We start from the raw sequence: 135,759 nt of genomic DNA on the forward strand, positions 1-135,759 counted from the left end.
TTGTTATTTTGATAGATAACTTCCTTTGTTTTGTCTTTGCCAAAATGTCTGTGGTCTGTTATTGCCTTAGTGGCTATGTCTATGAGTATAAGTAACATTGTGACATCATGAACACAGAAGTAATTACCATTTCAGATGAGGTAGTGACTGATGACGATTACCTTATGTGGCATCTGAGCTTCATCACCTAAGTTAAACCCTCCCAAAGTCATGATTATTCAGTTGTGCCGCTTGTTTGTTTATATGAGGAGGCCGGAAACAGCAGTCTAACGATAAGGGAGAAAAACTACAGCTTGCAGTGCACAGTCAGGAGCGCAGAGACGTCTATAAAGTAAAAGAAGCACTGCACTGTCGGAATATGACAGCCGATCCATCAGAGAAATGGAGGCTGTGTCTAAAGCGCCAAGGAGAGAGTGCCTGTAAGTTTTATAAATAGTTGCAGCTTTTAAAGGAAATTGGAAATTGTCAGACACATGCCATCTGCATTTTTTTAAGAGTATCTCCAAAAAAAGGCACTTTTTGAACATGACTGAAACATTATAACATATGACATGGCAGAGCTGAGAACCTATCTGGAAACGATTGGATCTCCGGCTGCACTGAGAGCCGTCTATTTGTGACCCAGTAACACAATGTCAAGACGCCAGGGCTAATGAACAGAGTTTTCATGACATTTGTTAACCTTGCTTGTACATATGCTGTGTATGTGTTTGTGAGACTGAGTGTGTGTGTTACTGTATTTTGTAAAAATCTGTCTTTAGGAGGAAAGCTGATCAAAATCTTCTAATTCTTCTTCTGCAAAGAGGGCCATTTGAAGACCGGGATCTCAGGACATAGAAATAAAAATATTATTTAGGGCTGTCAAATGATTAATTTTTTAAATCACAATTAATCACAGAATATCATTAGTTAATCACGATTAATCACATATTTTGTGTTGTCAGTTGTGTTTGTGTTTTCAATTCAGTATTTTTTTGCATTACAAAACAGTTATGAAATCAATTTGGAAAAGGAAAGCAATTCTTACCAGATTGTATTTATTAAGAATCAAATGGCAGCAAAAAAATAGATGTAACAAGCATTAAGTGGGCATGTCTGTAAAGAGGAGACTCTGAAATGACTTTACCGTTTTTCCATCGCCAAAATTAAGCCTAACTTTGGAGCATTGTTCAGCCCCCTAACTGACAAGCAATGGACTCCTGGGGTCTTCTGGTTTATGAGCTAATATCCTGTCAAACCTTAACAAAGCATGTTTTACAAATGCACTACAATTTACTAACAAACGCAATGTAGTTTGCAAACGAAACACATTATTAACAAACTGATACATTTTGCATTCTGCTACATCATGCTTCATGAGTGCTAAAAATGGCCCTCATTAATAATTTGCAGATTGAATCCTATTTTGTTTAGTTACTTACTGCAAATTATCTTCTCAAACTTTTTTTTTTTTTAGTTTCAAGGAATTATGCATGCACTGTATTAAGACTCTCTTTTGGATTCATGAGTAAATGGGAATGTTCCTTTAAAAGATGAAATTGCATAAAAACGCACTTTGGCTCATTTTGAAAATGAGCTTTGTTTCTATTGTCCTCCATTGACTTTGCCAGTTTAGCAAATAAGAGACGATTAAAATAAATGAGGTGAGATTGATCCTGATACATGGTAAGGGGAAGACTGATGGTGCAGGCAAGCAAAAGGGATGATTACAACTGTCCTTGCTTGATGACAAATGGCCCCGCATTGTGCTGGAAAGAGGTAGTTTTTTTATCAGCTTGCATCAAAACACTTTGGGGATATCACATTTGCCATCATGGTCATCATCACTATCAGCATTTTAATCGCTTTCTCTCCTGCCCTGATTTGATCAACATAGCGCCTGTGATGCAGCCAGATAGTGTCAGGGGGAATATGACAAGTGTTGGTTCTGCAATCTCATTGGTCAATGTGATAATGTTAGTGAGGCCAGGTGAGAATTTACCAGACTTGCACTCAGTGAATTGGAACGTGGTCCAGGCAGAGCCCAGTTTGTGCAGTTCCTGAGCAGTACAAATAGATACGGAGCAGGAAAGTAAAGGCTATACTTCTCAACATTTGGTCAAATGACACATTGAATTCCAGACATTGTGTTTTGTACCCTTCACTGGGCCGCCTGAGGATAACATTTTTAAACAAGCATAATGGGAGAGCATGTAGCATGTAAGCTGTAGCATTTGGGTTTTTTTTGTCAAATATGAGAGTAAACCCTTTGAAACCTAAACAAATGGGGTTGCTTTTGTTTTTTTTTTCCAAGAAGGCAAAGGACAGTTGAACAAGAAAGGGTCCACAATTAGCAGAGTTAGTAAAAAGTAGAAAAAAGAAAATAAGCAACAACAAAAAAAAGAAAAGAAAGAAAGGAAAAAAACAAGACAAACAAGAACGTATGGATTTTCTCTGTAATATAATTTGAAAAATATGATGATAATTTAATAATTTTTAGAATTAAGAATTTTAAAAATGTTTTTCTGGACTTTTTACCCTTGCTTTTTTTCACATCTAATAATATAATAATAATAATAATAATAATAATAATAATAATAATAATAATAATAATAATAATAATAATAATAATAATAATATATCCCCCAGCTCAATTTCATATCTTTTTTACATTTTCGCAATTTGCAGGACATTTTAAGTTGCTCATTCAGATTCAGATTCAGAATCAGATAGCTTTATTTATCCCAGAAGAGCAGTTCAGTTTAACAGTCAAGCAGTCACATAAACACACATCCTGAGGCATCTAAATGTAGCACAAGACAACTGATGTCAATCCAGGTGTTAAATTTGGTTTCAATATTTTACAGCTGATATAACTAATAACCTGATATCTGAGTTCCACAACAATGCTGTTTTAATGTGATGTGTATCTGTTAGGCATTCATTGTTCTTTAAATAGGCTGGATGTCTCCTCAAAAAGACAAATACACAGCTTTTTGTAAGGAACAAAACTTTTACTGGGAAGCCCTCTGAAGTTTAGAGGAGACTTGTGGGTACCCATAGAAAACATTTTCATTCAGATATCCTCGGGTGAGAGTTCAAGGAACTCCTAAATTGCTAAATTTAGCCTGACTTTTCTTAGTCAACTTCACAACAAGCTAGCATGACATGGTTGGTACCAATTGATGTGTTAGGTTGTCTAGTTTTAAAGATGCCACATTCTTCTTAAAGATGGTCATGTCTCTGAGGCTCAGATTAATTTCATCATAGGCCTAAAAAAGAACTGCTCTTTGGCTGCAGCATAAGTTGCTACAGAAATTGAGAAATGTTAGTATGTGTTTGTTTGGGGTTTTTTTTTGTTTTTTGTTTTGAATAGCAGTGCATGCTATCTTCTTCCTGAGTCCCTGTAGTTGTTGGAACAATCCAAGCAGTATCACTTCAGAAAAACTGACATCCTGTCAAATAGAGGGTAAACTCAGCATCTATTTTTTTTTATCAGCATCAATAAAACATTAAAATCAAATGCAATAGCAAACAATGAAACATAACAGTGTGTTACTGGAACTCATTGGTTTAAAAAATAATAGCGTTGTGGAGTTTTCTAGGTGTTGACCATGTGTCTGTGCAGACAGTAATCAGAAAAGGGCATATAATTTACCTATATGTTCAATTTGAAAATCCTATTCTAAATAATCCCACATAGATTCAACTGATACTCAGTATATTGTGCTTTTTCAAGCACAGAAAAGGCTTGAGTTATTTAAGAGGGACAAATGAGGTGCACAAACATACCATATACATTGAAAATTACCCTCAGCCCATTACTTCAAGGGCAGAGTGAAATGCTGCAGACGATAAAACTAGATACTGGTGACTTCAGTGAAGTTTGATTTAAGAGGAGTGGTAGGAAAGGCTGTGCACGCTCAGTGCAGAGAGCTGAGATCTTGAGAAAGTGTCCTACAACAAATATCAGTCAGCTTGATGAACCAGAGGACAGAAGCAATTACATTGGGAGCAAGAATAACACAGGGTTTAAGAAATAAAAACATTACTATAAGGACGCTCCAAGACAAGTAAGGTTTAAAACCTCATTTGAAGAGGAGTAATTGCATTGCATGTTATTTATGGATCCTGAGGTAAAATGTAGTGGAGTGTCTGTGTTGATACATGCACAGGCTCCTTCCATATCAAGATTTTGCATTTAAATTGGTATATTTATCTATTGATATGCTGTACATCACGTGATGCCATATTCTTGATTTATCTCTCATGAGACTGCATTTCCTTTTAGATCTTGAGAAGGTGAATTATAATCAAATCTCCACAGGGAGTAGTGTGGATTTCAGAGTTCGGGAGCCCTGACAGCAAGCCCGATCCCCTCTGGTCACAAAAGTGGACCTGGGAACAGCAAGAAGTAGCTGATTAGATGATCTCAGACCACGTTCAGGCTCATAAGGTGTTAAGAGATCCATTATATACACTGGGGGCAGTCCAAGTAGTGCTTTTAAAGTGAGCACATTATTTAAATCGATTCCAAAGTGGAGAGAAAGTCAGTGCAATGATGCTAGGACAGGTATTATGTGCTCCCTTTTGTAAATGTCCATTAAAAGTCTGGCAACAGAACTCTGAACTAGTTATAGCTGTGAAAGTGACTAAGGCAGTAAAACAAGTTGCAATAACCAATTCTAGAAAACTATATATATATATATATATATATATATATTTTACACACTTGAGTGATCATTGACAAGGAGCACTTGGGCTTTTGTGGAGGCCCGAGATTGATTTAGACAGGTTTAGTGCCATTTATTGGTGATGATTGCAAATTTCAACCCGCTTAAACTTCTCCTGATTAGAATTCTTCATTTTTCACAAGGTTTTTACCAGGATTTAATTATTTGCAGAGGTCCCTTATTATGGAGCATGTGATTAAAATTAGTTAAAACACAGAAAAAAAAAACCCAGTTTTACAGCAGTTCTCTGACAATATTTGCTTGTCGGAGATGAGCTGCCAGTCCAGCACCTGCTAATGTGTGCTCACCTTTTTTCTCTGATAACTTAAGGTCCAGACACTCTATTTTAATTACTCCATTAAAGTGATGTAACATATTGCATTTAATTACTTTTCTAGGAAATGTGTTAAACAGGGCAATAAAGCTGAACATACCTAAAAACATAAGTGCATGGATGTTACTCTCAAATTTGTCATACATGAACACAACACAATTAATGTTTTCATTAATGTATAAACCTTTTACCTTTTTTGCATATGCAATCCCTTTGTAATCGCCAACAGTCTGATTAGTAAATGTAATTTAATCATATTTTTTCTCGGTAACTGTTTGGTTATCTAATTAAATAGTTACTTATAACTAGTTACTCCCCAACACCGATTATATTATATTCATTATATGCCTATATATCCCCATTAATCATAAGCACTGAACTTTTAATTTATCAATGGCTGTATTTTACAATCCAGAATATCAATGCCAAACTAAAAAACTGTAACGAAAACTGTTTTGTTTCGTTTTTTTTCATTTCTCATAGTAGCATTTGCAATGTTTTAAAAGAGAGTGAGGTGTCTTTAAACGCGTATTCTTTACATACGTGATTTCAAAAATAGAAATGTGTATTAATATCAATTTACAAATTTATCAAATAAATTCAATCATTAAAGAAAACATAATTTGAATTCTATTTTTATTTCTATTTTTTTTAATCAATTTCTCTTTAATGTAAACATCCTATATCGTCCTTCTCACCTGTCCCCATGGCAACAACATCCAGTCGTCTCCACGTCACAGCTGTGTTTTCCATTGTCCACATAACATGCTGCTAACAGGAGACCTGCCTTGTTCCTTATAGTAAATACGAAATACAGAGTGAGTGCTGCTTTCCACGTTGTAATATTCCTCTGATATTTAGCACGATTCTGTTACGTTGGTTTTGCTAGCACTCCGGTAAAACAACGTTATTTGCTGTTTTGAACTGCTAATTATCAGCTAGCCGGGTAAGCTAGCCCATGAAGCTATGCTTTGTGCTAGCTAGCACTTTGTGTTGCTAACAGTGCTAACGCTAATTTGTTTTATATGCAGTTCGGCACCATGCTTGGTCTGTTATTGTCAGTCTAACCGGATTCTTACCCTTTAATGCTTCACTCATAGTGTTACCTGTGTGAAGCGTATTTAAGAATTTGCATAACAATGTCGTGAATGACTACAGCTAATGCTAGCCACATATAGCTACTTCGCTTGGTAGACATGGATGAGAGGTTGCGAGACAACTGCAATAAATGTGTCAGTGACGTTGTTGGACGGGATTACTGTGCACACCGAAACTCGATAGTTGAAAGATAATCTGTATGATTAACTACTGGTCGAAAGTGCTCGACTTTTCTTCAGCATTTTGTAGTTTTTCGGCAGCGACGCAGCGGTGCACTTTGTTTGCTAACTGTTTGCTAACAGCAAACGTAATGTGCACATGGGGAGCGTTCACTCATCTCATATTTGTCAGTGCCAGAGTTGTCTAATGAAGAGTTGGACTGCATCAGTTTAAGTTTGTGTTTCGCGTTATTGTTGACGCTACTTAATTTAGTCACAGCGGTCTTTGTAAATGTCTGCAAAATGTCAACAAACATCAGTCGTGGGTATTGAAACTCCCTCAAATCCGAAACAGAGTCATGTAAAGAGAGCTGTTTGACTCAGCAAAGCATTAGTTACCTCGGTTGACCTTCTCGATCAAGCAGAAAAGCTGTACATGAGTTGCTTTATGAGAAAAATCTTTACAGATAGGATTTTATTCTGCAATCCCAACACAGGACCTAGATCCATATAGTGCAGTTCATGATGCTGTGTGCTATTTTGTTGACAAGGAGGGTTTGGCAGCACTCTTTTTAATGGTAAACCTAATGCTGATATCAAAATGTGGCTGATGCCATGCCACATTTTTAAGTTAATGGATTCTAAGCGGTATGACACTATTCACTATTAATATACTGCTGCTGTTCCAGTGGCACATATTACCTCCCACTGGCATACATTGAATTGCCACTTCTGATTGTGGTATGTGCCTGCTCTGGGACACTTTTAAATAGCATGTCTGCCACTTGTGTTCAACTGGTAGATACTGCTCTCCACCAACATGTTAGTATCATATTCTAAATTGTCAGTGGTATGCCGCTTTGAGTGTTATGCTGCGGCTTGTGTTTTCTCCTACTATTTTCTGATGTTGGTAGAGATTGTTCAGCAACTGTGTTTTGCACAATGAAGAAAGCAATCTTCTTCTACTCAGTAACACTTAAAACATCCTTCTTACAATGATCATTATTCTCTGGTGAATTATTGAATATAAACATGATTCCATTGCAGCAGTCACCTTATGAGAAAACTGGCAAAACAGAAATTACTTGTCCACTATTTCTGTGTGTCATTAAGTGAAGTGGGGACTATAATTAAAGCACAATATGGCCAGATCATGCACATACAGCCTGACACAGCCCGATCACACATGATACATCTAATTAGAGTTATGGGGAGGCCATCAGTGGGTCAAATTGAGCACTGAGCTAAAAATCGAAACCTGTGACCTTTGTTAGCCCTTTGCAACCATCGTAAATCCTGAGTTGTGCATATGCCACTAGATTGGCACTAGATTGGAAGAGTTGCACACCATTGTCTACTTTTTAAGGATGGTGTTTTAAAATTGCAAAATTTTGAAACTGAGTTCAGCTAGGTTACCCTCCACAATATCCTTGAGCCGCCATAGAAAATAAATGTCTGATAGGATGCACTTATTGTTCTGCTAATATGATAAATATATAGTTTCACAAAGACATAATCCTAACAAGGTAACAAAAACTGGAAAAGGAACCATCATAAAACATGCTGGCCAACCTCAGCCCAAATCTGATGCTTTCAGTCTAAATTTGAACATATCAGGTTTTGATAAAGCAGTTTATGACAAATTTTGTATTATTTTGATTAAATCTCCTTTGACAGTTTATTTCAAGTCATTGTTATCCTTCGCGTGCATTAAAGTTATCTCTCCTTATAATTTGTGGAAGTAGTATACTTTGGGAAACTCAAAATAGCAGGTTTTACATGGTGGAGACAAGATTTGTCTCTTTACCTACTTTGAATAGGTACTTTTTTTGTATTTTTGCACTGCTGCTCACTGCAGTCCTAAATCCAAGTGTGTTTTGCTGCTGTATGGACGTCACAACTCACTCTTTGTTTCTCTTTGTTGTAGTGGACCGCAGTTTGAAGCGCAGGCAGGTAAAGCCCCTTGCTGCCTCTCTCTTAGATGCCTTGGATTATGACAGCTCAGATGACAGTGACTTTGAAGTGGGAGATGCCTCAGGTAAGCCCAATATTTGCAGTGTCTAGAGCCATTATGTAAATTCACATCCTGATTAAACCTTTCAAGAAAGATTACAAAATGTAGGAGTCGTAGGATTCTTAGGCTTTCATGTGTACAATCCCCAGTATGTATGGAAAAAAGTTTGCCTACCTTGATGTGACTTCTTTAAACAAATCAATATCAGCCTATGACCTATGTAAGTTATGGCCTCACTATGGATGTAAGGTTTTTTTGAGGTATTAAGACCTAAAACTATCAAGTATTTCATAAAATAAATAAACAAATGACCAAAGAAGTAAGCCAAACAGCAGAAACAGTGAAAACTTGAATATGACAATATGGGCATCTGCTGTATCGCACATTAATTGATATTTGAATATATTGAATATATCACTTGGCCCTACTTTAAATGAAGAACAAAGTATTTTTAGTAGTCGTTAATACATTTAGGACTAGGGGTTGACCGATGTTGTTTTTTCAGGGTCGATACCGATACATATAATAATAGTTAATGAGACCATTAACTGATATTTGGAATATAACAAACTCCAACACATAACTTTGTTTAAATGCCTTTAACCATGCCTTAAAGTAACTAAAAACTTCCAACTTCATATACATTAAGTTCCCAGCAACTTTTTTTTTATGAGGTCAAGTTAAAAAAAAAAAAAAAAAAGAATAAAATAAAAATACCTCACTGAATTTTTACAAAGTAAAAGTTCCTACCCTGCTGACACTTTCTTTGCATATACTGCGGAGTGTGTTGTCCGTCTTTATATAAAGTCTATGGTGAAAACAGTGGTGCACTTTTTAATTAATGAATTTTATCACAGATTATCAAAATACAACACTGAAACAGATAATCTGCACAATGTGGTTATTACAGTTTTGACCAAATATTTACACAAGTCAGAAAACACACCATCCTTTTACTGGAGCTGTGACCCGGCCTTGCAGAATTTCCTTGCTGTTCACTCTTTTGATTCTGTTGTTATTGTTTCGGTTGTGATAGGTTCAGATGGCACAGGCAATGGCAGTGATGAGGAAGGGTCTAAAGCGAGCGCTGCAGGTTCAGAAAGTGACTCAGACAACGCTGGTTCTGCAGACGATGGCATAGATGAAGAGGAGGCCAAAGACCTGGCTGCTGAGGACAACTTAACGGAAGATGATGAGAAGACCAAACAGCAGCCTTCCTCAGACAGCTCCACCAAAGACACCCCCGCCGTCTCCCCACCCAAAGGCAGACGCAAGAGCAAGAAGACATCAGAGCCTGAGCCTGAGCCCGCTGCAGCAGCTGGCACTGAATCTGCCTCAATGCCAGGGCCTGGCAGTGTGAACACTGAGGAGTCTCAGGCCGAGCCCAAGAAATGGAATTTCCGCAGGAACCGCCCCCTGCTAGACTTTACCACTATGGAGGAGCTGAACGAGATGGACGACTACGACAGCGAGGATGATAATGACTGGAGACCCACAGCAGGGAAGAAGAAAGGCAAAGCAGCTGCTCAAAAAGGAGGGACAGAGGAAGAGGAGGGTGGCAGCGCTAGTGACGATGATGACGACGACGACGACGATAACGATGACGACGACGACGACGATGACGATGATGATGACGATGACGATGACAAGGAGGATGGTGATGACAACAACAACAACAGTAGCAGTGACAGTGAAAAAGAAGCAAAAAAGCCGAAGAAGAAAGCTAAGGGCACCAACACTTTTGATGAAGAGCTGACTAATGACAGCATGTCCCAGGGAAAGGGCAACGAGGTGAGCGCCACTCTAGTGTCACAAGTCCTTACATAAAGTCTCAGACCTCAAGTCCAGCTAAAATGAAATGACATGTTATGTGTTTGTTTATTTATTTTTTTAATCATTTGCTACAACATTCAGACCTCTTGTGCTTTTTTTTTTTTTTTAGATTTGATACCCAAAAGAATGAAATTAGCATTTTGTAGTTTTTGGTTTCATAACAATACCCCATTTGTGCATGAACCAGTCAGAATGCCGTCTTCTGTTTGTCTGCATTAACACATTTGTTGCAACTCGTATCTATATCATTTTCTTTAAGTCCTAAAACGTGGAAATGAGTTAGCATTTTTGCGCTCCAGGTTCCCTCATCTCAAAATTGGTGGCTTTTTAAATGGGTTTTTGGTTTGACGCCTGAAATAAGGTCTGTGGTTAACACAAGCTTAAGAGACTTTTTTGACACGTTTTGTTCTATGACATAAATTATATCAGTAAATACCCCACTGCGAAATTTGAAGCTTTTAGGTATCTCCACGTGTAAGGGACACAGCTCCAGTAAAAGGACACGACATAAAAACAGCCAAAGACTTTCAATGCAGTACACTTTAAATTTCTAGCTAATCTCTCCTTATTAGAGCTGCAACAATTTTTCAATTAACTGAATATTTGCTAGACAAAAGTCGGCTATTGTGATTATCGATTGCTTGTGTAATGTCAGGGAACATTTTGGATGCCACACCACAGATGGAGAAATTGTGGGAGGCTATTTGCTGAGTCTGTAAATTGCAACTGCCTTACACAGTGGTTTTCAATCTTTTTCTGTCATTCTCCTCCTCCTTCAGAAACTGAAAAAAAAGCCCTCCCCATCAGTCATTAACAGTGGTTGGGAAAGCAACAAAGAAAAAGGATCAGTGTTGAATTTTTGTGAAATAAAGATCAGTATGATAGTGACCCTCACAAATACTTTAAGCATAAATCAAGAATTAGGCTTTTAGGCTGAAGGAGAATTTCACTCAGTTTAAAAGTTTTTTTTCTTTCTTTCAGTAATAAAAACCTGAACAATACATTTGGACAAAACAGTTTGGACAATACATTTGGATAAACTACAGCCATTGTTCTTGGCTGATGTTCACCAAATACTTAGCTCTAGCTTGTAACTTTCTTTTAACTCCCATTTTTGTTTTTACAGTTCTGTTTATGTACAGATAAAACAAACAGAATGTATTTTGATAATAAGTGAGCATAGTCTGACTATTTTTTAACTATGGACAGAGCCAGTTTTGCTGCTTCGTCCTGCTGCTAGTCTTTATAAGCCTTGCTTTGGCACCGTGCTTGATAAAACTTGATATCTATCTTTTCATCTAAAACTTTGCATGAAACTGAAAAAGCATTTCCAAAAATGTTGAGCTATGTCTTTATAGCCTTGTTCACCCAGCCTGTTTAGTCATTTTGAGACTGGGAAACAATGTTTTTACAACAAAACCAAAGCAGCAAATGAAAAACCTCTTGAGGTTGTGAGAAGACAGGTTTTGGAAAGTCAGTGAAATTAACAGAAATTCAATCCAGAAACATTTTTCAAAATTTAGTTGTTTAAGTTGTCAAGTAACAAAAGTTTGCATTGAGTGCTTGATCAGATTCTTAGTCTTGTTTATTTATTCTCTGATATCATAGCGCCTGAACTTGATTGTGTTAGTTTTATGTTTTTTTTGTGGACAAACTTCTTGTGGTCTCTACCATATGCAAATTGTCAAAAGGCTCAATGAGAGAACTGCTATACTATTGAGCTACTGAGCACCGAAGCAAATCCAGTCTTCCATCTTGTACCAGTTATGTAAACCACTGCAGATGAAATAGGTATTAGGCCTGCACATTGGCTACTTTGTACAGCACTACAGAATACCAAACAACAATATACATCACAAAGTCACCCTATAATCCAATAAGAGTTTTAGATAGTATCAGAGTGATTCCAGGAGAATTTCTGTCTTTGTTGTAATCGACTTAGCACAGCCTCCATGAGCATTGTATGTAGGATTTACTGTCAGTTACTGGATCTGTGGTCAGATCAGAGAGAGTGGACGTTGATAAGTGGCTTAACTGTCTTTCTATTTCCTGATTACCCAGGATGCCCTGCTGGACCGGTCCCAGGCCTGGAGCACTCAGCACATCCTCATCTGCTGCGTCTGTCTGGGAGACAACAGCGAGGACGCAGATGAGATCATCCAGTGTGACAATTGTGGCGTGACTGTGCACGAAGGTAAGCTGCTGCAGAGTTAGTGTAATATATAAGTGATTAAATATATGCAGAGCCAAATACCCATTTGCCGTGACTGCCTCATAAAATGGTACTCCTTAGAAATGTTATGATACCAAGCCTAATAAACGTACTAAAAACAACTTAAATGTGAACTTTTCTGCATGTACAGTCATGGTGGAAGGACTTTACCAAAGGTGGCCTGTCAGTAGGGTTGTCAACAAATAATTTAAATTCAATTATGCAATCATATTTGTAAAGCAAAAAAACAACATAATACATCTGAAAAAAGGCAAAAAGGTGTCTCAGGAGATCCTACATGCAGCACATGTGATGCATTGTGTATAGATATTCATACTATGTCATGTTTAAATAAAAATGGGAAATGTCAATATTATCCGGTAACGTGAAATTGATTTTCTTTGTGGGTTTATTCAGTAGCAGCGTGTAGGATCCTGTGTTGTATTAATACACTAGAAACTAGAAAGGTTGAGGAGGCGATAAACCTCCTGGTTCAGCTTTATGTGCTGAGTGACTGAGACTGCTTAGAAACAAGATCAATAGTTCTGTGAATCATCCCTTTTGCATTGGTGCCGTCCCAGACAATCCATAGTAACGGCTGGCCATGCGAGATTGATTGATGTGACACCAGTAATTTTAAATCACTTAATTTATTAATTTATTTCCCCTTTCCTCGCTTATAAGCATTAGAAAAAGCAAGGCAGACTCAGAAGAGCTACCCTTTTGTAATATTGATAGAAAACGATTATATAGCTATATAGCTCCTCTACCTGTCAGTGCAGCATGTGCCATTGGTTTGTTCAATTTTAATAGAAATATTTATTTAACAAAAACGATTAATCGATTAAAGTCCTTAATCAAACAAAAATGCCACACATTCACTGTCTCCAGCCTCTTAAATGTAAAGATTTGCTGTTTTTCTTAATTTTGTAAATCGCAATTTCTTTGGGTTTTGGACTTTTGGTTGGAGCAAACAAACATTTAAAAGACAATATAGGGTCCCCTGTAACCCTTTGAAACCTGGATTGACATCAGTTCAGGTGTGCTGCATTCAGATGCCTTTCACAAGCTATGTAAACCTTTACATAACACTCATAACATTACACAAATTCACAGCTTGCACTGACACAGTCACTGTGATTGGCTGAACTGTATCAGGGTTAAGCCTTGAAGCAGCGAACACCTTTGAGGTACAAGCAGGACTTGTTAGATTATCTCAGACACTCTCTTATGATGTGCCTGCACACACACACACACACACACACACACACACACACACACACACACACACACACACACACACACACACACACACACACACACACACACACACTGTAGGGTAGGAGCCATTCTAATCACTGATTCTCCAAAGGCAGGCACAAGATATTAGGAGCAGGTCTTAAATTTATCTTGTTCGTTTGGTTGGTTGATATTTTCTTCCTCTGAGACATGTTTAATCTCCCTGAAAAGACACAGAAGGGAGACTAAGTGGTCTGCAGTAGAGGCTTGAGAGAGAGGAGGCAGTGGCAGCACTTGCGGCCAGTTCCTATCTTACTCTCCAAGGACATAAATGGTCTGGGGCAGTAAAATATGGAACTGAAGTCAAGCAATTGGTTTTGAGTTCCTGTATACTTGTGCTCATAATAGATAGACTGTTGTGGTTTGAAAGTTTAATGTAATAGCTCAGATATATTTTGTCATGAGATATGATTTTATCTTTGAGATTACAGGGCAGAACTTTATCTCAAGGATTTCTGTTCATGTCCCTTCGGTAAAAAATTACTATTACTTTACTTTAATTACTATCTACTAGCCAAACAGGGGTCAAATATGCAAATGGTAGATTTGCTACACTCACCTGCTAAATTTTGCACTCTATGTGTAATGGCTAATGGCTAGATTTAAAAACTGGAATTTCTGCCTCAGAGTTGTACGCCTTTACCAGCCATCAAGTTACAGTTTACATTCATGTCCATCCAGACTCATATTTAGCCAAGACAGTAGACAGTGTTTCAAATATGGATGTCGCTCTAAGGAAGCTACAAATTCTCTAATTTGGATCACACACACCTTAAATCTGGCAGCACAGAATCTTTACAGTATATAGTCACCACAGTTTCAAAGTGGGCAGCTGTGGTAGGTAGCTACATTAAATAATGGCTAAAAAAGGTTTTTTTCAAAAGTATGATGTCATCCCTTTATAATTCTCTCGTAATAGATATTTGTGTGAAATGTCATAATTGTCATAAGAAGGGTATGAATTTTTCATTTACGGCCAAAACATGTTTTGTGAGATTACAATGACCTTTTGCCTTTGACCTCTGACCACCAAATTCTAATCAGATTATATTTAAATCCAAATGAACATTTGTGTCGCATTTCAAGAAATTCCTTCAAGGAATTCCTGAAATATCATTTCACAAGAATGAGATGGACATGAGGTCACTGTAACCTTGACCTTTGACCCTTCACTACCATAGTCTAATCAGTTCATGCTTGAGTCCAAGTTGGTGTTTGTAGCAAATTTGAAGAAAATCCCTCAAGGCATACCTTTATTATCCTGTTCACAAGGATGGAATGGACGACAGACAAACCAATATCACAATGCCTCCGGCCACGGCTGTCACTGGCGCTGTGGCCTGAAAATTTATTCAATTTTCAATAACTCTGCAAATTAATTAGAATGTCACCAGTCATGTCAACATGTAGGAATAGATCCCATAATCGCCACATTAGTTTGGTGGACGGGGTTTGTTTACCCCTGTGACCTGAAAGCTGTGTTGTCAGGGGCAATCGCTCCTGGAAGAGTCAGTCTGGACAAAGAGCAAGAACGATCCAAGAGGAATAAGTTGCAAGAAGTGAAAGATAAAATGTATTTAAGAAGGATTCTGTTAATTTACGATCTCTGCACTCTCTTAGAAGAACGAATGACCGGCTAATGAATGCATATGGTGGCATGCGCTCTGTTTTTCTAGGAGTATATAGAAATAGACAAGTCTATGTTTTCAAAGAAAATCATCTCTCTTTACAGGTCAAAATAAGGTTCTGTGTGCATTAAGGGTATAGAAATAGGATATTTACAGCTTTCTTTTCTTTTTGGAATACTTGTGAACTGGATAAGGGATAGTCCTGATGCTAGAGATAATATCATGCACCTCTGCACTAAAGGTGTACTCATAACATGTTAGCTCATTTTAGAGATCACAAAGTGTCTTGTTCAAGGTTGAAACAAGGTCAAACAAGGAAGGACTTTGAGGCAGAGATGAGAGATGAGCTGTCAGTATCTGAAGCTCATACGAGTCAGTCTTGCTGCTCGACATCACTGCTTCTCTTTGTTCTTGCGTTCACACCACTGTCCGGACACCATCACTCCCTCTCAGATGAGAAGAGAGACTGACATGAAAGGTAGGCACACAAGACCTGGGAAAGAGATCAAAAGTTGGAATAAGCAGAAGTCCACAAAGCAAGCATCTACACAGAGCAGATAGAGCAGTCCTGTTCCTACCAGCCTGCCTTTTGATTATCAGACTCTCGCCAGTCATACAGACATCATTACCATACCCAAAGTTCTTCCTTTGCTTTTTTTTATTGCCTTGACTGTAAATGCCAAAGAAGGCCCTTTTGTCACATCTTGTTTTATCCAGCAGTCTGTACATCCTGGCCCCTTATTTTGTCATTAAAGGGCAACAGATTTCTCTTATCAAGGATAGGTTACTAGAAAAGGTAAATGTTAATAATACCTTGCCGTCAAGCTGCCATCGTTTTCATATTCAGGGATGTGGAAGTAATGTTGAATTTTACACTCAGTTCATTGTACTGTTAAGGTAATGATTGCCCCAAATGTGCTCAATTAATTTATGCTGCTAACTTGTTAATACCTATAAAAGGAAATCTGACATTATTCTGTATTTTTTTGGTTCTCAAGAAATCCCATGGAAAGACAAAAAATAGCATGTTAGTCTGTCTCTTAATACTTTCAGAGTTGCTGGTCTAGATTTTGACTTTAGGCGTACGATGTACACCCAAGAAGAAGGCTTAAGTCTAGAAGGTGCCTCCGGTAAACGTTTTATGGTTTGATAGAATGGGAAGTTATGACCAACCTACCTTTATACCAGGCATAAGCCCTGATTGTGCAACTGATATACCCAGTAGCTGATAAACTGATGCCACAAGTGTAATAACATAGGCTGCAATAATAATGACTGAGGCAAAATGTGATGATTGTTATTGTGCTGCTTTACCTCATACCCTCTTACCTTTATTCTATGTCTTCATACACACATTATTTCATACTGCTGGATGCATCCACACCTAGTCAGTTAGCTTTTGTTACAGGCAAGCAAACACTTATTTCTATTAAATCTCAATACAGTTGAAAGTAGTTCTCTTGGTTCAGTCAACTCTACCTTGCCCCGTCTTTTTTTCCTGCCAAGCTCGTCATTTCTGACAAGGATAATCTTTCCTTCAGGGATTATGAAGATATCCTGTAGTCATCACTTTTTGTCAGCTTAGCTCATATTAGCCAGCAACCCGTGGCTTAACAGTCTGAGCTTTGTATCTCAGTTCAAAAGGAACACCGAAGATTTGTGCCACGGTTCAGCCATAAGTCGGTTAAACCAGCATGGTGGTCGTTCACCACCCCCAGTTCCACGGTTCAAAGCCCAATCAGTGAAGATGAAGCGCCCAACTGTTGCCAAAGGTATTTCAGTAATACCTTTCTTTAAGTAAATAAACATTGAGTGGAGCTATATTGGAGCTAGCAGGACTTAGTCCCCTGTCCTTGCCACATGCTGTAGAGAAAAATGAAGGTAAAAATAGGCGGTGGTTATCTTCACACTGTGGGTAGTTAGATTCTAAGTAAATCTTTTGTTTTGAAGGTCAGGACGAATTCCAGCTGTGACTTAATGGCCCCGTTGGAATAATCAGTAGCGTGATGGTGTATCCTGCCTTTGAGTTGATCTCAAGAAGAAACCAGTGGCCTGTAAAAGCAGAGGATGCACCCGACAGCCTCTGAAGAGCAGAGTTAAAAATTAGTGATTCACCATGACACACAGCAAATGGTCTCGCAATCAGAAAGGACATGGACCCATCAAACAAAGTGTAGAGCTGAATAAACAACTCCATCTGCCCCAGTGTTTGCTTTCGATGGGCGCCCGACTCCCCAGTGTGGCACACAGTGACGGGCATGCAGAACATTGAGCTTTTGATTTGTGAGTCTTTCCCATTGCTCAAAAAGCCCGAAGGCTGGTTGACTGAATTAGGAGTTAGAGTGTTATCTCCCCAACGGAGGCAGAGTCCTGATTGCTGCCCTCATTGGTAGTGACGAGCACGTCTGTCTGGTGTAATAGCTGCCATAGAAACCACATCAGCCAAGTAATTGTTTAGGCAACCTCAGAAAATTAAGAGGACAACATTAAAATTCTTTCGTTCGGCTTCTTCTTGCTTCTCTGGGGCTACATTTTTTTTTTATCAAATGTTCAATTTGTGGCATTGCAGTGTCACAGTAGATTGACAGCTTTGGACCAGAGCAGACCAGATCTATTTTTTACTGCTTCTTGGTTCTCTGAGTATTTCAATAGCAAACTACAGGCTTACATGCACTATACATAGATTAAAACATATGGACATTGATGAATTTTGTCCTTCACTGTAAGTCAGTTGTATTCAGGTCATGCAGTGTAACAATGCTAGTATGTATTCGGTTGCTGAAAGGTAGAAGTATGGCCATTGGAGACATTTTTTCCCCTCTTGTTGCTTTGTGTTGTTACTTCTCTTGGCAGCGAAGGGCAAAACAATTCTATAGCTGAACAAAAGGCAATTCCATGCACTCATCCCACCCTATTCAGTTGGGAAGATTGATGGATTATGTCATTCAGCTGGAGAATGACATCACTCAAGACTGCAGAATATTTCTTGTATATGTATGATTTCCACAAAGAGAAAAAAACTGCAGTTGAATGGTAATAGTTTCTGTCTGTGTCAAATAATGAACTCACTACATACCCAATGACATGGGTTTGTCCATTATATCTTGCATAAGCACTTTGATGTTACTCTCTGAATTTAAGTTTAGTAAAGCCTAGTGCACATTTTTGTAGATTTGTCCATCATTTCTGTTCTGAATATCTTTGTACATCATGTTCATTTCTGAGAGCTTAGATCTGGAATGTGGCCATGTTGCTAAAAAGTAGACTGGTGGGGCAAAAAAGACAAACAAAGAGGTTGTTAGCCTGAAGGTTAACTTAATTGGAAGAGAGCATAAACGATAAAATTATTAACCAAATTGATTGTGCAAAACATCCATTACAATTTAGCCACTTCATTTACTCCCTGTTGCTACTGTATTTTTGACCTACTGCCCCCCCACCTCCTCTCACTCACTCACATTTCTGTATTCTCGTCACTCGTCTCATTTGCTCTGGTTGAAAATTTGTGACATGGGATTGTGTTGTTTTTTTAACTTTCACTTAATTGCCTTTAATTGGCCTTTGAACATGTGCACTACTTCAGAAAGGATATTGTTTTCATTAATGTTAACAGTTGTTAATGTTTACTACAGTCCCTCTGCTGTTATGTGCTACTAACCAAGAAAAAATAAGTTGTTGTCATGTTATAGCCTTATTTCTGTCTTTTAATGCAGGTCAAAAGCATCAAAGAATCCAAAAAATAATTGTTTTTACAAGGTATTGTATAGAAATTAGAAATAGTGTATTGACAACTTTAGGAGTTGTAAATGGTAACCACATATTTACTGTAAATAAACCTCTCCACTTAAATTTTATTTTTTTATATCAAAATCAGTTTACTCATCACAAACAGCACTACTTAGCCTGCAAAAAGAGTTATATGTGGCTCTGAAAAATTCATAGTATATTTTATTTTATAGTGATGTCATCAGATTATCTCTGTTTGAGCACGAGACTATACAGAGTTTACCAGGCAGTAAGGGATGAATAAAAATATGCCATCAAGTTGCTTTATGGGAAATGTAGGATACAGTGTTGTTGGAGCTCAACCCATTCTAGAGACCGAAACTCAGGATACCTTGACCTCAGCTGCTCTATATTTGGCCATTCTTATTCAAATCTAATCTCTTTTAGGTCCCATGAGAGGTGTAATACTAAATCATTGGTGTTGCCATGTAATTACTACAAATTACATTTAAATGCTGCAGCCTAAACGGAATGATTGAAATATTATTTTCAAAAGGGATTAACCATCATTGGAAGTACTAAACATTGCAGAATAGATAAATAGTAAATACCAAGTTATTTTTTCAGACAGCTAAAAATTAGATTATGAGGTTTTTCAAGGGTTCTTAGCTGAAAGCCATAAAATATCTGCTGATTGGCCTGTATTTCCTCTTCTTCTGAGAGGCCAGTGAGAAACCGTGATGGTCACGCCACAGCCCATTATGAGAGGCAGTGACGTGGATTGATGTTATCTTTAATGAGCAATATAATTAATATTGCTGTATCGGCAATCCTTTCCTGTGTTCCCAGGATGTTATGGCGTGGACGGCGAGAGCGACTCGATCATGAGCTCTGCCTCAGAGAACTCGACAGAGCCGTGGTTCTGTGACGCCTGTAAAAATGGAGTGGCTCCCAGCTGCGAGCTGTGCCCCAACCAGGATGGGATCTTCAAAGAGACGGACGCCGGAAGGTGGGATACAGTAACACATTGACCCAGTGCTCAGCTGCCATTTACAAGAGGCGACGAGTGGAACATGTTCAGAAACAAATAATGCCCAATGACCTTAGCTGGTTGAAATGCTGAAGGCAATATATGTTCAATTTAAACTGTACATATATTCAGTAGTGGAGAGAAAAGGAAGTTGGATTAAGGAGGAGAGAGAGAACTGGCATAGGAATGAGAGAAGAGGATGGAGGGAAGAGAAGAGATAGAGGAAGAAAAGGAGTGAGAGAAAAGAGTGTGTTATGTGAAGCGTGGAGACTTCAGCCACGTTATCGCTGATAGTGCTCCTCAGCCAGGCTGCACCCGAATTTACTACTTCACTAGAGCATGAAAAACACAGCAAATTAAACTGTGAAGCGGTTGCTTGCTAGAGATGGATATCTTTATATTGGACTTCGGATTCTCTTCCCTAAAGTCCGCATTTGAAATTGTGTCACACCAAACTATAGCTCGAGTCTGGGGCTACATAAATCTATGAATCCATTTCTTTTTGATGTGTCTGAGCAACTCACTGCAGCCAATTTCATGATATGAAGTTTCTTATTGTCTGCAGTAATTCACTACACTAAATGCAAAAATAACTACAGCCATAGATTTTAATCAATTTGATGGCGTTGCTTGAAACCAGTGACCGGAAATCAATACATTTTAAATGTCACCTTTATAAAACTGCTTTTCATCTTAAAACATTTTAGGGGCATGATCTTCATACTAATGTGTTGTAGTTTGTACTGTTTTCCCTCAGCAAGCCATTTTATTAGCCAATCTGATTTTCTTCCTCTTCATTTCCAGATGGGTGCATGTGGTTTGTGCACTTTACGTTCCCGGAGTAGCATTTGGAGACATCGATAAACTACGACCAGTGACGCTCACAGAGATGAATTATTCAAAATACGGGGCCAAGGCAAGTACTCTCTTTACATATTGATGCGGGTTGGATTTTAGGTTCATGTTAGGTTTTACTCACATTATGAACAGCAGAAGTTTTTTAGATTATTTTTCGTTAGTGCATCCTGAATGTATATTTAAACATATTGATTATATTTCATCATCATTCCTACTTCATTGTTGTCCAGTAGAAAATCGTAAATTTAGGATGCTTACTTCAACTAAAAGCGTTTTAAAATGTTAATTTTTGCTTGTATGAGAGATAAAGTTAAAGCTGAGGCACTTGAGGAATCAAAGCGCTGAAAGGATTTAAAGTGATAGTTGCCAGCTGAAGTGTTAGCATTGAAAGCAATTCATATTTAAGTTGAAGGTTAATCGCTGCAGTGAGATAAAGTATCAGGTGAAGTGAAAGTGCAGAAAACACAATAAATCAATGAATGCAATTGAACTCTTGTCTGAAGAATGAGATAAAGCTTAAAGTGTTAAAGATGAAAGCAGTTGAACTGTCATTTTGCCCTTGCAGTGTCAATTGAAGTGGAAGTGCTGGAGGTGGTTATGTGCATTTTTAAGTGTCCAAAAATAATTTAAGTGCCGGTTAATAATAAAGTTAGACAGAACTGGAATAGCTTTCAAAAAATATGTAGTTTTAAATAAAGTTTGTAACTTGAATAAAGTTTTGGGCACTTTATGCCACTAAATGCCGTACCACTATGTCTGTTTGGACATTTTAATATCAGTAAAAAGATCTCACAAAGTCAGGCTTACAAGAAGCGAGAACAGTTATTCTTACTGTTTCACGCTATGAGAAAAAATATGTTTAATAAATATCACATTAGTAAATGAGGCCGATAAGCTGAACAAAAAAAATCATGCCACTCTGCCTCCTCATTGTAGATGCCAAAATTAAACTGCCTACTGGAGCTTTAACTCCGTGTGGTGCAGCTAGAGACAATGTCTTCAGTCACCTTTTTTGCTTTTCTCCTTGATGGAGCTAAAACTAAAAGCTTTCTTGTTGTAATCTGTTGAATTTAGGAGTGCAGTTTCTGTGAGGATGCCCGCTTTGCCAGGACCGGTGTGTGCATCAGCTGTGATGCAGGAATGTGTCGCTCCTATTTCCATGTCACCTGTGCACAGAGGGAGGGACTCCTTTCTGAGGCTGCAGCAGAGGAGGTCAGTACTTTTCTAAGGGCTGATTGTTTAAAGATATGAGGTTTTATGACATAGACAAAAAAACACCAAACACAAGACCAGCCTCGTGTGCAATGTTCTACAGTTTATCTGTGTTTTCCTTGAATGGTACATTGAAGGAGAGGTCTTAAATTATCACTCAAACTGGGATATAAGTTGGCTTTATAGCTAAACTTCTGTCACAACCATTAATTAAACAATTTTTGTGTGTGTGATCACCTAAACAAAGTTATTTTTTAACTTACAGAGACAGAAAATTTTGACCTAACAGTGAGGTAATGGGTTGTGGTATTGATTCATGGATATTCAGTACGAACAGGGCAGAGCTAACAGATATATTCGGAGTTCCAGCAAGATAATTGGACGTTGCGCATTTTGTCCACGGTGATTCAGTCCCCAGCACTGAGCTGTTCAACTAAACAGCAGGCAGTAGCATTAGTTTCTAGACTGCAAGCTAGGCAGCATGAAGCAAACAGGCTGCACTGTTCCCTCTGTGACACTGGCAGTGACTCTTAAAGCAAAACAATGCATTGCAAATATTTAAGGTCTCTATTAGTTAAGAATGAATAAAAGTTGAGCAGCTCAAGCTAGCTGTTAACAAGTTAACCAGCCTGGAACAAATTAGCACGAGTCAGTCACAATAGCTAACCAAGCTAGGCTGGTTTTAAATGCTGGTGTGCCAAGCCATCAAATGGATTTAACATTTTGGTTTATAATTTATCTTTTAGCTTTACTGCTTCACCTTTGTTTTGCTGTTCATCATTATATGTATGAATAATAATTGGTGTCCATTTTGCAGGGCAGTTAATGTATGCACTAGACATCAGCTACCTTTGCCCAAAATAAGCATCCAGAAAAGTGCCAACCCACTGCACACCACTTAATCCAGTCAACTGCACAAAAACGCTCCTATCAACAAGCCAACATGCTGATAGCATCCACGGCAACAAATTAGGTTTAAATGATTCCAGGGGGCCAGCAGCTGAAAAAAATGCTTCTGCTTTTTGTGGGTTTTTTTTTCCTTGGCAACGGCAGGAATGGAAGGGACTGTGTTGTCCATGTAGTAATTATTACACCTGTGTGTGTGTTTGTGTGTGTGTGTGTTTTTTTGTCTCCTCAGGATATTGCTGATCCATTTTTTGCATACTGCAAACAGCACGCAGACCGCTTTGACAGGAAGTGGAAAAGAAAGAATTATCTGGCCTTGCAGTCTTACTGTAAGGTCTCTCTGCAGGAGAGAGAGAAACAGCTTACCCCTGAGGCTCAGGTAATGTTGATTCATTCATGTAACTTTAGAGGAGAAGAAGATGAGGAAAATATTCCATAGTTTGGACATTTTTCTAATATTTTTAGGATTAGATTTAAGGCAGGAATAATATGAGTTTATTGGTATGCAGTTGTTTGTACTCATAAATCATGGCATATTTTCATGACATGTAAGTATCATTAGGTAGTATTTGATTATGCAGGTATTATAGGAACATCTGTGTGTTTACCTGCAGGCCCGAATTACGACTCGCCTACAGCAGTACCGCGCAAAAGCAGAGTTGTCCAGGAACACCCGACCTCAGGCGTGGGTGCCCCGGGAGAAGCTGCCACGGCCTCTTACCTCTAGTGCCTCAGCCATCAGGAAGCTGATGAGGAAGGCGGAGCTGATGGGCATCAGCACTGACATTTTCCCCGTGGACACGTCTGATGCCAACGCTAGCTTGGACGGACGCAGGAAACACAAACAGCCCGCCCTTACTGCAGACTTTGTCAACTACTACCTGGGTGAGGGAACTCATATTCAGCTCCAGTTCTTGCACTTGTGTCCTTTTTCCTGTCAGATTGCAGAAATATATACTCAAAACTTGGAGAGGGAAAATGAGTTAAAGAATGAATGTTTTTGCGCACAATACATATGAAGTATTTTTTGAATGTGCTCTACATTCAAAAAGCAGCCATGACACTGGCAGCACTGTTTTTACCCTCCTCCATTCTCCTTCAGAGCTGCCTGAGGAAGAGCACTGAGCTTTAAATGTGATGCTTATCTGTATTTGCTAACACCCACTCTTATTGTTGTCTTCCTCTCCGAGCATTTAAGTGTATAGATATGCATTTAAAATATCAATAACATTTTATTTTTAAAAAAAAGTCTATCCTTTAATCTCTTTAGATCTTATGGGCAGAAATGTAGTCTGGTGTGGAAGTTATTTTGACAAAGCTAAAAAAGTGATAGCATTTATACTGTATATCTTGAATTGTTGTACAGGTTTTTCAAGTTATTGTGTGAATCCTGTAAAAGACGCCACGCAAGTAACCTTGAGAGCATACTCCATTAGCCTGCAGCAGAGGGCCTATCTGCCATCAGTACACTCTCTCATGTGCTTTTCCCTGTATATAGATTGTAATCGTGCTATTGATTTTTCTCCCATTGATATTCAGAGCGGAACATGCGAATGATCCAGATCCAGGACAACATCTCCGAACAGAAGAACTTAAAAGACAAGCTGGAGAACGAGCAAGAAAAACTGCATGTGGAGTACAACAAGGTGAGCAGCACAGTCCAAACCATCAGAAAATGGTTAATTTTTGGGGATGGGCTGGTTAATGGAATGTTATTTAAATGGTCTAACTCATTTGTACTAACATCATTACATAACATTATTATCAGCATGATCATAAGGCAGTGACACACTGAGACTGATACTTTGTATTGTTTTGATCACTGTGAAATTTGCAATACGTGGCAAAATGGAAAAATTTAATTTAATTCTGCTGTCAGCATCCACATTGTTGTGTATTTCTGGAAGATTTCAAGAATGACATGCTTTCATATATTTCCATTACATTTTCCTTCTAAAAGAGTTTGACTTGTGTAAAAAAATTTTTTTAAAAAAATGCAGAAAACAAAATCCATTCCGAAATCTTTATTGACTTATGAAAGTTTTGGACCTCATTGACGCAATGTGAGGTTGTATTTTCCAGCGATTTCAAACAAAAGATTGGGTCTTGGTGTGTGAAGGCTGTACAAGTTGACAGCAAGGTGATGATATGGATAGATGTTTTTTACTTTGCATAGATGATAATGAATATCTGATCACTTAATCGTTACATCAGTCCACATCAATGGATCGTCACACTCCTAATATCTTCATCTTGACAGTTGGCATGTAAGTCTTTTGAGAATGAGGACAGTGGTAAAAGACACAGAAGATGCAGTTAGTTAATATATTGGAGTCTTTAGTAGAGTTTTTCTTTTCTTTTTTTTGTCTGGTTCTTCCCCTTCATGGGGGTTTTTTGGGGGTGGGGTTTCCTTATTTTGATGTGGGCGTCTAAGGACAGGGATGTCGTATGCTGAGGCAAATTGTGATTTTTGATAATGGGCTTTATAAATAAAATTGACTTGGCTTGACTTGACTTTAAAGGGCAATATTGAGATAATAAAGCTGCAGTCAAACAGGAAAGCAGTTTAATGAAATAATTCGTCAAGAGATGTGAATTTCAAGTGACATTTGCTAATATTGTTTTTTTTTTTTTAAATTAATTAATTAATTTAATTGAGAGGTGGCCATCCTACCTCATTTGTTACCCCAGTTTCTTACGGATGATGTTCGGATTAGCTTGTGCATGTATGTGTCACTGCATTAGATATGGTGTACGCTTTGCTACGTGATGAAAAACCCGAATCCTGTGTGAGCTTTTTTCTCGTCTCTCCTCAAACATGTGACCTCTGAAAAGGCTGCCGCTCCATCTGTCAACATGAGGAAGGGAATACAGCAGCAGAGTAAAAGTCACAAGAGTTAATGTTGCGTTCAGTCGTCTGCCGTGCGTGTTAAGCGTTATTAATGGAGTGTGTGTTGCTAATTGCACTGCATGGGTTGCTCTTACATGACTTTGGCCTTGGAGAAAATGCCAGTGGGGGAATGTCATTACAAGTCTGGCTTTGACTGATGTATAGTAGTAAAGCTCAGGACAAGGTTTACTTTGTGACACAAGGCTCAACTCTTGCAGATCATGTGAAGTGTTAACATTTAACAGTTAGACTGACTGCTCAATTGGAACTCCCACAACATTAGTGGTGCAACTGTGCACATTTGTACATTTATATGGCTGGGTTGTAGTCAGTCATGTTGTCACCCAAGCTGTGACCTTTCCCACTGCTGTTCTACCCCTGTGACCGTGAGCCAAACCAAAGCTAATGACTAGCTTTTTTATTATGCATCTGCGCTAGCGATAGCCATCAGGTAATTGATCAGTTGATCCGGGCAGAGCTGGTCAGGTCGATGGATGAGAGGAGAAGCAGAGTGCAGAGTGAGTGAATGCAAACTTTTAGACCCTGCACATTAAACGCTTAACTTTCACTGTGTCTTTTATTCTGCTGTTCCATCTGTGACAATAGTAAGCTCTGCGTTCCAAGAGTGTGTTGCAATGAATAACTGCACAGTATATACAGAATATTCCAAAAGCACTAGGAAGGGGGGGGGGGGTAGCTAGCCTGATTGCTAGCCTGACTGATTCAAATACCGCATCTCATTTTTAAAATCTGTACACAGACTGAAATGTTAAAATCATTTTGTGTTGAAGTATTTATTGATGATCAAGAAAACAAACAAGACCTGACACCCTCACTATGACTGATGTTTACCCAGAAATGGCTCCAGCACATAACTACACCTAAAACCACAAATTGTTTTCTTTATATTTCTGTCAGCTACAGTTAGAGCAGGCTTTTGGTTTGGAAAGCTCTTGACAGTGCTTCAGCTTTGTTTTAGCTTTCAGACAAAGATTTTTTTTCTCTAACAGCTGTTTGTGAGGGCGGTTTTTTGAAAAATGAAAACAAATGATGAAATGCCTGTTTTCAGAAATATCAGACCTGTGTCTGTGTGTGAGCTAGGCCTTAATGAGCTTCAGAGATGTTGATATGTGTATTTTTTTAACTTAGAACAGGACCCACTTACTGTCACTGTTTCCCTTCCCCCTTCTTTTAGTCATCATGTTAAGTTAGGTTGACCACGTCTTGTCTCCAGCTCTATTCCCAATTAACAAACATGACATCTGATTTCATCTTCCTATTTCACTCAAAACATGCAAGCTTTTAAACTCACCTTTTAATTTATAAGAAGAATATTGGCTTATATGTATCTTATTCTCTTGCTTTAAATCTGTCATTAAGGTGATATAAATTCAAACAGACTTTTTGCAGTGTAAAATTAGTTTTAGCAGCGATTTATATAATCTATATGCTTCTGTGTGTGGGGGGGTGGAAACTGTGAAACCTTTATCTCATGTTGTCTCCTCTTCCTTCCTGCAGCTCTGTGAGTCCTTGGAGGAGCTGTTGAATGTGAATGGAGAGCTGCGGAGCGAGGGCCAGGCCATGTGGACTCTGCTGGGGGGCATCCTGGGCCAGGTACCATCAGTGCTTCTTCACACACACACTGTCTCCTCTTTCACTAGTTCCCTCTAACCATTCTGCTCTCCATACACAAATTAGTCTTTGAGAAAGTTTACAGAATGCCCCTGCTTATAGATTTTCTTTTTTTAGTGTAGATTTGAGATGGAGAGTTATCTAGATTGCACGTAGCAACACGCATGGTGATACTGCACTCTGTAATAACGGTGCTCCTTTCATTTAGCACCAACCGATAGACCTGTCATTTGCAATGAAGTCAGACCTGACGGTGGAAAAGTATAAGCCACCGCCCGCTTCTTGTTTCTATGGCAACCAATTGCCAAGATGTGCCACTATGGCTGATTGGTTATTCAATAAATGTGAAGTGCAATCTACAAAAATAGACTAAGAGCTTTTTTTTTGGGAGCAGACTTAAACTTGAATTAACACACAAAGTGGTTGTGAGAATTTATATGTAATGTCCCCCAGAGAAAGCTAAAGCTGGTTTTCACATAACATTTTTGGCAAGAATACAAGAATGACAAGACAAGAAAAAGGAGCTCTAAAGTGTTCAGTCTAAAATAAACCTGACATCATGAAATATATAATCAGATGAATGAATTAAATAAACAAATGTCTTTAAAGTAGCTTTGTGTGACTCTTAGAGCATATCTATGATACAGAGTCAGGGGCACGTTTGTTTGCACTCTGTTCTCAACATGGAAGTAGTTTAGCTGGCTTCTAGCAGCTAATGATGACTCCATAAACAGCATTAACAATGACTACTGTACTGACACAGCTAACAATGTTACACTTCTACACTTCTGTATTGACGCCGTCCCGATATCAGCGGTAATTACTGTATGAGCAAAACAGCTGAGTCTAAGTCTCTGAATATTGCATACCACTCCTTTTAATAACTTACTAAATTATTTAAACACAACTTGTATAATGAAATATTATTGTGAAAACAAAATAGTTATATCATTGTTTACCTTAAATGCTTTTTCAAAAATACATTTTGTACTGTCATCAGTCCTTGCCTCGTCACACATCTTCGCAGCAGACTCATTAGTTGCAGGATGGAACAGCAACCTTGCCAAACTACTTAATAACTAAGCTCTACTTTTAATTTAGCCTTTTGATATACACCTACAGTCCAAACAACCAAACAACAGTGAGGGAGGTTCACATGATCAATCTGCAAGTATTCACAGCTATAACAATTTATTATTCAATATTTAGCTACAAGATGTACTTAATATATGATACTGGAACTTTCTATAAACAACAAACCAAATCTAAGTTTATACAATTAAATCATCCATCTTTTCGGTTCAGTGTTGTGTAGTTGAAGAAAAAGGATTGGATATGTTCAAGTCAGGGTGTCACCTACTTTCACAGAAATGCCACCACATGCCTACAGTGGTGGCACAATGGTGCAGTGGTTAGCCTCACAGCAAGAGGGTCCCAGGTTCAAATCTCGGGTGGAGGGGCCCTTCTGTGTGGAGTATTCATGTGCCAACATGGGTTTTCTCTGGGATCTCTGGCTCCCTCCATCAATCCAAAGACATGCAGGTCAGGTGAACTAGTGACTCTAAACTGGCTGTAGGTGTGAATGTGTGTGTGAATGGTTGTTCATCTCTATGTGGCAAGCCTGTGATAGTTTGGCGACCTGTCTAGGGTGCACCTCGCCTTTTGCCCATCGTCATCTGGGATAGGCTCCAGCTCCCCCCGCAAACCCCTGACAGGATAAGTGGTTACGGCTAATAAATGAATGAATGACTAATAGAAGTTTCCCTTAGAGTGAGAGTGATTAATACCAGAATCAAATACAAACGAATCAATCAAACTAAGGCCAGACACAACTAATTAACAAATGTATTTAGATCAGGGTTGCTAAATTATCCACCATGGTGGCCGGATACTGTCCCTTTGGCTATTTAGAATCTATTGTTAAATTCTGCGTTGAAACTTTTTTATTTTTTTACCATGTTAAATTTTTGACAGTATTCCACTTATATTGTAGCAAGGATGTAAAATCAGAGTGTAATAAGTGGCTCTTTATTTCACATTCAACATTTAGAAAGCTCAGGTTGAGCAGCTTGTCAGCACAAAATAGCAGAATTTCTCTTTCTGAAGTTTTTCATGACAGCTAGACAACTTCAAGAGAACTAGACTTTTTTTTTAATCTTTAATGCAACACTGTCATGTTTACAAATAGTATGATATCTTACTCAAATGATATTACTTTAATTAATATGCAGTGAAGTGAAGAGCAGTGTAACAGCAACTGCTGAGATAGCCTACTACCAGACCAAATCACAAGTGCAAATTAGTCTGGAACCTTTCTGTTCATTTATGATTCACAAGGGGTGTTATCGACAGGTAATCAACATGCAATCAAGTACATTGTACATGTACAGGTGTGTCTTTTCATTGTCTATAATATTCTTAGTCACAACAAAAACTTGTGTCCTGATCTCAAAGATAGAAAAGGTAGCTATCTCTGACCCTTTACCTAAAATGATTCAAGAAAATGGATATTACATCCACTGTGTTGCCTGGCACAGTGCAGTCTCCTTTGGGGTTTTATGTATTGAAGTACCAGCTAAATCCATAAAAAGCCTTATTAAAAGTATGGTCATTGAGAGAATGAGCCGTGTAGATAAATGGTCAAATGATGTTAATGCAGTGGCGAGGCAGCAGAATGGACAGGAACTCGAAGGAGAGTGGCAGTGAATCTGCAATGACCACCATAAATCACCTAATTATGAACACGCACGATTTAAGTAGCAACATCAGTCACAGCACCGCATGCTTTTGTGTCATCTATCTGCCACATTTTCATCTCCTATTTGTCATCCTGCCTGCGCATTTGCAGAAATTATTGATGTCCCTTACTGGGACTCTCATCCCTCTTCCAGTACACAGTCAGTGCTTTTGTTTCTGATGCTCCTGGAAGTTTAGCGCTCCTGGCAACTTTACAAGGAAACACTCAGAAGACATTTTCCAATGGCCTCTATAAAATCCTTCGAGACTTAAACATCTTCTAGACTGCTGATATTATAACAGGGATAAGTGTTAGAGTTAGTGTCAGTCAACAGAAAAGTAATTGCCAACCAGACCTGCAAGCATATATCCAGGTTTAAGCATCTGACATTAGGGAAACACTGATTGTGAAATTATGGGCTGATACTGATTTTTTGTTGTTTTTGTCATTGTGTTTGTACCAGTAAAAAAAAGATAAATGAGATGTTTTAAAGTCAAATCAGCCTTTTGTTTTGACTGAGCACAAAGTTAGTCAGACAACTTTTATTAAACAAATTTCAATACAATCAACTTTAACATCAAAAATACCTTCAAAAACATAAATGCTCCAAAAGCCTTTTTACTGCATATAATGTACTACAATTTCTTCTTTAATATCTATCTTATATTACTGTAAACAGTTAATCATTGATCAAAATGTTTAATAACATTCTGAGGATCAATTGTTGTATAAATTGACTAATCATTTCAGCCCTAAAGTCAGCTAAATTTGTGGTTTGTTTGAACCTGGGCCTTTTGAGGTTTGATTTTTTGAAGCTGTTAGATAAAAGAGGTTTATGTTTACTGGAGATTGGAAAGGTTGCAAATGTCAACACACCGGATGGGCTTCCTTAAGTTGTTGTAAAACTTATCTTTGCTAAAGGAGTCCCACTGAACATAAACATTATGACTGAGAAACTGAGTTGAAAACAGCTTGCTGGTCTGCTGAGTGACAGAAGAAGCCAGACTGCAGTAGGCTCATCCTTTTGCCAAGACAAATCAGAATCAAAAGTCTGAGATAAAAGAAAAAAAATCGAATCAAGAAGCACCATTGCTTATTGATTGGGTACAGACTTTGTTGAGAGTGGCTGCCATATAAAGAAGCTTACGTGCCTTTACAAGGAAGTGGCACAACTTCATATTTATTGTTTTGCTGTATTGAATATGAGGAAAAATGCTCAGCAGCAGAAAGTGCTCCATTTGCTCCTGCACTGTAACGTTTTGATGCTCCCAAGTTTTCCCAGAGGACTCTGCAGTGTGGCAGGAAGCCAGAAAGCTTGTCTGTGGCTGTTTCCACTCACTATTTATAATCTGCACCTTTAAACTTCTTCATCTGTCTGATAAAGCATGTTAACAATGTTGAAACTGGCCCTTATCAGCAGTGGAGACACTTCCTCGTGGTCAGATGCAGGCAGACTGCAGTCCAGGTTGAGGAGATAGCCCCGGCAGCCCCTTGTGCTTTGGTCACCCTGCCCCCCCATCTATCAGGCCTCCCTGCGGGGACGCTCCCTCGGTGCCGCAGGCAGAGTGAGCGCGCCTAGATTAGAGCTTCCTCAGGGGAAACCTTGTCTGTTTAGTGACAGACTCGGTCCCTACAAGATAAGTTTTCTAATTAACCTGCGTGGCAGCAATGCACCTGAGATACAGGGAAGAATAAACTGGCCGCCTGATGCTGCTTTTCACCTGCCACATACAACAAGTTCCCTTTGCTTCTCCTCACAACTCTGCTATAAGGGAACTTTTACAGCTTTGCTTTGGCTAACCCTTTATTTGGACGAGCTAAACTGTCAGCCAGCACAAAGCAGGTGTTCAGTAAAGTGTCACTTGTTGGTAACTCTTACTTCAAAGCCAGCTTACAATTTCACTTTTCTCTCTGGGGTGTATTGGAAACGGTAAAATCGCAGGTGACTTTGCTCAGAGGTGGAATACTCAACTAGGGGGCACATAAGACGGTTGACTGTTCTTTTACTGTAACAACATGAACTCTTCCTAAACGTGATTGGACTAACACACCGCTTACTTGTCCATCATTGGACTGTAATTTTAAAAAGATCACAGTTGTTCCCAAAATGTCCCTCCTAAACTATCCACCAAAATGAGTTGAACATAAAAAATTAGAAAGAATCACTTATGTTGTACCATTTTACATGAAAGTAGGCTGGTTTTAAATGAATGAACATTTATCAAAAATGTAAGTCCTTTAGGTGAAATCAAAATGGCAACAGGTATTTATGATTTCACCCAAAACCTGCTGTTAATCAGAATGTTACTTTTAAATGAGCCGTAAAGTCTGTGGGTAAACCATAGACTGTATAAAAATGGAAATAGCTACCATGACATCATCCATTGGTTTGTGGACTCCAAACCCCAAAAAACCTTGTTTTCAGCATCTCGGCCATCGCCGTCTTGGTTTTTTTGGAGCAGAAGTGACCATATTTGAGATAGGGTGCCACTTAAATGGTGACTTTACCCCAAAATCAAAATACATGTTTTTCTTACCTGTAGTTCTGTTTATCAACCTTGATTGTTGTTTTGGAGTTGTGGAGATATTGGCCATATACATTTCTGCTCCCTCTCCAATATAATGAGACTTGTGGTGCTCAAAGTGCCAGAAATATACTTGAATTTGAAAAACTCAACAGCGATGTATCTCTTCAGAAATCATGATCCAGTTACTGAAGATAATCTACAGATCTTGTTGTAAGCAAATTCTTTCTACCCAACTATACCCACCAATCGTGTCACCGTGCAGAAAGAAGTGTGCATCTACTGCAGGTTTTTCTGGTTTTGGGGTTAACTGTTCCTTTAGGATTAATTGTATCATCGACTTTTTCTAACTTTATTCTGAAAGATCCACCAGCTTCAGTGTTGACAGTTTTGATTGAAGCTTCTTTCTACAGAAAGAATCAGTACCTGTGCAAACTGGCTCACAGCTGTCCGGTGGGTTACCGCATAGGATCGGGTAAAGGTTTAGGTAGGGAATGTGTCATGTTGCTGGTCATTACTTCAACATTTCTGCATCTTTTTTTGTCAGAAATTAAACACTCCAGCTGTTCTGAAAGCCCCAAAAGAGAGGAAACCCAGCAAGAAGGAGGGAGGAACCCCAGGAAAGTCTTCCAGCCTGCCAGCGATCCTCTACAGGTGAACACTCAGTGCCCTAAGAGATGCTGAGGAGGGAATAGGTTGGATATTAAATGAAGGTTACACCTTAAAGATAGTGAAAGAGTTGTTTTAAACATCATCAACTGCTAGTGGCAGAAACACTGGTTCTGCTGCAGACGTCCATCACTGTTTTAAGAACATTTAGGTTAGAGTGTATGAATTTACATCTGCGTCAGATGGGTCAATCACCATCTGCAATATATGAAAAGACAAAACATAGAAAGTGTGTTGATTCTCAGACACCACTATTTAGGCAAAGTCACCACTGTGCTCCAAAAACACCATAAACCAGCCTTCTCTCACATAATATCATATGTTTTCCTGCAGCTGTGGCATCTGTAAGAAGAACCAGGACCAGCATCTGCTGGTGCTGTGTGATACTTGCAAGCTCTACTACCACCTTGGCTGCCTGGAGCCACCACTGACACGCATGCCCAAGAAGACCAAGAACAGCTACTGGTGAGAGACATGTAGACAGAAGGGGGTTGAGGAGCCATACATGGGACAGATACAGTGTAAGGGCGTAAACTGGAACTAAGGGACCATAAAGCTCTTCACTGAAACTCATGTACAGTACATTAATGGAAGTAAGTGAGAAGTTAAAAGAAAGTGAGTCGTTTAGACTCATACAGGCCACAGAATCACTGTAAGCATGAGGAAACAGGCAGTAATCCAGACTGCCTGAGAGCCATTAATGAACGTTACACAGATCAAACTCCATCAGGAGGAACGTCTGCAAATCAGTCTGCTACTTTCTCCTGACTGTCCACTGGTTACTAAACCGACATCAATACTCAGAAAAATAGCCAATACTTCATACTCAATCTGAGAATTGTTACTTAAAAAAAAAAAAAAATCACTTAAACCGGTTGATCAATTGTGAAATCGGTTTGATTGGTTGGTAGTTCACAACTGATTAATAAATCATTACAATCATAGTAAATACAAATAACAGAGCAATCTCAAAAGTATAGAAAATTACAAAATTGTACTGTAATGCAGCATTTAAAACTAGGAAAAGACAACACATATGATATTATGATATCAAAAATCTAAGAAGATATCTGGTCTCTTATCACAATATGGATATAATATTGATATGTTGCCCAGACCTTTTTGACATTCCTGCTTGATACCGATTTCACAAAACATCTTCATTTCGTGAATGAACAGGATGCTTTTCATATTCATTCTCTGTCTGCATTGAGTATTTACACATTACAATCCAGAGTTTGTTTATGCATACTCGTTCTGGCATTTGAGGCCGGTCTGTGGCAGCAGGATTATCAGATGACGGATGCTGAGATGGGGGAAATGTCACAGTCTCTTCTCTCAACTACTGCAGTTGCTTATCTAGAGAGATTTAGTGTATCTGCGTTTTCTCATATGATAGTTCTGAGATATTCTGTCACTTATTAAAGTACTTCTCCCGCTGTTTGATGAAAACGAGAAGCTTTTTCTCTTTCTCGGGTAAATTAAAGAAATGCAGAGATTCAGCTGGTGTTACAACACAGGACGTGTTTGTGTTTGTCTAACACAATCTGTCTGTGACTGGAGTAATTCATTTAGCAGTCATTGTGAGCATGAAGCTCTTTTTGCTTTATTGGGTGAAAATTAGAAACTATTTGAATGATAAAAGTGTGTGGAAGCAGAGTCATAACTAATTACACAGTTTTGCACGTAGAAACCACAAAGACTACAGGGTCTTTTGTACAACAAACAATGGAGGCAGAAGCTGCTTGTTTTTGCAGACTGTTCCCATTCTCAGGTCTTACTTTGACCTGATGCAGTAAATATCAGTATCATCTGATAGGATTGTGTATCGTCAAGCAGCTCTGATAAGGTTTGGGTAAAGACTTGGACATTTTTTTTTTTTTATCAGACAGAATTCACACATATTTCTATATTAATTTTTTTTCCTTTCACTCAGCCTTATTTTGTCACTTACATGTTTTTGTTTTCATCAGTTGAAACAATGAAAGCTTTTTTTACAGTAAAGACTACAGATTGGAGTCTATGATAATAAAATCAATACAGTGCAGTGAGTGAGGCTCTCTTCCTTCTTCTCAGGCAATGCTCTGAGTGTGACCAGGCCAGCAGTGATGAGGCAGATATTGCCATGGAGACGCTACCTGACGGCACCAAGAGGTCCAGGAGGCAGATTAAAGGACCAATCAAATTCATCCCACAAGAGATGTCGCCAGAGCCCAAGAAACATCAAGTGAGGGGCACGGTGTGTATCGACACACTGGAAATTTATTCTTTATTATCTTTATACTTCAGTAGAAGTACATTTTAAAAACTGTTGTTGTTACTGACAAAGATAATGAAAAGTTTGTGTGCCAAACACAATGAGAGTTGTATGCATACAATCAACATGACAGGTCTCAATATAGCTAGCATCAACAGCAAGCTAGCAACAATGTGGTTAGTACTTATAAAGAGTTTCACACACATTCATTTATTTGTGGTGGCCTGCTATGATCAAAACATCTGCTGCCACATACTGATTTTTGGAATATATATACCGATCGGTTTATGATTGCACCACACTCTTGGGGCGTGGAGTGTAGTCTGGGGACAGACAGAGCAGAAAAACATCAGGTGTGGTGAAAGTGAAACTTAGGCATTCATTACGCCGTGTCGAAAAGTTTGCAGCAGCTGCTCCTCTCATTCATTGATCAGATCTAATCAGCTCTGACCGGATAGACATATCAGTTTTCCACCCCAACACTCAAACTCCTCTAACTGCTGCTGAGGTAAAAATAGAAGTCATGACGAGGTCTGCCTTTTCGAGACCTGCAAAAATGCCAGAATTTAGAGTAGAGAGGGAACACAGAATGATAAAACGCACACATTCAGGATTGAAAAGACAAAGGAAGGGTTATCTTTTGTCTTTAAAAACACAAACTTAAAGATGCAATTCAATAAAAAACAAATAAATGACAAAGAAGCACACAGACTAGACTAATACATATACCTTAAACAGCACGACACAACTCGTACACTGCCAATCTGCCGGAGTAATCCATGATATTTATATAATTTAAAAGTGAATTTTAAAAAAAGACGCTATCAGCCAAGTCTCCATGATGGCGGCAACAAATTTGGTCACTAAAAGGCTTCCCACTTACCCTATCTGGCAGTCTACAGTTCATCTGGTAAATCAGATTTGTTCATTTTCAAGCATGCAGTTGCTCTCATTTGCGCCACCACAAATCGGTGCCCTGGTGTTGGTTTGGATGGGAAGGCGAGCTTTTTAATCATGATGTTGGGCTCAGGTGTCGATGACTGACAGACATCGGCTAAAGAATGTCTTCAAGACTTGGCAAAATATGACTTAGTAAATGATGCGACAACTAATAAAGAAAAGATTACATTTCATTACACCAAAAGTTGATGTTCAGATGTTCAGCACCAATGACAGCAGTCAATTTTTGTGCGGTAAAACAGTCTTAAAAGGTGTCTAGGCGACAACAGTGTCAATTTTGTATAAATGTTGCCATAAACCTTCTAGCTGTTTTCACCACGACTTTTTTCTTTGTCCATAAAAGCGCAACAGTATGTGGACTGTGTCAGCTGGAAGTGTAACATTTTATGTCAGCTGTGAGAGGGAACAGAACCCTCTCTCCATCCCTCACTGGATCCTACTTATCTGTACCGACCATGCTCTGATCCTGCGATACAGAGCAGCCTCCCGCTCCCTCAAGAAACACTCCAGATTGATATCTGACAGCTTGGTGGTGTGGAGGGGCGACTGGGGCTGTCTTTCACTCCCCTTTTGTTTTTTCCACTGTCGATATGTGACCCAGTGCCACTCACCTGGGACCCGAGGGAACTTTCCTCTTGTGACTGTGGACGCTCACAGCAGAGTCAATTCCACCAAAGCTGCTCCTGACTACAGTCTCTGTTACAAATAGAGAAATGAACAAAGAAAAGGAGGAGTGTCTCAGCCACTTCTCCACTCTCTGCACTCTATCTGTCTGAGAGGGGAAATAGCCGAGTGTCGGAGCACAGTGGCAGTCTGGGTTAATGTGTTTTTCTGTTCAGGTTTGGAAACCCTGGGCCCAGACATGTGCCGAGGACCCTGCTGGAGCTCTCAGGGATTAAGCAGATTTCTGATTTTTCTCGCAGCCACAGCCACTCGGGCGAGGCACTTCAGTGCAGCATTTATCTTCAAATGCAAGGCGCGCAATGGCAGACGCTAAAAGGGCCCTGCTTTGCATTTTTAATGCTTTTACCAGGGCACCCAAGCACTGGCACTTCTCTAAAGCCATATTTCAATTTATCAGGACTGGCTAATCAACCTCCCGCTGGCCTCTAAGGCTGTGGTGTGTGTATGTGTGTGTATCGGGGGGTTTGCATGTCAGGAAAGCATGCATGTGTGTGTTCACATTTACATTTGGCCAAAAGGGCTGACATGGCCCAGTACCACCTTGATGAAGCTGAGAGTCTTGTGGCTGTTATTCATAGCTTGTAGTGGATTCTGCCTACTGGAGGAAAACCTTTTAAAGTCAACCTGTGAGCTGAATTTTATTTAGCATGTACATAATGTCGCAGCTGTAAAATTAATGCTCCATAGCACACTGTCTGATTTTACACAGCCCTGCTTAAGACAGATACCTTCTCAGGCCCACTACAATCCAGATGCATATATGTTTTTTATTACGGGCAAAAAAAACAAAACCGTTTCGAAACGTGTTTTTTATTTTTATGGATAGGTATGGAACCACTGACATACCAAATTATGTCATTTATGAGTAGCACCTAACTAAGCTTACTGAGCTAAGGCATGTAATGACCATGTAATAAGCCTGTAAAAAAAAGGGGAAAAAAATGTTAAGTTTAACCTTTGTTGCCTCCATTCCATTTAAAGCAGCCTCCTACAGTGGGTGAACATGCAGTGCTTCCTATATTTGAGCCAATACAAGGCCCAAAGGGAAAGTGGCCCTCAGCATCAGATACCAATGCACCGAAGCAGCCTTTAGTGGCGACGTGAAATGCACTGAGCCACTGCAAGAGACTGCTGTCTGTGTTCCCTGCAAAAACCAAAAGTCAATCAAGTTATTATTATACAACATAGTATGCTAGTGTAGCATACCATGCCAGAGAAGTATGTTGCGAAACATTTGACGTATGCCACGTGACGTTATATTGCATTAGAAACAAACATACTTAATTTAAGCACAACCATGATGTTTTTACCAGTGTTTTAAGTTTATTTTCAACATAGACTTTACACATTTAACGAGTGAAAACTGTACATTAGCTTTTGAAAGTGTAGGTTTGTTTTGAAAAGACACAATTCATGTAACAAGCGTAAATTGATATGCTGTCCCTAAGCGTCCAAAACTGATGCTGAAAGGCTAACTAGCATGTCATAGTATGAGGTGTAGGGTCAGTGACGAAGCGTGACTATTTGACAAGTCGGGCATGAGAATATCTTTTTAAAAAAGTGGGGGTCACCTTATATTCAGCTTTTTCTATGCCAATTTAAATCAGTGTTTCAGAGGTTGTTTTCACATTGCTATTTTGGATTCTTTCAGTCTGTCAAAATATCCAAAAATGCAAATTCCAATCCAGTTAATATTATTCAAAAATAAAACACCAGAGATTGCCCTGCATTTATTTGATGCAATGATAAAGGCATTTTCAAACCCTAGAGCTAATTAAGGGGAGTTTTAAAGGGGAATTCAGGGTTCGAGAGGCTAACTGAAGGTTGCAATAAAATGCTCCTTCCTAATGGGACATGATTTACTGCTGCCTGCTACCAACCGCAGTGCTAACATTAAAACCTCCAATATGAACATATGCCATTAATCAGTTGGAAATTATGAGAATTAAGTTAATATATCTAGTTACTACCACTTCCTATGCTCTGTTAATTTCTCTAATCCTGTGTGAAATGATTCATGCTTGTTAAAGATGCACTGATGTACTTAATTAAAAGATTGATTTTGCCTGGGACTTATAAACTGCCTGCAGTTTTAATTTCCTCACCTGAGCAGAGCCTGAGATTAGCTGTGCTGTGCGGCTGAGTGTTTTTTAGCTGAACCAGCTACTGAACTGCACCCTGCTCTGCCTGGCCTTATAGATTACTTTACAGACACTATGCAGATATAACTAAATAATGTCAGGCCATTGTTTGGTGGTGTAGTCGCAGGAGAAATAGTGAAGGTTTGTAGAAGCCAATTGGCAGCATTCTTGCAGTTAGCATTCTTAATGATAAGTGCTCCATCTGGCGAGTGGTGGCGAGCCAAAGGCGACAGATGGGATTGTTTTCACAATCTGTTTAAATATGTTGTCGATTTTTCTTCCCCTTTTAAAGCCTCCCCAGCAGCTCCAATGCTCACTTGCTAGCAACAAGAAGGGAATGTTTGATTTTTATTTCCTTTCATGCTCTCTCCAGCCTCCTTCGAGGTGAAAGTACACTTCAGACCTGTGTTATAGATGGGAAAGTTGCTAGACATTCATTCAGCCTTGTTGAGCTTCCATAGAAATACATTGGTGTCTTGGCATGTTCGGCAGTCACGTTTAATGCCACTGCGTGACTACCCATGGAAGTTGGTAGCCAGTATCGCTGTTAAGTCAGGCTGCCTTCAATGGGGGGGTCTTTTTTTTCATCTTTTATATGCGTATTTGTCTCTTTGAATCATTCTGTGTCCTCTCTCTAAAATCACTCTCAGTTTTTGTGGGTCAGTGAAAGCGTCATTGGCAAAGCTCTCAATTACTTCTTTTTTTCCTCCACAGCAGTTTGTCACTCATGAAAAGCAAAGATCAAAACAATAATGCCAAAGTCTTTTATGTAAAATAGCCAAAACTTTGTTAGAAAGCTGTTTACAGAGATGTTAGTCAGGAAATGATACTCTCACCCTGATTTTTTTTACTCAGAAGAAAGTTGAATGGAAATGTTCATTGTATTTTTGAACATAGCTTAAAAGTTAAATGTTTTTGTTCTGCAGAGAACCAGAGGGCAAAAGAGGAAGAGGGTTCCCATCTGTGAAGAAAGAGAAGATAAAATTGAGGTTTGTCTCTTCATTCTGCTACAGAAAACTACTGCTGTTGTTCTAGTCTACATGCATAAGACATATTTATGTTCTTTATGAACCACTTTGTCTGCTCTTAATCTTCACTTATATTTGCTTTTTTGGCCCCTTTAGTTTCTTTAATAATTCAGGGTTATTTGTCCTCTATCATCTTATTCTCTTGCTTATATTTGCCAGTATTGTCAGTTTTATTAAAAATAAAATATCAGTTAATGGATTTCATCTACCACTGACATCTTAATGGTAACCCTCTTCACAGTATGGATTTCAATCCAGCATTGATATGGACAGTAGGAGGCTTGATCACGCTGGCAAGAGTAAACTTCAAAGAGAAAAAAAACGTTCAAGAGAAACATTACTTTTACAACTCTATGGTAATAAATTGATTTAAGAATATTCTACTCAGTCAGCAGGAGACCTATCACTAATTTTCTTGAATTCATTAATCCTCTATTAATTATGATTCTTTTATATATCATTTAGTTTAACAAATGTCGAAAACAATGGGAAATGCCCATCAGAAGTTTCCATAATTTGAAGTGATGTCTTACTTTTTCCAACCAGCAGCTAGTGTTAAATCAATGTAGCAAAGGAAGACATACAATTCAAATGTTTGGTGTTTTTGATTGACAATTCCTTTTGTTGTTGCTTTGTACCATCTGCACTCTTGACTGTACGGGGCAGAAGGACACACTGTTGGTCATCAAGAAAAAGTTTTAACAAGTACCTAATCTAAAACCATGAATCGATGGTTTTATATTTCTGTTTGTGGAGAGGTTTAACAAATTGGGTACAGTGTGCAAATTTGTTAACTTTAGATTTTGTGGCATGTTTTAAATTTTGAACAAAGCCATGTTAGCTTTTTTAAAGTCATGCCAGCTGTTTCACTCTGATTCAGGTCTTTATGCTGTAGGTTAACCACATCCTGACTCCAGCTTGTAAATACAGATATAAGTTTGATGTAGCTCTTCTCATCTCACTCTCAAAATAAAACCATAAGTCAAACACTTCCTTACTCCTCAGATTTGACCCAAGGAAACTGATACATTTGTGTTGCCTATGGTAATTTTGATGTGGATTGTCTATTGTTTTTCCTAGAAACAAAAACCATCAGAAAGGTCTAAAGATTAAATTGTTTTACACAACTGGAAGTCCAGAAATGTCACCTGTGAAGAATACGCATCAGTCTAATCTTAAATCACTTTTAATTGTATTCAAAAAATGTTTCTCTTGTGTATTCCCCATCCTTCCTCAGTTTAAGATTTCATTCGTTTTAAACATCCCAATGACCAACAAGTGTCCATACAGCTCTTGATTCTAATCAGCCGTGTTTCCATAGGAACCACTGCCTCGGGAACGCCGACAACGCCAGTCTGCAATGCAGAAAAAACCCAAAGCTGACGACACGAGGACTGAGTGTACAACCTGCAAAGGACCAGGCGACAACGAAAACCTCGTGAGGTGAGGGAATGTGTGTGTGTGCAGCTCATGGAGGAAGCTGAGGGGTGGGGTTATTAGACATGCTCTGTGTGCATGTGTGTGTGTGTGTGTGTGTATGTGTGGTTGTGTGGGGAGGGGTAGGGGTCTCGTGAGGCAGCCATATCCTCCTGATGATTAAAGTTCAGTCTTCATTAGGCTCTGGCCGCCTGGGCTCCGCAGAATTGGGGGGCTGAGGGTATCTTCTCCATAGGCCCCCTGTATTGACCTGCCACATACATTTGCACAGTTCATTAAGGTGTAATGAATAGCACAATTTATTCTGCTCCTTTCCTGGGATTTCAGGTGTCAGGCATCTAATAGCCAGGATTTCTCTTTGACATTGGAATTCTGTGAGAAAATCAAAAAGTGGATCACAGCAGGCACCTTGTCAGAACATCGTCATGTGATGAATCTCTTACATAAAACATTTCTCCGTTTCATCAGACCAGAAGTCTATGGAAGCCCTGAGAGCCAAGGTGGAAAAGAATTGCAGGCAATTTTAGCCAAAATCTAACTTGATCTCCTAAGTAGGATATATTATCACATACGTAGATGTCCTTTGTATATTGTCTCCTACATATGAGATAGTAATAAAACTTAATTTTTCATTTCCTCTCATTAGATATTAGGCTCTTTTTCATTAATTACAAGTGTCTACTGTAAAACATGAAACTGTGAGATCTCTACATAAATGTTTTATGTTTAATGAACATTATGGCATTTGTAGTTACCTAACTGGGAGGGTAAAACCTTTTTTTTTTTGCTGCATTTTGCTGAGCTGTCAATGCCTTTTGTATCATAGAGTGATTCTGCATGGCTTCTCACTCTCAAAGAAACCAAATTAAGCCTGCCCTAATAATATAATATTAATAATAATATTTCCTACTTAGACAATATTATCTTGTACATAAAAGATTTAATCTCATACATAGGAGATATTATCCCATATGTAGGAGATAATGTCTCATTTGTAGGATTTTCCTGTATTTAGGAGACAATATGTCATATGTAGGAGCTATAATCAGGTATGTAGGAAAAAATATCTCCTATGCAGCAGATATTATCCAGTATGTAGGAGATAATATATTTTTCTATCTCTTTCTATATTCTATTAAAGAATATTTAAAAGCAGACACAGCTTACCAAAGTGCTGAACAGTCATAAAACACAAGAGTGATAAGTAAAGACGAAGATTAGAGGATACTGTGCTGTAGTAGGAGATAATATCCCGTTCGTGGGAGATAAATTTAAGTGCCAACATTGGGTGCAATTTTTGTTTTTGTTTTTTCGCCTTGCCTCTCAGTTTCCAGTTGAATTCCCTTTATATGTTTCATATTGTCTTTCCATTTTCACTGGCTTGTCACAACTCTAACTGCCTAACACATTTTGTATTGGTATTTTGAAACATTGCCTTGTCCTTCAAGTGTGACACTCCCCTCATCTTTTTTCACTCTACCAGTTGCTTAACTGTATAGTCTAAAATAGTGGCTGGAAGCTTTTATTTAAAACCCACTTGTAATGAAGACAGGAATTGGTCTTGTTTTAAGTCATATTTCATTATCTTAATATCATCTCCCTCATTAACTGATCTGCTTCTGCTTGAATTCGCTGTTGAGATAAACTCAGTACTTCCTCCATCTCCACTTGTTGTCTTGATAAATTCAGATTCAGAGTAATGTACATGCTGTTTCACTCATTAATTTACTACAATAACAGAATCTTGCCATACTCACCACTCTGGTGTTTTTTTTTTATATAGATAAACTATGGCCACTCACTACCTAATCCACAGGTCTGGACTGTACTTTGCTGCTTTTCAATTGCTGTTTAACTGGTGTCAGAGAAACTCAGCAATTTCTGCACGGACGTTTAACTTCCCAGAAATTCATTTAATCCATCTAGAGCTGTTTTTTAACCTTTATTTAAACAGATTTGTCATTTGAGAACCAAGTCTCATTCATAATGGCAACCTGGTCAAGAGGCAGCGACAAGAGGCAAGTTGATACAGTTCCTCAACCAGCAGAAAATTCCTCTGAAACTGCTTTGATCATCGTATGATCATTTGTCTTTTTTAATGAAATATGCTCAACATTTTGTGAAGACGGGCTCTATGGAAATGTTTACTATTTTCTGACAAATTTATACCACAAACAGGTAATTAGATGATGAAATAATGATTACATCTCTAAAGCCCTCCCTTTTTCTGTGGGTTTTTATTATTAATAATAATAGCCATAATAATAATAATAGATAGGACTTTTATAGCGCTTTTCTAAGTACTCAAAGACGCTTTACCTGAAAGGCAAAAAGAAAACATACAAATACAAAATAGAGAATACAAAATACGGAACAAAAGCTTACATGGACAGAACATATACAAATACAAGAACAGAATACAAAAGCAAAATTTAGAGGATAATGTTATGTCAAGCATGGTCAAGAAGCATTGCATTCTATTGATTTTTTTTTATTTCTCAACAGTGATAGACAAAACAGCAAAGTAGATGCAATTTGAATCATTATGTATCCCTGTAAAAAAAGAAATTCCACAGCAGAGTGGTGACTACGACATGATTCTTTTGTCCTGGTGGAAATAGTGCTGCCAAAATGTGCAGTGTGCTGAATTTACAATTTAAGGTAGGTCATTTCACCACCCACCATACCCCCGATATTTTACTGCTTGTCTTGTCAGCAACTCGCCTTTTTTTTCCTTTTTTTAATCCATCCTTATTATTTAAGACTATATTTGACACTACTTTGCAGACCATTATGTGTCGACCAAAAGCATTAATAAAAAGCCAAAGTGGCATAAAATTTGAAAATTAATAATTTACTTCGATGTAGTGATCTTGTACTGCTTTTTAAAAATGCTGCTTTGTCCTTGGTAAGAGCAGTGTCATAGATACAGACAAAGTAAAAGCTCAACACTTCAATACCAAGGTGTTAGTGTTGCATTTGTCGTGCTCTTGAGGCAGCGTTTAAGTTGTAAGGGATGCTGGACGGGGTGTGAGGTGTGCTGCCCTGACTCTTTCTATCTTTGCATTGCACAGGTTGTGAGAGAGCCGGGGCAGCCACCTCACCTCCCATAAAAACTCGGGACAGATGACCGTTGGCTTAGAGACAGAGAGAGGCAAATTGAGATGTTTGAAGAATGGCGCTCGAGTCAGGCTGAAGAACGAGACCTTCACACCATCCCGCAACCACCCTCTGATCCAAACTGGACCAACAACTGTCCAACGAAAAATTGAGCAGAACTGTCTGATTCTTAGACATGGACCCTGAATACTGAGGTGTTGTTGGAGTCAGAGTTTGTTTGGTCAATGTCAAACACTTCACTGCTTTTTCACACCATGAGTAACTTGGTTGATTCTTTTTGTGACCAATTGTGGCTGAGGTTGCATCTATGCAATTGTCTGCATCTACTAAGTTTTAATCAAGTATTCATGTTTATTAGGCAGCATTACACAGGAAGAATTAAACAAACGAGTCAAAAATGGCTGAAATGTTTACCATCAAACCTACTGATGGACTCGACTGCCCCAAATTTTAATTTGTAAGACATTTACTCAGAGTGTCTTTACAGATCCCATGACATGGTATCATTACTTCCTTTATGTGATGTAGTTCATTTAGAAATAGAACATAAGACAGTAAGTATCAGCTATGGAGCGTAAATCAGTTTGTTTTTATAGGACGGACAGAAAGGCAAGCTTCTTACTGTTTTGATGATAACAGAATACCAACTGATGAACCACTGAAGATGGACTGTTTTCCACATAGAAGCAGCTTTCTAAAAAACACCCATTTCATGAGATCTTAAAGATTGGGTTCAAATCTGGCTGTTGAGTGCAATAACTTCGTCCAAAGCCAACATGCTTCTTGAGTGCTCACATGGCAGCTGAGCTTCACTCTGTCGGAAATGTGGAAGTGGAAGACTCTTGGCTTTATGTTGATCGTGTTGCTCACAGTGTAGAGGCACAGTAAAAACACTTTAAGTTTTATAACAGACAGAAACCGGCTGCACTCAGTTGATTTGTGCATCCTCTGACTTAGGACGCTATCCCAAACAATTCCTCTCTATGCCTCTTAAGTGCTCACCTGCATCCAGCATGTAGTTATTTTGGATCAACACTTTTTTTTTGTTGTTACCAGGATGGTGTTCTGCACTGTTGACCTCCCAATACAACTTCTCATCAGTATCAAGCAGTTTTATTTTATGAAGTCATCTGCCACCCAATCACCCTGAGTTTTTCAATGTGAATTTGCTCAATTTCAGACACACTTTCAGACACACAGACACACTTTCAGACACACTTGAAACTTGACTTCCCAGACTTGAATGTTGTATTGTGTTTTCTAAGTAAATAGAGGACCAGACGTATTAAGAAAAGTCAGTGTTGTGTATAGAAAAGCCAACTGTTCCTGGTGTATCAAGCGTAGCAATGAATACATGCTACTGTTAAGCATCTGTAGTAGAAACAAACTAGTGTAGTTAGTCGTAATAGCACTTAAATATTAGTCCAAGTGTCTTTAGGCATTTAGAAGTTTTCCTCTGTCTCCATATCTTGAAGTGACAGTTAAACTGACACATCCTCAGAAAGAAGCCCAGCTTTGTCTCCATGTCCCTGGTGGCCCGTAGTCAATGCTGTCAAAACAACAGCTGCTTGCTGCTCTGTCAGGGCTCAAGACAAGTGTCACATTCTGCCCTCATATGTCACTCTGTTGCCTGTACGGAGCCCTATATGCATGCTTTTGGGAGCAGTCAGACTCTTGCAGTTCACTGCTTTTTTTGCTTCTCTGGGGTGTGTCCAGAAACAACACCACACTGGGTTTGTCTTTAGAGATGAGATCTTGGTGCAGAATGACTTGCTGACTCCTGACCAGTCCTTTCCCATCACTCATGCTCCGTCTCAGTTTTAAAATGCATGTCTATATCTATTTAGCCAGACCTGTACAGTAATTTAAAACTGAAAATACGTGATGTGGTCTTGTAGAATTTGAATGCCAGGTAGCTATGTAGTGTGACAATGTGTACAGTATTTATTGAAGAGGCCAAACATACTTTTTTGTGCCTGTATACTTGATTATATACCATAAGCTTGTGTTGTGAACAGAGTTGAACTCTGATTTTTGACTTAAAGCGACTTCCATGTTTTTTTTAATTGCCAAACATTTGTTTACGTTCGTTTACATCCATGCATTTAAGGGAATATTTCTGATCAACTGTGTACTGTTTTACTGTGATACTGTATGAAGTAAGAATGTGAATGTTGCTGCTGTTGTGTATGTGAAGTGTCTCAGCCTCTGGCCTATAGCTCTTGAAAATTAAGCGGAGCTTTAATAAACTCTTGACTTTTTCACCTTATTGCCGCAGTGATAAATGAGTGTCAGCCAGCTAATTAATTGTTCTAAAGGTGCGGCAGCGGCAGTCCGTTTGTGCGTGTAATGCCCTCTGTCATCTGTGATTTATCACCTGGGAAGTGGCCTTCTTGGGGGGGTGGTGGCTTAGACGAAATATTCCCTCTAAACCACATGCAGAGTCTAAAGCTGATCTGCTGGATTGTCTCACTGCAGTCACTGAGGAGGTTTGATCTATGTATTTTTATGTTGTTTTTCATGGTAAAAACTGTAAGTTCAAAGTGTTGCAGCTGCAGATTGTTAACATCTTGACCTTTACTTTTGGCCATTTCATGTCCAAACATACAGAAAAATCCAAGTTCTCACATTTGCAATAGACCTAAGACCATATCGAGCCTGAGACCTTAAATCTGGCAACCCAGTTGTATAATTAGGCCTGGGCAACATTTCAATATTTTCTAAATATCTTGATATGACACAAGATGTCGTTTTAGATTTTGGATATCATAATATCCTCAGTGTTGTTTTTTCCTGGCTTTAAAGGCTGCATTACAGAATAGTGATGCAATTTTTAGACTGTTCTAGCTGTTCTGTTGTTTGCCTTTCCCCACTTAGTCATTAAATCCACATTGCCGATGATAAGATATCAAAATCTTATTGTGTAAATATTTTTTGAAAGCATCATGAGTAGAACAAATATTGTTCAAAGATATCTAGGTCTTTGGTTAAAAATACTGTGATATTTGATTTTCTCCATATTGCCCAGCCCTATGTGTATTATGTATAATGATTATTTAATCATCGAAACTGCTTCATGTATGTCACAATTGAGTTGCACTGATTAAATTTAGTATAAAAGTATAAAAGTCAAAAACAGTGGCCATTGAAGACAAAAGAATTCATCGCTTCAGCATGAATGTGCTCAGCAGATTTCAAGGTAGTTTGTCACTTAGTTCATGACGTATCTGTGTCTCAAGTTGGCAAACTGGGCTTAGATTGGCATGAGAGAAGCATACAAAGGAGTGTCTAGAATGAGAATGGTTCATCATGGCTCATCATTGTGCTCAGTGCATTTCTTTTGAGTCTGGCACTTGGATTTTGTGGCTTCTATCAGACAATTATGGTGATGGGGGTCAAACACTATTAAATGTTTCTTGAGGAGGAATGCCTAATTTCTAGAAAACACCAAACTAAAAAAGTGACAAAGCAGTGTAGTAACACTGAGTAAGTAATTAGGATTGTAACATACAGAAACATTGCATTCAGTAGTCCACCTTACACCTACTACCCCTTTCTCTGTCAACTTCTCTCTTTTCCTCTCAAATACAAACACACGACCTGGAGAGCCGTGTCTTGTGCTTACTGGCTGTAGCATGCCACCTGGTCCAGATGTGCATGCAAGACATTTGTAGGCAGGTTTCCATTAACTCTCAAATTGAACAAATTGAAATTGCAAATACAAAACACACCTAATAGAAACATGTCAATTTCGAAAAAACTCCTGTTTATTGCAAAAAAGTTTTTACGTTTTTTCGCTTATGTGGCTCATACGATGTGCATCACTGGGTGGCGGTAATGCAACTTTATGCCAACTGCTATTAAACCCAAAGAAGAAGAAAAAGTACAACAAAATCACAAGACATTCTACAAAACATGACATGGTATATGTGTAAATTTTTTTTAACTCTTATACGAGACAAAGGAATTAAGGCAAAATTAGGCTGACTTTATTGAGTGGCTGCAATAGAAATAAACCTGGCAATGTTTTGGACATTCATCACAATGCCTTTTTGGAATGTTATCACATAACATAGCGAGAGAAGTCGCATTATATCCCTCAGTGGAAACGCAACCATCTTGATATTGTGTTTTATCGATATTTGGAAAATATTTCTTAATTTTTGTGCAAATCTGTGATGGAAACCCACTCTGTGATGCATCTGTGATACATAGCAGACTTGTGAGGTAACTGCCGAGGAAATGCCAATTTGCCTTTGATCTGGGTCATTTTGGGTGCTCTAAAACCGTCGGCGAGCAGAAAATCAGGGCTAAAGGCATGTAGTGTGAACTAGACATAAGTGGATCTTGTGCTGGAAACTTTTAATACCTCTGCGTTGGCAGCAGTCATGGTTGGAGGCGTTGTGTTTATTGGGTTGTCTATACAAACGTCCCATTCTCGTGAGCCCAGTATCCCAGGAGCCCCTTGAGGGATTTCCATAGCTCAGGAACAGAAGGGGAGACATTTGGGCAGATACTGAATTGGTGACACTAATCTTGGGTGCCCGTCTTGAAACTGTACTGATTGCAAAGATTGTCTGTGCTGCTGGATTGAAGATGTTTGTGAAGCATCCGCATTTTAGATATTGTAACTTCTTTGTAACAACATCCATATTTGAAGCATTTTCTACTGTCATGGCTTCAACTTCCTTTTCTTCTGGTAGTCCACCACAAGTTTGTTAGTTTTGCTGATCTTGAGTTTCAGGTGATTGTTGTTGCATCATGTGAGTCCTCTGTACTCTTCTGTGAGAAGTTATCTCTTTATGAAGACAGCTATGCATATATTATTTTTCACTGAAATTGTGTAAGTCAATATTGTGTCAACTTCCTCTTCACCAGAAAATACACTCAGTACCTCTATGAGTCTTGACAGAGATGGGTGCAGACTGCAACTTGACTAGCTGGCAGATTCATACAACACAGAGGTAGTAATTCTAGTTATTAAATTGTAAGTAGTTCTTGAAATACATCACTGCTAGTCAGTTTTTGACAGAGAAAAAAGCCGACATTGACGTCTCCAATTGATGAAAAGCCTACATAAAATTTTGCTACATCCTACAACAAAAGGGACTTTATCTGAAGGTGAATGAACAGCCTTTGTTCTTTCAACAACTGTAGGAGAACACAAAAAGAGACACATTTTGGTTTTCAACGTGGCATCTCCGAGCGATGGAACCAACTCACCGTGGTGAACTGTAGCTGCCCCAATCCCTCATCCTCGACCCCGTGGTCTTCGGGGACCAAACACCAGCCGGCAAACCAGAGATCAGCTCTGCTACAGCTGGTTTCTGGTTAGGGGATGAGACTGGGGCCAAGAGGCGCAGGGAAGGGGAGGGGCAAAAAAGAGAAAAGCTAGCAAGGAGGTTTCTGGAAAGCAGTAACCTTTCCGATGATGAGTGCGTTTCCCATTACTGCTCTGACACCGGATCCGGGGAGATGATTTAATGGCGGCATTTTGTTTTTGCTGACTTCACCCTTTTTCCCCCCTATTAAAACAGAAAACACAAGAGCTGGGACTGGGGCTGTGTGGGAAGTGTGGCCAAGCAGCTAAAATCTATTACTCCCCTGCTTCTTCCCCCGTCTCTTTATCCCACTGATTCCGCCACAGTGTGGGTCCGCTCCAGTGCTTCCTGAGGTACACGCTCTTCCCTTTCCTCCTCCCTAACTGCTTTCTGTCTTATCCTCTTTAAACTGCACTGTGTTGCCTCCTACCCCATTTTTTAATCATTACACACTCAACACAAGCCACAAAGCCCTATGGGTGCCTTATATCTTTATTGATTACCTCATCATAGACTTGTTTAATGGAGTTGCAGTTGGCTACAAGCTGTTCTAGTGGAATTTCCGTATCAAGGTACCAATGGAGTAGAGACTGAGTTTCTGGCCGAGTCAGACGCTACAAGGCTCGAGTTTCTCCCACAGAGGTGAGGGCACAGACCTGCAGCTGAAATCGACTCTTCTCCAGGGTTGTACCCAGTTCACTGGGGCCCCCTGCTGGAAATAGAAAGGAACATGCCATATAAAGTACCAGGTGAGAGCTGTAGCGATCACTCCCCTTCCCCTCCATCGCAGCTGTGAATGAGTTGTGTCCAGACCAGCCAATAAAGGCAGCCGCTCTGACTTGGCTTTTTCCATAGGTGCGACTTCAGCAGTCTATTCATTTCTTCCCCCTCTTGTAAAACAATGGCTCTTTTCTAATGTCGCAGTGACCCGACAGTAAATCAAAAAAGTAGGAGGCTCGCAAAGTCCAATAATCTACTCCTTTCTATGGGAAGACACTGGCACACTTTGTCATGGATGAGAGTCAATGGCCGAGTGCTTTGTGTCATATTGATTTCAGTCACGTGGCCACTCCCAAGGTAATTGCATTGCCCACTTGTGATAAATTCATTGCCTTGTTTCAGTCACTTGGGCTCAGCACTACTAGAGAGAAAAGAAGTTTCTTAGGGCACACAAACCCACTGTCGATACTGAGGGCACAAAGCAGGTGGGAAGCAACAACCATCAATAATCCTGCAGGTTCTGCCTCATCATTAAGGTTATTCAGCTCAGTGCCTCATTTGTGTTTTTGATTTCTGTCATTGTTTTTGTAGTCTGGTTTGGTTTTGATAAGGAAAGGAGAACATGGGAGCCGATGCCTAAAGGGGTTCAATTCAGTCACAGAGAAGCAAATCAGAATAGGCAGAATGATAATACTCTCAACTGGTAAACAACAAATACTCACATTAACAGATTAGTTAACAATTAAAGCAAGACATATTTTTATTTATCATGCAAATGAAAAGCTGAATTAAAAAGAAACAAAACACACTCTCTTGCTCAATTCAATACACTCAGATTTTGCTTTTTTTGTAGCTTGACCCCAACGGGGCTTTTCTGTGTGCATGCACTTTTCTTGACACTCCCGCCACAGTTAAACCCAACGGAAAGAAATCCAACATCGACCGATGTAAGATTTTGTTTTTTATGACACTTCAAATATGAGGAAATGGTCAAGGTGTTGTAATGTAATTTTAGCTGACTTGACTATATTTTGATGAGAGGTTGGAGCTGTGAAGGAGTGAGAGGTGGATTTGAATCACAGACTGTAGCAATGCCTTGTGCGCAGCCTGTCACTCAGGCCCGCCCTTAATTATGCATAACTTTGGGCCTTAATAAAATGTAGTTAAAAAGTTAAGTTAAAAAAAAATTGCCCCCATACCATTATCATGAATGTTGAAATTAGCTACAGAGACCAAAGTTGTATGGTTTATTTTGCTGTAAAGTTGGGCATTTTAACATCAGGGTCTATTAGGATTTATTCTATTTTGGAGCCAGCCTCAAGTGGCCATTTGATGAACTGCACTGTTTGGCACTTTGCATTGGCTTCATTTTTCAGCCTCAGAGGCTGCCATTTGGGTATGTTCACCAACTTAAGCCAACTTTATGGAGATATAATGCTTTATAGCAGACATTACAGAATTAGTTTGCTGACTGCTGACTCTTGTGAACTTGTACCACATTAACGCTTGTTTTAACATAATCTCATATTGCCACACATTCCCACAGTTAGAAGGGTGGGTGAGGGTCCATGTTACCATTGCAAAAGGTGCATATTTTCTTCAGTGTTATTTAGAAAACTTAGAAAACTCTTCTGTGCTAATCATTTGCCTTTGAGAATACACTGAGGAAATAAAGTCTTTGTATAAATTAACAGATAAAATCCCGAAATTAGCTTACAAATGACACATTATACAATTATAGTGTGTTATGCAGCATTATATTGGTCTGTAATAGAACGAAATACAGACTGTTTTGAATAGATAAGGTTTGTTCTGTCAGGAACCACAACACAAAACTCCAAGCATTTATACATAAATATAAATATAAATACTGTATACATAACTCATTTGACTTGGTTCACTTTGCATGAATTATCTTACTATTATTCAGGTCCAAATAGCTCATATTTAGAAACAAAACATACTATTTGATCAAACGGACTCCATCTTATATTGTGACAGCAATGTTCTCGTCAGTGCGATTTATTAAGTTGTGGTCATAGGTCACAGAATATTTCTGCAGCTTTGGTGGATAAATTGAGGCTCTTTGCGGATCCTCAAGTCATGAAGCTTTCTCTTTTTGGCACCTGGACAGCAATGTGACAGCCATTTTGAAGAGGTGGATGAGATCAAACGAAGCCAGTTTATGGGCCACAAGGCCCGCTTGGCGAGGATGGGTCTGAGGGGAGCGGAGGGGGGTCTGAGAACTTCACACAGAGATTAAATACCAGATGAAAGTGGACACGAATCGCCAACCGAGAGCAACATGTGTAGCAGACAAAAGCAATCAATCACGTCCCCTCCACAACCTCACCTCCAATAAGATTAGATCAATCAATAACCTCTCTTATGAGTGATTGGATTTTGTCTGCTTCCAAAGTGCAAGGGAGGGGGATGGGGACTGCTCAATTTTCCCAATGATTAAAGCTGGGCCAAATTGCTTTGATAACATCAAGGACCTTGCTGTGGCAGGGTGTGTAAGGGCAGTGTTGGGAGCAGATAGGCTGGTGGTCGCAGGTGACAGTGAAGAGACTTAGAACGACACTGGCTACATTTCGTAGATCAGCAAGTGAAGGTCCAAATTCATCCTCCAAGGGGCAATACTGCCAAAATTCGACTTTTATGGATCAAACACTGGCCAGAAACATCAGTTTCCTCACTGCCTACATAGTTAACCAGCCTAAAGAGCCGACCACACCAAGAAAGATATGGCTATAAATATAAAATCGTTCTACTTAGTTGTTAGTTGTTCTGACTCAAGTGAATGGCGGAGTCTATGCTTGAGCAGTATAAGACGGTGTAAGTGGCGCTAGAACTTAATTTCAGCTTTTCAGACAAATAAATGCATAATAGAAACACACAAAGTGTTAAGAAAAGTAATATTGTCACACCTGTTTTCCTTATTAAACAGAGAAATACTACTTTACACCTTGTTGATGCTCACATAGTTAATGTTCTTGGTGCGGACTGCCTTTAATACTGACTGACCGCAAAACATATGTGGTCTGTGATGTCACCCGTTGTTTCTAAATTGATGTTTTTTGTGATTTACAGTTTGGTTGTCTGAGCAGTCATTTAAGCCAGAAACTATACTTTTAAACTAAAAAGTATACTTTTGTAGGGTTATCGAGCGAAGCGAGTATACTCTCCTATATAATCCAATGGCTTTTTGTTGGGTGGCTAGGTGGATATACTGTAAAATGCTAGAAAAAGACACCACTGTGCACACACATTCTTAGTCCCCAGAGGAGGAAGTCAAATTACTTAAATGATGTGATTTTTTTACCTAGCACCACCAACTAGTAAAAGATTTCTTATCCTGAAATCCTGACAAATACTGGACAGTTGGGTATATGAACTTTTTGAATGCAATTATGCATTACATTTGCACTCATTTGAATTTAATGGAGTACAAGTAACCAATGAAAAGCTTTACACACACACACACACACACACACACACACACACACACACACATATATATATTTTTTCTTTCCTAGGTGATTCTAAGTTAGATTTTGCAAAACTATTTGTGTTCAAAATGCATACACATGAAATTGATATCAGTGGAATGACTATTAATTTGAAAGCAAATGCACAAGTTTCCTATAATGCTGGAATGTTCCCTCAACTGCTCCTGCAACTTTTTGCCCTTTTACACCATGAACTGGTATCCTGTAGTATTAGTTTGCATGACACAGCTAATATTATGATAGTTTTCATAATTCTGGGCTCTACCTTTCCCTTCCCTCAAAGGTCAGTGCTGTCAAGCTTTTTTGCTATCTGTCAACAGTGCATAGCATTGTGCCAGATTTCACCAAAATATAACATCAGATCTCCTTGTGTATTAACAGCGACTCTAACAACAATAGCTCTAAATGCACTGAGCACATTGCATTCCCTCAGACACTGCTGTCTGTGTTACCAGTGGACTGTTGTTCAGCCCTTAGTGTGAATGTGTGGAATTCTTCAAATGTGAAGCTCAATTCTGCACATTGTAGCCCACCTTTCATAGATAAATGAAGATTAAAAACCACATTATCACACACATAGAAAACCATGCATCTGCATCAGTGAGCAGTGCTTTAATTCAAACATCTTCCCCACGATACACAACAAACATTAAAAAAGGTTCATTAAGGTAAAGTAATTAGGGAAGCGCGTGTGCAGTCGTCACAGTCTTGCCAAATAAAAAGAGCCCTCCTGCGAGTTTGGACGGTCTTCAAGAGTCTCCAGCAGCGAAACTGAGGAGTTTGCTCCTTCCTTTTCGCCTTAGTTGGAGATTCATGCGAAATCAATTGGCGGTTTGTGTGCAACATAGGAGAATGCTCATTAGTGGAACACACACACTTTGGTCATTTGTCTTCTATTCACTAGGTGGCCAGAGGGCACTTAAAATTCCCATCGTTTTCTAGGCAGATATGCCTGCTCAGCCCATCCCAGGTCCTTTACCCTGTGTGTATGTGAGCAAGAGAAACAGAGAGAGATCCACCTGCCTTGGCATATTCGTGCTAATGTGCAGCAGCTGTTAGCTTATGCCCCTACAACTCATAAGATGCCAATTATCTATGCCAATTAAATTTCTACTCTGATTTTCAGAAATCCACCACGCTTAATGTGTAAACACTACAGGTATATTATTAGACACATTCACAGCCTTCCCTAGCCCAATGCCAGAGGGCTACGTTTAAAAAATTTATGCTTATTAGAGTTTGGCTAGGCTCTTTCTAAATGGAGGTCCCCACTGTTCTGTTGGTTGCTTTAAGGATACCTCTGGTTGTCAGAAGTTTGGCTTGAATTTGTGCTTTTTGCCATGATTTCTAGTGACCTGAAGTTACCCAGTTAATTGCTGACATGGGAGATCACGGTGGTGGGCAAAGAAACATGAACAATCAGACAGTCACACAGTTTAGAAAGTTTGTTAATTTTTGATTCATTTCTTCCTAAGTTGCTCTTTGCATTCCTAGCGTGTTTTAAAAAAAGAACATAAAACTAGGCCAAATTATTCAAGTTTCAAAGGGTTAAGGCGCCAAAACTACTTGGTTAGGTTGAGAAAAGGATTGTGTTTTCAGTTAAAATAACTCTGTATGCATAAGTATGTTGTGAACATGAATTGATAGTGTAAAGGACATAGGTACCTAAAGTTAAAAGAAGTCAACATGACTTATAGTTTCACACAGGACATGAACAGCTGTCTCCTGGGGTCCTGTGTGTGATCCCACCTCTACGTGGACTTTCTCGCACTTTCAGCTACCTCTGAGGTTGTAATATTAACCCACCACCCATTGCATGTTGTTGTTGAACCAGGGAATTCATGTGTTAAGAGTTTGTGGTCATTTTAAGTCTTACTGTGAGATGAATCACACAAATCGCAGTAATGCCACCTTGTGCGGAATTTGTATGCTGGAAAACGTTCTTTTTTTTTCCCTGAATTCAAATTGTTACTGTCAGACAGGTCAGTATCCTTACAAAATAGCTGTAACTATATCCACATAGAGCATTTGAACCTATGTTTACCGCTGTAGGTGTTAGAAAATTAATTGTCAATCTTTAACAAAATTAGTCCATCTCAATGACAGAAATTCACTGTTGTTTTGGTCACTGTCCTAACAGAAAGACGTTTAACATAAAGTGAACGAAATACAGAAAGGATCCTCAGCAAGCTGTTGACTCCTGAGGCAAAGTTGCCATTTGCCATATTGAACATGTCTGCAGAGCCATCAGATCTGATAGCATCAAACTGCCTAATTCCTTTCAGCACACGCATCCAACACAGAGCTGGCTTCATTGTTGAGGACTCATAATTGATATCCAAACATTTGCTGCCATAAATCATGCCTAGACAGCTTCTTGGACAGAGTGTATAATGTGATTTCATGATATTCATCCTGAAACCACAGCATGAGAAGACAGAACAATCTCAACAAAATGAAACTGAATCAGTGTTGAGGAGCAGTGATCACCCGCTGATCCAATAAATCCTGTTCATTTTTTTGACGGAGGCGAGGAGAGTGGATCAGCAGCTTCCTGAATGCCTCAACTCTACAGGAGTGATAGCTATGTGTCTGTTAAGAAGAAAATAGAGTGAATTTCCTGTAGAATAATTTATTGGAATATCTTAAATATGGTTTCAGTCAATTGTTTAGCCACTTTCCTAGATAGATAGATAGGTACTTTATTGATCCCGAGGGAAATTTAAGAGATCCATGTGTAAGGTATGCTATTTTTCACGCTTTAACACGCTTCCTTAAAGGGTCTTTCAGTACAGTCAACACTGAACAAGACTCTAAGGTGGCCAGAATGGTACAATTAATTTGTATGAACTGAAAAGACACTAAAATAGCAACAGCTCTTTCTAAGCCTATACTCTGCGAATAAAGGGTTATGCCATGGTCACATTTCCTAACCAACATTGTGACCATGGTCGTACTTGTCAACAGACATCAACCACCTATGACTCAAAAGCGCAAACATTCTTAATTATGCATAAATTTAAGCCTCAGTAAAATTTACACAGGTTTAATAAAATAAAAAATTAAACTCCTTTTCAGTTTTAATGAACGAGTAAATTAGCAATAGAGACTACAACATATTTTGCAGTAGGTTGTAACCAGGCTGTTTATTTCTTCAGTAAAGTTGCCATTTTAACCTGGGGATAGATGGGGATTGACTCGCCTTTGGAGCAAGCCTCAAGTGGTTGATCCAGGAATTGCACGTTTTGGCATTTTGGGTTAGCTTCACTTTTAAGCCCCAGAAGTTGCCACTTGGCAAAAAGTCAGATTATCAGCAATGTTACTGCAATTCATTCAGTTCAAGTCTGTAATACATTTCGTGGCAATCCATCATTTCACTCATTTCGTTTCGTTTTACGCAAAAATCCTATAACCATATAATTTAACAAAGGTTTGGGCCAATCCACCCAATAGTTGTTGACATACTCACAGAATAAGTAAAAACTTTGACCTTTTGGTGGCGCTAGAGGAAATATCAGGGGATCACCAAAGCTTCTCATGAATACAAAATGTTAATTCATCCAATAGTCGCTGATACATTCGGCCTTGACTGAAGTACTGAAATAGACCTCATGTTGTAGCTCACACAGCTGTTCCTTTCTACCTCCTCTCGCTGCCTCTTTGAGCAGGAAACAGGCCTATTTTGCCTGCCGCTTATAATCACTACACTATGAGCACCTTCATTCATTAGAGAGTGGCTGCACTGAGTAATATGTAACGAGTTGGACAGAAACCCACCCTGCAGGAACTCTTACAACCCCACTGCCTGTATAGACTGTGACTTTATTTTACTCTAACCAACAAAAGCCAAAGTCATTTTGTGTGCAGTAAATAAAGCAGCAGTCAAAGTTTCTCTTTCACAGTTTTCACATGTCCCAGTTTACAATATATTTATGTTGAACTAAAAGCCCTTTTGGCTATATTCCAGTGCAGTACATAATTACACCTTGGGACACCTTCATATTAATTTATTTTTTAACTCATTTGTAGAACAAGCAAATTCATTTTCTTCTTTTTTATTAACTGATGTCCATGAATCACTGGTCAGCAGAGCTAGTGAAACACCCAACAGCAGGAAACAACTGAGGGAAGTCAATACTGTATTGATACACAATACATTAAAAGCACAGCTGTGTCTGAATCAGGAGAGATTGGCCTGTGACTGTTGCACAAGGAAGGCAGACTTTTCTTTTAATCATTTATGAGACTGACTGCCCTTCAACAAGCTCCCCCTGCCTGGTAAACACACACTCACTCCACAATTAGAGCCAATTATGCCCTGATCAATGAAGGAGATTCACATTCTCCAATGAAAATCTGATAACAGCTTAACAGCCAGGGAGGTCAACCTGAACCCTCCTTGTTCGTCTCTATTACTGGGGAAAGAATGATGGCAAGAGGGGTTTGAAGACAGGGAGAAAAACGCAGAAAGACAATAGTGACAAGTGTATCTGCAGGGTTGAGACAGACTTTAAGACGTTAGTATGGTAGAGTTTAAGATCAATTTATAACCTGTGAAACTACAAAGGAGCGTTGCTCTAAGAATACAGCACATGTGACGCCTACTTTTCCTGAATTCAGTAATCACATTACAGTTACTGATCAAACTTTTATGTCATTACTTGTGTAATGTGACTTCATGCATTATCTGCGTAATGGGCAAATTGAAAAACTCAAACTTGCCAACAGCTAGTGTGCCTTCGGAGAGGCTCTTGTGCTGACTTTGAGGAGGAGCAGTAGCTCCTACTCATGAGCAGCAAGAGAGAGCCCCAGTAATCATTCTTAAAATCCGGAAATCCGCATTTCAGCATCTACCCTCGCCTAAAAGTCTGAGTTTTTGATGAGGAGACTTAAATCAGGTCTGTAGTTAACACAAGCTGAATAGTTTCTTTATTGCATTCTTATCCTCCGGGATGCAGACACTGAATAACTAATTGTCAAAGTTGTAATAACGTAAACAGTCTTTTTTAAATAGGAACATCTTTCAAAAAACAATTTTCTGAAACAAAATTCCCAAATATAATAAACATGACAAAACAACAACACATACCTCATGGCCATTGATTTTGTTTACATAGAATTGCATTTTGGATTTTGATACAAAAAATGAGTACATATTTGAGTGCTGGCATGAAGTCACATGACCTGAGCAGCTGACCCATCTCCTCCTTCAGCCTTTCTCATGACATAAAGTGCACCCATGTAATGCCCCTCCCAAATGACATGATACAGAAACCATTTCATTCAGTAAATGAGGGATGTTCTAAATCTATTCAACTCCTGGGTATAACCATCTCTCAGTGTGTCCTCTCTGTTGTGCGACCCTTGTTACTTCACCTGAGGACACAGAGTCAGTCCAGCTTTAGGAGACACGACAGGCATTTATCTGACACTAACAAGGCCTGTATTTATCTGGCTGCTGATATGAACCATTGGACAGTCAATGGCTGTGTAAGGTCAAGGGAGTGGAGTGATTAGAGGGACTTATGAATGCATTAACAAAGTCTCATGACTGACAACTAGCTGCCTTGTCATCATCCATCATAGCTCCTGAGCTCGCCTCATCATTGTAGGGAGACGGGGGCTTTATTTATGTGAGACGTAACACGTGCCCTTCCTGTCTGTGCCTCAGGTGTGACGAGTGCCGGCTCTGCTATCACTTCGGGTGTCTGGACCCCCCGCTGAAGAAATCCCCCAAGCAGACAGGATATGGCTGGATCTGCCAGGAGTGTGACACATCCTCCTCCAAGGTGAGTGTTGACTGTATGTGTGCATTTCTGAGACAGCAGTGGAAGAGGGGGGTTCAGTTGGGGAAGGGCTGGCGTTCTCTAACATCTCATCATCGTGAGATTATTGAAATAAGATATGCGTATGTCATGATGTTTTTATTCATTCTTGCACTTATTTGTTCAAAATTTTATCATTCAACCTTTTATTTATCACATGAAATCGTACACAGTACCCTTTGTTTGTAATTGCTGGAGATTCATAGTACTGTCTGTAACAACTAATTTCCCGAAGTTTAAACTTAGCGTCATTGACCAGGCTAAAAAGAAAAAAAAAAAGGTAAGAAAAATATTTTAGGTTTTTTAAGAGCCACATTTTCAACAACCAAATCACATTTTAAGTCCCAGGAAATGTGGTATTTTGCACTGTGCGTTAAGAACATTGCACATTATCCTAGAAAAGATAACAATTCACTAAATAAAAGTAAACAAATACCATTTATCTGTGTATTTAACGGCCCAACTCATCTCCATTCAAATACCACACACACACTCATGCTGTCACTTTCATGCATCAGTGTGCACCAAAGTGAGACACAAACACACACACCAAGTTACAGAATTTTCAATATCTCCCGTGCGCCTAACCAATGACAAGACTAAGTGCCTCCCTCATCCAGCCTATAGCGACAAGTGTGTGTAAAGGCTCATCCAAACTTCCTGCCCTCCTTGGACAGCTGAGAACTTGTACTGAACAGGTGGATGTGTGTGAGAGACAGAGACAGAGAGCCTCTGACGATCAGAGACGCCGCTTTCACATGCCGATCCAAACTCCTCCCATTTTCCTGTGGGTATCTTCATAATAACTTTAATTGTTCGGTATTTCTGGTACCGGCTGGCGAGGTTATCAGCGTTTAATAGACTTGTAATCTGATCGTGCACATCCCTCATACCGACTGACAACGTTGTTACTGTCATTTGATTGGTGCGATATTTGTGTGGACGGGCCTCGTTTCGTTATTCAAGCATGATGATCCACAATGCCAGCCTTGTTGTTTAACCATGTAAATTGCATAAATTAGCTACTTATCTATAGTTACAGGTACAGACAAAACGTCTGTAGCTCCTTTTTTAATAGCTAAACCAACTGAATAAGATATTGTATTTTCTTTCGGAGTATCAGTGTAACTACCAACAGAGGTGGCTTTGCAGCCACTTTGCCACTGTTGGTACATGTGTTGTTGGCTCACTGGAATAACTTACTAGAACACTTAGTGGAACTCGGCCACCATTACTGTTATCGGTTTCACCTGTGCTTTTCCTATTATGACAAGTCAAAAAGGCCTGTTGGAAATATTGTAGCAGTCGAGAAATTGCTGAGAAGTGTACAAAGTTCTGAGGTCATTGGTGGAGCTACCTGACAGCCTGGTCTTTTTGCCATCACTGAAACTGGACTCATGAAAAAGAGACAACTAATGCTAGTTAGATTCTGTCCTTTCTGTAGGACTAGCATGGTGCTGACGGAGCACAGAGCTTGACACCAACTCAGCAGTGTTGAAATAGCGTGCACAAAATATAATGTCTATGGGAATCAGTACCAGCATTAGCAGGCAATTCGAACCAGCTTCCATTTTTTCAGTGGAATATGTTGTCTATAGCTGTCCAAATGACTGTCCATCTCTAAAATAGATCCATAAAAGCAGGATTTAATTTTCATCAGATAATACAAGAAAATGAACCTGGAAAACTACTTTTTTTCCCTCTTTTTGTTTAGTCATTTGCTTGTTTTTATTAAATTATATTGCAATAAAAGGTCACATTTGGCCACTTCTCAACGTAATTGATAAATGTATCCCCATTTCTATCTCTCTAGAAACTGGTAGCCTGCCCCGTGAAAAATACGGGCTGATTGATGCTGGTGCAGGAGAAGTAATTTTTAAAAGCAATAGTAACAATGCTGAATCACAAGAACAGAACATTCAATTATCAAGAAAGGTCTAATGAAATTTTAAGTGGATCCGATAAGAAATTCAATAAGAAACCTTTTAGTTTCATCTTTATCATGTATGTTTATTTGTAGTATGTTTTTGCATCAATGACCAATTTTAGTGCTATGTTTTTTTTTTATTTGACATTCAGTATTGTATATTCACACAGGCCATAAATATTTGGTATTTTAAGTAAAATGTTCAACTGATGAATGATGAATTTACTCCAACTTCCGCCATCCTGACAGTTTGATCTTTGACATAATTGAGTTATAATGGTCACACAGATATAAGTACACATGAAGAAAAACTGAATATTAGCATCAGGCCAGGCAGCATGCTCTAGTATCTGATGTGACGTCTGTCTTTTTACATTCATAATGTGATTTCCAGTTAGTTCCAGTTTACTGGGATTCTACTCTACCTGTTATCCCTCAGCACAGTTCTGTTGAGAAGAATTTTAAGCTACAGTTTTAAATATTGGCTGTTTCAATTGATTGTTTTTACCATAGACTGACAACATTACAGTTACCAAGAAGTTAAGGCAAAACATCGCCCCCTAGTGGCTGGCTGCAGTATAGGTCATAAATTCCACACACTTCAAGTTAGTGGGTGGGACATGGGCCAAGCTTAAAACTCAAAGTACACATCAAATACATTTTTCTCAAAGAGAGTTTGTCATTTTCGATATAGTTTGTTCAAGCATTTGTTTTTCTGATATAAAGTAAACCAAGATTTTGCTTCTGTGTTTCTTATGTTAGCCTATACGGTAAGCTAAAAAACTTGTTTTAGCTTACCGTTTAGGTTTACTGTAACAGGAGATCATTTGTTATTAGCCATGCGGCATTGTGTCAAATGGACAAGTTTGCATGACATCACCTACCAGTGGTAGGCATTATTATTATTATTATTATTATCACCATTATTATTATTATTATTATTATTATTATTATTATTATTATTATTATTATTATTATTATTATTTTATACGGTACCAAACTGGTTAAGAGGCACAAACAGAACAGAGTTGGTCTGCACAAGTTCTTTATAATCAAATCTCAAAAAGTCACAAAGGACATTTTAGTTTCAGATCTCATAACTCAGTTACAATATTCTAATATTATACTTTTATTTTGTAGACCTTTAGCAGTAAAGACAAAGAAACCGGTCTCTGTGGCTCTCCGTCCCGTCAGCTCTGCATCGTCTTGCCCCCTCTTAACTTTCCTTTCTCATTCCCTCTGGAGTATCTTTTCCCTGTGAAGTTGCTCCCATCCTCCTCCCCCTCCCTCCTACTTGTTAACATCAATGGGAGAACCAATGGCCTTCGTCTCCATCTGTCCCAGAGCACGTCGAAATTTCACTGGTGACAGAAGAATAATGTTTGCTGTGGTGACGTGACAAATTAATGTGAACGTTTTTCTCTTCATTCCTTTAGCAAGCAAAGATCAATCATGTTCAGTAACTATGAGTTTGTTCAAAGCATCTGTTATACCAATCTGTTTATGTTCTACTTAGGAAAGTACTTCATAGATAGGTTTAAGGAGTGAATAGTTTTTGCTTCTGGAGGATTTTTAGTATTCGATTTGAGTTCGTCCGGCACATTGAAGAGGTATGTTTAAGCAACAAATGGATGAAAGAAGCCAACACGTGTATGCCACTTCTAATGTTGCAGGGTCTACATTTTGAGAGGCAGTTAAAAATGTGACATTTTTGAGAACGCATGGTGTACAGACCTTTTAAGGCGCAAGGTGCTCAGAGTGTCTCAGTAATAGCAAGTGTGGGGAGATAATTGACTGCACTAAGGGCATCTAAAAAGCACTCTGAGATGAGAGCTGTATTTAAGGAAACTTTTATTATCTGCTTTTAAATGCCAAGCCATGCACCGTTTTTGCCTGTGGGGGGAGAATGTTTCTTAAATGCCAGCATTAAGTGCAGAATATTACCTGATCGTTGCGACTGAGATTCAGCTGCTGGCAGAGATAGCGGACGGTCGACCCCTCTGCCTGTCAGCCTGCTACAAAGAATGGTGCAGGAAGTGATTTGTCAGAGCTCCCCGCAGCCACTGCTCTTATCTGAGAGGGAGATGTATGACATCTGAGGGAAGAGGTACGCAGGAAACGGTGCAAAGTATCTTACAGTATGTGATGCTGACCGCAGTTTTGGTTGAATGTCTTGTTTGAAAACCAGTCTGTTTGTGCGTTGCACTAAATATATGAGAGGTTTGCTAGTATGTTAGTATAACTTGAACAGCAAACCGCTCTGTTTGAGTTCCAAAAATTAAGGTCTGAGCCATACCAAGTTGATCCACATCTTAAGACAAAAGTATTAATACATGTGCAACAATAAGACTGCTGTCCTGTGGAGAGGCGAGACAAAATAAATCATACAAATGAAGATAACAGCTTGTTAATTATTGTTCAGTCATGGCATATGTCATTTTAGATTGACTAATCGTTTGCTTTTGGTTTATCCAGCAAGTTAAATAGCTGGAAAATCAAAGAACTTCATCGCATTAATGCAAAAATTATACACAAAGACTAAGGCCCTGTGTCTGCCAAAGCATTTTTTTCCCAGCTGAAAACACCAGTGCCCCTCAGGAAACGCCTAGCTAGGACTGTTTGGTGGTGCAGCGTTTTTTCAGCGGGGACGCTTTGCTTTGTCATTTTAATTCACTTCATTAATTAGCTCACATGGGAGTCACACATCCAAGCTTGTCGCTATTTTTTGTTTCGGTTTTTCTGTCGCTGTCTTTCATGAATGTAGCGCAGTAGAGTAGCTAGCTATATGTGGGTACATGACATTACAATCATAATTCTGAAAGCTCTGATTAGTTGATTCAAGCTTTTCCAAGGTCATAAAAAACCTGGAAAAGTCACTGTATTTCACAATCACTTTTTCCAGGCTTGGAAAAGTCATGGAATTTTGTTGTGTATAAAAAAAATGTTGCAGTAATCATCCGTAGATAACCTTCTACATGATGTTATCTAATGGATTTTTTTTTCTGTTGCTGACAACGTAACAAAGCGTAATATGAACTGATGCGTGACAGTGTTTTGTTGACCATCATGTACATTTCTTTATTTTCCTTCCATGTTTCATCTCTCCCGCCATGTATGCCAGCAAGCTAAAATTATTTTTGAATAGAGGTTGAATTTGAAATGTATATATAAAAGGTTTGGTCTGTGATTCAGATGTATCTTAGACACATTGTAGGAAACAGCCCTTCACACAAGTGATTTTGTTAATGTCTGTTTGTCTCATGTTGTCTTAAATTCCGTCTGTGACGTCCTGATTAATGACAAAGTATCTATTTGATGATGATTTGTCCCTGTGATTTGCTTGTTTTGTTGAGATGTTTGTAGAGCGGTAGTAATTACAGAGGAGCTGCTGGTTTACAGTGTTGCAGGAAAATGCAGGAGCTGACCGTCGGTGCCATTGCAGGCATGTTTCTGTTGTGCAAAGGAGCAATAAAAGGCTTTATTAGACAGGCTTGAGTTCATTATAAACGCTGTGTTTCTGTCGGCCTGCTCGGCTTAGATAAACCTCGCTCCGACCAAGGCCACATCCCTCCCGCTGTCGCCCCAGGCCACTCGCTGAATTGATTTCAGTAGTAAAGCGACAGTGTTGCCGTAATATACGGATGGCCTTTAATTCAAGCCTGTTACCGTGCCAAGGGGTGCTTGTTTAAGACTTTATTTACACCCTTGCAGCGCTGCCTGGCATGCTGGGCTCCACGGTGAATCAGACCAGAAGATTTGGATAAAAGGTTTGAAATGCCAAAAGCTCTTAAAGTTGCTCAGGCAGTGTTTAAAGTACTCAACTGTGAACTTGTGTGGGATGCAGTACTTAAACTGCACTCAAGACTTGTTGTCATCAAAAGGATTTCAACTGTTGAAATTACTGTCCGTAAAAGTTTCATTTTCCTCACTTCCTACGCAGCCATAGGTCTACGCCTACTCAGCAAACAGTTTGAAGTTCTTTCATGACCTCAGACTATTCAGCCCTGTTTATGTATATATGACAGTTATGTGTTTGTTTTCCTATGAGGTGTTTATGAAGCAAACGTACCTTAAGCACTAGTAATTTCTGATGGTTTGCGGCAGTGTTCGTTTGATGTCATCCCCAATTCAGAGGAAGATTACCTTTACACGCTGGGCCATCAATCAGAAGCTTCATCACTTGACCTGTGAAAGACTGTAATTAAGTTAGCCTAATTAACTTAATGAAGTGTCACACTTGGCTGCCTGTACTATATTGGGTAAATTGGAAGAAAAAATAGGCATCATTACTCATCAGATGTTATGGTATTTAGAGAGAGCAGAGGGAACGATTTTTTTTTACCAACTCCTCGTCCAGTGGGTGTCTATTTTAGTGGAAAAATCTAACCTTTAGCCTGTTTTTATTTTCCCAATGAGGCATTTTTCATTAGCACTCTGATTGGTTTAATCAGTATCATTGGTGCATTTATGGAGTGGAGATAAATCCCCGCCTGTGATTTGAATTTGTTGTTCTCTACATTCTCTTATCTGTATTCAAGTAGAATCTAAATGCCGCGAGGACTGCGCGATCAATAAGCCCAACAGTCGAGGCTTTTACTCAAGCGTATGAGGTGCTTACAGCATGATAACCTCATCAATGAAGGTTGTCTTTTAGACATGGCCAAAGTTTAACCGCAGTTTAATGTGATTTAAAGGCAAGCAGGGGCAGCTAAACTAGCCTGCAGGGAGCATGGGACATGGTCAAGGGTGGCCAGGCGGGACGCCAAAGACAAAGAGAAAATCAATGGTTAGGAGTCACCTCAATCACTTTAACTAGGCGCTACAGACGCCCATGCCCCTCTCAGGGGCCAATTTGTGGAGTAAACAGGAGTGTGTGATTGCTGCCGGGGTCCCCAGCGGCCCCAGCAGTCCATTTCTCTGGACCTGGCTCATTCTAATAACCCTCTTAGCGGAGAGCGTACATGAGGCCACTTTTCGGACCCCCTCTGTATTTTATGGTCATAAACAGTCTAGCAGACACTTTTTATCGGCCTTCGTTAAGATAACATTCCCACATGTCCCTGGCTCCTGCTGCGTAGGCAGAAAGCATGCCATATCCTCCAATAAATAAACAAAATAAACTTTAGTTTAACATTTCTTTCTGTGAGCACATAGCAGTTGGGTACCTTGAGATTTTTTTTTGGCCTATACTTATGTTGAGGGCTGACATAAAAAGATCCAATGAGCATGAGACTAGCACTAATAGACATGAGACTTGAAATATACTTTTCTTTTTTAAATACATTCATTCCAGCGAGACCATTTTTGTTTTCTTTACAAATGATTATTGGTCAAGCACAGAGGCTGGCTTGGAAAGAGCACATAATGCAGACAACAGAAGTTTCATCAAGTACTCTTTGTTGCTACAAGGTAGCGTACATGCTACAACACAAATGCTCAAAAATGTTTGGGAGCCTATTGTAAGTACACTTCATAATGATTGAATATGTTTGAGTAGGTTGCCTTGGAATCATTATCATTTGCCATTGCTAACTATTTAAATCCATATTCTTTAATTTTGAAAAAGCATGTTTACATAATTTATTTTGGAAAAAAACACACATTTTAAGTGCAGGACCTGTAACAATCAACAACAGGATTAAATCTACTTTCAGTGTCGTGCAGGCTCGTTTTCAAAAAAAAATCTCTTATTATAGATCACTCCTCGATAAACATTAATTAATTGACAAATACATGTAGAAAAACAAAACAAATGAATGAACAGAATATTTTACATTGTTTGTAGTTAAATGCAACATGGAAATACAGCAAATGCTGCTGGATGGAGCAGCGAATGACAGCAACCCTGCCGCGTGATCACGGAGAACAGTGTTAAGAGTGTCATCTTTGTTACACTTGTGAAAGTTGAAAACTACATCTTCCACCATCAAACTGACCAAATGAATTGTAGTTTATCATTTGTGTGAGCCATACGCTAACTAGAATGTAGACACAACAGTTAACTTAATTTTTAGAAATGAATATAATACCAGTGCTGTGTTAATTTATGTTTCACAAGTATGGACAAGAATGCAGACTGAGAAAGCCCCAATTAATTAAATGAATATTTCATGATGGATTTTTTATGTATACTTCTATAGTCGGTGTGGTGAAACTTAGGGAGTACGTCACATATGGCTCCGTACAAGGAATCTGTAGTGTTTTACCTCTGTGGTGGTTTGCATAAACCAGGCCTCGTCATTTATAATTGTGTGCTTGTAGTGAATGTTTTGGGGAACCCGCATCAAATTTTCATTGTAGATCTCATTATGCCATGTAAAACACATTCACCACTTAGTCACAAGCCTCATCCTCTTTGTTTTCATTTTACAAGACATTTTCTCTTTGACATGTTGTGTGTTCACAGCCTTGTTCAGAGATAAAGCCCAGATACAAAACCACTTTTCCCACAGTGCCCGAGCACTCAGACCCATTTATGATTCTCCGCTTTATTCTAAATGCTTCAAATTGAAAACAGAGCGAACGCAGCTCCTCTTTTTCCCAACCGTATATCCTCTTCCAGGAGGCATCTGTAGTTATCTGACGAGGCGATAAAAAGAAAAACCTGCTTGTGAATTTTACCTCTGATTAAATTAGGCGTCGCCTGGTAACTTCACCACGGTATCAGTCATGCCTCACTAAAATGGAAATACGTTTCTCATGGAAAAAGAAAAAACGGGACATTATAGAATGCCCTTTGTAATAAATGAAATGGGAATTGCAAATATGCGCAGTCATGAAATTTAATTGTGCTCTCTGGTGACTGGTTTGTGAGTGCTGAGGAGCAGAGGTGCAGGAGAGGCGCTGGGGGCAGAGGTGGTTAAATGTAGCGCGTAACGCACTGCCTGAACAGGCTAATGAAGCCGCTGTTTATGACCCGCTGCAATTGTGTCATCTCTTGAATGGCAACAAGATGCCAGCGCACATAGAGGCAGTCACGCAGATACATGGAGCTGTACACACACACTACAGAATGTGCTTCTATCAAACGTGGTATTGTCTTTAGTGGATTTTATTAATATAATTAATGTTTGTTTTATTAGAGAAAAATGAGAGATATGCACAACTAAAAGTCTTCTGTAGTGCTGGGAAGAGGCTACATACGCTATAAAATATGGCAAGATGATTTTACTGAAACAAAAGAAAAATCCAAGAAACCGATTGCCTTGAAAAATGTAAGTAAATACAATTGTTAATTTTAAATTCAGTTAAATTTACCTAATTTTTTGAAGTTGAACAACTGTTTTTCAAACATGTTAACAAAACAGAAGCTGCAGGTCTCCAAACCTCATCAGTGGCAAAATCCTCATTTTGATGATCGAGTTAAGTCATGATTTACTGAAGTTGCAAACACTTTGACAGAGAGTAATTTAATGTGTTATTTTTTAGGTTTCAACAATTCAACAAATTCACAATATTAAGTAAATACAGCTAAATTCTGAGTAAACTTAAACGTCTGGGTTTTAAACTGATTTTTTTTTTTTTTTTTATAAATTAGGGTTTAATTTAAATTGTGCAACACTACTGACTCTCAATTCACATCTGGTTTCATTATTCAAACCGGTGTATGCTTGTTTACACAGACTCTAATTTAACGAAGGCTTTCCCTTTATGCTTGAAGCTTTGCACAAAAATATGCATGACTGTGCTGTTATCTGTGTAGCTGAACATTTATCTAACTGCGAGGGCAGTGAATCCATCAAAGGTGAGAGGACACTATAAAGCGGAGCCTCTTCTGCATACAGACATTGTGCAGTGTAAGACACACTCATAAATAAATACAGTGAAAGCAGAAAACATGATAAGAAAATCAGTCACACTAATTAACTGCTAATTCTTTTGAGGACTGCATAAGCTTGATAAAGGGAGGCAAAGCTTATTAAAGTACATGCTGCGTTGTATATTATGATTCCTTTACAGCATAAATTTAATCCAAGTTTATGAGGTTGATTGGTGTATGGCTTGCAGATCTGTTTGTGTGTGTGTGTGTGTGTGTGCGCACGCTTGCGTGCTCAGGGGGGTGCAATTAATGGTGCAAGCAGTAGGGTGTTAGGCTGAGCAGTCTAAGCGCTGGACTGTTTTTTGTTGCGACCCAGGGCTAAGTCTGAGCCGTCCTCCTCCTCTCTCTGCATCACATGACAGAGACGATGCTCCGCTCCTGCCCTTTTAAACGCGACCTCAACTCGAAAGAAAAATGTGGCATTTCATTATCATATATGTATATGTTAGTGCCAGAGGGCCCGTCAGCCTATGTGAAGTTCACAGTGAAAACAAACCTGCTCTCCTCTCCTCTCTCCTCGTTCCCCCCAGAGGGAATTGATGGAGATATCCCACAATGCCAGAGCCCATCAGCTCCTGCAGGCCCAGCGGAGGGGGAGTGTCTGCCTCTTCGCTCTTCACAAAAGCAAACGTCTCTAGCAGGGGCCACTGATGCAAAACACAGCTTCTTACCTCAGCCTCTGTAGTCCAGAGTGAGAGAACAGGAAGAGACAGAATAATGCTGCTTCAAGTCTCCTCGTTCACATCTTCTACACACAGATGATATCAGGTCTAGAATAATTAATATGGATGTATGTTATTAATGGTGGATATTTTGTTCACCATTAAAGTGATGAATAAGATGCATTATTATTGATTACATGTTTACTGTAGTATTCAAAAATTTTTAAAAAAGAATCTTTGTGTCAAAGATGTATACAAATAACAAGGAATAGTAAAACACTGAACAGCCAATTGTTTTATCATTATCATCACTATTATAAGTATTAGTATTAGTATTATTCATATTATTTATCCAAAGTCCTCACTGAAAATGTTTCAGTCAGTGAAAGCATCTCTGAACAATGTATAGATGCATTAAGTGAAAAGAAAATATACATATATAAAAGAAAAACAATAGAATTTAAAGAAAACCCCCAAATAAATACACATACAGATATAAATGAAAAGCACAGGCTCACTTTAATTCAGGAACTACAGAAGAGATGGTTTATCGTTGCATTTTGATATAATGATGTCATTTAGCACAGGCTCTGTCAGCATTATCTTTGTTGTAAATACCTACTGACAGTGTGTAAAAAATCAAATATTGTACCACATCTCCTATGAATGCAGACAAAATACATCTGGATTAGACATGCAGTTTATTAATATTTATACATAGAAAATTCAGGAACATTTTTTTTGTATCAATTATAGCCATCAATAATAAATGTTAAATTCACAGTTAATAAACTTAAAATACTTAACTGTAAAAACCAACTGGGTGGCCATTACAAAATAGTAATGTTTATAAATGCACTTCACAGTATTAACATTTCACAGCATATTATAATCAGTAGTGGACACTATTATAATTGCCCTCCAAATAATGTCTATGGACCATTTACAAAATTATTAACTATTAACAAATACTGAATATAGTATAAAATGTTATAATTTGTGCAATAATACACGGTTAAAGACAACAAATTATTGCATTACTAATAATTATATTATAACATTATTGATTATCATGTCATTGTCAGAGTTTAAAAAAAAAAGACTATTGATAATTAACTATCAATTGACATTAAAAGAAAAAAAGTTAGGTTCTGTTTGCACTTTGTAATTATGGGGTAGAGATTTTTGACTGACAGGGTAAAAATAGATTTGAATTATTTAAGCATTAGGATTCAACATAGCAGAATGTGTAAAAGTGAAGTGAGATTCTGAGTTTTCAGTGAGATTCTGAATACTTCCTTTTTGTTGGCAAGTGTGTAAAACTGCACTGCTTGAAATTTTTATTTTGACAATCAGTCACATGGCTTAGTTTAATGTGAAAGAGGCGCTCATCCTCACCAACACTGCAGTTCATCTCACTCTGCAGAGGCTATTAGCCTATGAGCTCGTTTTTAGCTCATTGTTTTGGTTTTCCAGCATGCTGAATGTACTGTAGTGTTTAGTTTCACCACTATTACATCACTTTGTTTCCACCTGCAGGCAGTTACAAAAAACTTATCTTACAAAGCCACTGTACATTATAGCAGACACACAAAGTAAGCAGCTAGACAGTGAAGTGAAGCATTTAGCAGCTAAAAAGCCAGATAGTTTTCCTCAGGAGCTGGAGGAGACGGGAACAGCTAAAATCAGAGTGAATATTGGAAAGTGGACACTAGAATGACTCCAAATGAATATAAATTTTGCTCTGTGTCTATTGGATGAGTAAATAGGTAACTGTTTGCTAACATGTCCAATAATATATCACAATATATTGTGTTTACAGCTTATTCTGGTGCCCCAAAGTGGTCATGAAGTCAGTAAATGCAGCCTTAAATAGGGATCCCATTCTCAAAAAGCTTTAGATCACCTTTTAATTGCAGTGTAGATATTTCAGCACACATTAATAATGCTATGGCACATATAATGACTGACTGCTCTGTATGTGTTCTCTAAAAGGAGCTACACTCCTCTCCAAACAACTCTTAAGAGACTCCCCAGGTGACGTGTGCATTTCAAATATGACTAACGGCTCTTCTTCTCCGTCTCTCTGACACTTTAAATTGCATGCTGCACAGGCAATTTCTGTAGACTCACTCCATAAGCCTGACTATAAGGGCAGATAAATGAGGAGTGGGCCCTAACGGAAGGCAATCTTCAGCTGTAGTATCTCTTCCAGCATAGCGTCTCACTGAAATTCAAAGAAACATGAAAACAGATGAGGATAGGGCCGCGTCTCTCCCCACCGCTGCCCTCCTACCCAGACAGGAGGAGGAGGCGGCTCTGCAGGCGCACAGACAGCAGGATAATACCAGCAACAGGGAAGCTGTGGAGCGCAAGCACCCGTCTGCCCTCCCTCAGGCAGAGACAGGTGTGATGGGTGGCTGAGAGGTTGGAGTGGGTAGGATAAAGAGCAAATGAGAAATCCTGTGAGAGGCCAGGAGGACTGGTGTCACCCTGCTCCCCAGGGACACACACTAAATCATCGGAGGGAGGCACATCTCTGGCTTTATGAGATAGTTAGCATGCGCTAGCCCCTCCTCCCTTCTTGTTTCCCATTTAAGAGCTGACTGGCCCTCTGATAACGGATGGCGTCACAGGTAATTGGAAAATTGGCAGGCCTGTCAGGGAGATTTGGTGGATGGCACGAGTGTACACGATGGCGGAGTTCATGAGGTGTCACCCAGCAGCTAGATTTATATCAGCCCTATGGACCGGCACCAGAAAGTATCCAGAGTTCAGGAAAAAGTAGCACATTTTTCTCTAGGGTGAGACCGCATATCAAGACTCCTCCAGAGGCGCCGACAAGGTTCCTGTTAGTAAAGAGATAATATATGGGCCATCCTTTTGCATTAACCCTAACCTTAATTTACTGTTTCTACATGTGCCTTAACAACTACTGCAAATAGAGTCCCCCTCATATCCTGCACGCTGATTTATTTACACTAAGATCCAGGAAATACTTGAGTTCAGCTTATCTTTATTATACGTGACACTTTAAATTTCATTATCAAACGGTGGTCTACATGATAGGCACCAACGTGTATTTTTACTACAGAATGAGATATTGCAAAGTATCTTCATTTCACCAGTTAAGACTATCCAGTGAAAGTCAGTCAAAAAAAAGAAGAGTATTTGGTGGCTGCAGACCCCAGCCCCACTGCTGGCCAGAGCAAAACACAGAAAAAATATAATTTTTAAAATTTTGAATAATCTGATCATTTTGACAATTTCTGTCCAAGTGCTTGTAGATTTCAAGTATGAAAACTACTTGAAGGATAAACATGTTTTTTTTTTTTTTTTTTTACTTTACTGCTCAGTTATAGAGCTGTGTTTCCCAACTGGTCCAGCCACGGGGGCCACATCTGGTCCTTAGTCAATAGTTCAAGGTCCACACCTTAAACTAGTGTGGTCTTAGTTCTGGTCCACTAATTCTTAGATAAAAATGTTCTTTTTTCTTGACTACTTTTATTTAACTGCAGTTGTTAAAGAGTTTTGTGAAGCTCTGCTTTGAAATACATAAGCTCACCTAAAACAGTGATAAAGTGCTAAATTAACCTGCATTAAAACAGGAGATTCTCTGAAGTCCTGCAAAGAAATACACAACAATATAACAATGCAACTGGCCACATTCTCAACTGATGCTGTCGAGGGGCGTATCATGCAGATGCAAAAGGTGCCTTTTGGTATCATATGCCAAAATCAGCGGTATTGAATGAGTTCGGAATGAGAGCAGGTTGGCCGAGTACACCGTCACGGAGCCCTGGAGCTATTGTTATAAAGTTACAACATAATTTTTCCCAAATTACAACCTAAACAGTCACAAAATGTTTGTGAAATAGTAGCTTTGAAAAATGGGAAAATCCTTGTTTTTGTAAAATATGAATATCTTTGTCGTTTTTTTGCCCAGGAGTGTAATGTAAAATGATTCTGCCAGTTGAATTCCCCTCTATGATCAATTGTTAAAAGATGTATTCTGTTTTTTAATTCGCAAGCGCACAGCTGGGACACGCTGTAGTATTAAAAAAAACTGCTTTCCCACTTATTGGCCATGAGGGGCAACAATTTTCTGTAGGCATGGGCCAGATTCTTTCCCAGTGAGTCTATCAGGAAGAGTTTACAATATTTAAGAGACATTATCATACATTAATGCGAGCACACAAAGGATCCGTGTGGGGGAGAAACGGTTTATGATCGACAGAGTCCGAGCCGAACAGCTCGCTGGAGGAATGTGGATTTATGAGGTGTTGTGGGCTGCAGGTCCTAACCTGTGATCACACATTCTGGTGTGTAGATGTGTTTATTAACCTCTGGAGGGGGATAATTGTGTCTGTCAGAGTCGTTTAATCACCGCTGCAGCTCTCACCACTGTCACTTTCACTTTGTCTGTTTTACTAAATCAGCTGGCTCCTCGGTTGGCCCACTATGACTCCTGCTCTCTGTGTGTCACTTTCTTTTTGTTCCTAGTAAACTTCACATGTACATTTGGGAGCTGTTTGGTAATTTATATTAAAAAAAAGTTTATGTTTTATTACTTGTGTAACTCTGTCCAGGATTTAACAAGAAAGAGTAGAATTATGATAGAAACACTATTTTTTCCATCGGTACAGTTTAAAGTGTTGGCTAAAACGATAAAACACCCATTCTACCACCTACTGCCACAGCAAATTCGGGCCCAACTTTTCTTTCAGAGTTTCTATATATATTTTACACCAAATATTTATCAGTCCAAAAAAAAAGTCTCCTGAAATAAATAAAGTAGTCCTTAAAAAAAAACTTACTTTTAACAAAAAAAATGTATTTATTTACTGAACTACACTGACTCATCAGTGTATGTAGATTTATTTATTGATTTTATTTTCAATTTTATTTCAGGATTTATTTCACAGCCATATTTATTTATGTCATACCATATTTACGAATGTATGCAAATATGTATGTATCTATGTATGTACATATTTATTTATTTGTTTATTTATTCATTAATTTAGTATTCAATTAAAGGTCATTCTATAGTAGTGGAAATTAATTATATGCCTTTAATTAAATTAATTTAATGCTTTGAAGGCACAACAGTTTACAGTTCAGGATGTTTCTAGGATTTGGGGACATTTCTAGGATTTTAGGATTTTTCTAGGATTTTATGACATTTCTACAATTTTTGCACATTTCAAGGATCTTAGGACATTTCAGGATTTAAGGATGTTTCCAGGATTTTATGACATTTCTACAATTTTTGCACATTTCAAGGATCTTAGGACATTTCTAAGATTTAAGGATGTTTCCAGGACTTTAGGACGTTAGAACTTTAAAATTTGACGATTCAAAAAAGCCCTTGAATGAACCTTAAATTGTCATGTTTTTTATGTTCTATGCCAATGATTTTAAAATTGTCACTTTCTACAATATCTATAAATATCAATAATGTTAAAGTTAGTCAAAGTTTGTGGTCAGTTGCGCTATTTGACCATCCACTCGCCTGCCTTCGTTTGCGTCGCCACATAAAGGACTTTCTACTTCTTCCATTGGCACTGACTCTTGGCCCTGGATGTAAATGTTGAGGTGAGGAAATTTGTCCAAAATTGGTGTTGCACTGGGGAATAATGGGCTGTTCAACACTACATCCATATTTAGTATTACAGCACTCCGAAGTACAGACATGATCCAGACAGCAGGATATGTAAAAAAGAATTTCACTTTGGTGGTTAAGTGGTGAAAGTCAGTTTAGTTTGTCTTTCTGTTTGTTGCTAATGCTGACCTGTTTTAGGTGACTGTATGACGTGTCCTCTGTTTCCAGGAGGAAGAGGAGGAGCACCTGGCAGAAGAAGAAGCTGTTAAAGAGGAATCAGCAGAGCAGGAGATTCCAAACTGAACCAGAGGACACAAACACACCACTGCTCCGTGGCTTCACCTTCAGTCTTAGCATTTCTGTTCAGACTATAACACACGCAACTTTCTACTGGCCTCCCAAAGTTTCTAAACAGCCAGCAGTTAGCTTCCATATCAGATAGTTTGGCATCCAGAGGTGTATTTTAGAAAACACATTATTTAAATGGTGATATCTTTAGATTTAAGGGTAGAGTTTGTACTTTTTATGAACGAGGCTGGACAGACGGACAGACATCTCTCAGATTTCGGACATCTTCATGAAGCAGTACATCGAAGCATCCAGCCACAGGAGCATGCACACACACGTACACACACACACACACATACACACTCACACCACTATGCTTCTTCTGCAGCAGAGATATGTGTCTGACTGTTAACCCCCAGCCACCTGATGTATTATAACACTTTCCATGCAATCTATTTTCATACACTAATGATCATAAAACAGTGTGTCCGCACAGAGTATCCTCAGTGTCCTGTTTACAAGACGAAGCTAGCAGAGCGGGGGTGAGCTTTTCTTTCCGAGTCCACAGAACACTTCCTCTTCCCTGCTGAGCATGCTCACACCGGTCTGACGTCAGCAGTGAAGTGCTTTCGAATGCATTTCACTCGACATTTGACTGGAGGATTTTATTTTTATATTTCAATTAGTCTTCATTTGTCCAATGTACTCATAAAAGGTACAATTCCAGTAAAGTCCTGCATATATTTTTGCTTCCCCATCTTAAATATACTTATTTTCTTGCTTACTTATTTTGTTTTTTTGTGTTGCAAAGAAACTTTTTTTTTTTGAGTAACAGTATCTTTAAGTGCTATTTGTTTTGTCATTGGATTTGTAATCATTTTCCATGTTTAGGACATGTGTCTACTCAGAGATTGTATTTACATAACTTTGTAAAGTAGCATTAGTTTTCTTTTTTTTTTTCCTTCCTCTTTTCTTTTCTGGTTCTCTGACCTGCTAGTCGTCTGTGGTCCAAACCGGGTTTCTCAGCTCTCTGTGAATCATCACTCACTTGTCGGCAAAGTTTAGTGACTGAAAATTAATTGAAGGCACGCAAGTGTTCAAAGCATAATTCCCTTAGATCCACTATCAAATAACATTTGATACAGTGGATTTTACCCCAAATTAAGAGTAATGTACATTTGATTTGAAGTGATGATCACATTTTCTGACTGTTATCAGAGAGCTAATAAATTATCAGATTTGACTAGAGACTGCTGTCAGGCCAAAGCATCACAGTTAATCTGGAATTATCCCTTAAAGTGCCAATAAAGCTGAACTGCAAACGTTTTTTGCTACTCTATCACTGATGCACATTAAATGTTTGAAAACTCCCGATCAAGGTGGTTCTTGGTCTGTTTGGTGTCTGGCTAACAGTGACACAACAGAGCATCGAATGAAAGACAATCAGTTTGCATTGTGGGAAATGTAGTATCCAGATTTATTTTTTTAGATTGCCACATACTAAGAACTATAAGTAAAGACATCTTAGCTGCTGCTCTTTAAAAAAAATATTTAAAAGAGAGATGTTAAATAATACTCATCTGCGACCTAAAGGTTAAAATGTCTACAAAAAGTACAGCATTCAAACATGGTTCAGGATGCAAAAGAGGAGGAAATTATAGATTTAGATGCTATGTGATTGAACAGTTTGCTCTGCAAACAGCCGTATAAGAGATGATACAAAGTCCGACAGTGCTGGATAATGTCTCATGGGATTAATCAGTCTCACAGTGTTTCACAGGGCCGAAGGGTTTCCCTTTTAATGCTGAGGATTAAACACTTCCAACCCTCCATTCACACACATTACACAGTACTGTACAGGTCCATGCTGAGCAGGGAGGGAGGAAGATGTGTGTGAGGGGGGGGGTCCTGCATATCTTTACAACCCCCTCACACTGTCCTCCCCTCCAGTGTGTTTCTCAGATCTTCATATTCCATCAGCAGTCAGACCCGGGACGTCAACACTCTCGCATTCTGACATTAAGGCATCGAGGGGTGTAATTCCAATTTGTTTCAAAGGAACTATTAATTTGCCCATTTCAAGGCCAGGCAGGAGGGAAGCCCTGTAAGACTACTGAACCGTGAAAGACATTATCAGGAGGTCTCAGATTTTGGTGAAGAGACATGTGGAATTGATGACGGGAGGCGTCGACGCCTGCAGACGTTTGAGCCGGGCTCCCCGCAGTCGGGCTCCCAGCATGCCATCTGAGAGCGATGTCATTAGGCGTATGATAACAGCGATGGGCACATTAATGACAGAGTGGCCCCCTCTGCCACCCAGTGCCCCGCCAATCTTCCATTTACAGCCGCAGCATACTAAACAGCTCCTGATGATGAGAATAATACGCAGAACAGGAGCGGTGCTTACCAGCCAGCTCTCAGCGACAGAGGAAACGCTTTGTTCTGTCTTCACATCCATGTTACATCCTCGCCATCACATAATAACACACACTGCTTATGATGCTGCTGCTGCCATTGTTGTGCAAACTGTTACAATCGCAGCGGTTTTACAGATTCTGTGCCTAAGATGCATTTATAAGTCGTTAACACATTTGGATTGTGACTTTGGTTGCATATAATATCCTCCTAAATGTCCCATTTTTATTACTTATCTCCATTATGTAGTATCACTAGAATCTTTGAATTCACTTTTACGTCAGCGACTCAATCCTACCAAGGAAATCTGAATGACTTCAAAGTAATGGTATCGTTATCAACCCTTTAACACCTCGATCATCATCAGTTTTCTTGTGCCTCGTTCAGGTGCCTTTTAATAGCATTTATATCTCTGAAACCTTTTTTTTTTAATTTATTTTCAGCTAATTTTCTTTTCTATTTTTTTTTTACTCATTTCTTGCTCATTTTGGGCCATTTCTTGTTGATTGCTTGTTGCCTTCTTTCCATGTTTTCAAAAGAAATCAAGCCAGTCTCAGGTTTCAAAGGGTTAATAGTAGTGAAATGAACAGTTCAATAAAAATATTGTTGTTAAGACATTATCAGTCCCACTGCATGGCTTGAAATAATATTAGTGCCAAATCCTTTATTTATTTGTTTGTTTGTTGTATGTCTTTGTTCTTGTTCGCTCATTGTATAATACTGTAGCTCTATCCCTGACCAATCAGTGGTGCAGCTTGTGATTGGTTGGATGGGCGTATTTGGGGCACTCAATACTGCAGGTATTGCTATTGCACAGACTCCGGCTCCAAATATTATTACTTGTGCAAGATGGCGACTGGGGTATCCATAACATTTTGGCTTTATTTTTGTAGAGTGGGGGGACATGGAAATGTATTGTCCATACTTAAACAGTCATTGGTTGCTTCTTATTGAAATGCTCCGTGGGAGTCACAGTTAATGTCTCTCCTTGTAGAAATGGCAATGTATGTCGGTCAGTCAGTCGCTTTGGTTCAGACTGTAATATGTTGGATGAATTTCCATGAGATTTAGTTGAGACATTCATTGTCTCTAGAGGATCAATCAGACTTTGGCAATCCCTTTACTTATTGTCATCTAGCAGTACTAGCAGGTTGAAGTTTTCACTTATCCTCTGAATATCTCAACATCAACACAACAAAATTTTGTACAGGCGTTCATGGATCCTGCAGGGTGAAGCACTATGAAACAGGAATCGTTTAAAATACCAATAACAGCTACTGCTTAATTTACCCCTGAAAAATACCAGAGCCATTCATTTTACTGTGGAAGCCTCTGGTAGATCGTTTAATTCGTCAATTTTTTTTGAGAAGGCAAAACCAAAGCCTCTTACAACTTTTCAATTTGAAAAACCCTTAATTAAAAACATAAGTAAAATATAAGGGGTACATTTCCCTCAATTATCAAATTGAACTTCCGTTCAGGGTTTGTCCTCTGGCATCACCATATCAAGGAGGATTAATTATATCTTATTTTTTAGTGAAGAGATCGATGTAGCATTTAGTTACAGCCTCATAAAGCCTCTAGCATGGCTGTAGATTCTTAGTCCTGTGTCCACAGACTTGTAGCTTTGACTTCTTATCAAAGAAGAAGATATTTTGATATGCAGTGGTCCAGCTTTTGTACTGCTGATTCAACTGCTGATTATGTCCCTCCTAGTCATAGAAATGCACTAACATAGAGGGTAAACAGGGTTTGCACATCCAGCCCTCACTTTTAAAAAATAAGACCCACCAATCTCACTGGACAGGTCTCTGAATTTAAGCTTTAGTTTCAATCCAAGGACACTTGGAAAAGTTTGAAGGCTTGCTTAAAACTGTTGTTTTCTTTACATCCCACAGCACAGATGTGTCCATTGGCACTAACAACATACCGATAATTTCACTTTCAGTGAAGGCTAAAAGTAAAAGTTTGTCCTGAAGGTGTTGTTAGATGATAGGTCACTGGGTCAATAAAGTTAAAATGGTTAAAAAGTTAAAATGCTTTTAGGAGCGCTGACATGCTCAGAAAATGTATTGCAAAGAAGATGAAAGGGGATCACCAAAAGCATAAGGGATCATCCTCTCCAGACCATGAATATCCACAACACATTTCCTAGCAACCAGATGGCAGTTAATTGAGATATTTTGCGCTGGATCAAAGTGATGGACAAAAAGACCAACTGACATCACTATCCAAAACTGGAAGCAGGGTACCTTATCAATCCTGTTTAGTCTAGCACAAATCATACACATTGAGCTACAGAAACCACAGCAACGAGTGCTTAGCAACAAAGATGGAGATCAAATTTTTAATAGCACTTTGTGTCCAATGTTTTTAGGCAGAAAAGTACCAGCAGCTTGATCACGCTGCTGCAAATCACTAGATTTGTGTTCTGACATCTACAGTTCACCCCAGCTAACTCTGTGCCGTGTAGCCTGTGAGTTACATCAGCAGCAAAGTAAGATTTGCTTTCATGGTGACATTTACCAGACGATTTGAGTGTGTTCTTATTCTGTGGTTCTCTGTTTTAATTGCTGGGGATAATGCCTGAGATAACATCACCATGTGGTGAAGATGTTTGGATGACCTTTTCCGGCTATACTTTAATGACAAACTCTGCTGCTGTATTGCTCCTGCTGCTGTCGGTGTGTGTGACTAGTGTGCATGTACATCGGTGTGTTCTGTGCAGTGTAATCACATAGAGCTCAGACGTGTATCTGTGCTGTATATTCTAATATATACTGTCTTTGCAGACATTTATTTAAAGGAGTGTCTGAGGAAAACCTCTCAGCCTCCAGACACACATTCATGATGCGATCAAGTGTCGGCCTCAATAACGCAGGAGCCTTTATTTGATGTAAGCTGGCTTCACACTAAAAGTCTCTACAGAGCAGTGCAACCTTAACTGGTAGACCAAAGGTGATGACTCAATGTCCCAATTGTCAGCAAGGGTCCAAATATTCAGTGAGGCATTGATATTGATAAGGGATCAATACCAACCCACAGAGACACAGTAAAACACTGCTTTTGTTCGTCAGGACAGTAACAATTCTTAAAGTTAATGGACTTTTAATGACATTGGCAGTACAAAAGACAAACTGTATGCATCAAGTTCCAAGTCGATTTCAATTTTGACCTTGTATGTTGGTGACCTTTCAAAACGTAACCAACAATAAGATGTCGATGAAAACTGAAATAAGATTAAATAGATGGGGAAAAGTTTGGTGTATCCAAAGTTATCTTGACCTTCTTTTGTGTGAAGCCCAACTCACATCAGAATTTAACCCCCCTACAGTTTACATAAACAAGGAAATTAGCTCTAGACGGTGCTGATTCTAGCACATTTGGTGCTCTAGGCAAGCCTCCACCCACCCCCTGATAGCTTATACCAACACTGATGTTTGTTTATTGATTTTTGTTGTTGTTGAAAAATCTTCTTTTGTGCCAGGAAATCCAAGAAATCAACATTATGAAAAATACCTGAAATGTTTTAAGACTAATTAAGCACTTCATTGTACTGCCTTTGAATGAGCCCAAATTCAATGATACACATTTATGACACGACCTTTAATATAACTTTTCACATGAGAAATTGCTTCAAAAGCCTTCTTACCATATAAAATATTTCATAGTTCCCTCTCTAATATCTATTTTATATTTCTGTGACAATAACAAATTTCTCCTTCAAGCAGCTGTATTTATTTAAATTACTCGCCGAAAATACTCATTTTTACTGAATAGAGCTTCCACGCATATCATTGTAACTCAATGCAACCTGTTAGTTGTGGCCCCAGGTTGCTAAGAGGTAGCATGCTCTTACTGCAGAATTAACACTGATTTTTTTTCATTTCCATTCCCTCCACATAAATTTCTCTGACATCCACTTGACTCCACAATAACTTTGGCGTTACCCATCAAAAATCGCATCATCTGTTGTTCAGACTGTGATGACTCATTTATAGTTCTTTTCTGGGGAAAATTTTAGCTCCCCCCTCTGGATGGTGCCCTAGGTAGCTGCCTATATAACCTATGGCAAGCAACGCCACTGGCTATAGAGACCAAACTATTTTTTTTGTACCAGAGTTTAAACATTGTAATTACTGCTCTAAAGTTGGGCATTTTAACATGGGGGTCTATGGGGACTTACTCAGTCTTGGAGCCAGCCTCAAGTGGCTATTAGAGGAACTGCAAATTTTGGCACTGGCACCGCTATTATTTCATTTTTGCCTCAAGATAGATGTGTTTGGTTTTCTCAAAGTTTAATGTTATCAAGAAGGTTTGCTACTGGTTAGCAGTGTATATCATGTCATGTTATTTTCATGTCAGTGTTTATAAAATATGTCCCTCTGGGAGATTCACAGTGATTGACTTTGGCTCTACAAGACAGTTTACTTATTATGGTAACGTCATTGGCAAAGAAATATTTCTGGTAATAAATCTGACTTTTTTTTAATGCTGGAATAACACAGCTAAAAACCTGAACATGTTGCCAGCCTATAATATCTATGCTTCCTTGCACTAAACACAACTCATATCACCATTGTGTGTTATGGCCTAAAACAAATTAAATTCTTTACATTGGTTTTTGCCACAGAACCACCCAATCACACTTAAAGTAATGTCAATAAATCTGTTATTTTTTGGTAATTTTGAATGACAGATTGGTTTGTCTGTTCAGACTTGGTTAGAAGTGCATGAAAAGCAAGTGATGACCAAGTGGACCTGCTGTGTGGAATAAAAAATGCATGAAAACCTATGTATGCCTTTAAGATTGAAAAAAAAACTAACAACAAATGAAACACCCTGAAAGTAGCTATCAGTGCGTGTCTGATGATTGATAGAAAATTGACTAAGCGTTTTCTAAGTGCCCTCTCCTTTTAGGAGACACTTTTTAAAAATGTCATATGTTTTATTGCTTTGTACATTGCACTGCACTTTGTGCTGAAAATAAGTGTAAATCTGATATGACATTTTATAACCTGAAATTGAGGGAACATAGTTTTGACCTTTAGAAGTAGATTAATGTGTATGCCCTATTAGATATTTAATGTATGTCAGACTCAAATGTCTGTAATGCTTCTCTGAATTGCAGACTATTTTTGCAAAATTAAAGCCAGTTTATACAGATGTTGTTACTAGCACTAAAGAAGGTAGGCAGTGATTTATGCTTCATTAAAGATGTGCCTGCTCACTGCTTCAGTCAATGATTGATTGGCACATCCTCTCTGTGAGGAAGGGCCCATGAAAATAAGATCACAGTTGCACAATTGCATGCAAAATTTCCAAAAATATAATGAAAGTTTCACAAAAATTTCCTGTCCATGTGTGCATCTACCTTGTGTTGGATATGACCTGTATAGATGTTCACCTGTCTCTATTCTTTTTTCCATTGGACAAACAGCTCATAATTCTGTCTGTTCATGCACCTGCTGATGTTATGACAGATCCAACAAGTGCAATCAGAGCTTTTAGGCAGACAGCTCCATACTTTTACTCTGTAGTTTTTTTCCTTGGTCGGTATATTTTAATGGGCCAAAGAGAAGTATATTTATTATGTAACCACTGCATATGTAAAAATATTCTTTGCATGTTTTATAATGATAATGCCCTCTTACTGAGTTGTTGGTGCAATAAAATATCTGTTTATGTTCATCTTGGGGGGTGACTATTAGGGTTATAGACCCTGCTTCAGATATTTAAAATCAACATAAAATTAATGTGATCATTTTATTTAGATTTTGCTTCTCAACCCTTTTCATATAAGTTTTCTGTGCTGTGTGCAGATGAATTTCCCAAGCTTTTTGACCCTTTGAAAACTGAGCAAATTGGTTTGATTTCTTTCAAAAACATAGGAAAAAGGAAATGACCAACTTGACAAGAAATGTCCCACAAATTGCAAGAAATTAGTAAAAGATGACAATACAAATAGTTTTAAATCAATTAGGGGAGGATAATTACAAAACTATCCAAATATAGGGAAAATGTTCCCCCAAAATATATTTATAAGTATAACAATTTTATATTTAAATGATTTTACAGAAAAAAATATAATAAACTACATGAAAGAATTACATTTCTCAGCACTTTTTAAAGTTCAATTTTATGTTTGTTTTTATTCTTCTTCTTCTTTGTTTTTTGCTTATTTTTTTTTATTTTTTAATGCTAATTGTGACTTCTTTTACCAATAATTAGCTGATTTTTGGCTCATGTCTTAAGTTGCTAATTTCCATCTCCCTATGTTTCTAAAAAAATCACATCAATTTGCTCTGCTTTTAAAAGGTTAACCAAATGTGCCCCTATGAGTCAATACAAAAACGAAAGACATCTGGAAACAGGCTTGCCCTTGGCACATATCAAATTTACACCCACATAAAAAGGTAAATACCCTGCAAGGCTGCACAGATACAAGCTGCTGATTGTCCTTCCTATTACAGCTTTATGGAAGGTGTAATTCATAGACATCACCCACCAGTGAGCCTTAACCGAGAATTGTCTCCCTTCTGAAAATTATCAGCTCACATACAGTGCCTCCAAAATACCTCAACCAGTAAAAGAGCCTATAGAGGAGTGGATAAGATGATGGAGAATTATATGCTGCTCGTGTTATCTGTTGCTGCGAGTGGAGGTTTCCTCTATTTCTACTTCTGTTTTATGGGAAAAACACTGTGGTTAGTCTGATGTGTTCAAACCCATTTTTGTTTTCAATGAAACATGTTTAATCACAGCTGTAAATTCACCATCTGAAGGTAATGTGTCAGTGGTAAACTATACACACACACACACACACTCAGCGTATCTGACTGATGAATGTGTAGCTGAGTGTGTGTGGTGGGGCAGAGGCTCATGGCTGAGGGTCAGCCGCACATTTTCCTCCATCTAATAAACCATCCACTTCAGAGGACACTCCTGCTGAGCGCTGCAGACCAGTTCCTGCCATTCTTCTCAAACCTCCAAGGGCGTGCACATCACTCATGTTGCCTTTCCTTATGCTATGTTGTCCAAACACGCTGCTGTTCGCTAACAAACAACCATGTCTGCTACAGTAGGGTAAAACTATAAACTTTATTGATTTGGGAGGGCTGGCTGAAGGGTCAGTCTAAACATGAATAAAAAAATAGATATCAATCATCTTGGTGACACCATTAAATGTTTTGTTCTGCTGACCAGCTGTTCAAAACACAGAGATATTCAGTTTACAGTGATGTAAAGGAGCAAATTCATACAATGCAACCTCCCATTCTGAAAAATGAAGCCAACATGGAAGTGCCAGAAACTGTAGTTCTTCAAATGGCTACTTAAGGCTGGCTAAAAATGCCTGTCAGTCCCCATTGACTCCCATGTTAAAAGCCCCAACTTTTCCCTAATTGCCCCCTTTATGACAACCACTGGGGGTGAATAACTCACCTGTTTAGCCTAAACGGCACTGAGGCTTTATGTCATGCATAATTAAAGGTGGGGCCACTATGAGTGACATGTCAGTGCTTTCAGTTGACAAGTCGCTACCATGGCGACAATGTTGGTTTAGTAACGTAAGCATGGCCATGGCCAACCTTTTGCTATTTCTTTGATTTTTTTAGTTCATGAAAGTTGTAATGTTTTGGTTGACTAAAAAGTCTTGCCCAGTGTTTTTGTTGTTGTTAATGTACTAAAAGACCCTCTATGAAGTCAGATTTTCATTTTTTTAAGTAAGTACATTTTGTTTAATGGTTTTAAGCCTGTTTTTCACCAGCAAAAAATTAGCATTAGCATTATCACAGTTAATCATAGCTGTAAATGTAATATGCTGAAGTTAGCAGCTAGTGCTAGGGTTATTTTTACCCTCTTCTCCCTCCAAATGTGGTCACTCCAACAATCCAAGATGGCGACGGCCAAAATGTCAAACTTGATATCTCAAAACAGAAGCCCACAATCCAATATGTGATGTCACCATGGTTGCTTCTATTATTTTATACAATCTATGATTTGAACCTGAGGGACGTGGAAATGTTTGGCATGTTTGCTTGATAAGTGACTTAAACTATTAATTGATTGCCAAATTGTTGCCAGTTAATGTTCTTTTGACTGACTTAGTTAAGCGTTACAGATCCATCAGATATAATACTTTTTTGCTTGTTTTCTAAGGAGGGGATGGAAAAATCAAACATCACAGTCTTGTATTACTTGATACGAACTTCAGAGTTGTGTTAAATTACTTTAGATTTGACTTACTCATAGTTTCCAGTCTCATGATGTTGCATTGCAGCCACCATTTGGAAATAATTGTTTATACGTTTGCCATTAGTTCATTCAGTTCAGTGCATCATGGCACCATGGTACTTTGTTGTTGCCTTCAGAAGGTACATATTAAAAGCCTCTTGTGCTTTTTATTTTGGTTTCTTGGATCATAAATTTGAATTTGTGATTATTATTTAAGTGAGATCAGTGGTTTCATTTCACAAACCTGAGGCTGAGGTGTTCCAAAACATAGCCGGATTAACGCTTTTCTGCCAACACTATAATACAAGTCCTTATTGCACTTGTCAGTAAAGATTTAGGTTCATAAAGTATACATTTAATGCATCACCTCACTTTTTTTTAAACTCACATAAGCATGTGGACGTGGATTTCTTTTAATTCCAGACAAATAATGTCTGGTCATTATGTTCCCTTTGTGTCATTCCAGATCATTAGCTGTCCTTCCACAGTGTCTCTTTGAAGGTTATATTCCTTGTATCTCCTCTTTAAAAAACATAACAGGCTGTGGAGCTTTTTTTTTCAATGCACCTTGTGCATCCAAAGATACACAAATTGCCAGAGCAAACAAGTCGGTGGCTTCGGGGCTTGTTTCCGACTGACGCTGAGGTTACTCTATCTCACTTAAGTCTTGTCCTGCCAGAGTTTGTTTGAGTACTCTTATTAAATCGCCATACTGTTGTAGCTCTCTCCATGACCTGCCAAGGATAAAAAATCTGTTTACTGTAAATTGCACCCAACTTCCTCTCAAATACCATCTGCTGCCCGAACTGTGCTTCGCTCACAACCTCTAAAAATAGACCTCCTGATTGGCTCCTGAGGAGACGGGGGGTCCACATCAGCCTCAAACCCCCTCATTGCTTGTTTATGAGTCTGGTTTTGACTTATGGCAATTTTCATCTCCTGTAGTCCAACATTACATGCACCAATCTACTTAATGTCTAATGAAACTGGCGCGTTTGCATTCAGGTTGGACTAGCAGGGTTTTGAAGCCAAATACTGGCACAGAGTTGTTTGCTTTGGTTTTAACAAATTAAAAGATAAAAGCAAAGTTCAAATTAAAATATTTTGTGATTTTATCAGTTTACATTAAGGGCTTCCCTTACACAACCAGCATACAACTGATGCAATTATAGTGCTATGGATATCATACTCTAGAGTAACATTAATTTACCATATCTGTCATATTACAAAGATATGGTTGTGTAATGGTTCTTAACAAGATTGTCAGTCTAATGCTGGGCACTTTGTGTTTGAAATAGTAGCATGGGAACATATTTTACTATCAGAATATGTGTTATGTTTTAAGAAAATGCCAGTGAAAACAAGCACTTTTAAGTTGCCGTATTCTTTTTTTTTTTTTTTTTTTGTCTACTGGTCTGCAGGATTGTGTGGTCAATAAAATCAAAAGGCTTTATCATATTATTAAATATCCTGGTATAAAGTTGGTATAAAGTGGACAGTTGTCCTGAAAGTGGTACCAGAGGAAAGATCATGGAGGGTAGACAGGGTAGTATGTGATATGCCTGGTGTAAAGTTCAGAGTTTGTCCAGAGGGTGGTGCTAAAGTAACAAAACAGGTGATGGTTCATCCTGTGAGGAGAATGAATGTGCTCAGTTAATCGTGGCAATGTCTGTATTTGTTGTGTTCACGTGGACTTTTTTTGCAGTGCAGCTGAAGTCACAACATTCATTATTTTGGAAGTAAAATCTTGCCAAAGAGATTTTTAGATGAACTAATTATTTAAAGGAAGAAAACTATCTTTGAGGATACCTCAGAAATGCCCCTGTACTCTTTGATTCTTTGAGTGGGCAGGCAGTGATTTGTTTGATAGAAAGCTAACTGATACTGCAATTTTCCCTTGTGGGTTTTTCAGTGAGCTAAGGTGCAGGACAAGAATTGCCTTTGTTTGCAGATCAAACAGTAACATTAGTAGTACATGAGATGAGACAAAATGTGAAGAGAAAGTGAAAGCGGTCAGTCTTTTTCTGTGTCTTCTTCACTGTTGTTCGCAGTGAAATGTGTGCACGAGCAGTGATTGACAATGATGTGCACGCCCTTGGAGGTTTGAGAAGAATGGCAGGAGCTGGTCTGCAGCGCTCAGCAGCAGTGTCCTCTGAGGTGGATGGTTTATGAGATGGAGGAAAATGTGCAGCTGAGCCCATTTAGGCTAAACTGTAGACACTCTGATTGGTTGCTTTTTATTAAGACATGGTGGATTCTTGTATATGCCACCAAAGTGGATGTGGCACCAAAGAGAAGGTCAGTGGATCATTGAAACCACATGGATTCATCAGGCTGTTTCAAAGAGCTTAGTCAGATTTTGGATGTCAGTGTGGTATGGCAACCTCACTGTAAATCTAAAAACTCAGCTCACTTGTCTGGCACACACCACCATGTCGGTGACAGGAGGGAATGAATACCAGGTGCAGTTTTGTTTCTGTGTAGTTTACTTTATTGTAACTGTTAAGGCATTTATAGGCACAGCATCTAAGTCCAAGACAAATTTTCCAACAAAGACAATAAAGTGTATCATATTGTGTCGTATGTTGTCGAATCATGTCGTGCTGTATCGTATCGTGTTGTATTGTATCGTATCGTATCGTATGGCATCGTATCGTATCATATCGTATTGTATCGTATCGTATCGTATCGTATCATATCGCATCGCATCGCATCGCATCGCATCGCATCGCATCGTATCGTATCGTATCGTATCGCATCGTATCGCATCATATCGTATTGTATTTGGACCATGAATCTGAACCATCCTTACAGCATGTGGCTATACTCAGCTTTGTGAGCAATAAAACTAGGATGCATAAGTGACAGTAATAAAGTTAGTCGTATCATTCAGTACCTAACATTCTTAATTAATTTTGTGTGAAGTACCCTCTTTAAAGAAGTATCTCTTCTCAATCACAACTCCACTCTCCCTTGGCCCCCTGTGTCAGATCTTAATGATAAAAGGCCATTCCATCTTTTTATAGACTTAAAAAGATTCCAAAAATATACTGTATGTCATTTACATGTAACTGCTTGAATATTTCAAAGTCCTCCCAAATCTGATCATAGTTGCCCTTAAACCCCTCTCTGTTCAGTGGTGTTAAAAAATGGCAGGTACTAGAAAATACCTACTGAAGCGCAAAACTTTTCCATGCCTGCAGATAAAGCAGCTCGTAGAAAAAAGAAAGCTGAGGAATCTATAATAATCTTCCAGAGGCAGAGCCCCGATCTTCAGCTCTGCACATATTTAAAGGTCACCGGCGGTTTTACAAGTAGAGGTAAGGGCGTTTATTCATTTCCATGAATTGGCTGATCTGTCACTGAAGGCTTGTTTATGAGCGGTTTGTTCCTCTCTGCGCTCCTCTCCAACCACAGTGCTCATTTCAGCCGCCATAAAATACACAATTGCTCCGATTCATCACTGAATTAGTGGAACGCTGACGGTTCCCACCATGCTGCTGTATGATCTCTGATCCAGGTGCAGCCACCAGCTATTATTGTATTAACTGATTAGCTGAGACTATCATGTTAGGCTGATTGAAGTGATATAGGCCTAATACACTTCACTGCCTGTCCACAATACAGAGGGTTTGATGATGAGGTGTCCAGACCTACAGGCTCCACTCTGATTATCTATATTGACATTTTTGCCCCGCTGATATTTAATCACATTATAATCTCACAGCAATAAATGTCGCTTTTGGACTTCAACACATTTTAATTTTTGTGAGTTTTTACTTAACTGAGGCATCTCTTGAAATCACAAGAAAATACTTAAATGAGAAAGTTGTCTTGATTTTGCAGTCAGAGATGAGGCGATTATATCCAAAGTCAAGCAATCCAATCGGCATAAAAATGTTTGCATTGTAGATTCCTGTGAACCACAGATTTGTTACATTTGTATGTTATTTTGTAGCCAATATGCTGAAACTTCACCTTTCTAACAACACTGTGGTTAATGAGTGGTTATGTTTAGGCATAAATAAAACTCACCTGGGTTAGGGTTAGGGTTTGGTTTGCAGCTTGGCAAGCATCTTGCCAAAGTGACAAACCATCCACTATCCCCTTCATTACAATGGCCGTTCTTTAAATGAAAATCAACAAACCAAAATCTGTAACGTTGCCCTGTGCTCCACACCTCCAAGTCCTCAGATTTTGTGTAAATCAGTAGAAAATAGCGTAAAGATATGCTAGGCTAAATCCTCGAGCTACAACAGGGTGTTAAGGTCCTCTTAACAATTAGTAATACAGGATATTTTCAGTTTGTTTAAACAGAATACCCACAGGCCACATACACATAGAGTATTTGCATCGAAGGTAGCATCCCTGAACATCAAATACAAATGCAGAGGGATACGTAGAGCGTAATATGAAGATGTGGAAGTCCACTGACAAAGTGGCAATATGTGACGTGTTGGTCAGACACAGTTAGAGGCTAGCTGGTTAAGATAGCGGAGCATTTAGCAGCTAAAGAGACAGATACTTCCCTCCGTACAGAGCAAAAAGAGTCATTTATGTGTCATTTGCATCATTTATGTGTTTATGCATTCTGTGTTATTTGGGCCCCTTCAAGCCATTGTGAGGAAAAAAGGAAAGTTTAAACATCTCCTAAACATGATGACTTTGATAACATTTCAGGAAGCCGTTTTGATGCTGATTTTTGTTGGTTGGTGTCTTTACAGCAAAACTCAGCGGGCTGACATTGAGGAAAAACAGCCATTTAAGCAGAGCATGGTGCCGAGGACAGATACTGATGCTCAGCTTGCTGCCTGTGTATAATATTGTGAAAGGTCGTTCTTCTTTGCCCAGCATTTTTAGTACAGTTCTATCTCTCACCTCCAGCTCTGCCGTGGGGTGATAGCACCAAGGAGCGCTGTAATTTTCCTGCGTTTTCTCATCTTTATCTTCTCGGCTGGTTTGGCTCTGTATGAGCAGAGCGTGTCCTACACACACCCCGGAGTGTAATCTCACATTGTGTAGCAGCTTCATTTAAATGAAGCCCTTCTCAGGGTCATCACCCCACTCTCTCGCTCAAACACACACCTTCGAGGAGTGACTCAGGGGCCGCAACCCACACTGGCCCTTACATACAGCACACACAGCAGGTGGAGGGAATGTATCTGTGTTCATCACATACACTTGATAAAATAGTGGACATAGCCACGATGTCACCCATTGGTTTGTAGACTTCCTTTTGGAAGCCCTGAGTTTTGCATTTTACTGTCGCCATCTTGGATTTTTAGAGCCATAAGTAACCATAATTGAAGGGAAGGTAGCATGGTTAGCGCGGTGCATTTACAGCAATGGTTAACTGTAAAAATGCTCATGCTAATGCTTACCCAGCTCGCCATCAGTGTCTTTAGACGTTCATATTTGGTTGAATTCAGGTCGACGTCAGGTGACCAAAATTTCAGTGTCATGTTCGGCATTAAAAGCCATTACACTATAAAGTGACCTTTACTGTTTATTTGCACTCTGGTTAGATGCCAACTCCTTTTCGTTGTAATGTACTTCTATTGTGCAATGACAATAAACTAATCGAATCTAATCTAATATATGTGATAGGGGACAGTTTCGAACACAGCTTATGTTTAGGCACTGAAGATGTTACAATCAACTTTCATGAACTGAAAATGCACTGACATAATGACAGCAGCATGATATAAATCTAAGGTTATGCCATGCTTAAATTTCCTAACCAATGTTGTCACCATGGTAGGAACTCAAAGTGGCAATGCCCTTAATTATGCATAACTTTAAGCCTAATAATAATCAAATAAGTGTATAAATATAGAGACCAATACCTTTTTTGTACCAGGCTGTAAACATGTTTATTTCTGCTGTAACAATGGGCACTTTTACTGGGCACTTTTTTTTAGAAATGTGGAGATTAACTCACTGTTGGAGCCAGCCTCAAGTGGCCATTAGAGGAACTGCGGTTTTTGGCAATTAGCTTTATTTTTCAGCACCTGAGGTTGCTTACTTCATATCAGGCTTACTTAAAATCGTGTTGTATTTACTTTTACTTGTGGTTAAAAACTGCAAAGACAATGTTTTCCTCAAACCCTAGAATAGAACTGATAGCTATCATGTTGTTACTGTCCACATCCATAAAACATGTAATATTAGTAAACTTGGTAGGAGTTGTATAGGGCTTCAAAACAGTGGAAGAAGAAGCAGCAGCATTAGAATGTGCTGGAGCTCCGTCAGCTGGCTGCAGGCCTTAGCTCGCAGCGGGGAGCCTCGGCTGGACGGCTCCACGCCACTGGAAGGCAAATCACATCACACCCACCGTCTGAACCACACACGATAAGGCTTCATTACCATACGTTTATTTTATCCCGTTGAAACGGCTGCTAAAACAAAAGGGCAGTTGATTATTTTTCCTTGATCAGTGTAGCATTCAAGGCGTCTGATTTGAAAAGGGGCGGGAGAGGGGGGTGCGATGAAATCCCTCCCAGGGAATTGGGGAAGGCTGACATGCATACAAGGCAGGGAGGACGGCTGGATTCTCGAGGTGGGATCAGCCTGTCCAGCCTCCACAATGGGCCCACGAGACGAGACGGACACACAAAAGAGCTGAATCTGACAGTCCGTCCACTCTGCCGGCCACCGTCTCCAGAGATGCCGAGCTGGCCGCCGGCTCCTCCACTATTACAAAAGCTTCCTTCAGCATTGTACTGAATATTTGACAGATTTGACACATTAGACTCAGTTCACAGAGCTATGGCCACATGGGGAATAAACTCATTTAAATAGGAGGGGGATGAAACTTTAGAGTATGTTCATGTCTGTCTGGCTGCATTCCCATATAATACCATGCTATAACCATCCCTATATGCTTTGTTATTAACGGAGGTGGGGAATTTTAGCATTTCCTGTTCCATGTTCCAAAGTGGGCCATACCTATGACTTCCTCATGGCATTCATTATCCATGATACAGTCATGTAATCAAATGCTGAAGAATCCAGTAGAAAGTGGATCAGCTGTAGGAACACAATGCCTAAATGGTAGGTAGACCCCCTTTTATTTGAGGCATATTAAAAGAAAAGTTAGTGCAGTAACACTATGCAAAAAAAGAAGGCAACCACAAAGTCAGCTAAAATTTTGCAATCCTTTGTCACAGATTTTTGCCAAAGGGGACATTCAGACTTAAAACAGCTCTGCATTAAAACAAAGACAGGGCTAAAGTGGTGAGGGCATGTTGCTTCAGGTATCAGGGAGACAATAGGCCTTTTTAAACAGAGCACCCAAAACTTTTTTTTTTACTTTTCTTTTTTAAACTGAGCCAAAGAGAGCTGGCATAATGCAGCCCCAATGTGTGATTTTAGATAGCATGCAGGGATTTTGGAAGCAAAAGACCCATGACGTGTAACATAAGAGCGTTGGCATCGAGTGTGATGACTCCGGTTGCAATCCGTTTTCATTCCAGATCGTCAAAAACAGATGCTTCGTCGCACCCTTCAGAGTCTCAAAGCAATGCCAGACACATTCTTAAGCACAACAAAACCACTTGCTTAGGTTTAGAAAAAATGGTTGGGTTATAATAGGTATGTTGCATAACAATAACATAACATAATGTGTTCAATGTGTTTTCAAAGAACGGGTCATAGGATGCTTTATGAAAATGCGAGCACAAAAGTTTGTATAATATTATACAAATTAATGCCCCATGAATGACGTTATGTCCTTAACATAGTTACATAATTAGCATACAGTTATGAAGGTTTAGGCAATAAAAGTTACAGTGGTATAGGTCAAATGGTTGTGTCTGTTTAGGTTTAGGCAAGTAAAGTCACTGTGGTTTTGTTTAAGAAAAGAAACAGGACATACCTTAAAATCAAAGTTCGCATGGTATCAAACATGCGTCTCTCTTGTTTACTCTCAGGTGTATTGGTCACATGTTTGCAGCAATGTATGAATTTGGGTGCAACATTTTTCGCAATTTTCTGGAATTTTATTGACAACAACAACTAATTGATTATTTGAGAAAAAAAAATCTAATTGACAATGAAAATAATTGTTTACTGCAGCCCTATTGATTGTGTGTGTGAGTGATAGATTACATTTTCTTCTAGATATTATACTCTAATGTGATTCCCGGCTGCTGTAGTACAAATTGGTGTGGTGTTTAATGGCACAATAAACAGTAACCCTCTAGCTATGATTTCAAAGGACACGCCTCCCACCAAACACCAAGTGTTGAGGTGTTAAGTGTATATTTAAAGTCAATGAAAACTTTCTGGCAATCTTGCAAAAAAAGTCCTAAAGGTCCATTGTGTACGATTTAGTAGCATCCATAGACTATAAAAATAATGGAAGTAGCTACTCTGATGTCACCTATTGTTTTTTGGACTCCTGTTTTGAAGGCTCAAGTTTTGCACTTCGACTGATGACATCGAGGCTGGAAGTGACCATATTTGGACGAGTGAGTGGAGCTGTGGAGGAGCGAGGAGTGGATCTGACAACCCGTCACTTACGAGGCCACGTCCTTAAATATGCGTAACTTTGGGACTTCATGAAATGTAAACAGGTGAGTTATAAAAAAATTCACCCTGTACAATTGTCATGAATGTTTCAGATAGCTATAGAAACCAAAATCATTTTTGTACCAGACTGTAAACACGTTTCTTCTGCTGTAAAGTTGGACATTTTAGCACAGGCCTGTATAGGGGTTGGCTTTATTTTGGAGCCAGCCTCAAGGGGCTACTTACTTTTGGGATTCAGTAGATGGCGGACTCCATGGAAGAGGACCTGCTCCTTATGTAGGTATGAACAATATAAACGCCTCATTCTAAGATAATTCTTCTATAAAACTTCTATATAAAAACTATATAAAACTTCTTTTTATATTTTCAGGTCATTCTGAATATAATATTCCTTTTCTGCCAGTAAATGCACCTAAATCCTACACACCAGACAGTTAAAGCAATGGATAAATGGTTGAAATGTCCATCTTTTGCCACCCAAACTCCGATAGGACGATGAGGGTACATCGGCTTCCACTAATGTCACGTCTTTCCAGCGTTGTCACTTATAAAAAAAAAACTGTCACTCTGCCTGTTCCAACTATAAAATGATTTCTGCCTCCAAGAATGTTTGTACATCTCAGCTTTTAATCTGTGTTTTCATTAGAGTGTGGATAAAACCAGTGGGTAAAGAAAACAACAACAACAACAAAAATCTCCTATGCAGATCTGTTTATAGCAGCACTGTGGAAGTGTATGTTTAACCTCTGAGCTGTGCCTTGGTGTCAGCAGGACTGATTGGCTGAATGAGAGGGCTCTGATTGGGGACAACTCTCACTAACTACCCGCTAATTTAAAGGCTTGATTGGACGGTGTGTGAATTCAGAGTGAAGGGCAAACCAACCTGTGTGATAGCAACTTTGAATGTCTTCATACACGCGCGTCGGTTGTGTGTGCTTGAGCATGATTCGATGTGTTCCGTTATTGTTTTGTCTTTGATAAATAAGGATTAGATTTAGCATGCAGCTGCGTCTGAATGGAGAAACAGCAGCATTGCTAAGACGGCTACAGGAAACAGAGGATTACAAGCATCTTTTTGCTCCCTAATTTGACTTTAAAAGAGTCTTACCTTTGTTCTATGTGCCCAGTTAGGATGTGCTGGGAGGTTGAGATTAGCACGGAGAATCGAGTTTGTGACAAAGCCGATTAGCAGTTGAAACAGGGCCAACAATGGTTTTCCTCTTAGACAATCTGCATTTTAGAGTAACATTTCTCCTGTCAAGCAAGGGAATGTTTCTATTTCCTGCCCCAATTCTGTGCCAAAATTATTTGTATAGTATTCGCAATAATGCACTGCAACTGTAAAATGTATTAACTGTTTTAACATTTCACAAAATAATGATGGGGACATTTTAGTTTCTTCACAAGGAATCTGCTTCAGCTCCAGCAGTACTGTGGTTGTCTACTGCCATCTGCTGGATAATTCTATTAATATATATCAGAAAATGCATTATTCCAAAACAGGTGTTTGTGAGATTTTATTATTGTAAAATAGGTATCTGGAATAAAAGGCTTATATCAAAACTAGACTGTATACGACTGTTACAGTTGTTCTGTTATAGGAGAATCTATATCCGAAATAACTTGTTTTTTTCTATAAGCATTTTGTCATTAAATTGTAATTGTTCATATTTTATAGTTAGGAAAAATGTCATCAGAATATAATAGTAGTAGTTTTTTTGAACACTGAGGAGGAATCAACTGTTGTTGACCCTTTTTGCATGTGTAAGTAAATAATATAACTGCCATAAATAATTTAATATTAGGATTATTTTATAATTTTTATTATTTATTTAGAAAAATTTAAACATTTTTTCTCTTTTTTTCAAATGTGTAAAAAAATTGAAAACAAAAATGGACTCTAAACAAGCAGTTAAGAAATAACAGGTTAAAGGTCATCAGTATGGTAAACGTCATCTGTAACACTTTATAATAACCAGTAGTAATAAATGGTAAATTGATAGTTAAGTCATAGTTTATTTGTTACTTTGCTGTTGGCAAATAATGAAATGATCATTACTAATGCTATGATTTTAATTGATTTTAATTTAATTAAACATTTTATACATAATATTAAGTATTTGTCAAAGGTCACAAGTGAATTTCAAACTGTATGAACATTATTTGTATGCCATTTGAATAATTTGATTTTTTATGCTATTTTGGATGACATACTGTACTAGGTTTTTATGATATTTTGGAAGACATACTTTACAATGACTTTATTAAGCTATTTTGGACGACAAATTTGGTATGATATTTTAATGTTATTTTGGACGACCTATTGGAGTATGATTTTTTCATGCTATTTTTTTTTTGTTATTTTGGATGACATACTATAGTGTTACTTTTTATGTTATTTTTGGGTGACATACTCTGCCATTTAAGAAACATACTATAGTATGACTTTATTCTGCTGTTTTTGACCAAAGACTAAGACCTAAGACTTTTGTCCAAAGTCTGAAGTTTTCTTGCCATTTTGGACAATACATTGTGCAATTAATTGTTTTAATGCTGTTTTGGACAACATACTATAGTATTACCTTTAACCTCTGTTTCGGATTACATACTATGGCATGACCCATTTTGGGAAATATTCTATTCTATAAAATTTTATATTCTATTTTGTGAGTCATGCATTACTATGATGTTTTTAGGCAACCTTGGTCGACATACCATACTATTTTTTATGGCATTTCTGTCAACAAAGCATAGTAAGACTTTTTTCATCCTTATTTTCATTAAAAAAAAAGTTCTATGACTTTGTTTAATGCTCTTTTGGATGATAAACTATGATATGAGAGTTCTTTTTTTTATTGCTATTTTGGATAAGATACTGTACCATGAGATGTTTATGCTATTTTGAATGACATACTGTAATTTATGTGCAGTTAAAAAGACTCTCTTTTTGATCATTTCACTCACTGTTCCATTCCAGTTCCTACTCTCTCAGATGAGTAAGGGTTTTAACCTCAGGTAATCCAACCAGATCTTTTCCATTATCAATATGCTGTCAAATTTAAAATGGTTGTCTTCATTGTTGCTGTCAGTTGTATTTGCAGGACAAACACGTGGGATTGTCCTCCTTCAAATTCAGATCCAGTCTACAGCACATCCACTGCTCAGTCCTGCAGTCCAGTCCTCAATTATTGATGGCATGGCATCGCTAGACCCTAAATGTCACAAAAGGGTCTTATCACCATATTTCTCATCCTATTGTGCATTTTGTAATATTATTAAACTATTTTTCACTCAAAATATGTTTCCTCTGATTTAAACGCTATTTTAATTTTTTTTATTTGCTATTTTGTTTGACATTCTTCACAATGAATTTTTAATGCTATTTTGGGTATCAAACAATATTGCGACATTGTTGCTATGCTATTTTATGGGGTTTTAAGCTGTGTTTTGGACAATTCATATTTTGACATTTTCCACCAAACTAAAGTATGCCTTTTCTTGTAATTTTTTCGATGTGCTATACTATGGTAATTTTGTCCATTTTTGGAACCTTCTATGCTATGTCGTGTCTCAGCATGCTAAACTGTGTCGTTTTCAGCTGTTTTTTGGACAAGTCATTTTTTGACATTTATCGCCATACTACAGTGTGGCATTTTTGATCCTTCTTTCAACGGCATTTTTGATCGTTCTTTCAACATGCTATATTATAGCGATTGTGGGCGTTTGTGAAACATTCTGTGCTATTAGATGTCTCGGCAGGCTATATAAACTGGTTTTCAGCTATGTTTTGGATGTGTTATATGTTGACATTTGTCGCCATATTATAATATTGCTTTTTTGGTCATTTTTTTTTCACATGCTATTTTATGGAATTTTTGGGAACGTTTTACATATTTTTTCAACACTGTATACTATAAAATGCCTCTGCATGCTAAACTAAGTGGTTTTCAGTTGTTTTATGGAAATGTCAGGCTTTCACAATTTTGACACACTATAGCCTTGCTTTGTTGGTCATTTTTTAAACATGCTGTTTTATGGGTTTTGAGAACTAATTTGGATGTTTTTCCAACACTGTATGCTATCACATGCCTCTACATGCTATAATAAGTGGTTTTGAGCTGTTTTTTGGACGTCAAATTTTGACATTTTCGCTTTTTTGATGATTTTTTCAATGTGCTATTTTATTTGTTTGGGGGCCGTTTTTGAATGTTTTTTCGACACTGTATACTGTTACAAGCTTCTACATACTATACTAAGTTGTTTTCAGCTGTTTTTTGAACATGTCAAATTTTGACATTTTTGTCTTGCTTTTTTGGTCATTTTTTAAACATGCTATTTTATTGGGTTGGGGGCTGTTTTTGAATGTTTATTCAACACTGTATACTGTAACAAGCTTCTAACATGCTACACTAGGGTGTTTTCAGTTGTTTTTTGGACATGTCAAATTTTGACATTTTTGCCTTACTATAGCCTTGCTTTTTTGGTCATTTTTTTCAACATGCTATTTTATTGGTTTTTGGGCTGTTTTTGAATGTTTTTTTCAAAAGTGCATGCTATAAGAAGTTTCTACATGCTATACTAGGTGGTTATCAGCTGTTTTTTGGACATGTCAAATTTTGCTATTTTTGCCTTACTATAGCCTTGCTTTTTTGGTCATTTTTTTCAACATGCTATTTTATTGGTTTCAGGACTGTTTTTGGATGTTTTTTCAACACTGTATATGGAAACACACCTCTATATGCTATACTAAGTGGTTTTACGCTGTTTTTGGAACATCTCAAATTTTGACATTTTCGCCTTACTATAGCCTTGGGTTTTTTTTTTGGTAATTTTTTCAACATGCTATTTTATTGGTTTTTGGGCTGTTTTTGAATGTTTTTTCAACATTGCGTGCTATAAGAACATTCTACATGCTATACTAGGTGGTTTTCAGCTGTTTTTTGGACATGTCAAATTTTGACATTTTCGCCTTGGGTTTTTTTTTGGTCATCTTTTCAACATGCTATTTTATTGGTTTTTGGGCTGTTTTTCAATGTTTTTTCAACAGTGCGTGCTATAAGAAGTTTCTACATGCTATACTAGGTGGTTTTCAGCTGTTTTTTGGACATGTCAAATTTTGACATTTTTGCCTTACTATAGCCTTGGGTTTTTTTTTTGGTCATCTTTTCAACATGCTATTTTATTGGTTTTTGGGCTGTTTTTCAATGTTTTTTCAACAGTGCGTGCTATAAGAACATTCTACATGCTATACTAGGTGGTTTTCAGCTGTTTTTTGGACATGTCAAATTTTGACATTTTCGCCTTACTATAGCCTTGGTTTTTTTTTTTGGTTCTTTTTTCAACATGCTATTTTATTGGTTTTTGGGCTGTTTTTCAATGTTTTTTCAACAGTGCGTGCTATAAGAACATTCTACATGCTATACTAGGTGGTTTTCAGATGTTTTTTGGACATGTCAAATTTTGACATTTTCGCCTTACTATAGCCTTGGATTTTTTTTTTGGTCATTTTTTCAACATGCTATTTTATTGGTTTTTGGGCTGTTTTTGAATGTTTTTTCAACAGTGCGTGCTATAAGAAGTTTCTACATGCTATACTAGGTGGTTTTCAGCTGTTTTTTGGACATGTCAAATTTTGACATTTTTGCCTTACTATAGCCTTGGGTTTTTTTTTTGGTCATCTTTTCAACATGCTATTTTATTGGTTTTTGGGCTGTTTTTCAATGTTTTTTCAACAGTGCGTGCTATAAGAACATTCTACATGCTATACTACGTGGTTTTCAGCTGTTTTTTGGACATGTCAAATTTTGACATTTTCGCCTTACTATAGCCTTGGTTTTTTTTTTTTGGTCATTTTTTCAACATGCTATTTTATTGGTTTTTGGGCTGTTTTTGAATGTTTTTTCAACAGTGCATGCTATGAGAAGTTTCTACATGCTATACTAGGTCGTTTTCAGCTGTTTTTTGGACATGTCAAATTTTGACATTTTCGCCTTACTATAGCCTTGTTTTTTTTTTTTGGTTCTTTTTTCAACATGCTATTTTATTGGTTTTTGGGCTGTTTTTGAATGTTTTTTCAACAGTGCGTGCTATAAGAACATTCTACATGCTATACTAGGTGGTTTTCAGATGTTTTTTGGACATGTCAAATTTTGACATTTTCGCCTTACTATAGCCTTGGATTTTTTTTTTGGTCATTTTTTCAACACGCTATTTTATTGGTTTTTGGGCTGTTTTTGAATGTTTTTTCAACAGTGCATGCTATGAGAAGTTTCTACATGCTATACTAGGTGGTTTTCAGCTGTTTTTTGGACATGTCAAATTTTGACATTTTCGCCTTACTATAGCCTTGGTTTTTTTTTTGGTCATTTTTTCAACATGCTATTTTATTGGTTTTTGGGCTGTTTTTCAATGTTTTTTTTAACAATGCATGATATAAGAAGTTTCTACATGCTATACTAGGTCGTTTTCAGCTGTTTTTTGGACATGTCAAATTTTGACATTTTCGCCTTACTATAGCCTTGGGTTTTTTTTTTGGTTCTTTTTTCAACATGCTATTTTATTGGTTTTTGGGCTGTTTTTCAATGTTTTTTCAACAGTGCGTGCTATAAGAAGTTTCTACATGCTATACTACGTGGTTTTCAGCTGTTTTTTGGACATGTCAAATTTTGACATTTTCGCCTTACTATAGCCTTGGTTTTTATTTTTGGTCATTTTTTCAACATGCTATTTTATTGGTTTTTGGGCTGTTTTTGAATGTTTTTTCAACAGTGCATGCTATAAGAAGTTTCTACATGCTATACTAGGTGGTTTTCAGCTGTTTTTTGGACATGTCAAATTTTGACATTTTCGCCTTACTATAGTCTTGGTTTTTTTTTTTGGTTCTTTTTTCAACATGCTATTTTATTGGTTTTTGGGCTGTTTTTCAATGTTTTTTCAACAGTGCGTGCTATAAGAACATTCTACATGCTATACTAGGTGGTTTTCAGATGTTTTTTGGACATGTCAAATTTTGACATTTTCGCCTTACTATAGCCTTGGATTTTTTTTTGGTCATTTTTTCAACATGCTATTTTATTGGTTTTTGGGCTGTTTTTGAATGTTTTTTCAACAGTGCATGCTATAAGAAGTTGCTACATGCTATACTAGGTCGTTTTCAGCTGTTTTTTGGACATGTCAAATTTTGACATTTTCGCCTTACTATAGCCTTGGGTTTTTTTTTTGGTTCTTTTTTCAACATGCTATTTTATTGGTTTTTGGGCTGTTTTTGAATGTTTTTTCAACAGTGCGTGCTATAAGAACATTCTACATGCTATACTAGGTGGTTTTCAGATGTTTTTTGGACATGTCAAATTTTGACATTTTCGCCTTACTATAGCCTTGGATTTTTTTTTTGGTCATTTTTTCAACACGCTATTTTATTGGTTTTTGGGCTGTTTTTTCAATGTTTTTTCAACAGTGCATGCTATGAGAAGTTTCTACATGCTATACTAGGTCGTTTTCAGCTGTTTTTTGGACATGTCAAATTTTGACATTTTCGCCTTACTATAGCCTTGGTTTTTTTTTTGGTCATTTTTTCAACATGCTATTTTATTGGTTTTTGGGCTGTTTTTCAATGTTTTTTTTAACAATGCATGATATAAGAAGTTTCTACATGCTATACTAGGTCGTTTTCAGCTGTTTTTTGGACATGTCAAATTTTGACATTTTCGCCTTACTATAGCCTTGGGTTTTTTTTTGGTCATTTTTTCAACATGCTATTTTATTGGTTTTTGGGCTGTTTTTGAATGTTTTTTCAACAGTGCATGTTATAAGAAGTTTCTCCATGCTATACTAGGTGGTTTTCAGCTGTTTTGTGTCAGATTGTCAGATTTTGACCTTTTTTCGCCTTACTATAGCCTTGCTTTTTTGGTCATTTTTTTCCACATGATATGTTATTGGTTTTGAGGATGTTTTCGAATGTTTTTTCAACATTGTACACTATAACAAGCCTCTACGTGATATACTAAGTGGTTTTCAGTTGTTTTTTGAACATGTCAAATTTTGACATTTTCGCCTTACTATAGCCTTGGTTTTTTTTTTGGTCATTTTTTCAACACGCTATTTTATTGGTTTTTGGGCTGTTTTTCAATGTTTTTTCAACAGTGCATGCTATGAGAAGTTTCTACATGCTATACTAGGTCGTTTTCAGCTGTTTTTTGGACATGTCAAATTTTGACATTTTCGCCTTACTATAGCCTTGGTTTTTTTTTTGGTCATTTTTTCAACATGCTATTTTATTGGTTTTTGGGCTGTTTTTCAATGTTTTTTTTAACAATGCATGATATAAGAAGTTTCTACATGCTATACTAGGTCGTTTTCAGCTGTTTTTTGGACATGTCAAATTTTGACATTTTCGCCTTACTATAGCCTTGGGTTTTTTTTTGGTCATTTTTTCAACATGCTATTTTATTGGTTTTTGGGCTGTTTTTGAATGTTTTTTCAACAGTGCATGTTATAAGAAGTTTCTCCATGCTATACTAGGTGGTTTTCAGCTGTTTTGTGTCAGATTGTCAGATTTTGACCTTTTTTCGCCTTACTATAGCCTTGCTTTTTTGGTCATTTTTTTCCACATGATATGTTATTGGTTTTGAGGATGTTTTCGAATGTTTTTTCAACATTGTACACTATAACAAGCCTCTACGTGATATACTAAGTGGTTTTCAGTTGTTTTTTGAACATGTCAAATTTTGACATTTTCGCCTTACTATAGCCTTGCTTTTTTCGTCATTTTTTCAACATGCTATTTTATTGGCTTCAGGGCCGTTTTTGGATGTTTTTTCCACACTGTATATGAAAACACACCTCTATAAGGTATACTAAGTGATTTCCAGCTGTTTTTGGAACATGTCAGATTTTGACATTTTCGCCTTACTATAGCCTTGCTTTTTTGGTCATTTTTTCAACATGATATTTTAATGGGTTTAGGGATGTTTTGGAGTGTTTTTTCAACATTGTACACTATAACAAGCTTCTACGTGATATACTAAGTGGTTTTCAGTTGTTTTTTGAACATGTCAAATTTTGACATTTTCGCCTTACTATAGCCTTGCTTTTTTTCGTCATTTTTTCAACATGCTATTTTATTGGCTTCAGGGCCGTTTTTGGATGTTTTTTCCACACTGTATATGAAAACACACCTCTATAAGGTATACTAAGTGATTTCCAGCTGTTTTTGGAACATGTCAGATTTTGACATTTTCGCCTTACTATAGCCTTGCTTTTTTGGTCATTTTTTCAACATGATATTTTAATGGGTTTAGGGATGTTTTGGAATGTTTTTTCAACATTGTACACTATAACAAGCTTCTACATGTTATACTAAGTGGTTTTTAGCTGTTTTTTGGACATGTCCAATTTTTACAATTTTGCCACAGTATAGCCTTGTTTATTTCAGTCTTTTTTTTAAAAGATGTTTAATGGGTTTTGGGGCCTTTTCTAGATGTTTTTTCAACACTGTTGATACGTTACATTTAAGCAACTGGACGACAACACGACAACCAAGAAAAAGGAACCACAATAGAAGTGGAAATTAAAGTAATTTATTGATGACCAAACAAAGATTTCTTAAAATGTGAGAGAGGATGGGACCACGTGGTTGTGCCAAAGAAAATAACTGAATAGAAATAAACTGGGCTTAATTAAACCACTATCTCAGAAAACATACTAGAAACAAAAACCCTCTCCCTTCTCTAAAGAATAGCTGTCACGAACAAAAACAGGAGGTAGCAACAACCACATAACCAGTGTGTCTAACAGAGATTTCCAAAGTGTGTGAAAAATGAAAAGGGTACCACCAACTTAACTAACATCCACAACCTCTCATTACATAACTTCACCAATTGCAAAAACACAGTTGTGGTCACAGGTCACAATACACATAGCCAGCTTAGGCGCAGAATAAAAAAGGAACAAAAGAGAGAGTGGCATTCTGTGGGGCATCCATTTTGAAAACCATGCTGACGGATGATTGGCCAGGTCGGAATGAAGGGAACCAATACGCATCCTGCCCCTCTGCACAGGTCGTAATCAGTTGGAATGCGCAAGTAGAAACACTTAAGTCATTGGCTCCTAGAGAAAAACACAACTGAGGAGGGAGAAAATAGTGGAGAAAAGCACAGACAGCAGTATACCCCTGCATAACACATCACACTGTATGATATAACATGTCACTACATGCTATACTAGGTGGTTTTCAGCTGTTTTTTGGACATGTCAAATTTTGACATTTTCGCCTTACTATAGCCTTGGATTTTTTTTTTGATAATTTTTTCAACATGCTATTTTATTGGTTTTTGGGCTGTTTTTGAATGTTTTTTCAACAGTGCATGCTATAAGAAGTTTCTACATGCTATACTAGGTGGTTTTCAGCTGTTTTTTGGACATGTCAAATTTTGACATTTTCGCCTTACTATAGCCTTGGTTTTTTTTTTTGGTCATTTTTTCAACATGCTATTTTATTGGTTTTTGGGCTGTTTTTGAATGTTTTTTCAACAGTGCATGCTATAAGAAGTTTCCCCATGCTATACTAGGTGGTTTTCAGCTGTTTTTTGAACATGTCAAATTTTGACATTTTCGCCTTACTATAGCCTTGGGTTTTTTTTTTGGTCATTTTTTCAACATGCTATTTTATTGGTTTTTGGGCTGTTTTTGAATGTTTTTTCAACAGTGCATGCTATAAGAAGTTTCCCCATGCTATACTAGGTGGTTTTCAGCTGTTTTTTGAACATGTCAAATTTTGACATTTTCGCCTTACTATAGCCTTGGTTTTTTTTTTTTTGGTAATTTTTTCAACATGCTTTTTTTTTGGTTTTTGGGCTGTTTTTCAATGTTTTTTCAACAGTGCGTGCTATAAGAAGTTTCTACATGCTATACTAGGTCGTTTTCAGCTGTTTTTTGGACATGTCAAATTTTGACATTTTCGCCTTACTATAGCCTTGGTTTTTTTTTGGTCATTTTTCAACATGCTATTTTATTGGTTTTGGGCTGTTTTTGAATGTTTTTCAACAGTGCATGCTATAAGAAGTTTCTACATGCTATACTAGGTGGTTTTCAGCTGTTTTTGGACATGTCAAATTTTTACATTTTCGCCTTACTATAGCCTTGTTTTTTTTTTTTGGTTCTTTTTTCAACATGCTATTTTTTTGGTTTTTGGTCTGTTTTTCAATGTTTTTTCAACAGTGCGTGCTATAAGAAGTTTCTACATGCTATACTAGGTGGTTTTCAGCTGTTTTTTGGACATGTCAAATTTTGACATTTTCGCCTTACTATAGCCTTGTTTTTTTTTTGGTCATTTTTTCAACATGCTATTTTATTGGTTTTTGGGCTGTTTTTCAATGTTTTTTCAACAGTGCGTGCTATAAGAAGTTTCTACATGCTATACTAGGTCGTTTTCAGCTGTTTTTTGGACATGTCAAATTTTGACATTTTCGCCTTACTATAGCCTTGTTTTTTTTTTTTTGGTCATTTTTTCAACATGCTATTTTATTGGTTTTTGGGCTGTTTTTCAATGTTTTTTCAACAGTGCATGCTATAAGAAGTTTCTACATGCTATACTAGGTGGTTTTCAGCTGTTTTTTGGACATGTCAAATTTTGACATTTTCGCCTTACTATAGCCTTGGATTTTTTTTTTTTGGTCATTTTTTCAACATGCTATTTTATTGGTTTTTGGGCTGTTTTTGAATGTTTTTTCAACAGTGCGTGCTATAAGAAGTTTCTCCATGCTATACTAGGTTGTTTTCAGCTGTTTTTGGACATGTCAAATTTTGACATTTAAGCCTTACTATAGCCTTGGTTTTTTTTTTTGGTCATTTTTCAACATGCTATTTTATTGGTTTTTGGGCTTTTTTTGTATGTTTTTTCAACAGTGTATGCTATTATAAGTTTCTACATGCTATACTAGGTGGTTTTCAGATGTTTTTTGGACATGTCAAATTTTGACATTTAAGCCTTACTATAGCCTTGGGTTTTTTTTTTGTTATTTTTTCAACATGCTATTTTATTGGTTTTTGGGCTGTTTTTCAATGTTTTTTCAACAGTGCGTGCTATAAGAAGTTTCTACATGCTATACTAGGTTGTTTTCAGCTGTTTTTTGGACATGTCAAATTTTGACATTTTCGCCTTACTATAGCCTTGGTTTTTTTTTTGGTAATTTTTTCAACATGCTATTTTATTGGTTTTTGGGCTGTTTTTGAATGTTTTTTTAACAGTGCGTGCTATAAGAACATTCCCCATGCTATACTAGGTGGTTTTCAGCTGTTTTTTGAACATGTCAAATTTTGACATTTTCGCCTTACTATAGCCTTGGTTTTTTTTTTTTGGTAATTTTTTCAACATGCTATTTTATTGGTTTTTGGGCTGTTTTTCAATGTTTTTTCAACAGTGCATGCTATAAGAAGTTTCTACATGCTATACTACGTCGTTTTCAGCTGTTTTTTGGACATGTCAAATTTTGACATTTTCGCCTTACTATAGCCTTGGTGTTTTTTTGGTCATTTTTCAACATGCTATTTTATTGGTTTTTGGGCTGTTTTGAATGTTTTTTCAACAGTGCATGCTATAAGAAGTTTCCCCATGCTATACTAGGTGGTTTTCAGCTGTTTTTTGAACATGTCAAATTTTGACATTTTCGCCTTACTATAGCCTTGGTTTTTTTTTTTGGTCATTTTTTCAACATGCTATTTTATTGGTTTTTGGGCTTTTTTTCAATGTTGTTTTAACAGTGCATGCTATAAAAAGTTTCTACATGCTATACTAGGTCGTTTTCAGCTGTTTTTTGGACATGTCAAATTTTGACATTTTCGCCTTACTATAGCCTTGGTTTTTTTTTTTGGTCATTTTTTCAACATGCTATTTTATTGGTTTTTGGGCTGTTTTTGAATGTTTTTTCAACAGTGCATGCTATAAGAAGTTTCTACATGCTATACTAGGTGGTTTTCAGCTGTTTTTTGGACATGTCAAATTTTGACATTTTCGCCTTACTATAGCCTTGGTTTTTTTTTTTTAGTAATTTTTTCAACATGCTATTTTATTGGTTTTTGGGCTGTTTTTGAATGTTTTTTCAACAGTGCGTGCTATAAGAAGTTTCTACATGCTATACTAGGTTGTTTTCAGCTGTTTTTGGACATGTCAAATTTTGACATTTAAGCCTTACTATAGCCTTGGATTTTTTTTTTTGGTCATTTTTTCAACATGCTATTTTATTGGTTTTTGGGCTGTTTTTGAATGTTTTTTCAACAGTGCATGCTATAAGAAGTTTCTACATGCTATACTAGGTGGTTTTCAGCTGTTTTTTGGACATGTCAAATTTTGACATTTTCGCCTTACTATAGCCTTGGGTTTTTTTTTTGGTAATTTGTTCAACATGCTATTTTATTGGTTTTTGGGCTGTTTTTGAATGTTTTTTCAACAGTGCGTGCTATAAGAAGTTTCTACATGCTATACTAGGTTGTTTTCAGCTGTTTTTTGGACATGTCAAATTTTGACATTTTCGCCTTACTATAGCCTTGGATTTTTTTTTTTGGTCATTTTTTCAACATGCTATTTTATTGGTTTTTGGGCTGTTTTTGAATGTTTTTTCAACAGTGCATGCTATAAGAAGTTTCCCCATGCTATACTAGGTGGTTTTCAGCTGTTTTTTGAACATGTCAAATTTTGACATTTTCGCCTTACTATAGCCTTGGTTTTTTTTTTTGGTCATTTTTTCAACATGCTATTTTATTGGTTTTTGGGCTGTTTTTCAATGTTTTTTCAACAGTGCGTGCTATAAGAAGTTTCTACATGCTATACTAGGTCGTTTTCAGCTGTTTTTTGGACATGTCAAATTTTGACATTTTCGCCTTACTATAGCCTTGGATTTTTTTTTTTGGTCATTTTTTCAACATGCTATTTTATTGGTTTTTGGGCTGTTTTTCAATGTTTTTTCAACAGTGCATGCTATAAGAAGTTTCCCCATGCTATACTAGGTGGTTTTCAGCTGTTTTTTGAACATGTCAAATTTTGACATTTTCGCCTTACTATAGCCTTGGTTTTTTTTTTTTGGTCATTTTTTCAACATGCTATTTTATTGGTTTTTGGGCTGTTTTTCAATGTTTTTTCAACAGTGCATGCTATAAGAAGTTTCTACATGCTATACTAGGTCGTTTTCAGCTGTTTTTTGGACATGTCAAATTTTGACATTTTCGCCTTACTATAGCCTTGGTTTTTTATTTGGTCATTTTTCAACATGCTATTTTATTGGTTTTTGGGCTGTTTTTGAATGTTTTTTCAACAGTGCATGCTATAAGAAGTTTCCCCATGCTATACTAGGTGGTTTTCAGCTGTTTTTTGAACATGTCAAATTTTGACATTTTCGCCTTACTATAGCCTTGGTTTTTTTTTTTTGGTCATTTTTTCAACATGCTATTTTATTGGTTTTTGGGCTGTTTTTCAATGTTTTTTCAACAGTGCGTGCTATAAGAAGTTTCTACATGCTATACTAGGTCGTTTTCAGCTGTTTTTTGGACATGTCAAATTTTGACATTTTCGCCTTACTATAGCCTTGGTTTTTTTTGGTCATTTTTCAACATGCTATTTTATTGGTTTTGGGCTGTTTTTGAATGTTTTTTCAACAGTGCATGCTATAAGAAGTTTCCCCATGCTATACTAGGTGGTTTTCAGCTGTTTTTGAACATGTCAAATTTTGACATTTTCGCTTACTATAGCCTTGGTTTTTTTTTTTTGGTCATTTTTCAACATGCTATTTTTTTTGTTTTTGGGCTGTTTTTGAATGTTTTTCAACAGTGCATGCTATAAGAAGTTTCTACATGCTATACTAGGTGGTTTTCAGCTGTTTTTTGGACATGTCAAATTTTGACATTTTCGCCTTTACTATAGCCTTGGTTTTTTTTTAGTAATTTTTTCAACATGCTATTTTATTGGTTTTTGGGCTGTTTTTGAATGTTTTTTCAACAGTGCGTGCTATAAGAAGTTTCTACATGCTATACTAGGTTGTTTTCAGCTGTTTTTTGGACATGTCAAATTTTGACATTTTCGCCTTACTATAGCCTTGGATTTTTTTTTTTGGTCATTTTTTCAACATGCTATTTTATTGGTTTTTGGGCTGTTTTTGAATGTTTTTTCAACAGTGCATGCTATAAGAAGTTTCTACATGCTATACTTGGTTGTTTTCAGCTGTTTTTGGACATGTCAAATTTTGACATTTTCGCCTTTACTATAGCCTTTGGTTTTTTTTTTGGTCATTTTTTCAACATGCTATTTTATTGGTTTGGGCTGTTTTTGAATGTTTTTCAACAGTGCGTGCTATAAGAAGTTTCTACATGCTATACTAGGTTGTTTTTTGCTGTTTTTTGGACATTTAAAATTTTTTCATTTTCGCCTTACTTTTGCCTTGGGTTTTTTTTTTGGTCATTATTTCAACATGCTATTTTATTGGTTTTGGGCTGTTTTTGAATGTTTTTTCAACAGTGCATGCTATAAGAAGTTTCCCATGCTATACTAGGTGGTTTTCAGCTGTTTTTGAACATGTCAAATTTTGACATTTTCACTTACTATAGCCTTGGTTTTTTTTTTTTGGTCATTTTTTCAACATGCTATTTTATTGGTTTTTGGGCTGTTTTTCAATGTTTTTTCAACAGTGCGTGCTATAAGAAGTTTCTACATGCTATACTAGGTCGTTTTCAGCTGTTTTTTGGACATGTCAAATTTTGACATTTTCGCCTTACTATAGCCTTGGTTTTTTTTTTTGGTCATTTTTTCAACATGCTATTTTATTGGTTTTTGGGCTGTTTTTCAATGTTTTTTCAACAGTGCATGCTATAAGAAGTTTCCCCATGCTATACTAGGTGGTTTTCAGCTGTTTTTTGAACATGTCAAATTTTGACATTTTCGCCTTACTATAGCCTTGTTTTCTTTTTTGGTAATTTTTTCAACATGCTATTTTATTGGTTTTGGGCTGTTTTTCAATGTTTTTCAACAGTGCATGCTATAAGAAGTTTCTACATGCTATACTAGGTCGTTTTCAGCTGTTTTTGGACATGTCAAATTTTGACATTTTCGCCTTACTATAGCCTTGGTTTTTTTTTTTTGGTCATTTTTTCAACCTGCTATTTTATAGGTTTTGGGCTGTTTTGAATGTTTTTCAACAGTGCATGCTATAAGAAGTTTCCCCATGCTATACTAGGTGGTTTTCAGCTGTTTTTTGAACATGTCAAATTTTGACATTTTAGCCTTACTATAGCTTTGTTGTTTTTTTTTGGTCATTTTTTCAACATGCTATTTTATTGGTTTTTGGGCTGTTTTTCAATGTTTTTTAACAGTGCGTGCTATAAAAAGTTTCTAGATGCTATACTAGGTCGTTTTCAGCTGTTTTTTGGACATGTCAAATTTTGACATTTTCGCCTTACTATAGCCTTGGATTTTTTTTTTTGGTCATTTTTTCAACATGCTATTTTATTGGTTTTTGGGCTGTTTTTGAATGTTTTTTCAACAGTGCATGCTATAAGAAGTTTCCCCATGCTATACTAGGTGGTTTTCAGCTGTTTTTGAACATGTCAAATTTTGACATTTTCGCCTTACTATAGCCTTGGTTTTTTTTTGGTAATTTTTCAACATGCTATTTTATTGGTTTTTGGGCTGTTTTTCAATGTTTTTTCAACAGTGCATGCTATAAGAAGTTTCTACATGCTATACTACGTCGTTTTCAGCTGTTTTTTGGACATGTCAAATTTTGACATTTTCGCCTTACTATAGCCTTGGTGTTTTTTTTTGGTCATTTTTTCAACATGCTATTTTATTGGTTTTTGGGCTGTTTTTGAATGTTTTTTCAACAGTGCATGCTATAAGAAGTTTCCCCATGCTATACTAGGTGGTTTTCAGCTGTTTTTGAACATTTCAAATTTTGACTTTTTCGCCTTTCTTTAGCCTTTGTTTTTTTTTTTGGTCATTTTTTCAACATGCTATTTTATTGGTTTTTGGGCTGTTTTTCAATGTTTTTTAACAGTGCGTGCTATAAGAAGTTTCTACATGCTATACTAGGTCGTTTTCAGCTGTTTTTTGGACATGTCAAATTTTGACATTTTCGCCTTACTATAGCCTTGGTTTTTTTTTTTGGTCATTTTTTCAACATGCTATTTTATTGGTTTTTGGGCTGTTTTGAATGTTTTTTCAACAGTGCATGCTATAAAAAGTTTCTACATGCTATACTAGGTGGTTTTCAGCTGTTTTTTGGACATGTCAAATTTTGACATTTTCGCCTTACTATAGCCTTGTTTTTTTTTTTTTAGTAATTTTTTCAACATGCTATTTTATTGGTTTTTGGGCTGTTTTTGAATGTTTTTTCAACAGTGCGTGCTATAAGAAGTTTCTACATGCTATACTAGGTTGTTTTCAGCTGTTTTTTGGACATGTCAAATTTTGACATTTTCGCCTTACTATAGCCTTGGATTTTTTTTTTTGGTCATTTTTTCAACATGCTATTTTATTGGTTTTTGGGCTGTTTTTGAATGTTTTTTCAACAGTGCATGCTATAAGAAGTTTCTACATGCTATACTAGGTGGTTTTCAGCTGTTTTTGGACATGTCAAATTTTGACATTTTCGCCTTACTATAGCCTTGTTTTTTTTTTGGTAATTTTTCAACATGCTATTTTATTGGTTTTGGGCTGTTTTGAATGTTTTTCAACAGTGCGTGCTATAAGAAGTTTCTCCATGCTATTCTTTGTTGTTTTCAGCTGTTTTTTGGACATGTCAAATTTTGACATTTTCGCCTTACTATAGCCTTGGTTTTTTTTTTGGTCTTTTTTTCAACATGCTATTTTATTGGTTTTTGGGCTGTTTTTGAATGTTTTTTCAACAGTGCATGCTATAAGAAGTTTCCCCATGCTATACTAGGTGGTTTTCAGCTGTTTTTTGAACATGTCAAATTTTGACATTTTCGCCTTACTATAGCCTTGTTTTTTTTTTTTTGGTCATTTTTCCAACATGCTATTTTATTGGTTTTTGGGCTGTTTTTCAATGTTTTTTCAACAGTGCGTGCTATAAGAAGTTTCTACATGCTATACTAGGTTGTTTTCAGCTGTTTTTTGGACATGTCAAATTTTGACATTTTAAGCCTTACTATAGCCTTGGTTTTTTTTTGGTCATTTTTTCAACATGCTATTTTATTGGTTTTGGGCTGTTTTGAATGTTTTTTCAACAGTGCATGCTATAAGAAGTTTCCCCATGCTATACTAGGTGGGTTTCAGCTGTTTTTTGAACATTTCAAATTTTGACATTTTCGCCTTTACTATAGCCTTGTTTTTTTTTTGGTCATTTTTTCAACATGCTATTTTATTGGTTTTGGGCTGTTTTTCAATGTTTTTCAACAGTGCGTGCTATAAATAGTTTTTACATGCTATACTAGGTGGTTTTCAGCTGTTTTTTGGACATGTCAAATTTTGACATTTTCGCCTTACTATAGCCTTGGATTTTTTTTTTGGTCATTTTTTCAACATGCTATTTTATTGGTTTTTGGGCTGTTTTTGAATGTTTTTTCAACAGTGCATGCTATAAGAAGTTTCCCCATGCTATACTAGGTGGTTTTCAGCTGTTTTTTGAACATGTCAAATTTTGACATTTTCGCCTTACTATAGCCTTGGTTTTTTTTTTTTTGGTCATTTTTCAACATGCTATTTTATTGGTTTTTGGGCTGTTTTTCAATGTTTTTTCAACAGTGCGTGCTATAAGAAGTTTCTACATGCTATACTAGGTTGTTTTCAGCTGTTTTTTGGACATGTCAAATTTTGACATTTTCGCCTTACTATAGCCTTGGATTTTTTTTTTTGGTCATTTTTTCAACATGCTATTTTATTGGTTTTGGGCTGTTTTTGAATGTTTTTCAACAGTGCATGCTATAAGAAGTTTCCCATGCTATACTAGGTGGTTTTCAGCTGTTTTTGAACATGTCAAATTTTGACATTTTCGCCTTACTATAGCCTTGTTTTTTTTTTGGTCATTTTTTCAACATGCTATTTTATTGGTTTTTGGGCTGTTTTTCAATGTTTTTTCAACAGTGCATGCTATAATAAGTTTCTCCATGCTATACTAGGTCGTTTTCAGCTGTTTTTTGGACATGTCAAATTTTGACATTTTCATTTACTATAGCCTTGTTTTTTTTTTAGTAATTTTTCAACATGCTATTTTATTGGTTTTTGGGCTGTTTTTTGAATGTTTTTTCAACAGTGCGTGCTATAAGAAGTTTCTACATGCTATACTAGGTTGTTTTCAGCTGTTTTTTGGACATGTCAAATTTTGACATTTTCGCCTTACTATAGCCTTGGATTTTTTTTTTGGTCATTTTTTCAACATGCTATTTTATTGGTTTTTGGGCTGTTTTTGAATGTTTTTTCAACAGTGCATGCTATAAGAAGTTTCTACATGCTATACTAGGTGGTTTTCAGCTGTTTTTTGGACATGTCAAATTTTGACATTTTCGCCTTACTATAGCCTTGGGTTTTTTTTTTGGTTCAACATGCTATTTTATTGGTTTTGGGCTGTTTTTGAATGTTTTTTCAACAGTGCGTGCTATAAGTTTCTACATGCTATACTAGGTTGTTTTCAGCTGTTTTTGGACATGTCAAATTTTGACATTTTCGCCTTACTATAGCCTTGGATTTTTTTTGGTCATTTTTCAACATGCTATTTTATTGGTTTTTGGGCTGTTTTTGAATGTTTTTTCAACAGTGCATGCTATAAGAAGTTTCCCCATGCTATACTAGGTGGTTTTCAGCTGTTTTTTGAACATGTCAAATTTTGACATTTCGCCTTACTATAGCCTTGTTTTTTTTTTTGGTCATTTTTCCAACATGCTATTTTATTGGTTTTTGGGCTGTTTTTCAATGTTTTTTCAACAGTGCGTGCTATAAGAAGTTTCTACATGCTATACTAGGTGGTTTTCAGCTGTTTTTTGGACATGTCAAATTTTGACATTTTCGCCTTACTATAGCCTTGGATTTTTTTTGGTCATTTTTTCAACATGCTATTTTATTGGTTTTTGGGCTGTTTTTGAATGTTTTTTCAACAGTGCATGCTATAAGAAGTTTCCCCATGCTATACTAGGTGGTTTTCAGCTGTTTTTTGAACATGTCAAATTTTGACATTTTCGCCTTACTATAGCCTTGGTTTTTTTTTTTTGGTCATTTTTTCAACATGCTATTTTATTGGTTTTTGGGCTGTTTTTCAATGTTTTTTCAACAGTGCATGCTATAAAAAGTTTCTACATGCTATACTAGGTCGTTTTCAGCTGTTTTTTGGACATGTCAAATTTTGACATTTAGCCTTACTATAGCCTTGGTTTTTTTTTGGTCATTTTTCAACATGCTATTTTATTGGTTTTGGGCTGTTTTGAATGTTTTTTCAACAGTGCATGCTATAAGAAGTTTCCCCATGCTATACTAGGTGGTTTTCAGCTGTTTTTGAACATGTCAAATTTTGACATTTTCGTCTTACTATAGCCTTTGTTTTTTTTTTTGGTCATTTTTTCAACATGCTATTTTATTGGTTTTTGGGCTGTTTTTCAATGTTTTTTCAACAGTGCGTGCTATAAGAAGTTTCTACATGCTATACTAGGTTGTTTTCAGCTGTTTTTTGGACATGTCAAATTTTGACATTTTCGCCTTACTATAGCCTTGTTTTTTTTTTTTTGGTCATTTTTTCAACATGCTATTTTATTGGTTTTTGGGCTGTTTTTGAATGTTTTTTCAACAGTGCATGCTATAAGAAGTTTCCCCATGCTATACTAGGTGGTTTTCAGCTGTTTTTTGAACATGTCAAATTTTGACATTTTCGCCTTACTATAGCCTTGGTTTTTTTTTTTTGGTCATTTTTTCAACATGCTATTTTATTGGTTTTTGGGCTGTTTTTCAATGTTTTTTCAACAGTGCGTGCTATAAGAAGTTTCTACATGCTATACTAGGTCGTTTTCAGCTGTTTTTTGGACATGTCAAATTTTGACATTTTCGCCTTACTATAGCCTTGGTTTTTTTTTTTGGTCATTTTTTCAACATGCTTTTTTTTTGGTTTTTGGGCTGTTTTTGAATGTTTTTCAACAGTGCATGCTATAAAAGTTTCTACATGCTATAATAAGTGGTTTTAAGCTGTTTTTTGGACGCCAAATTTTGACATTTTCGCTTACTATAGCCTTGGTTTTTTTTTTGGTCATTTTTCAACATGCTATTTTATTGGTTTTGGGCTGTTTTGAATGTTTTTTAACAGTGCATGCTATAAGAAGTTTCCCCTTGCTATACTAGGTGGTTTTCAGCTGTTTTTTGAACATGTCAAATTTTGACATTTTCGCCTTACTATAGCCTTGGTTTTTTTTTTTTGGTCATTTTTTCAACATGCTATTTTATTGGTTTTTGGGCTGTTTTTCAATGTTTTTTCAACAGTGCATGCTATAAGAAGTTTCTACATGCTATACTAGGTGGTTTTCAGCTGTTTTTTGGACATGTCAAATTTTGACATTTTCGCCTTACTATAGCCTTGGTTTTTTTTTTTGGTCATTTTTTCAACATGCTATTTTATTGGTTTTTGGGCTGTTTTTGAATGTTTTTTCAACAGTGCATGCTATAAGAAGTTTCCCCATGCTATACTAGGTGGTTTTCAGCTGTTTTTTGAACATGTCAAATTTTGACATTTTCGCCTTACTATAGCCTTGGGGTTTTTTTTTGGTCCTTTTTTCAACATGCTATTTTATTGGTTTTTGGGTTGTTTTTCAATGTTTTTTCAACAGTGCATGCTATAAGAAGTTTCTACATTCTATACTAGGTGGTTTTCAGCTGTTTTTTGGACATGTCAAATTTTGACATTTTCGCCTTACTATAGCCTTGGATTTTTTTTGGTCCTTTTTTCAACATGCTATTTTATTGGTTTTTGGGCTGTTTTGAATGTTTTTTCAACAGTGCATGCTATAAGAAGTTTCTACATGCTATACTAGGTGGTTTTCAGCTGTTTTTGGACATGTCAAATTTTGACATTTTCGCCTTTACTATAGCCTTGGTTTTTTTTTGGTAATTTTTTCAACATGCTATTTTATTGGTTTTTGGGCTGTTTTTCAATGTTTTTTCAACAGTGCATGCTATAAGAAGTTTCCCCATGCTATACTAGGTGGTTTTCAGCTGTTTTTGGACATGTCAAATTTTTTTATTTTTGCCTTACTATAGCCTTGTTTTTTTTTTTTTTGGTCATTTTTTCAACATGCTATTTTATTGGTTTTTGGGCTGTTTTTGAATGTTTTTTCAACAGTGCATGCTATAAGAAGTTTCTACATGCTATACTAGGTGGTTTTCAGCTGTTTTTTGGACATGTCAAATTTTGACATTTTCGCCTTACTATAGCCTTGTTTTTTTTTGGTCATTTTTTTCAACATGCTATTTTATTGGTTTTTGGGCTGATTTGAATGTTTTTCAACAGTGCATGCTATAAGAAGTTTCTACATGCTATACTAGGTGGTTTTCAGCTGTTTTTTGGACATGTCAAATTTTGACATTTTCGCCTTACTATAGCCTTGGTTTTTTTTTTTTTGGTCATTTTTTCAACATGCTATTTTATTGGTTTTTGGGCTGTTTTTCAATGTTTTTTCAACAGTGCATGCTATAAGAAGTTTCTACATGCTATACTAGGTGGTTTTCAGCTGTTTTTGGACATGTCAAATTTTGACATTTTCGCCTTACTATAGCCTTGGTTTTTTTTTTTGGTCATTTTTCAACATGCTATTTTATTGGTTTTGGGCTGTTTTTGAATGTTTTTTCAACAGTGCATGCTATAAGAAGTTTCTACATGCTATACTAGGTGGTTTTCAGCTGTTTTTTGGACATGTCAAATTTTGACATTTTCGCCTTACTATAGCCTTGGTTTTTTTTTTTTGGTCATTTTTTCAACATGCTATTTTATTGGTTTTTGGGCTGTTTTTTAATGTTTTTTCAACAGTGCGTGCTATAAGAAGTTTCTACATGCTATACTAGGTGGTTTTCAGCTGTTTTTTGGACATGTCAAATTTTGACAATTTCGCCTTACTATAGCCTTGGGGTTTTTTTTTTGGTCATTATTTCAACATGCTATTTTATTGGTTTTTGGGCTGTTTTTCAATGTTTTTTCAACAGTGCATGCTATAAAAAGTTTCTACATGCTATACTAGGTGGTTTTCAGCTGTTTTTTGGACATGTCAAATTTTGACATTTTCGCCTTACTATAGCCTTGGTTTTTTTTTGGTCATTTTTCAACATGCTATTTTATTGGTTTTGGGCTGTTTTTGAATTTTTTTTCAACAGTGCATGCTATAAGAAGTTTCTACATGCTATACTAGGTGGTTTTCAGCTGTTTTTTGGACATGTCAAATTTTGACATTTTCGCCTTACTATAGCCTTGGTTTTTTTTTTTTGGTCTTTTTTTCAACATGCTTTTTTTTTGGTTTTTGGGCTGTTTTTGAATGTTTTTTCAACAGTGCATGCTATAAGAAGTTTCTCCATGCTATACTAGGTGGTTTTCAGCTGTTTTTTGAACATGTCAAATTTTGACATTTTCGCCTTACTATAGCCTTGGGGTTTTTTTTGGTCATTTTTTCAACATGCTATTTTATTGGTTTTTGGGCTGTTTTGAATGTTTTTCAACAGTGCATGCTATAAGAAGTTTCTACATGCTATACTAGGTGGTTTTCAGCTGTTTTTGGACATGTCAAATTTTGACATTTTAAGCCTTACTATAGCCTTGGTTTTTTTTTGGTCATTTTTCAACATGCTATTTTATTGGTTTTTGGGCTGTTTTGAATGTTTTTTCAACAGTGCATGCTATAAGAAGTTTCTACATGCTATACTAGGTGGTTTTCAGCTGTTTTTTGGACATGTCAAATTTTGACATTTTCGCCTTACTATAGCCTTGCTTTTTTGTTCATTTTTTTCATCATGCTATTTTATTGTTTTTTGGGCTGTTTTTGAATGTTTTTTCAACAGTGCATGCTATAAGAAGTTTCTACATGCTATACTAGGTGGTTTTCAGCTGTTTTTTGGACATGTCAAATTTTGACATTTTAGCTTACTATAGCCTTGGGTTTTTTTTTTGGTCATTTTTTCAACATGCTATTTTATTGGTTTTTGGGCTGTTTTTGAATGTTTTTTCAGCAGTGCATGCTATAAGAAGTTTCTACATGCTATACTAGGTGGTTTTCAGCTGTTTTTGGACATGTCAAATTTTGACATTTTAAGCCTTACTATAGCCTTGGTTTTTTTTTTGGTCATTTTTTCAACATGCTATTTTATTGGTTTTTGGGCTGTTTTTGAATGTTTTTTCAACAGTGCATGCTATAAGAAGTTTCTACATGCTATACTAGGTGGTTTTCAGCTGTTTTTTGGACATGTCAAATTTTGACATTTTCGCCTTACTATAGCCTTGGATTTTTTTTGGTCCTTTTTTCTACATGCTATTTTATTGGTTTTTGGGCTGTTTTTGAATGGTTTTCAACAGTGCGTGCTATAAGAAGTTTCTACATGCTATACTAGGTTGTTTTCAGCTGTTTTTTGGACATGTCAAATTTTGACATTTTCGCCTTACTATAGCCTTGGATTTTTTTTTTTGGTCATTTTTTCAACATGCTTTTTTTTTGGTTTTTGGGCTGTTTTTGAATGTTTTTTCAACAGTGCATGCTATAAAAAGTTTCTACATGCTATACTAGGTGGTTTTCAGCTGTTTTTTGGACATGTCAAATTTTGACATTTTCGCCTTTCTATTGCCTTGTTTTCCTTTTTGGTCATTTTTTCAACATGCTATTTTATTGGTTTTTGGGCTGTTTTTGAATGGTTTTCAAAAGTGCATGCTATAAGAAGTTTCTACATGCTATACTAGGTGGTTTTCAGCTGTTTTTTGGACATGTCAAATTTTGACATTTTCGCCTTACTATAGCCTTGGTTTTTTTTTTTGGTCATTTTTTCAACATGCTATTTTATTGGTTTTTGGGCTGTTTTTGAATGTTTTTTCAACAGTGCATGCTATAAGAAGTTTCTACATGCTATACTAGGTGGTTTTCAGCTGTTTTTTGGACATGTCAAATTTTGACATTTTCGCCTTACTATAGCCTTGGGTTTTTTTTTGGTCCTTTTTTCAACATGCTATTTTATTGGTTTTTGGGCTGTTTTTGAATGTTTTTTCAACAGTGCATGCTATAAGAAGTTTCCCCATGCTATACTAGGTGGTTTTCAGCTGTTTTTTGAACATGTCAAATTTTGACATTTTCGCCTTACTATAGCCTTGGTTTTTTTTTTGGTCATTTTTTCAACATGCTATTTTATTGGTTTTTGGGCTGTTTTTGAATGTTTTTTCAACAGTGCGTGCTATAAGAAGTTTCTACATGCTATACTAGGTCGTTTTCAGCTGTTTTTGGACATGTCAAATTTTGACATTTTAAGCCTTACTATAGCCTTGGTTTTTTTTTTTGGTCATTTTTCATCATGCTATTTTATTGGTTTTTGGGCTGTTTTTGAATGTTTTTTCAACAGTGCATGCTATAAGAAGTTTCTACATGCTATACTAGGTGGTTTTCAGCTGTTTTTTGGACATGTCAAATTTTGACATTTTCGCCTTACTATAGCCTTGGTTTTTTTTTTTTGGTCATTTTTTCAACATGCTATTTTATTGGTTTTTGGGCTGTTTTTGAATGTTTTTTCAACAGTGCATGCTATAAGAAGTTTCTACATGCTATACTAGGTGGTTTTCAGCTGTTTTTTGGACATGTCAAATTTTGACATTTTTGCCTTACTATAGCCTTGGGTTTTTTTTGGTCCTTTTTTCAACATGCTATTTTATTGGTTTTTGGGCTGTTTTTGAATGTTTTTTCAACAGTGCATGCTATAAGAAGTTTCTACATGCTATACTAGGTGGTTTTCAGCTGTTTTTTGGACATGTCAAATTTTGACATTTTGCCTATACTATAGCCTTGGTTTTTTTTTTGGTCATTTTTCAACATGCTATTTTATTGGTTTTTGGGCTGTTTTGAATGTTTTTTCAACAGTGCATGCTATAAGAAGTTTCTACATGCTATACTAGGTGGTTTTCAGCTGTTTTTGGACATGTCAAATTTTGACATTTTACTATAGCCTTGGTTTTTTTTTTGGTCATTTTTCAACATGCTATTTTATTGGTTTTTGGGCTGTTTTTGAATGTTTTTTCAACAGTGCATGCTATAAGAAGTTTCCCATGCTATACTAGGTGGTTTTCAGCTGTTTTTGAACATGTCAAATTTTGACATTTTAAGCCTTACTTTAGCCTTGGTTTTTTTTTTTGGTCATTTTTTCAACATGCTATTTTATTGGTTTCTGGGCTGTTTTTCAATGTTTTTTCAACAGTGCATGTTATAAGAAGTTTCTACATGCTATACTAGGTGGTTTTCAGCTGTTTTTTTGGACATGTCAAATTTTGACATTTTCGCCTTACTATAGCCTTGGATTTTTATTGGTAATTTTTTCAACATGCTATTTTATTGGTTTTTGGGCTGTTTTTGAATGTTTTTTCAACAGTGCATGCTATAAGAAGTTTCTACATGCTATACTAGGTGGTTTTCAGCTGTTTTTTGGAACATGTCAAATTTTGACATTTTCGCCTTACTATAGCCTTGGTTTTTTTTTTTGGTCATTTTTTCAACATGCTATTTTATTGGTTTTGGGCTGTTTTTCAATGTTTTTTCAACAGTGCGTGCTATAAGAAGTTTCTACATGCTATACTAGGTCGTTTTCAGCTGTTTTTTGGACATGTCAAATTTTGACATTTTAAGCCTTACTATAGCCTTGGTTTTTTTTTGGTCATTTTTTCAACATGCTATTTTATTGGTTTTTGGGCTGTTTTGAATGTTTTTCAACAGTGCATGCTATAAGAAGTTTCTACATGCTATACTAGGTGGTTTTCAGCTGTTTTTGGACATGTCAAATTTTGACATTTTAAGCCTTACTATAGCCTTGGTTTTTTTTTGGTCATTTTTCAACATGCTATTTTATTGGTTTTTTGGGCTGTTTTCAATGTTTTTTCAACAGTGCGTGCTATAAGAAGTTTCTACATGCTATACTAGGTTGTTTTCAGCTGTTTTTTGGACATGTCAAATTTTGACATTTTCGCCTTACTATAGCCTTGGATTTTTTTTTTTGGTCATTTTTTCAACATGCTATTTTATTGGTTTTTGGGCTGTTTTTGAATGTTTTTTCAACAGTGCATGCTATAAGAAGTTTCTCCATGCTATACTAGGTGGTTTTCAGCTGTTTTTTGGACATGTCAAATTTTGACATTTCGCCTTACTATAGCCTTGGTTTTTTTTTGGTCATTTTTTCAACATGCTATTTTATTGGTTTTGGGCTGTTTTGAATGTTTTTCAACAGTGCATGCTATAAGAAGTTTCTACATGCTATACTAGGTGGTTTTCAGATGTTTTTTGGACATGTCAAATTTTGACATTTTCGCCTTACTATAGCCTTGGTTTTTTTGTTTTGGTCATTTTTTCAACATGCTTTTTTATTGGTTTTTGGGCTGTTTTCAATGTTTTTTCAACAGTGCATGCTATAAGAAGTTTCTCCATGCTATACTACGTGGTTTTCAGCTGTTTTTTGGACATGTCAAATTTTGACATTTTTGCCTTACTATAGCCTTGGATTTTTTTTGGTCCTTTTTTCAACATGCTATTTTATTGGTTTTTGGGCTGTTTTTGAATGTTTTTTCAACAGTGCATGCTATAAGAAGTTTCTACATGCTATACTAGGTGGTTTTCAGCTGTTTTTTGGACATGTCAAATTTTGACATTTTTGCCTTTCTTTAGCCTTTGTTTTTTTTTTTTGGTCATTTTTTCAACATGCTATTTTATTGGTTTTTGGGCTGTTTTTGAATGTTTTTTCAACAGTGCATGCTATAAAAAGTTTCTACATGCTATACTAGGTCGTTTTCAGCTGTTTTTTGGACATGTCAAATTTTGACATTTTCGCCTTACTATAGCCTTGGTTGTTTTTTTTTGGTCATTTTTTCAACATGCTATTTTATTGGTTTTTGGGCTGTTTTTCAATGTTTTTTCAACAGTGCGTGCTATAAGAAGTTTCTACATGCTATACTAGGTCGTTTTCAGCTGTTTTTTGGACATGTCAAATTTTGACATTTTCGCCTTACTATAGCCTTGGTTTTTTTTTTTGGTCATCTTTTCATCATGCTATTTTATTGGTTTTTGGTCTGTTTTTGAATGTTTTTTCAACAGTGCATGCTATAAGAAGTTTCTACATGCTATACTACGTGGTTTTCAGCTGTTTTTTGAACATGTCAAATTTTGACATTTTTGCCTGACTATAGCCTTGTTTTTTTTTTTTTGGTCATTTTTTCAACATGCTATTTTTTTGGTTTTTGGGCTGTTTTTTAATGTTTTTTCAACAGTGCGTGCTATAAGAACATTCTACATGCTATACTAGGTGGTTTTCAGCTGTTTTTTGGACATGTCAAATTTTGACATTTTCGCCTTACTATAGCCTTGGATTTTTTTTTTGGTCATTTTTTCAACATGCTATTTTATTGGTTTTTGGGCTGTTTTTGAATGTTTTTTCAACAGTGCATGCTATAAGAAGTTTCTACATGCTATACTAGGTGGTTTTCAGCTGTTTTTTGGACATGTCAAATTTTGACATTTAGCCTTACTATAGCCTTAGTTTTTTTTTTTGGTCATTTTTTCAACATGCTATTTTATTGGTTTTTGGGCTGTTTTTGAATGTTTTTTCAACAGTGCATGCTATAAGAAGTTTCTACATGCTATACTAGGTGGTTTTCAGCTGTTTTTTGGACATGTCAAATTTTGACATTTTCACCTTACTATAGCCTTGGATTTTTTTTGGTGATTTTTTTCAACATGCTATTTTATTGGTTTTGGGCTGGTTTTGAATGTTTTTTCAACAGTGCATGCTATAAGAAGTTTCTACATGCTATACTAGGTGGTTTTCAGCTGTTTTTTGGACATGTCAAATTTTGACATTTTCGCCTTACTATAGCCTTGGTTTTTTTTTTTGGTCATTTTTTCAACATGCTATTTTATTGGTTTTTGGGCTGTTTTGAATGTTTTTTTAACAGTGCACGCTATAAGAAGTTTCTACATGCTATACTAGGTGGTTTTCAGCTGTTTTTTGGACATGTCAAATTTTGACATTTTCGCCTTACTATAGCCTTGGTTTTTTTTTTTGGTCATTTTTTCAACATGCTATTTTATTGGTTTTTGGGCTGTTTTTGAATGTTTTTTCAACAGTGCATGCTATAAGAAGTTTCTACATGCTATACTAGGTGGTTTTCAGCTGTTTTTTGGACATGTCAAATTTTGACATTTTCGCCTTACTATAGCCTTGGGTTTTTTTTTTGGTCATCTTTTCAACATGCTATTTTATTGGTTTTGGGCTGTTTTCAATGTTTTTCAACAGTGCATGCTATAAGAAGTTTCTATATGTTATACTAGGTGGTTTTCAGCTGTTTTTTGGACATGTCAAATTTTGACATTTTCGCCTTACTATAGCCTTGGTTTTTTTTTTGGTCATTTTTTCAACATGCTATTTTATTGGTTTTTGGGCTGTTTTTGAATGTTTTTTCAACAGTGCATGCTATAAGAAGTTTCTACATGCTATACTAGGTGGTTTTCAGCTGTTTTTTGGACATGTCAAATTTTGACATTTTCGCCTTACTATAGCCTTGGTTTTTTTTTGGTCATTTTTCAACATGCTATTTTATTGGTTTTTGGGCTGTTTTTGAATGTTTTTCAACAGTGCATGCTATAAGAAGTTTCTCCATGCTATACTAGGTGGTTTTCAGCTGTTTTTTGGACATGTCAAATTTTGACATTTTCACCTTACTATAGCCTTGGTTTTTTTTTTGGTCATTTTTTCAACATGCTATTTTATTGGTTTTTGGGCTGTTTTTCAATGTTTTTTCAACAGTGCGTGCTATAAGAAGTTTCTACATGCTATACTAGGTCGTTTTCAGCTGTTTTTTTGGACATGTCAAATTTTGACATTTTAAGCCTTACTATAGCCTTGGATTTTTTTTTTGGTCATTTTTCAACATGCTATTTTATTGGTTTTGGGCTGTTTTGAATGTTTTTTCAACAGTGCATGCTATAAGAAGTTTCTACATGCTATACTAGGTGGTTTTCAGCTGTTTTTTGGACATGTCAAATTTTGACATTTTCGCCTTACTATAGCCTTGTTTTTTTTTGGTCATTTTTTTCAACATGCTATTTTATTGGTTTTTGGGCTGTTTTTGAATGTTTTTTCAACAGTGCATGCTATAAGAAGTTTCTACATGCTAGACTAGGTGGTTTTCAGCTGTTTTTGGACATGTCAAATTTTGCTATTTTTGCCTTACTATAGCCTTGCTTTTTTGGTCATTTTTTCAACACGCTATTTTATTGGTTTTTGGGCTGTTTTTCAATGTTTTTTCAACAGTGCATGCTATAAGAAGTTTCTACATGCTATACTAGGTGGTTTTCAGCTGTTTTTGGACATGTCAAATTTTGACATTTTCGCTTACTATATCCTTGGTTTTTTTTTGGTCATTTTTTCAACATGCTATTTTATTGGTTTTTGGGCTGTTTTTGAATGTTTTTTCAACAGTGCATGCTATAAGAAGTTTCTACATGCTATACTAGGTGGTTTTCAGCTGTTTTTTGGACATGTCAAATTTTTACAGTTTCACTTACTATAGCCTTGGTTTTTTTTTTTGGTCATTTTTCAACATGCTATTTTATTGGTTTTTGGGCTGTTTTTCAATGTTTTTTCAACAGTGCATGCTATAAGAAGTTTCTACATGCTATACTAGGTGGTTTTCAGCTGTTTTTTGGACATGTCAAATTTTGACATTTTCACTTACTATAGCCTTGTTTTTTTTTTTTGGTCATTTTTTCAACATGCTATTTTATTGGTTTTTGGGCTGTTTTTGAATGGTTTTCAACAGTGCATGCTATAAGAAGTTTCTACATGCTATACTAGGTGGTTTTCAGCTGTTTTTGGACATGTCAAATTTTGACATTTTCGCTTATACTATAGCCTTGGTTTTTTTTTTTTGGTCATTTTTCAACATGCTATTTTATTGGTTTTGGGCTGTTTTTCAATGTTTTTCAACAGTGCATGCTATAAGAAGTTTCTACATGCTATACTAGGTGGTTTTCAGCTGTTTTTGGACATGTCAAATTTTGACATTTTCGCCTTACTATAGCTTTGGATTTTTTTTTTTGGTCATTTTTTCAACATGCTATTTTATTGGTTTTTGGGCTGTTTTTGAATGGTTTTCAAAAGTGCATGCTATAAGAAGTTTCTACATGCTATACTTGGTTGTTTTCAGCTGTTTTTTGGACATGTCAAATTTTGACATTTTCACTTACTATAGTTTTGGTTTTTTTTTTGGTCCTTTTTTCAACATGCTATTTTATTGGTTTTTGGGTTGTTTTTGAATGTTTTTTCAACAGTGCATGTTATAAGAAGTTTCTACATGCTATACTAGGTGGTTTTCAGCTGTTTTTTTGGACATGTCAAATTTTGACATTTTCGCCTTACTATAGCCTTGGATTTTTTTTGGTAATTTTTTCAACATGCTATTTTATTTGTTTTGGGCTGTTTTTGAATGTTTTTTCAACAGTGCATGCTATAAGAAGTTTCTACATGCTATACTAGGTGGTTTTCAGCTGTTTTTGGACATGTCAAATTTTGACATTTTCGCCTTACTATAGCCTTGGTTTTTTTTGGTCATTTTTCAACATGCTATTTTATTGGTTTTTGGGCTGTTTTTGAATGTTTTTTCAACAGTGCATGCTATAAGAAGTTTCTACATGCTATACTAGGTGGTTTTCAGCTGTTTTTTGGACATGTCAAATTTTGACATTTTCGCCTTACTATAGCCTTGGATTTTTTTTTTTGGTCATTTTTTCAACATGCTATTTTATTGGTTTTTGGGCTGTTTTTCAATGTTTTTTCAACAGTGCGTGCTATAAGAAGTTTCTACATGCTATACTAGGTGGTTTTCAGCTGTTTTTTGGACATGTCAAATTTTGACATTTTTACCTTACTATAGCCTTGGGTTTTTTTTTTGGTCATTTTTTCAACATGCTATTTTATTGGTTTTTGGGCTGTTTTTGAATGTTTTTTCAACAGTGCATGCTATAAGAAGTTTCTACATGCTATACTAGGTGGTTTTCAGCTGTTTTTTGGACATGTCAAATTTTGACATTTTCGCCTTACTATAGTCTTGGGTTTTTTTTTGGTCATTTTTCAACATGCTATTTTATTGGTTTTGGGCTGTTTTTCAATGTTTTTTTCAACAGTGCATGCTATAAAAGTTTCTACATGCTATACTAGGTGGTTTTCAGCTGTTTTTGGACATGTCAAATTTTGACATTTTCGCTTACTATAGCCTTGGTTGTTTTTTTTTGGTCATTTTTTCAACATGCTATTTTATTGGTTTTTGGGCTGTTTTTGAATGTTTTTTCAACAGTGCATGCTATAAGAAGTTTCCCCATGCTATACTAGGTGGTTTTCAGCTGTTTTTTGGACATGTCAAATTTTGACATTTTCGCCTTACTATAGCCTTGGTTTTTTTTTTTTAGTAATTTTTTCAACATGCTATTTTATTGGTTTTTGGGCTGTTTTTCAATGTTTTTTCAACAGTGCGTACTTTAAGAAGTTTCTACATGCTATTCTAGGTGGTTTTCAGCTGTTTTTTGGACATGTCAAATTTTGACATTTTCGCCTTACTATAGCCTTGGTTTTTTTTTTGGTCATTTTTTCAACATGCTATTTTATTGGTTTTTGGGCTGTTTTTGAATGTTTTTTCAACAGTGCATGCTATAAGAAGTTTCCCCATGCTATACTAGGTGGTTTTCAGCTGTTTTTTGAACATGTCAAATTTTGACATTTTCGCCTTACTATAGCCTTGGATTTTTTTTTTTGGTCATTTTTTCAACATGCTATTTTATTGGTTTTTGGGCTGTTTTTCAATGTTTTTTCAACAGTGCATGCTATAAGAAGTTTCTACATGCTATACTAGGTGGTTTTCAGATGTTTTTTGGACATGTCAAATTTTGACATTTTCGCCTTACTATAGCCTTGGTTTTTTTGTTTTGGTCATTTTTTCAACATGCTATTTTATTGGTTTTTGGGCTGTTTTTGAATGTTTTTTCAACAGTGCATGCTATAAGAAGTTTCTACATGCTATACTAGGTGGTTTTCAGCTGTTTTTTGGACATGTCAAATTTTGACATTTTCGCCTTACTATAGCCTTGGTTTTTTTTTTTGGTAATTTTTTCAACATGCTATTTTATTGGTTTTGGGGCTGTTTTTCAATGTTTTTTCAACAGTGCGTGCTATAAGAAGTTTCTACATGCTATACTAGGTTGTTTTCAGCTGTTTTTTGGACATGTCAAATTTTGACATTTTCGCCTTACTATAGCCTTTGATTTTTTTTTTTGGTCATTTTTTCAACATGCTATTTTATTGGTTTTTGGGCTGTTTTTGAATGTTTTTTCAACAGTGCATGCTATAAGAAGTTTCTACATGCTATACTAGGTGGTTTTCAGCTGTTTTTTGGACATGTCAAATTTTGACATTTTCGCCTTACTATAGCCTTGGTTTTTTTTTTTGGTCATTTTTTCAACATGCTATTTTATTGGTTTTTGGGCTGTTTTTCAATGTTTTTTAACAGTGCGTGCTATAAGAAGTTTCTACATGCTATACTAGGTTGTTTTCAGTTGTTTTTTGGACATTTCAAATTTTGACTTTTTGGCTTTACTATAGCCTTGGATTTTTTTTTTTGGTCATTTTTTCAACATGCTATTTTATTGGTTTTTGGGCTGTTTTTGAATGTTTTTTCAACAGTGCATGCTATAAGAAGTTTCCCCATGCTATACTAGGTGGTTTTCAGCTGTTTTTTGAACATGTCAAATTTTGACATTTTCACTTACTATAGCCTTGGTTTTTTTTTTGGTAATTTTTTCAACATGCTATTTTATTGGTTTTGGGCTGTTTTCAATGTTTTTTCAACAGTGCATGCTATAAGAAGTTTCTACATGCCATACTAGGTGGTTTTCAGCTGTTTTTGGACATGTCAAATTTTGACATTTTCGCCTTACTATAGCCTTGGTTTTTTTTGGTCATTTTTTCAACATGCTATTTTATTGGTTTTGGGCTGTTTTTGAATGTTTTTCAACAGTGCATGCTATAAGAAGTTTCTACATGCTATACTAGGTCGTTTTCAGCTGTTTTTGGACATTTCAAATTTTGACATTTTCGCCTTACTATAGCCTTGGATTTTTTTTTTGGTCATTTTTTCAACATGCTATTTTATTGGTTTTTGGGCTGTTTTTGAATGTTTTTTCAACAGTGCATGCTATAAGAAGTTTCCCCATGCTATACTAGGTGGTTTTCAGCTGTTTTTTGAACATGTCAAATTTTGACATTTTCGCCTTACTATAGCCTTGGTTTTTTTTTTTTGGTAATTTTTTCAACATGCTATTTTATTGGTTTTTGGGCTGTTTTTGAATGTTTTTTCAACAGTGCATGCTATAAGAAGTTTCCCCATGCTATACTAGGTGGTTTTCAGCTGTTTTTTGAACATGTCAAATTTTGACATTTTCGCCTTTCTTTAGCCTTTGTTTTTTTTTTTTTGGTCATTTTTTCAACATGCTATTTTATTGGTTTTTGGGCTGTTTTTGAATGTTTTTTCAACAGTGCGTGCTATAAGAAGTTTCTACTTGCTATACTAGGGTGTTTTCAGCTGTTTTTGGACATGTCAAATTTTGACATTTTCACTTACTATAGCCTTGGATTTTTTTTGGTCATTTTTCAACATGCTATTTTATTGGTTTTGGGCTGTTTTCAATGTTTTTTCAACAGTGCATGCTATAAGAAGTTTCCCATGCTATACTAGGTGGTTTTTAGCTGTTTTTTGAACATGTCAAATTTTTACATTTTCGCCTTACTATAGCTTTGGTTTTTTTTTTTCAACATGCTATTTTATTGGTTTTTGGGCTGTTTTTCAATGTTTTTTCAACAGTGCATGCTATAAGAAGTTTCTACATGCTATACTAGGTGGTTTTCAGCTGTTTTTTGGACATGTCAAATTTTGACATTTTCGCCTTACTATAGCCTTGGTTTTTTTTTTTGGTCATTTTTTCAACATGCTATTTTATTGGTTTTTGGGCTGTTTTTGAATGTTTTTTCAACAGTGCGTGCTATAAGAAGTTTCTACATGCTATACTAGGTGGTTTTCAGATGTTTTTTGGACATGTCAAATTTTGACATTTTCGCCTTACTATAGCCGTAGTTTTTTTTTTTGGTCATTTTTTCAACATGCTATTTTATTGGTTTTTGGGCTTTTTTTCAATGTTGTTTTAACAGTGCATGCTATAAAAAGTTTCTACATGCTATACTAGGTCGTTTTCAGCTGTTTTTTGGACATGTCAAATTTTGACATTTTCACTTTACTATAGCCTTGGTTTTTTTTGGTCATTTTTCAACATGCTATTTTATTGGTTTTGGGCTGTTTTGAATGTTTTTCAACAGTGCATGCTATAAGAAGTTTCTACATGCTATACTAGGTGGTTTTCAGCTGTTTTTGGACATGTCAAATTTTGACATTTTCACTTACTATAGCCTTGGTTTTTTTTTTTGGTCATTTTTTCAACATGCTATTTTATTGGTTTTTGGGCTGTTTTTCAATGTTTTTTCAACAGTGCATGTTATAAGAAGTTTCTACATGCTATACTAGGTGGTTTTCAGCTGTTTTTTGGACATGTCAAATTTTGACATTTTCGCCTTACTATAGCCTTGGTTTTTTTTTTTTGGTCATTTTTTCAACATGCTATTTTATTGGTTTTTAGGCTTTTTTTCAATGTTGTTTTAACAGTGCATGCTATAAAAAGTTTCTACATGCTATACTAGGTCGTTTTCAGCTGTTTTTTGGACATGTCAAATTTTGACATTTTCGCCTTACTATAGCCTTGGTTTTTTTTTTGGTCATTTTTTCAACATGCTATTTTATTGGTTTTTGGGCTGTTTTTGAATGTTTTTTCAACAGTGCATGCTATAAGAAGTTTCCCCATGCTATACTAGGTGGTTTTCAGCTGTTTTTTGGACATGTCAAATTTTGACATTTTCACCTTACTATAGCCTTGTTTTCTTTTTTGGTAATTTTTTCAACATGCTATTTTATTGGTTTTTGGGCTGTTTTTGAATGTTTTTTCAACAGTGCGTGCTATAAGAAGTTTCTACATGCTATACTAGGTGGTTTTCAGATGTTTTTTGGACATGTCAAATTTTGACATTTTTGCCTTACTATAGCCTTGGTTTTTTTTTTTGGTCATTTTTTCAACATGCTATTTTATTGGTTTTTGGGCTGTTTTTGAATGTTTTTTCAACAGTGCATGCTATAAAAAGTTTCTACATGCTATACTAGGTGGTTTTCAGCTGTTTTTTGGACATGTCAAATTTTGACATTTTCGCCTTACTATAGCCTTGTTTTTTTTTTTGGTCATTTTTTCAACATGCTATTTTATTGGTTTTTGGGCTGTTTTTGAATGTTTTTTCAACAGTGCGTGCTATAAGAAGTTTCTACATGCTATACTAGGTTGTTTTCAGCTGTTTTTGGACATGTCAAATTTTGACATTTTCGCCTTTACTATAGCCTTGGTTTTTTTTGGTCATTTTTTCATCATGCTATTTTATTGGTTTTTGGGCTGTTTTTGAATGTTTTTTCAACAGTGCATGCTATAAGAAGTTTCTACATGCTATACTAGGTGGTTTTCAGATGTTTTTTGGACATGTCAAATTTTGACATTTTCGCCTTACTATAGCCTTGGGGTTTTTTTTTGGTCATCTTTTCAGCATGCTATTTTATTGGTTTTTGGGCTGTTTTTGAATGTTTTTTCAACAGTGCATGCTATAAAAAGTTTCTACATGCTATACTAGGTTGTTTTCAGCTGTTTTTTGGACATGTCAAATTTTGACATTTTCGCCTTACTATAGCCTTGGATTTTTTTTGGTGATTTTTTCAACATGCTATTTTATTGGTTTTTGGGCTGTTTTTGAATGTTTTTTCAACAGTGCATGTTATAAGAAGTTTCTACATGCTATACTAGGTGGTTTTCAGCTGTTTTTTGGACATGTCAAATTTTGACATTTTCGCCTTACTATAGCCTTGGTTTTTTTGGTCATTTTTTCAACATGCTATTTTATTGGTTTTGGGCTGTTTTTCAATGTTTTTCAACAGTGCATGCTATAAAAGTTTCTACATGCTATACTAGGTGGTTTTCAGCTGTTTTTGGACATGTCAAATTTTGACATTTTCGCCTTACTATAGCCTTGGATTTTTTTTTTGGTCATTTTTTCAACATGCTATTTTATTGGTTTTTGGGCTGTTTTGAATGTTTTTTCAACAGTGCATGCTATAAAAAGTTTCTACATGCTATACTAGGTCGTTTTCAGCTGTTTTTTGGACATGTCAAATTTTGACATTTTCGCCTTACTATAGCCTTGGTTTTTTTTTTGGTAATTTTTCAACATGCTATTTTATTGGTTTTGGGCTGTTTTTGAATGTTTTTCAACAGTGCATGTTATAAGAAGTTTCTACATGCTATACTAGGTGGTTTTCAGCTGTTTTTTGGACATGTCAAATTTTGACATTTTCGCCTTACTATAGCCTTGGTTTTTTTTTTTGGTCATTTTTTCAACATGCTATTTTATTGGTTTCTGGGCTGTTTTTCAATGTTTTTTCAACAGTGCATGCTATAAAAAGTTTCTACATGCTATACTAGGTGGTTTTCAGCTGTTTTTTGGACATGTCAAATTTTGACATTTTCGCCTTACTATAGCCTTGGGTTTTTTTTTTGTTTCTTTTTTCAAAATGCTTTTTTTTTGGTTTTTTGGCTGTTTTGAATGTTTTTTCAGCAGTGCATGCTATAAGAAGTTTCTACATGCTATACTAGGTGGTTTTCAGCTGTTTTTGGACATGTCAAATTTTGACATTTTCGCCTTACTATAGCCTTGGATTTTTTTTTGGTCATTTTTCAACATGCTATTTTATTGGTTTTGGGCTGTTTTTGAATGGTTTTCAACAGTGCATGCTATAAGAAGTTTCTACATGCTATACTAGGTCGTTTTCAGCTGTTTTTTGGACATGTCAAATTTTGACATTTTCGCCTTACTATAGCCTTGGGTTTTTTGGTCATTTTTCAACATGCTATTTTATTGGTTTTTGGGCTGTTTTGAATGTTTTTTTAACAGTGCATGCTATAAGAAGTTTCTACATGCTAAACTAGGTCGTTTTCAGCTGTTTTTTGAACATGTCAAATTTTGACATTTTCGCCTTACTATAGCCTTGGTTTTTTTTTTTGGTCATTTTTTCAACATGCTATTTTATTGGTTTTTGGGCTTTTTTTCAATGTTTTTTTAACAGTGCATGCTATAACAAGTTTCTACATGCTATACTAGGTGGTTTTCAGCTGTTTTTTGGACATGTCAAATTTTGACATTTTCGCCTTACTATAGCCTTGGTTTTTTTTTTTTGGTAATTTTTTCAACATGCAATTTATTGGTTTTTGGGCTGTTTTGAATGTTTTTTCAAAAGTGCATGCTATAAGAAGTTTCCACATGCTATACTAGGTGGTTTTCAGCTGTTTTTTGGACATGTCAAATTTTGACATTTTCGCCTTACTATAGCCTTGGTTTTTTTTTTGGTCATTTTTTCAACATGCTATTTTATTGGTTTTTGGGCTGTTTTGAATGTTTTTTCAACAGTGCGTGCTATAAGAACATTCTACATGCTATACTAGGTGGTTTTCAGCTGTTTTTTGGACATGTCAAATTTTGACATTTTCGCCTTACTATAGCCTTGGATTTTTATTGGTAATTTTTTCAACATGCTATTTTATTGGTTTTTGGGCTGTGTCTTTATGTTTTTTCAATACTGTATAATATAACAAGCTTCTATATACTATACGAAGTTCTTTTCAGCTGTTTTTTGGACATGTCAAATTTTGACATTTTTGCCTTACTATAGCCTTGGGTTTTTTTTGGTCCTTTTTTCAACATGCTATTTTATTGGTTTTTGGGCTGTTTTTGAATGTTTTTTCAACAGTGCATGCTATAAGAAGTTTCTACATGCTATACTAGGTCGTTTTCAGCTGTTTTTTGGACATGTCAAATTTTGACAGTTTCGCCTTACTACAGCTTTGGATTTTTTTTTTTGGTCCTTTTTTCAACATGCTATTTTATTGGTTTTTGGGCTGTTTTTGAATGGTTTTCAAAAGTGCATGCTATAAGAAGTTTCTACATGCTATACTAGGTGGTTTTCAGCTGTTTTTTGGACATGTCAAATTTTGACATTTTCGCCTTACTATAGCCTTGTTTTCTTTTTTGGTCATTTTTTCAACATGCTATTTTATTGGTTTTTGGGCTGTTTTTGAATGTTTTTTCAACAGTGCGTGCTATAAGAAGTTTCTACATGCTATACTAGGTGGTTTTCAGCTGTTTTTTGGACATGTCAAGTTTTGACATTTTCGCCTTACTATAGCCTTGTTTTTTTTTTTGGTCATCTTTTCAACATGCTATTTTATTGGTTTTTGGGCTGTTTTTGAATGTTTTTTCAACAGTGCATGCTATAAGAAGTTTCTACATGCTATGCTAGGTCGTTTTCAGCTGTTTTTTGGACATGTCAAATTTTGACATTTTCGCCTTACTATAGCCTTGGGTTTTTTTTTTGG

The 135,759-nt window shown here is 37.0% G+C and overlaps 1 protein-coding gene across 4 annotated transcripts; it reads left to right on the forward strand.

Annotated features, from left to right (window-relative positions):
• Positions 1–5,751: 5,751 nt before the first annotated feature.
• Positions 5,752–96,252, forward strand: phf14 (PHD finger protein 14). Of its 4 annotated transcripts, none has more exons than XM_088090265.1 (18): positions 5,752–5,864; positions 8,230–8,340; positions 9,353–10,107; positions 12,211–12,343; positions 19,864–20,023; positions 20,849–20,960; positions 21,977–22,114; positions 23,253–23,399; positions 23,635–23,905; positions 24,560–24,666; positions 27,429–27,524; positions 33,352–33,458; positions 33,807–33,938; positions 35,550–35,712; positions 40,442–40,504; positions 41,865–41,986; positions 60,325–60,442; positions 95,842–96,252. In XM_088090265.1, coding segments are annotated over exons 1-18 (2,760 nt in total). In that variant the 5' UTR covers positions 5,752–5,863; the 3' UTR covers positions 95,866–96,252. The 4 variants fall into 4 exon arrangements, with proteins under 4 accessions (XP_087946391.1, XP_042362307.1, XP_042362308.1 ...); XM_042506373.2 differs by lacking the exon at positions 95,842–96,252 and adding an exon at positions 76,720–78,151; XM_042506374.2 differs by lacking the exon at positions 95,842–96,252 and adding an exon at positions 76,720–78,151 and having other exon boundaries at positions 35,550–35,700.
• Positions 96,253–135,759: the final 39,507 nt, after the last annotated feature.

Source organism: Plectropomus leopardus, chromosome 17, assembly GCF_026936395.1.
Source record: "Plectropomus leopardus strain MGB_pleo_1.0 chromosome 17, ASM2693639v1, whole genome shotgun sequence".
Taxonomy (NCBI): Eukaryota; Metazoa; Chordata; class Actinopteri; order Perciformes; family Serranidae; genus Plectropomus; species Plectropomus leopardus.

What these genes read in the sequence shown, in the direction of transcription:
- phf14 (XM_042506373.2), top strand. An exon ending in CTGCCAGCGATCCTCTACAG is followed by an intron (nt 33,459 to 33,806) that starts GTGAACACTCAG and finishes GTTTTCCTGCAG; the next exon opens with CTGTGGCATCTGTAAGAAGA. An exon ending in GACAACGAAAACCTCGTGAG is followed by an intron (nt 41,987 to 60,324) that starts GTGAGGGAATGT and finishes TCTGTGCCTCAG; the next exon opens with GTGTGACGAGTGCCGGCTCT.